General features: G+C 28.5%; 5 protein-coding genes and 1 pseudogene across 6 annotated transcripts; 4 read left to right on the top strand and 2 right to left on the bottom strand.

The window, feature by feature from the left end:
- Positions 1 to 12287: 12287 nt before the first annotated feature.
- On the top strand, positions 12288 to 18130 carry LOC107168678 (uncharacterized). Its single transcript, XM_015518165.2, has 3 exons — positions 12288 to 12364; positions 12582 to 12669; positions 16359 to 18130. Exon 3 carries the CDS (start codon positions 16359 to 16361, stop codon positions 17103 to 17105), a length of 747 nt encoding a protein of 248 aa, XP_015373651.1. The 5' UTR covers positions 12288 to 12364; positions 12582 to 12669; the 3' UTR covers positions 17106 to 18130.
- Positions 18131 to 34348: 16218 nt separating this feature from the next.
- Positions 34349 to 62633, top strand: mon2 (Mon2 homolog, regulator of endosome-to-Golgi trafficking). 2 transcript variants are annotated; one of them, XM_015518164.2, is made up of 27 exons: positions 34349 to 35008; positions 35131 to 35301; positions 35994 to 36176; positions 36256 to 36627; positions 36748 to 36873; positions 38713 to 39015; positions 39151 to 39424; positions 39507 to 39663; positions 41460 to 41825; positions 41925 to 42313; positions 42406 to 42542; positions 45768 to 46127; positions 46205 to 46417; positions 46737 to 46912; positions 47011 to 47173; positions 48805 to 49051; positions 49152 to 49273; positions 49346 to 49540; positions 49638 to 49772; positions 54380 to 54825; positions 55859 to 56378; positions 56440 to 56577; positions 58111 to 58436; positions 58537 to 58769; positions 58911 to 59253; positions 59796 to 59875; positions 61462 to 62633. In XM_015518164.2, the coding sequence occupies exons 1-27, from the start codon at positions 34850 to 34852 to the stop codon at positions 61644 to 61646; spliced, it is 6519 nt and encodes a 2172-aa protein (XP_015373650.2). In that variant the 5' UTR covers positions 34349 to 34849; the 3' UTR covers positions 61647 to 62633. The 2 variants fall into 2 exon arrangements, with proteins under 2 accessions (XP_015373650.2, XP_015373649.2); XM_015518163.2 differs by having other exon boundaries at positions 39504 to 39663.
- A 152-nt stretch (positions 62634 to 62785) lies between these two features.
- Positions 62786 to 103593, top strand: LOC107168672 (venom dipeptidyl peptidase 4-like). Its single transcript, XM_089219710.1, has 5 exons — positions 62786 to 64904; positions 98519 to 98735; positions 99422 to 99582; positions 99739 to 99944; positions 103370 to 103593. Exons 3-5 carry the CDS (start codon positions 99504 to 99506, stop codon positions 103466 to 103468), a joined length of 384 nt encoding a protein of 127 aa, XP_089075836.1. The 5' UTR covers positions 62786 to 64904; positions 98519 to 98735; positions 99422 to 99503; the 3' UTR covers positions 103469 to 103593.
- LOC107168673 (uncharacterized) lies at positions 71441 to 72823 on the top strand. Its single transcript, XM_015518158.2, has one exon. The coding sequence runs from the start codon at positions 71441 to 71443 to the stop codon at positions 72821 to 72823; it is 1383 nt and encodes a 460-aa protein (XP_015373644.2).
- Positions 103594 to 112209: 8616 nt separating the features above from the next.
- On the bottom strand, positions 112210 to 132594 carry LOC107168676 (uncharacterized). Its single transcript, XM_015518162.2, has 4 exons — positions 131986 to 132594; positions 129538 to 130159; positions 113893 to 114277; positions 112210 to 112932 (listed from the first exon to the last, which is right to left on the bottom strand). Exons 1-4 carry the CDS (start codon positions 132049 to 132051, stop codon positions 112332 to 112334), a joined length of 1674 nt encoding a protein of 557 aa, XP_015373648.2. The 5' UTR covers positions 132052 to 132594; the 3' UTR covers positions 112210 to 112331.
- LOC149060878 (uncharacterized) lies at positions 120579 to 121879 on the bottom strand (annotated as a pseudogene).
- Positions 132595 to 144179: the final 11585 nt, after the last annotated feature.

Raw genomic sequence — 144179 nt, 5'->3', positions numbered from 1 at the left:
AAAGTTTAATAACTAAAAAATGGTATATTTGTTGAAGGCGGGTCGTCTCGCGTTTCTATACATCATGTGATCTACCAATTTTTATATTAAATTAAAATATCAATAAATACATAATAGTATAAATAATAATATAAAACATAATATAAACATTTAGATGTTATTAAGTAAAATATCATTCCATAATGTACAAGCATATAGGTTAGGTACATATCGTCGTACGCTGAAGCTATCTTTAATTATTATCTAATTCTGAATACAATGATTTATTAATACTATTTTTTTTACAATATTAAGATTAGGTACATAATAAAAGTGTTCAATTTTATAATTATTTATATCATTAAAAAGTATTTATTATGAATTTCAATATCTCAATATTTCCTATGATTATACGTATCTTAGAAAACATCAGATACCACCATAGTGTATTTTCTACTAAACATGACGGCAGTATAGATATGATGTGTCATTCATTTTTTTTTTACTTTTAAAAGTTGTTAAGAATTTCGTAAACTGTTAACTACATTATAATTTTTTGATATCATTAGTGTCCCTAACCCTTAAGAAAGAGTATCAATTTGCATAAGTCAATCCAATGGATGAGCAGTTTTTTTTTGTTTTTTTTGATTTGAAATTTTGAAATTTGAAGCTTCAAATTCAAAAAACTTTTGAGTCATACATTTTTTTTAACATTATTTCAATAATGTTACTGAAGGTCTGAAATTGATCGGATGTCATTTTTTTTTATTTTTTTTTTTTTGAGGGGGGGCTGTGCGAAGTTGCCCCTTATTAGAAAAAATAAGATTTTTCTAATTTTCATATTATTTAAAAATAATGGTGATAATTTAACAACGTGAAGTGGGAAAACTTCACAATTACAGTTACAGTTATATCATAACAAAAACAGTCACAGCTAACATATGATTCCAATTTTCAGCGCAAAATCACGAAGAAAAATCAAATGGCCAATTCACCATCACTGGCATTTCGTCCGATTATTTGTCTATTAGTTGTTAAAATTACAATGAAGTAAACAAAAATCGTCCTAATCGTCCTATACTCCAATAGTACGATATTAAATGCATCGAAAAACGATTTACTATTCGCTCGGTGTAAAAATGAACAGTTATATACTCTAATATACTGCTACGGTAAAGTAATATTTACAAAAAGATTATCTCGCAAACGATATTCAAAAACCAATTTATAGTTAAATTTGTTATTTTTAAACGAATAACATTATAATATTAGATGTAGATAGTGTTTTAGTAATTGAAACATTAACGGTTTGTATATAAAACACAAATAAATATTTATTATTACAAAAATAAAAATTTATTTGATATGAAAAAAGTTTAAATTTGACAGGTAAACTTAATTTGATTGAATAAAATTAATTTAATTTAGTTATTGTTAAAACGTCATACAAAATTGAAATGGCCAGTTGAGGACCGGGAATTGAGTGTGTCTAACGTACTTTATCCCCCTACTTCAACGTGATATACCATATTATACTTATTTAAGATTTAACAGTAATTTAATGAATACTATTAATAATAATTAGTACAGTCCGTATATTTACAATATAAACAAAATGGTAAATTTTGTTATCATTTTATCAAATCCTATCCATAATTTATATTTATTTAGTTTCTCCCCTTCCATTTTTACAGATAATTTGGCCCGTAACTAGAAATAACCATATTATGATTATATTCGCAAACTCTGCGAATACTGTGGTTATGGGACATGCTATGATTGTGTATAACCAACAGCCTGAAATTAAACCGATTAAATGTTGTCATCAGCCACCACATTCTGAAAATGTACCTATATGTACCTATAGTATATATTCGTGCGTAATTTCTCAAATTAGATGCTTCTGTTTCACTCCATTAGAATATAATAAATTATGTACAGTGACCTCCCAGATACTCCAAGTCAAAATTCCAACCAATTTTACACCATATTTTGTTTTTATACACAAACAACATCGAATGATTTTTTGTTAGAATTTTTCGTATTTTGAATTTTTAGCTTTTAACACTTCTGTGTCCTAATTATAAAAATATTCAACGTAATGGCAAACATTTTTTGAGTACTAATAAATAATATATTTTCAAGAACTACAATAAAATAAATCACTAAAATCTTTTTTTTATTATTGGAAAAATCAATTTAATCGAATGCGAACTTATAAAGCGCTAAAAAAAAATTCCAAGTATCCACGGTTATTCGATTTCGAATTACAACAATTAATAAATTTGGTCGAAAATGGATGTTAAGTAAATATTTAACTTTTGAAATTATTTTTAAAAATAGGTATTTAAGCTAAAAATAGAGTTTAAAATATATAAAAAGAGGTTAAATGTGACGAAAGACGCAAAAAACAAACAAATATAATATTATTGTAAGTCCAATATTATATACCTATTCTTAGCTCCACATAGAATCTAAAACAGAATATTAATATATTGTATTTAAATGTGGTAGTTTTTTAATAAAAAATACTCAATATTTTAACCTTTAAATTATTTTGGTTTTTGCATTAGTATTGTCCTTATCTTTTCGTATTTTATGAGTGAAACGACCACGGAGTATCACCTTCTGATATTTAAATAACAATCCAAGTATCTCCTAAAAATTTTTATTTTTTACAATCTCAAACTAAAATTTTATATTTTTTATCAATATTTTTCTTTAGGTATTTTAAGTTTAAATCAAAAATTATCAAATTATTAATGCAATACCTAATTACATTTTTAATTTATTGAAACAAAATATTTTTAATATCCATCAAAATTTAAAATAGCTTATACTTTACTGCAAGGTTCGGCAACCTTTTTAATGTAAGAAGCCAACAAATAAATATAAAAATTTTCACGGGCCACACATTTTAAACAAAAATGTAAAGTCATATCAAATTTAGTTTATTTAAGTTTATAACTGTTAAGTTTATTAATTTAATAAAATATCTACAAAAAAATAAAGTTTTAAACTATAGTTTACTGTCCATATTATATCAGTTCATGATTTTTATACAAATTATAAATTTTATTTGCGGTCCAAATAAAATTACAACAAGGTCAATTGGTTGCCTTTATTATAAACTAGCGTCATTCAAAAATGTAAATCTGTTGTATGAATTAAAAAAGTGCCTGACGACAGTGGCGCTGAAGTCAGTTTTTAGAGGTAGGTATTGCAAAGCATACCTGCAAAGCAAGACCCACCCGTCTACATTAGGTTGAGCGACTGCCCCTAAATTTTTTTCCACTCGTCTATCTATAATTTTAACAACCAAGAGTTATAAGTACATTTAAAGATTGCCAGCAGGCCCGTGTTAAGGGGGGTAGTAGAGTGTAGGTATATAAACCGGTAGCATAGTGGGCCGAAGCTCCCCCCCCCCTGGAAATCACTCAATTGTTACCTAGCGTTTAGGTTTATGGTTTATCCTAATTCATAATGTCCCCTATAATGATAAATAAAATAATTTATAACTTTCATAAATTAAAATAATTTTAGCCAGAGTGTTTCGTTGGCTTATTACACCCACGCATTGCAACTGCAATACCTGGACATAGGGATCGGCGCCACTGCCTATAGTTTTTTTTTTTTTAGTACAATATGCTTACCTTACATTTTTAATATCTTACGGAAAATACCGTGATGATATGTACTTATTATAGAATAAAATATATATATTTATGCATACTTTACGGTGTATCTAATCCGATTAAATATATACAACTAGATAGTTAAATGAGTACAGTAGGGTCTCTATAATCCGAACACTGCAGGCTAATCCGAACGGGCTTGAGAATTATCTTATCGCCATAATATGTACGTATATATGTATTTATAAATAATATTTTCCGGTAATAACATTTTTCAATTATGCGGGAGAAGGCATACCAATCCATGATGGGAACCAATGTACAAAAAAAAAAATCAATATTTTAAATAGTAAAGTTATTAATTTACTCATAATTATATTAATATTTTAATATTATATTCATTGCCTTTTGAAATTACGAGATTTTACACAATTAATACAAATAAAAATAAAATTTCATATTTTAAATTTTAAATTACAATAAAATTTATGTTTTTTAGTAAGCCATAGGTAATCCGAACAAATCGGTTATCCGAACAACCCCTTTCCCCAATCTCGTTTGGATTATCGAGACCCTACTGTACGCTTATATAATACGGGTATAAAATACTTAAACACTAAATGTATTACTAAATATACATTCATACCAAACAATAATAAGTATATGTATATTATGATGTACATAAAATTTTATGAAGTATAACTTTTTTGGAAGTTTGCATAATTGCCGTATAACGTCCAACGATATGTTATGTATTACATATGCACTATATACTATATACACGACATATGCTGTACTGTTTCTAAACATTAAGTTAGGTTAACGTGGGTGTTTCAATTGTGCGAATTTAAAAGTACTTTATACCGTAATTAGAGTGAATTTCGGTTTTTTTTTATTCATAATAAGTGTAAAATATAACATTGTGGCGTAGTTGTGCACTGCACGCAACCAATCTGAGTACTATGTATATTATTATAACAACCGCGTATGCTGAAAAACACTAATAATATTATTATTTTCGTATTATTTAAAATTTTAAAATAGTTAAACACAGAAATAATATATTTTATCTAAATTTATAATACAACTAGTTTCCTGAAACTGTGCATTCGTTTGAAGAGAGACGCACTTAGTGTTTAATGTACTGAACCTCTGCAACGGTGATTAGTTATTGTTATCACTGTCTAGCTTATCATACTTCCATGCTTGGTATATTATGTAGATTATTATGTATTGTATATATTATGTTAAGTTAAATATTATAAGAATAACTTGTATGAATTATCTTTATGTAATCAAATTCAGAACAAGTGATGAGTAAATAGCGTGTTAAATAATATATTCATTATAAATTATAAAAATCACAATATATTATCAGTGCAAACATTATTTGTTAATATGATTTATCCTATTTCAATACAATCCTTGGATCTCGGATATTTGATCATATTGATCAGATTGCCATGTACGTACATTTATAGGTTTCGTTAAACTGGAGCTTGTAAAGAACGACTTGTCACACACGTCGCACACGTATGGTCTTTCGCCAGAGTGTGTGCGTCGATGTTTTGTCAAATTGCTACTCTGGCTGAACGATTTGTCGCACACGTCGCACACGTATGGTCTTTCGCCAGAGTGTGTGCGTCGATGTTTTGTCAAATTGCTACTCTGGCTGAACGATTTGCCGCACGCGTCGCACCCGTATGGTTTTTCACCAGAGTGTGTGCGTCGATGTTTTGTCAAATGGCTTCTCTGGCTGAACGATTTGTCGCACACGTCGCACCCGTATGGTTTTTCGCCAGAGTGTGTGCGTCGATGTCTCGTCAAATTGCTACTTTGGTTGAACGATTTTTCACAGATATGACATGGATAATTCTTCATTTTTTTCGTCGGAGTAACGGAAGGCTGTTTCTATTTGTAAACAATTTATTTAATATCTATTTGTTTTTTCTTAAAACTATTTGGTAACTATATACTTCTCTGCTTATAATCGATTAGACTTTATTGACATCACCAGATTTTCAAGCCAGTATTTGATGCAGTATTTTGTTTACATTAAATAAAGTATAATATTATGCTTTTACGTATAATTAGTAATTTATATTAAATTTTATAATAATAACTGATACCCGTGCACTTCATATTCCGTTAAAAATACCAACTATTTATGATTCAAAATTTGTGATTAATTTGGCGTTTAATACCTAATGTAGCTAGTGATGTTCAAAACTTATCGTGTGACAAATTCTCGTAGATTTACCCTATCTTAATCTCCATTAATGATTATTAACACAGTCATTTAAAATACAGACATCATCGTTATAGAAAGAAGTAAAAATCACGGTCTCATTCTAGACCCGACAATCAGTTGGGCTTGGGAAACAAATGACCCACAACAGAATAATGCAGTAAAAGAAGAAAAGAAAAGTATCTATAGGCCGTGCATTCCATGTTTTAAACAACAGTATAGCATCGCAAATTGGGAAGTTTTTGGACTTTGGTTTGGAGGTCGGGGTACAGCCTCAGGGTTCCTAAAGCCATTCTTCCGATCACAAAACCTTGCTATGCAGGAGCTTATCAAATTATGTATATCAGTTTTGAAGGATCACTATACATAATAAATTACCATCTATATTCATATAGTAAAATAAGTCCCTTTCGAATATGAATTTTATTAAATAGTTAATTGTAAAATTTAAAGATTGTCATAAACCCTAGCAGTGGCGGATTTGAGTGGGGTCCTGAAGGGCCTGGGCCCCCTTTGGCCACTAATATGTATAAAAATATAATTGTGACGTAAAATTTATAATCACGATTCACAAAAAAATCAGGTTTCTGATTTTGTTTTGATACTTAACATTTAATTATATTATACTTTATATTTGTAAGTCAACCGTGAAAACTGCTATAATGTAACGTCTTATCTTGTACTGATGTATAATAATATCCCCCCAACCCCAAAAAAAGAAACAAAAAAAATCCTAGGTCCACTACTGAACCCTAGCTATTATATGTTATAATACTATACCCACCATATTGTTAAAAATTACTATAAATTTTATTCTGTGCCTATGTTTTATGTATTGATTAGTATGCTGTGTCCATTGGCAACTCACATTTTCAGCAGCTCGCTTTTAATTAGTACTAATAAAAGTTGTTTCTCTCTAGTAGTTAATGTCGTTCATAACTTATATTAATACTTTATAAATTTATAATAAATTGTATATACCTTCTATGAATGACTGAGTGAGTCGAGTACATAATAAGTCTGATTTGATTAGGTAATTTGGAATTTATATTATAGGCACCTATAGTCAGTGGCGCCGACATCAGTTTTTAGAGGTATTGCAAAGCATACCTGCAAAGCAAGACCCACCCGTCTACATTAGGTTGAGCGACTGCCCCTCAATTTTTTTCCACTCATCTATCTATAATTTTAACAACCAAGAGTTATAAGTACATTTAAAGATTGCCAGCAGGCCCGTGTTAAGAGGGATAGTAGAGTGTAGGTATATAAACCGGTAGCATAGTGGGCCGAAGCTCCCCCCCCCCCCCCCCGGAAATTGTTAGCGTTTAGGTTTATGATTTATCCTAATTCATAATGTTAGCTATGATTATAAATAAAATAATTTATAACTTTCATATATTAAAATAATTTTAGCCAGTGTGTTTCGTAGGCTTATTACACCCACCCACCCTTAATAGGTATTGCAACTGCAATACCTGGACAGTGGACCGGGGATCGGCACCATTGCCTGATGATATGATTAATTTGTTTAATTTTTTAAACAAATAATTAGTCTTTATGCCTTTACTACCTCTTCAACGTAGGTACATAAAATCTGTGTAGTACAGTATTGCTTTAAAAAATAATCGAAAATAATAATAATTGATTTAAATTTCATAATAATAATTTGTATAATTATATAAACATACAAATTTTACAAAAACTTAAAGGTGTTTGATTTTTGATCTATTAATTTTTGATAATAGTATATAATTTTTTGTGGTTCAACTAGTTTTAAAATTACTTAGGAGAGTATATATATTTTCTTCAAGTAAACTTAATGTTAACCCGATAGGGTTTACTCATTTTCTTCAGGTAAACATAATCTATACCCGGTAGAGCTTAAATGTTTACTTCAAGTAAACATAATGTTTACTCACGAAAGTTTACCATCGGTAGAGTTTACTACTAACAATTCATTTTTATGTTAAGGAATCAAAAATTTAAAACATTATACTTTATAGTTTGTCGTTAATAATCAAAATCCAATCGGACACGTTTTACCAACAAATAATGCTATTTGTAAAGTGAACAAATAAATCAAATCAATATGAAATTTTAGAGTACCTTAACGTAATGGCATCTTAAACTTTATGAAAAGAAAATGTTTTAAAGTCATCAATGAAATTTATTACGACAGTAATTATACGTGTATTTTTGAGAATTTTTATATTCTTTTATCGGTTCATACTATGAAAATTGTCTTTAAATATATGTTTAAAACAATAAAACATAACACACAAGTGCAGAGTCCATCCTGTTCTCTCTCGTCGAGTACATTAATAATTTTGTTATTACTTATTAATTAATATTTGAGTTCGATAATATCGACCAACCACCAACGTACAAAAAAACTGTTTAGTTATCTAGTAGAATGGTATTGAAAAATAGAGACTAGTTTGATGAGTCAAGTGTCTGTCGTAGGTGAAAAATAAATATCGAGAGGTAAGTTAGGTTAGAGCCGAGGCAGATCTAGTGGGGGGTACTAGGGTGCTAAAACACCCCCCTTGGCTCATGTTGACCATTTTTTGTTTGATATGAAATCATTTTTAATTTAGATGGATAATAGATAATAAATAAATGTGTGCGTTCTTAAGACTGGTCCATGTAAAAGAATATGATTTATTTATATACTATTATATTTTTACGTAAATAAGTAAATGATTTAATTAAATCTGAAATGAAGAAACAAAATTTTTTTTCTAATATTGTGATTTGTATTGTTTTTAAATATTAAATGTCAAATTTTGATACCACAACAACTGACAAGTAATGTAGAAATGTTCCAATTTAACCTGTTTGATGAATGAGGATGAATTGTAATAGTAATTGTAGGACCCCCCCCCCCCCCCCCCCATAAAATAATTCTAGATCCACCACTGGGTTAAAGAATTATATACCTTTGAAATACCTATCACTTCTGTTATCTAAAATTAAAATTTCCGTTTGAAAAATAAATTCTATTTCAATATCTTAACCATTAATTATTTATATAATATAATATAAAAGATGATATCATTCAATTTTAAATTGTGGAATCGAAAATTAAAAACATTCTAGGCTGTCATAAAAAAATCGTAAATCAATAGTACATGTTTTACCAACAATTAATGCTATACGTATTTTTTTGAAAAAAATAAAATTAATATGAAAATGTTTAAATGTATTTGAGTACATTCGAAACCTATTGGTATTATAATTATAAGTTATAACTTATAACTAATAATTATACACAATGTAATAATGGCAATAAATAGACAATAGTGAATAAAAAGAACAAAATATAATATTGAAAATATTCATAGTAAAAAAATATTTAAAAAAATACGTTTTCCGCAATCTTTAAAAATTTTTGAAAAACAAACTTATCATTATCTCTTGACACAATTAGGTCAACACGAAGCAGTTTTTAATGACTTGTAAATATTTTCTAGAGTTAAAATATCATTAAGATTACTCTACAGACGGAATTTGATCTGTATATATATATTATAGAATACCTACACAAAAGCAATTAAAATATTTAGGATTTAATGGAGGATATACCTACCTAAACATTAAACAGCCACGTGTTAGTATAAATAGCTCGAAAACTAATGTTTTCTTAAATCTCACAATATAAGATATTATTATAACGTTTTCAACAACAAGCGATCGGTTTAATAATATGTTTTTGTTTTCATTAATAATTCTTAATAAACAAAGATACTCGCACATATAACTGTATATTACGCAGGTTTGTAGTTTTGTAGGTTAGTATAGTTATTTGAGGGTTGTACAGAACCGAAGCTTTTGATAATTCTATGATATTATTTGTTGTTTTTAAAAATACTGTAGTCATTACAATCTTACCTACTTATTCGGCGCAAATAACACATCTTGATATTCATGGGGAGGGACTAGCTGGCCCCCAACCATAGGTACAATATTTTGAAACTGTTATGGCTTTTGAGTGATATGAATAAAATGTGAAATATATTTAGGCATCACTGTAAATTCATTTAACCGTTTGAAATAAAAATATTATATTATAATGTAGGTTGTAAAACTTTAAAGTTTAAACCAATTCATGTTACTTGTAATTCTTAATAAATAAATGTACCTACCTTTTAAATTAAAATAGAACAAAAATGTTGAATATTTATAGCCAACAAGAACAGAACTATTAGATTTTGAAAATCATAATTAGAATAGGTAATTTTTTAAACAAAGCTATTAAAAAGACTTATAAATCATATTAAGTACATAATATACCTAGTACATTTAAAACTTTAAAAACACAATGATGTTATTATGTATAACGGCTGTGAAAATTAGTTTATATAATATATATTATAGAAAATAGATTATTTCATAAATTATGATATAGGTACCTATTATGTGATTAATCATTTTCCTACTAGAAAAGACATTGAAGTTGAAAATCAATGCATTTTATCTGTTATAAATTGTGTGCATATTCACACAAAAATAAACACATTGTAAAATCAATATGTACCTACTATGTACATTCATTTTCACTTCACCCAGCTCAGATCAAAAATCGACGACAATTTTATGCGGGTACTAAATATCAGTGCTTTTTATCCATATTTTTGTTTTCAAAAGAACCGCCGGTCACAGAACAACCAACTATGTATATTCGAATATAATAATTAGGTAACGCATATTATTATGTATAATAATAATAATACTTTGACCACAGCTATTTTACAATTTCATGTCATCAAGCTGGATTACAGGTAAATTTTATACATATTATACCAGCACTGCCATATTGACGTATAACTGTATAAGCATAACAGTGCATGTTGGTTAACAACTGTAATAATATAGTGGGCATTTTCATGATTATACAAGATATTTAAATGAACTACTTTTTTGATAAGTCTCCTTTCAGTTTTATGCGAAATATCATTGGTGAGAGAAAGAGAGATATGTGGTTAAGTCGAAAAAATTTAAATTTAAATTTATTTAAAGCAACGATCTGATTTAATTGATAACTGTGTTGTATTGTACAGTTGTAGGTGTCGAGTGGTACTCTTCGTCATTCAGTAGTCACTGCAATGGATGTGTTAAAGAATATTGAGTATTTTTTTTTAGTTTTTCCAAATTACTTTGAAAAGTATACTAAGAACTTTCACTTTGATCGCTCAAAAGTACCGACTAGATAGAATTTTTACTAGAAGTTATCCTCAAAGATTTTGATTAAGTAATTTTTGATCTGTAAAAAGTGTACAAAGACTCGACAAAAAATTTATAAAAATATATTAATATTTGTATTTGCTATACAATAGCTGAATACCTACATTATATACCCAGTATATAAAATCCTATGCGGACATTATAAATGTTAAAATATTGCATATCATTATGTGATTATAATAATATGTTCATTGGCCGAAAGTAAAAATATATGTAATATTATCATTTATTTTATTATAGATCATCTCATATTAGGTATCATTTAATATTTGATATGATTTAGATATTATAATTTTAGTTTATTTAGTAAGAACTATCTGAATCTGATTATTTGAATATCTCTGTTCTGCTGTACAGAAAGTGTCGTGAGTACTTCGTCTGTGATTAGATTCCGTGATGGATGGATTAAATTGAAATTGCGTAAATCATTGAGCATTTACGATGAAGAAAAAATATTTCTAGGGAAGTTGGTCAACATTATTAGTACCCTACAAGATAGAAAATCAATTATTTTAATAATAATATACCTAAAAATCGTAGCAATTCAAATAAAAATACTATAATATTATATGTTTATCGACCAAGAATATATTAGTATAATTTATAATGTCGTCGTCTCTTATAATATAGATCAGGGATGACAAACCTTTTGAATACTGCGTGCCCAGAATTACATTTTCTCTTTCTTTTTTTTTTTAGAGCGTGCCATGAAAATTTTTTTTTAAATATTAAATATTGAAAGTATTAACTTATATTTTGTTATATTATAATTTGATTGTATAATTAATGTATTAGTATAAAAAGGTTAGTTTAGGTACATAATAATAATAATAATAATAATATATTATAGATATTATTTCATAATAGTTTATTATTATTATTATTATGAAATGTGATATTTAATCGATAAAAACGAAAATAAAAATGTGTTCGGAGGAACCATCCGATTATTATTATACTACGGATACGGCAATAATACACGATTGTGTAATATAATATCGTACGACTGTCTTGTTTAACCACCTCGCTCCCCTCCGAGGATGAACCACTCACTAAGTACGCACTAAAACAACTCTGTCGTATAATATATATATATATATATATATATGTGTGTGTGTGTGTGTGAGTGTGTGTGTACATATTATAGAATTTACCAAAAACTGAGCCCTGTCCGGCGATCGGCAGCGTGCCGCTATAGTCAGTTGTGTGACAACTGCCATTCAGCACGTGTCAAGCGTACTTCTGCTCCGGTCCAAAGGTAAATAAGTGCATCACACGTCAACAACCATTTAGTATAATATGTTATATTATTGTAGCAATAAGTTTATATAATAATCGGATTTTGATTGAAATTTGATTTGATCTGATTTGTTTGTTTGTTTATTTATATTATTAAATACGTTAAACAATATTTTATTTTCCATCCCATACAGGTTATTAATTCAATTATTTTTTTTTGTTGGTCTGCTTATTAGTTTTTAGTCTGTGATCACTGACCACCACTACAGTTTAAAAGATTTCCACACAGTTCGATTTTCAATAGACAACAAACCAGAACGAGATGTGAGTATATCCCTTAATAGGTACACAATAATTATTATATTTAATTGATCAGTCGAGTATCAAATAAAAAGTCTATAGTACTTATAGAGTTATAGCACTCCATAGTGATCATCATTTTAGAAAATTAAGCAGCTGTTTAAGATAATATATAATGTATAAAAATTATTATTGCTTAAAATATACAAACAAATTTTTTAAATTTTTTTTCTTATAGCTGTAATATAATATACTGCGTGCTAACCATATACCTTATTATATTACGTACCTATTTGAGCAGTGATTTTATTTATTTAATTTTTTTTTTTTTTTTAATTTAAGCCACTTTCTATTTAAGAATAAAACATCAAAGAAAATATATTATATTAATAGCATTTGACTGATAATTGTGTTATTGAACTTAAATCGAACAAATATTATTCTTCTATTCAAAGCAATTTGTTATATTTTGTAATTTAATGATCATCTAATAATTATTTATTTAACATAATATGCGGGTTTCCTTCAGCAGTTTTTAACATTCTGTAAAATGGTTGTTACACGAATTTGAGCTTACAGGCAATAATTGTTGTTCGCATTTTAATATTTGTTGTATGGGACCTGTGCTTTTAAACTATTTTTTTCTGTATATTATATCATTGAACATTTAGATGATAAACATTTAATAATAAACAAATTAAAAAAAATTACTTACAAATTTAACTGAAAATAATAAATATACTATTCGAGTTTATATCTATCTATATTATATTTTATTTTTTAATCATCTATGCGACAATAATATTATTCAGAATAAATCATCGTTTCTGTATTTAGAAAAAACTTGAACCATTTTCACCAAAAGTGTGTACCTACATTCCATTATTCACCAGCGATGAAATATTGACCGACTACACATTTCCACTAAATGAAATATGCCTCTACAATATTAAAAGCTGTTAGGTTATTTAATGTACCATGAAATACTGAAAAACATCACCATTTTTATAAATTTATGATTAAATGCAATATACACATTATACCTACCCACTTGCGATATTGAATAAATTATTTTTAAATTGCAAGAAAAATATTATTCAGCATTCTTCCGTCTCAAAATTTATAAACTTTTATGAAAACTAATAATTAAAATATAATTAATTGACTTATCTATTATTGAAATATTTTATTATTATTCTAAATTATTGTGTCTAACAGCTTTTAATAGTATCTACTATTATTGAAATTGTTCCGATGTAAAATTATGTTAATGAAAATGGCCAAGTTGAAAATAATACTTTTGGCGGAAACTCTGAAAACGTGTTACACCCGTAAATATAGGTGATTACACCCTATATGGCTATATATATATATATTTACTGCAAATAATCACATAATCGTGGAAGACGGGGACGTTTTGTACATGTTTGTCACATTTAGAAACATTCTGTATTTTATGCATAATGTATTTACGTACCTATACATCGACGATTGTTATTGAAATAATTGTGAAAATCCAGTGTCATTGCATTTAATATAATATTACTACAAGTTAACAGCTTTTTTAAACTATTTAAGTACCTATTTAACGCTAAAATATTTTTTTTTGTTTTTTTGTTTAAATTATTTGATCTAAACTTGTACATTGATGATATAATTATCTCTAAATTAACGTCTTTGTAAACATTTCAATGTCAAAATCAATGATGTTTAATTTAAATCGATTTTTCATTCCATTTAATGTACAAATTTAATTTCCTCATACAGATTAGTTTTTTCTTATTGTACCAGCAGGACGAGTATAATATAATATTATATAATGTATCAAAAGAGTAGATGATTTTATTTTCAATGTTTGACAATTTAATATTTTAATTTATACTCTCCTTAACGATGGCAAAGCTTGAGTACATTTTCAACTCTGAAATATTAACTCACACAACAATATATAATACACACAAATTAAAATTATGATGGATCGAAATCACTGTACTGCTGCAACTATAGCGTTTTGAATTTAGATTATAGGTCGGTATCTCTTGGTAATGATATAATACCTAAATAAATAAAAATTCACTACAATCTTTTTAATGTATTAGTTTCTACTAATCGCCTATTTTTTGATTTATTTTATAAATTTTTCTATGTATGTTGTATACAAGTATCTATACAAAAAATTACAATTTTCAAATGGCACATATATTTTTTATTTTTTATTCGACTAAAAAAAATATTATCGTGAAAATATTAATGTACAATAATACCACACAATATATATTATTATATAAATACCTTATTATATCGAACGTTTTTCCAAAATCCAAATATTTTTCTACTTATACATTTAAAATGTGAAAGCAAACTGGTAAGACTGCTTGTCTAGAGCTTAAAAATAATATAGTGAACTAGGTACTATATTATAGCTTCAGCTTACGAAATTTAAAATATGAATAAAAAATGTATTCATGTACACTGTAAACGGTTATTCACCTAACATGCTCAATACCATTGTTTTTTTAATAATGCATTTTTAATTCAGATTTTTGGAGTTTATGAGTAGCTATACCAATTTTTAACTACTTAAATTTTCATACCATTTATATTGTGCCCTGAGTTAATAAACGCTTTTTTTTTTAAATGAAAACCAACATTTTCTGTGTTATTAAAATGTATATATGTATAATAATGATACCTTCTAATAGTTTTAATTCATTAATAAACAAAAGATGGTGCTGATCATGCTTATTGATGAATCACTCTGTATATGAGAGATTTTATTTTTCTCAGAGATTCGAAAAAAATATTTATAATATATTAATATAGTTCAAGGGACCTAATATTTTTATAAGAATATCATATTTTATGCATGGTTGTTTTTGTTGTTTTAAATTGGTAATCCATTATTTTTAAAATATTCTAAAGTTACCTATTTACCTACATAAAATATATCAAGTACCTATAGAGTGAATATTATTTTATTTTATCAATTAAATTTAAAAATTTGAGTGATTTGGACAAATCACGTTGCAATATAATAGTATACTGCACATACGATACGTAGGCATCACTCACTTAAACTTTAAATAATTTATAACTTAAAATACAAAAGTTACAAAAACTATTCCTTTAATATTTAATAGGTACATGAATCTAAATGTTTAAACAAGTATACAGAGATTAAAACTGAAGATTGATTAAAAAAACCTTAAAAATCATCATTAATCACGTTGAAAATTAAATTGTTTTTATTTCTACAATTTAATTGCAAATATAGATACATATACATACAATATACCCATTTAAAAATCACAAAAATTAATTGAGAGTGACTGTAATTAAATAAATTGCCTTCTATTATCAGTATTATAATTATAATATATATATAATATAAAGTAGTCTGCCATGGTTGATACTTGCTGCGATTATATAATAATATGTAATCATCAATATAGTACAAACACGGGTGGTCAAACTAGTGCAGAGGGTACCTATAATATATTATCATCCTGCATGGACTTTCTTTTTAAACTTTTGTAAAAATATGTTTATCTACATATGATAAAAAAAATGAAAATCAGCCCACATCTCCACTGTCAGTTATACAATTATTATTTTATCCCATACATTTTGGTATCATAGGCATTATGCACACACCATATTATAATTTATAAATAAACGTATTATTATGTTATTAAATATTTTATGCACCGCAGATGTCCGACCAGCAGGGAGACGACGGCGGCGACGAGTGGAAAAAATCGCTGACCGGGCTCTCTGGGTCGGATAATCCGCAGTGTACGCCCAAGCAGATCAAAGAATTGACTCTAGACGAATTGCGCCGAGACGAGAGACTTTGGACGGCGTACGAGAGGGGCTGGTGTGATTTGTTGCAGTCTTACATGAACATGCAGCTGATGCAATCTGAAACTTCCTTTATGTTGCCTGAACTCACGCGGCCAGGGTATCTGGCACCCACGAGTGCTGCAGATTCTGGTGCAGCAGTGCAGGCCACCGCGGTGAACGCACGCGATCCGGATAATGCATCTTCGAGAGGCGATCCGGCGAAAGCATCGGCTGCAGCAGATGTGACGGACTCGTTGGAAAAGGCGAATGATGCACCGGACCCAGTGCGTTCGCTCGACATGGTAGCAATAAACGCAGCCGAGTTGACAAAGAAAAATTGTCTCCCTAGACGGATCGACGTTCGCGTTATCTCATCACGCATAAAACGGACTTACAAGTACGCTGACGTCCGCCTGTGTGAATTCCAAGGACTCGGGCCCCGCGCTGTGGTACAGCAGACTTCTCTGGATGTTGACAGTGATGATTCGGAAGTGATTGCTAAGCAGCTGTCCTCAATCAAGATCAAGATCACGACACCGGAAGCAACAGAGTTTGAACTCATTGATACGTTAGACGAAGACAATAACAATGAAAAGTCGAACGCCGACGACGAGTAGTTTTCGTTTGTTAAGAATGCAAACATTATACTTTTTATAAAATAATATTATAATAACCACTTATTCGTATAAATAGCATACTGTTGTAGGGTTTGGAAGTTGTAACATCATAATAGTTACATTTTACCATTTTGACGTGGAATGCCTATTAAAATTCTAAAATATGAGCTAAATAGCACTTAAACTGTGATATATGCAAATTAAATTACTTTTTGGAGAAAAAACTATTACAATTTTATACTTATTATTATTATTTTTTAATGATTTTAACTTTTGCGGTTATTATTGATTTTAGAATTGTTGTATATTTTTCCAGAATTATAGGTAATGTAACCAGATAATTTGACATCAGCTGTTGCCTAACCTAGCCTAACCTAACCGGATGTTCTCAACATTTTTATGTTAATTTAAATTTAAATCTTATAGACATATTAGATGCGTGACTCCATTATTATATTATATAATATGCATACAAATATCGTTTACAATTAAAAACATTAAATTAAATTTTTTTTTTTTAAATCACTGAATAAGAATAAAATCCCCGAAAAAGATAGAAAAATAAAATGTTATATATATATAACAGCATCTATGGGAAAGAGATTTGAATTGCATTTAGGATGCGTTTTAAGATTTCCCGAAAAAATATGCGAATGCTATAACTTCCGAGCTCTGAATTAATTATATTATTATTATATATTATTATTATCATAACAAGTAGAGTTTAGTAAACCTAGTGTCTTTTCATTATTACTATTATCATTATTATTATTATTAAAATAATTTATCCGAAACTGGGGTACATTTAATTATTTGATTTAATTATGTAATACTTATATATTCAAAGAATACAATTTTGTTTCTATTATATATTATTAATTATATTTAAAAATATTATAGCATATAAAGTGCACAGTACGCGTTACAGCTCACACGCGTACTTATTGCAAAGTGTAATAAATATTATGTGCCAGGAAAATTATTCAGATTTAATTAAAAATAAACAACACTATTATAATATTACATTGAAATGTATCTACTTGTTTAATAATTTTATTTAACCTACGAATATTATTGCTGTTGTGTTACGAGTGTTTTATAAGCAGATGGAAAATATATAATACTATAATACTATTATGATGATGGAACATGATAATAATATAATATTATGAGATTCATAAACACTTAACACTACAAAATTGAAGACCTTATGGCAATAACCAGACATGTCCTTCTATTTTTTATTCAGAAAACAAAAAAAATCATTATAAATTCAAAAAAAAATTTAGAATTTAAAAAAAAAATGGTAGATTTGTTAGTTTTAAGTTTCCTAAAACTTAAATCTACCATTTTTTTAAAAATTCTAAATTTTTTTTTCGAATTTATAATGATTTTTTTTTTGTTTTCTGAATAAAAAAAAAAAAAGAACATATCTGGTTATTGCCCTAAGGTCTTCATATTGTTTGTTTTATATAACATTATAATATAGGAATTTAACATTATTGAATTCGGAAAAAGGATAAAACTATATAAAGACGAAAATAGTTTTTTTAAATAAAAAAAACTGTACCTTTACCGGCTTCCTGCATAATAAATGTTTATAAAATCGTTGTGTACTCGCAAAAACGATGTCCATGAAAATGTTTGTGCATGTTGGTGGATCGGTATGTCTGTGAGCTTTGAAACAATCAATTCTACATATTCATTTTCCACTAAACAAATGTTTTCAGAAAATATGAGATATTTCACTCCCAGAAATTTGAAAAACAGTTTATTTTTGAACTTAAATGTTTACTATATAAATAGAGTTGTATTATTAAGAGTGGTTTCACAATAATAGTAGTGGGTAAAAAATTTCGTTATTCACTTATCAAAATGTCTATATATTATTTTACGCTAAAGTGTAATTTCCTTCGACGTAAAAATCTAAAAAATTTAATTTATTTCTAAGTACAAAATAAGGGTAGTTATAAGAACTAAGATAATTATAATTTAAATTATAAAACATGCTTTAGTCAATTATTTATTTCAAAATAAAATATGATACATGTATTTTTATTATTACTATTATTTTTCCGATCCCTCAAATGAAACATTTTTAACGATTGACTCAAACAATTTTACTTGATCACTAATAATTAAATAATTGGCGTGTATCATCATCGTTTAAAATGTGTTCTTTTTTAACTACCACTTACTGAAAAATTGTTTGTGTGTATGTACACTGTACGAATATGAAATTAGTCAATCGTTCATATTATTATTATTTTTTAGTCTTACAAGAACTAAGATAAATCTCACTTAAATCGTGTTCTAATTATTTTATTAGCTGCGCAAATCAATAATGTACTTCGATAAAAGCTGACACTACATCGTATCTGGTATGTCTACTGCAGTGTCTATCTCTATAGTGTCTAGTGTGCAGTGTCTATGCTGTCTACAGTAGGCAGTACATAACGAAAATAAATAAAAATCAAAAATTAATAATAATTAACTGTATAATATATTGAAATTGATGAAAATTATATGAAAAGTATAAATAACTTAAGAAATATAACTACTTATTTCATGGAATTTGAAAATAATAATTACGTTCTAATTAATTTTCTCCAAAAAAATATTGGTATCGTAAAAAATATACTACTAAACTTAAATAAGCGTTACAATTATTAAAATTTGCGCTACATTTTTATTTTTTAATACTGAAAATAAAAAACTTAAAAATTAATACATTTTTTGTTCGAAATACTCAATATAGCCAATTTGTAAATTTGATTTTTAGGAAAATTTATGTGGTAAAAACACTTAATTAAGTCAAAAGGCTGATTTTTAAAAAAAATTTTAAATATCAATATTTTCGTTAGGTAAATTATAGTAGTTTAAAGTTTATACATCACATATTATTAAAATAAATACAATAAAAAAAATAATTAGATTTTAACATGCACTTATTTAAAAAATGTTCTTATAAAATATTTTTTTAAAACTTTATTATTATTTGAAATTACAAGGTTTCTAACATAAACTAGATCGTAATTTACTTAACGAAAATATTGATATTTAAAAAAGTTGTAAAAAATCAGCCATTTGATTTAAATAAGTGTTTTTACCGTATACATTTTTCCAAAAATCATATTTACAAATTGGCTATATTGAATATTTCGAAAACATTTTTTATCAATTTTTAAGTTTTTTATTTTCAGTATTAAAAAATAAAAAATAAAAAATGTATTCTAAAAATGTAGCGCAAGTGTCTATGAATTATATTTAAAAGAAATTTTTTAAAAATATTGATTAGAACAAAAGTTATTTCATTTGTCAGAATGTCAGATCTCTGTCGGACACTCTGTATATTAGGAACACTTATATATGTATTTTTTTATGAGCGGGCCTCTGATTTCAATGCAGATTTCATTATTTTTTGAATATTGCGTTCCGCTCGAGTTAGTATTTATACCACCTTCATTATTTGTTTTGTGTAACAGATGTTTCTAATCTTAATTATTTTTAATTCATATTATAATTATATTAATAATAAAGATAAAGATAAAGTTTTTAGAGTAAATTAAGAAATTCGAACAATGTTTAATGAAAATATTATACTGTTTTCATATAATATCTGCTTTAATACATTTTTGGTATTTTTTTTTTTTTGCATATTAAAACTATATCGTATATTGGAGTTTATGTCAATCGTATTTTATACAAATTCTGTATTATAACAAAAACGCAAATAAAAATAATTGTTGTTTTGAGGAGGACAAAGAAGTTTATATTCAGTATAAGTTCACAAAAAATTGGAGTGAAAGAACAATAATTGAAAAACTGTTTAGTGAAAGTCAAATGTATCCGGTCATAAAACAATGTCCAAAAGTTACTAGTGATTACTGTTTATTAACTTTTAGGCAGTGAAGCAAAAAAAAAGGCGGAAAAACTTAAGGGATCAGTTCAAAAAATAACTTAAAAAAATTTAAAAAACCGAAGTCAGGATCGTCACAAGACGGCCTAGAAAAATATTACGCGAAATGGTCGTATATTTTGTGTCTATGTAATTTTTGAAAGACGTTTGGTACATTTTCTGATGATTATGATGAGAATACTGAATTAGAACATTTAGACGAACACAAGTCAGATTCAAACGAAGATGAAGAAAATGAGAAAAATCTTGAAAAAGAAACGCCACATAATTTCAAAGGTATGGATTTATTATTACATCAAACTGAATCACAGACTAACCTAACACAATCGGTAAAAATTCCCCTATTTCTGAGTTAAACAACTCAAAAACTAAATCGGGAGGGGCGGGCAAAAAAATGAGAAAACAACAAGGTGAAATGTGTTTTGAACAACAATTACTAGAACTTGAAAAAACAAAAGTTCAAGCTTTTATAGACTTGTCAAAGAATTCAGTAAAAAATGATGAGGACATGAATTTTTTTAAATCAATCCATCCTTTACATTTATAAAAAAAAAAAAAAACTAAAAAAAATTGGAATGTCTGTAATAGTCTAATGTAAATGTCTATCAAGTCAAAATATTTTGAATATTTTATGGTGTACAGAAAATGCTATTATAAACATTCAGTGAAAATGTTTTTTTTTGAGTTACACCAAAAACCAAAATTGACTAAAATTAATCTTCTATAGAAGCAGGTACATACCTAATCTTATTACCATTGTCATGAGAATATATATAATTTTACAGTTGTAGTTGTCTGTGTTATATTTACCTTATAGTAATCAACAGTCGTTCCTCAACACTGATTGGATTTAGAAAATGTGTGTACTCTTTTTGACAAATTGGTGTTATATGTTGAGCCATGTAGTCAAATGTGTCTGTAGTAATATTCTGGTGTATGCTCGAACATTTCTTTATCTGCTCGTAATTGAGGATATAGTTGATGAAATTCTCCAAATATAAATTGATCTTTATAAATCACATTTTGAGAAGATCTCTTAGATTTTTTCTCATTTTAAGTAATTTATATTTAAAATAAATGTTTTCTATTAACACCAACTTTCATCGATCTTCAATTAACGACATAATACTAAGTTATAGTTAATTATAGTTAGGTAATTATTCCCAAACCGAAATCTGAATATTAATTTACGTTGATAACGCAATACGTCAATGCGTCTTCTCAACACGATTCGTTAGTTGTTATTAACCAAAAATTAAGTAAAACCATCAGAAAATCGTGTGCGTTTTCTCTCCTATTTGAATGCGTCAATTTTGCCATACATACGGGAACTAGAATGCAGTGCGGTGCGGTCAAATATCGCAACGTTTACTCGCATTGCATGCACGCACCGGCTATAGGACATACCGTAAGCTGATACTGATGATTAGGGCTAGGATTTATATGCAATAAAAATTGTAAAATATGCATTTTATTTACCAAAATATGCAAAAACAAATTTTTATTATTATTCATTATAATTCATAATTTATTATTATTACTTATTATTAGCTCATATTATTACATTAAATATTAGTTTAATTAGACGTAACTTGGCACTTTCACTTTGAACTTTCGGCATACTGGACACTGTTATTAAAACCATTCAAATTATTAAGTGTAAACGTCTGCACATTTATGCAACACACGACGTGCCAATACAATTTTTCTGTTCTATCTTACTGTATAACAAATAACAATGTGTAAGTAATTCTATCAGTCGTCCGACCAACGATAAGGTAACGAACGGATATTATCTGACCTAAGATAAAATAGGTAGTATTTATGCTAGATATTTACGAAAATTCAATGGATAAACCAAAAACTGTCGGTTTCGTGAAGTACCATTTAATATTAACAATAACTTATAAAAATTAAAAATGTTAGTTAAAAAAATATCGAATTCTAAAAAAATCTATGAATATGCAATTATATGCATTATGTACATAATATGCAAAAATATGCAAAAAAAAATTGGCCCTATTTAAACGAGAATAAGCCAAATCGTGGACAAATCTGACAACCAATCAATTTGGACTAAAGGAAAAAAACATGCAAATTGCATATAAATCCAAGCCCTACTGAAGATAGACCGTATTTGCTTAGAATTGTTCAGGTATACACCATGATTTTATATCATTGAATTAAATCCATTAGAGTGAACTACTTAACATTTAGTGCTGTACAGTAGTGTAATACCCAGTATAATTGTCCACCTTTTTAAATTTATTATGTACAATAAATACATAATATATATATATATATACGTATAATAATATATAATTTATTATGTAATTTTTTATATTTTTCATTTATAACATTAAAAAGCTGATAAGGTTAACAATAATTAAGATTGAATATGAAATGCATTATCAAAATAAAATTCAAGATTAAATCGCAAATTTATTTAAAAATTACATCTTTTTTTGCGTCGTGCATTTAGGTACTCTTAATGATTTTTGTTTGTTTTCCGTCGTGAGATCTTTTCTAAGAAGGTTCGATAAAGTCTGGTTTATTCAAACCATAATAATTATTATGCAATACCTAATTGTTGGGGCCGGATTTATATGCAAATGCATATTCTTCTACAATTTACCTAGAATAATTTTTACTTTTTAAATGTCGATGATTCATAATGAGTAGATTTTATGGTTATATTTTTTTTGCATATTTGAATGAAATTAATTGCATATTTCTCAATTGTTGCGTAAATGTTCTATATTCTACAATAATAATAATAATAATCATAATCATAATCATCATTAGAATTATAGCTTTGTTCATAGAAATAGTCCATATTTACATCTATACGAATACCTACTGTTGATCATAAATAACCCATGATCATAGGCGGTACTAGACCCTCTTGGCAGGGGGGGGCAGAAAACAGTTTCACTATACCGTTAGGTTAGGTATACAATCGTGATTAGTACATATCACAATTTAAGATACTATTTATTATCTATGAAATCGTGGTACATACACAGAATAACCAGAATGGACACTCGCTGAGCACTCAAAAATCGGGAACATACTATTCAATTTGGTGGAATATCAGTGTATCCATGTATATTGCAATTTACGACTTTATTACTTATATTAGGCTAAGGGCCAGTTGTACCGTCTACGGTTAAACTTCGATTACGCTTAATCAGCTGATAATAGATATTTAACCGTGCAAATTCGCCGATTAAACTCCGGTTAACTTTAATCAGAGACGGTACAACTGGCCCTAAAGGTAATTGCCCCTGTTTGGGGAATAACAGCCGCCCTAGAAACAAAGAATAATGAGAATTATCTTTCTACCGGCAGCACTAATATTCCACCAGGTGTTGCAAATCTGTTCCCCATAAGAACCCATGTTAAACTGAAAAAGTGTCTCTTCTGGTTATTCTGTGGTACATACATAGATTATTTTCCATGTATACTAATGAAATATAAATATTAGAAATATAGAAATATTATTTTCCCTAGATACATTATCTATGAGTACATATTATTCTATTTTTCGCGCAAATCACTTTATCAGAATTCAGTTACCAGCAAGCTGCTGCATTATGCATATGTTACGGGCAAAAGTCGAAATCGGGCAAACCTCAGAAATGCCCGGTCAAAACGCGAACTGCCCATAAACCATGGGCAAAACGTCATATTTTTGCTTTTGACCGGGCAAACCTAGTTATGACCAACCTCATTTGGGTAAAACTGTATACTGACTTTTATCTCAAGGGCAAAACTGTAGTGCTTTTTAATATACGTTAGCAAATATTAAATACAAATAGTGATTTTTATCGTACGATTTTATTACGATTATAAATGCGCCGATAAACAAAAATATTATTTTTTTATTATTATTTATGTGTATTCAATTATATTTTTACAATATTTTATGATAATTATTTATTTGTATTTAATATTAGTGAAGTTATTTAAGACGCTATGTGTTTACTCAAATGAAGTTTAATATTTAAATGTATTAATTTTTTTAATACTTTATTTTAACATTATAAGAGTACCTAATATTATTATTTGTTAATTTGTATAGGAATACTTAATATCATTATATTTTTATTGTTATTTAAGTGTATTCAATTATATATTTTGTTCAATAATATTTTATGTTATGATTATTTGGTTTTGCTTTTACGATAAAAGTCAGTATACAGTTTTGCCCAAATGAGGTTGGTCATAACTAGGTTTTCCCGGTCAAAAGCCGAAATATGACATTTTGCTCAAGGATTGTGGGTAGTTCGCGTTTTGACTTTTCTGAGGTTTGCCCGTTTTCCACTTTTGCCCGTAACACATACACTGAGATAGATAAGAATCTTATCTTATCTCAGTGCCAGCATACAACAAACTATACTACTATACTAATTACTAGGTAGGTAATTAAGAATTTATAGCAGTCTTGTAGCATTAATAAAATATTAAAATGTAATAATATATGAATGTTATTATTGTAAGCCCGAGGTATCTTATAGGCACGGTCCACAGGAGGGGTAGTTGCATACTCTGCCACTCCCGTAGTACCACCTATGCCCATGATAATGTGCAACAATAAGTTAACGATGAATAATAATATCATTAGGTTATTATTATAACCTAACGAAACATATTGGATTTTCTAGTGGTAAATTTATAATTACGTGTCTACATTAGACAGGCGCGGATACAAGGGAGGGGGGGGCTATGGGGGCTGAAGCCCCCCCCCCCCCTTAGACTAGGACTTCGGTACTTAAGATATTTCAAAAAATAAGAAAGACTTCGTACAAAATCCCGGGACGGGACGCGGATACATTTATTTTCTGATGTGTAGGTACGCGACGACTTTCGAGAAAATCGCAGGTCGGACGGTGGCACGTCCGTGGAGGCCAATGACTAAGTGGAGGCTAATGTTTTAAACATTCATAAAAACATACCTATAAATATTGATGAAGTAATTAATATATTTTCAAGATCATCTAGAAGAATAAAAACGGAGGATTGGTCAATTTAATTTGTTATATTTATTAAAGTTTTGGGAGACATATTGGCATAGCCGTCCCAAGGGGGGGGGGGCAAATGGGGCAAGTGCCCTAGGGCGTCAAAAGTATTATGAACTTAGGGGGCGTCATAAAATGAATAATAAAAAGACAATTTGGTGTTTTTATTTTAGATATTAATATTTTCTTTTTATATTGTAATATCGAAGATAAGTACCTAACAAATATTGTAAATTAAAGGGTAAATTATATTATATGCCTTCAATAATATATAAATATCAATATAAATATTATTTTATCTGTGGACACTGGACTGTCCGACCGGTGATTGACTGTGAATCATGATTATTAATATTAATAATATTAGTTTCTTACCCAAAGATATGATATTATGTTTTATGTACACTGTATATGTATTAATATCACTATATGTATAATTGTCATTGATTAATGATTATACTAGTATTCAACTGAATTCGACTGAATTCTATAAATAAACATCGCTTATTCACTTGTACAAAATGTAGAATCTACAACACTTAATATGACTTTCCCTAATGTTGAAATTGCCCTTAAAATTTTTGTTTGTATGCCATGCTCTAACGCGAGTGGTGAAAGATCTTTCTCTGTACTCAAGAGAGTTAAGAATTATTTACGTTCATCTTTGACAAATGAAAAAACATCAGCATTATCTATTTTAAGCATTGAAGATGAAGTGGTCCGAAGCATAGATTGGAATGATATTGTGGAAAAGTTTGCAAAACTTAAAGCTAGGAAAAATTCTTTTTTATAACCCAAATAAGTAATAAGTTTATACATAATGTTCAAATATTGGAAATATTGTAAAATATTATATCTACCTGTTATAAAGTTATTAAAACATTTAAAATTATTAAAATTAATTATTTGTTCTTATAAATATAAAAGGTGTAAAGTACTTTGAATATTTATGTTAATATATTATAAATAACTCATAATTATATGTACTTTATGAATAAAAAGATTTTTTATAATTTTATTTGGATATACTGTTATATGTAAATAGTGATAATATATTTCTTTCTATAATGTACTCAGAATAATAAAATCAGTGCCAACTTCAAAAAATCATAAAAACAAATTAAATTAATTTATATAAATAAGATTACAATAATAATAATAAAAAAATAAGCAGGAACCTTTAATGAATAAGTATTTAACATATTTAAGGTAAGAGGTTAATTAAAAATATGAAGTCAATATTTTTTTTTGTGAGGGGGAGGGTCCCGGAGGGGCGTCAAATATTGTTGCCCTAGGGCGTTATTGCAGGTGGTTACGACATACGTAAAAATCACGAAAATTCGCAAATTATTTTAAGCTAGAAATTCATAAAAAATTTTCTTTTTAAATCTAAGATTTGAAAATTTTTAATAATCGTAAATATATTCTAGACAGATAAACTGTCTCCGCTCAGAATCGTTTTTTGTATACAATGATACCTATCATTTAATTCAAATTTAATTCCATCCATTACAGTAACTCACTTGTAACCTAATGTACAGCAGTGCGACATCCACGACTTTCCCGCTTTTTTTAAATTAGTTTTTATATTTTATAGTTACAATTTATAATTAAAAAATTTTTTGACTACTTTGCTTAATATTTTAATAAAAAACTTTTTGCTTTTTTTAGGTCGATGTCGATTTCTCATCATATACGTAGTGGCTATAAGATACATAATGGATTTACTGGTTATACGTTACTATTCGACATATTTTGTTGTTCAAATTTTTGATCAAACAAATCAATATAACAATATCTAAATATATCATCGATTGTAAATAGAAATATATATTTTAGTTTGTTACGCATAATATACATAGGTATGCTATACGACTTGTGTATAATATTATGCTTATCGTATTGCTATTTCCACAGAAATTTTATTCTGTTATTTATGACTTTGGATTCATGTTTTAAATATGAACTGTTTTATATTTGGTTCATAAATTCACTATTCTTCTACAAAAATTCTTAAATTTTAATTTAATTACATCGAAATAACGGGATTAAAACGGGACAATTTTCTAAAAACGGGATAAAAAGCGTTCCGTTTAAAGTTTTTTGGGACAACGGGACATGATTATAAAAAAAGGGACAATCCTGTTTTAAACGAGACGTATGGTCACCCTATGTTACACCTATGCGGCTTTGCCTACCAATTATCAACTTCTTTTAAAAGTATTTCGTAGGTTATGTTAATTAATATTAGGTACCTATTATGTATTATCGTTTATACAAAAATTGAAATTCATATCATAATATTTATACACATTATATACATTTTCATTAATTACCAATAATGGCTTTGTAATGGACACTTATCAATTATTAGTTTATTATTAATTACTACTGTCTTTACTGCAGTTAATGTGTTTATATAATTTATATTTTTATTTACGAGGTAGTTACAACCTACTTATATTATGTGCATATAATTATTGTAAGTTTCATATGACCGACTACCTGATTTACTTACCCAGTTACCTTACCATTTACCCTGATTCACCTATGGTTAATTTTGAATAAATCATAAGGGTCATGATATGTATATTGTATAGATAATATCAACAATGAATAATAATTCTATCGTTGACTGTTGACATTATACACAGGCTGGTATTGTAAATTCCACCGATTGTATCTTTTTTGTATATTATGTAAATTCCACAGTTACAGATTTTAAATTCAAAGTAAATACTAAGCATTACATAATGACACACATTTTCATTCTCAATTTAAAGCTTAATAAATAACAAAGCACATTCATTGCTAATGGTTAAAAAAAAAGTGCGTAGTGCAATAGTACCTAAACGCGGATGAAGAGAAAATTCTTTCCAGAGGGTACTTATGGAAAAAAAGTTATTGCCCATCATGGTTGAAAATTAATTTTGACTACTGCTTTGTATTGGAAAAATAAATTAAATTTTCAATTGAAATTAATTTATTATCAATAGGTATACAAAAATGATACAAATTAATTATTGTTTATTAGTTAGGTTAGGTTATTATCATGCTACCATAGAAACCTTAATGTAAAGTATATTACACCCGTAATGCTTTTTGGTCGCAACGACTGAGCCTAATATGAATCTTACTTACGCTATTGCACCTAAAAAAGTTTCATTTCAAAAATCTAATTATTCAGGGAATTGTCATTTTTTCAAATTATCTAAAGAAGCATATTAATGCCTGTAACTTTGCTTTTGCTTTTGCTTTTGCTTTTGTGGTAACACGATGAGTATGTTGTGGTATATTAAATGGGATGTTGGCTTTTAGAGCTGTGGACGGTAATTTAAATTATTTAATAGTGTATATAAGAAAATAATGCCATCATTTAGTTATTGAACCGGTTATCTGTGAGGGATTGGAAATACCTATAAGAGCGTAACACGTTACCACCAAAAGTAGACCTTTCCCTTTTCCACCAATATCCGTTACCACCAAATGAGATATACCTAATTTAACCACGGTTAATTTACCAAAATAATTATATACTACGCTTATATTAAAATCTTTAATACAGTAATAAGTTTACTTAAAATACTAATGCTGGATTGAAAAAAAATGATAATTAGTGTATTTAGCTATGTATATATTGTATCTACTCATATATTATATAATTGGTTGATATATTATTTTCAATCGTAGTATATAGTAGTATGCAATTGTTTTTTTAAAAACGTGGTAAATAATTTTATTTGGTGAAAACGGATATTGGAGGAAAAGGGAAACATACACTTTTGGTGGAAAGGGGAAAGGTACACTTTTTATGGAAACGGGCATCACCCACCTGGCACCTAAAAGCATTTAGTTCTTTACCTAATATACCTAATTGATGAGTTATCAATTTATCCTTATTTGCAACCCATCAAATATTAAGGAGAAAACTGATTTTCATATTTTCGATCTATACGCGTGGGTAATAATATGACCAGATTAGTATCTAACAATTAGGTATTCATTTTATTTCAAATATATTTTATTTATACAATTTAATTAATTCATTTCTGGCATAATAATTAATACCTAATTGTTTACTTATTTGCTATAAAAATATGTACTTATATTCAGGGACTGGAACCGGTTCTTGGAGAAAATCTAAGAACCGGAACCTTATTTAGAACCGATATTTTAAAATACTTAGAACCGTATTAGAATCGGAACCCTATATTAATAAATAATAAGTTTTTCGGTTCTTTTGGGTTTTTATCGGTTCTAAGAAAAAGCCCGATATTTCAAATGACTGAACATTTTATTTAAATTGATTTTGTTACAATCAAATAATTATTTTTTGTAGAAATATTTTTGTTTTGTACATCTATAGTATTTTAAATTTTTTAACTCGAAATAATAGTATTATAATATAACAGACTATGATTAATTTACACATATTATGCGGGTTGTATTTTTCATTATAATGAGCAATAAAGCGTGGATAGTCGAACAACAATATTATGGGTTTTTCTACTAATGTTTATAAAATACCTATGAATAATATTTATATAGTTTTTTATAACTCCATCACATAGTCTTGCACACAAACACAGTCATGTACACATTCACATATATAGGTAACATACGAATAATTAACAACTTATTTGATATTTTTCGTATTGTCATACTGTAATTTGATATTTTTTGACTGTTGGTAAAATGGCTATTTTACAATATTTAAATTATAAATTTGTATGAAAGTTAAGAGTTATTACTTATAATAATTAGATACCAACCTAGGTTTGTTATTAAAAAAAAAAATCACCTAATCAAAAATAGGTAATGTTTAGAAATTTGCATTTTTTAGAACCGATAAGTACCGGAATTAACCGGAATCCTTATTTTGTAATTTTAAGAACCGTAATTCGGAACCGGAACCAATTATTTTTTATTTTTAAGAACCGAAAAGTCTTAAGGTTCCAGTCCCTGCTTATATTATACTATTTATACTATAATTAAATTTACAACTACCTATTCTAGACATCTAGTATCTAGCCACCTAAGTTCTAGCAGAGTATTTATTTATTATACACCTATAGACTATTATAGGTAGTAGGTATGTTAAATGTTTATAAATTAGCTTTATTACCTTCAATTTTTTGCACTGTCTTATTAACATTGTAATTTTAATTGAATTCTGTAAATAAAGATTATTATTATTATTATTATTATTATTAAGTAGGTAGTAGCTACTAAAAAATACTAGGTAGGTACCTTCCTTGGTTTAAAGATCTCGAGATTTCTAGACACCTAATCGTATCCTTCACTCGTCTTCGCATTGGTCATAGCTTACTTCCTCACCATTCTTCTAAACTTAATCTAAACTCTTCCCCTCTTTGTACACTACATCACGACGAATCGATATGCGATCTTGATCACATCCTTTTCAATTGCCCTTCTCTCATAACTTGTAGACAACTCCTTTTCTCTTTTCTTTCTTCTTTAGACTAAATTTCTCCCGATTCTAATCTTCTTCTCAACTCCCGTTACATCCCTATAATCCATTCTCTTATCCAATTCATTCATACCACTGGCTTCCTCATTTAACGCTAATATTTAATTACATTGTCTGTTAATTTTTTTTGTCTGTTTTCTTTTTTGATGCATAATTATTTTATAATTGCTTTGCTATAATTATTTTTTAATAAAAGGCAAAAAAAAAAAAAAGAAAGGTACCTATATTATTGAATCGAGTTCAAACTAATAAACGTAATGAGCCATTTTAAAGAATAATATGTTTTACAACTAGTGAGGTTATTACATCGCACGAATTATAATAAATTACGTTTTAAGAAACCAATCATTCATATTGCTGTTTTACAAATCAGCGTAATAATACCTACTATAACGGTACCTATGAGAATTAAAAGTTACGACATAAATTTATTATAATACTAAAATGTCTAAAACACTAAATAGGTACCTACCTAAATGATAAGATAAGAGTTACTTCAAAGTATTAAGTATAAGATTTAAATTATTAAATATTTATAGCCTATTGTCCTCATTCCCCAATAAGTCAATTTAATTTGTGTATGTTTTTATAGATTAATATCTAAAGAAACAATATTATGCTACCACTTTTCAAAATTAAATAAGAACCAAGGTGGAAAGTTAGGTAGATTATAGTTATTATTATAATTTTTTTTCTATAGGTACCTATTTCGTGATATTATTTCCTAGGTACCTGGCTATTAAAATTTAAAATAAAAAGTACCCACATAGCATAATATTTTTCAATAACAGTTAAGTATATATAGGCACCTAAGTAATAGCTAAATAAGTATGAGGTAACTATGAATAGAATATTGTATAAAACATATATTTATGTTGAGATGATCTCTAAGAGATCAATGATACTTTTGTTCTTTTATACCTATGTCTTATAAATTATAATTAAAGGCAGGAATTTGCATGTAATGTATGTTCATATTTTTATAAACAATTAAATGTAGTCAACCCCCCCCCCTCCCCCCACATCATATTTTTGGCACTGATACAAAACTATATCTAGGCCCCCTTTTAAATAACAATTCATTTTTAAACTTTTTTCTAATATATATTGAAGTAATTATTTGTATAAACGGCCATACATGTTTTTGCCCGGTAATAGTATAATATCAAAAACAATTATTTGTCAAAATTATGGCACATTGCACATGGATATAATAAATTTGTATCGTGTGAGTTAACCAGATTTGTATTTTGTAATTTTGAATTGATTTATTTCTTGTCACTTGTATTCCTTCGACATTTTTAAAACTTGTGTACTATTAATTTTAACATAAATTTCGACTTGAACTTGAAGAATAATATTCAACGATGGCATGATATAGTGTGATTTTATATTGAAATATTTATTAAAATACGAGTGAAATGATTCGCATGTATTTGTTGTTAATCTAAGACTTGAAGAGTTACATGTCCCAGTACCTACCATGCAGGGTCCTTCTGACCTCCAACCCTGTGTGAGCCCCTGTATGTAGTAAATGGATTTTCATTAATCGTACTTTAATAAATAATATTTCAAATTTTATTTGGCATATTTTTACAAATTTTGTGTACAAATACATATTTTCAAAAAATGTATGGTTTTGCATAATACGTACACCTACATATAAATGTTTTAATTTAATTTTATAATTTTTTATAGAACTATAATACCTAGGTATATAAATTTGTTCAAAACCCAAATATTGAAAATATTTTTAAAAATATAATATTATGTATCCATACTTAAAGATTATTATTATTTATTATACCTAGTTCTCTATTACTATATGTATATCTAATATAATATAACATGGTAGGGTGCTTGTTTAGAATTGGAAATATTGTATGCAGATAATTTTGAAAATTTTAAACAAATTTTAAATAAAAAAAAATATAATTAATGATTTAACTTAAATTTGTTGGTTATTGTTGACAATATTAAAAAGCTTGAAACTTCAAGATTGTAATACATATAGACACTTAGAAATTGTTGAACAAGTTAAAAATCCTATTATTATAATCTTTCTGAAAATTAAAATAGTGTTTTAATTTAAAAAAAATTTCTGAATTTATTAATAAAAATAAAGGGTTGCTTAAAAGAAATCTCTATAATACACTAAGGTAAGAATGATGACTTGAAGAGTTCTTTTATCAAACACTGCTCCTTGGAAATGTCAAGTTTTAAATATGTACCCATAACAAGCGTTTATGTGGAACCAAGTTTTTCTGCATACAAAATATATATTGCCACAAACCTCCTTCATAATTTAACCATGGATATAGAATAGGTAATAGGTATATATGCATACCTATATTATACTAAATATTAACTATCTATATGCGTGAATTTAACTGAGATCAATATGGAACATAATATTATTGCAACTTATTATTTTTCAAATAACCAATAAATTATATATTTTTTCATCTTAATACATTTTTATCATCATAGTATCATAATTTATAATATTGTAGTTTTTTTTTTTCCATTTTGATGTTATAACTTTACAATAAATTAATAGCTGTAGGTAATAATCAAAAATTATTTTGCACATTTTATGCTTTTTAAGTACATCAGTACATGTCTGAAACTTTTAAGTTAATATTTTAAAATTTTAAATGCGTATTATAAATCAGATCTAAACAAATAATAATAAATACAATTTATAATCAATGTTATTATTCATTATTCGTGATTACTTATTTGGATATTATTATCTTTGAATTTGTTATCAGGTCACCCATGGCTACTACTACTACTACCACAGTCCACTATCAGTGCGCACCGCAGTGCACGGTTGCTACAGCGACAGTTGACCACAGTAAGTTACGGTGGACGACGACGACAACGACGATAAGACGTCGACAACGTCAACTACTGCAGATTACAGCGATTTCATATTTTTTTTTCTATTCTATCATCGTTATCGTCGATCGCAGGCGCCGTTGTCAATGAACGGAGATCAACTCTCGGCGAGACGACCGTAATACCTATAACTGCGTCCGACATTTGACGACACTTTGTCTTGTTTATCTTGCGGGAGCTCGACGTTCGCGTTTACGCTGTGCTCAGACAGTGGGTCGGCTGTGTAGACGAGTGCCACTGTCGTGTCTCGCGCCGTCGACTACTTGGACTACCCAGGCCGATCGGCAGTTGGCGGTCCCCCTCGACGGCTGAGAGAACGACCGAGAAATTCGTGCACGGTGTTGGCAAAGGTTAGATTGGTCAGGTTTGAAGGGAGTGAACGGTCGGCCTCGTACGGCCACCGACCGTCATGGCTCACCGGCATCCGACCGGCGGCACGTCGTCACCCTCGTTGTCGTCGTCGTCAGTCACCGATAATGAAAACGCCATCAGGCTACTTGAATCGCTGCAGAACGACTTCAAGTGTTTGTCCATGGAGACGAAGAAGAAATATCCTCAGATCAAAGAGGTGAGTACGTTCGTTTTACTTAAGCGTTTGTGTGTACCTACGCTCATGTTGCAGTCGTTTCTAATTGTAACTGTCTAATTTCAACATTGTAATGATATTTTTGTTATGATGTCTTTGTACAGGCGTCTGAAGAGGCCATTGTCAAGTTGAGAAACTCAGCGGCTGTTGCTGCCGATCACTTACAACAACAGCAACAGTCACACCATAACCATCATCAGATCTATTATGTCGTCAATCAAATACTATATCCTGTTGTACAAGGGTGTGAGACCAAAGAACCAAAAATCGTTAAGGTCTGTACAGTAAACACGTTGGTTAACTAGAGTAGTGGTGTAGCACTTGCTACACATTTAATAAAAGGTGCGTGGGGTTGGTTGTCTATGTAATTTTTTGTATGCGAATAATACAGTATAATACTTAGTAATATTTTAACAGGATAATAGTAACAATGTTAATAGTTAAACATTTGTTGTGGCTGGGTGGTTATTTCTTATGTTTTGTTATACTTCTATTTTACAAGTGCATTACAACAGATTTATGATTAGCAGATCATGTTATCTCTATTGGTTTAAAAACTAGAGTAAATTTACCTATCATGAAACTTTATGGTTAGAGCATTATGTGTGTTTTTTGTGGGTTTTTTACGATAACTTAGTTTTTAAATGAGTTATGAGAATTTTTAATTTACGCTGTTTATTTACTCATAACTTGCTACAAAATTGAAATATCAAAATATCCACATACAAACACAGATAATGTTCTTAACATAAAGTTTTAAAATAGGTTAGTTCATTCTAATTTTTAAACTAACAAAACTAGACGTGATCTGTTGAGTATTAATTTGCAATGTTATATACTTGTAAGACAGAGATAACAAATGGATATGTAGCGTCATTTTAATAAGGAACGTACCTACAATAATCTTATCAATTGTTTCAATTTTAATATTGTACTTTGTTTCTCTTATTATTTCAATACAATATAGATGTGTCTGGGAACCATACAGAAGCTAATCACACATCGAGCAGTTGACCAAAAAGGTGCCCGTTACATAACCGATACCTTGTGGATGTTGATGGAGTCAGGGACTGAGCATGTAAAAGTATTGCAGAGTGTCACATTACTATTGACCACCGACTGCGTGGTGCGCGGCGAAACTCTAGCTAGGGTAATCATAATGTGGTTAAGATTGTAATAAATTATGATTGTTGTCATCTAATTATTGTCATGATGTATATGCATTACAGAATTTAGTGTTATGTTTTCGACTGCATTTTACCAAAGACTCGCAAGCCGTCATCAACACGGCAGGCGCTACTGTGCGTCAGCTTGTAGCTCTAGTATTTGAACGTGTTATGCAAGAAGATGAGCAGCACGAACAGCAACTTAAAGACTGCAATAATGATGATAATGGGTATGATTCACAGCAGCAAAGAAATGGTGTAGATTCATCTGTTCCTTTGCAAGATCACAGGCAACAGCAAAGTAGTAGAACTCAACCATTGCCACAACTTCACCACCATCATCAGTATAATGGTAGCAATGCAAGTGGCTATGAACCTGTTTCTGCTGTGTCTTCATTGGGCCCGTGTGCAGCAGATGCATATCATATGTTTCAGGTATATTTTAATTTTATAATAATTATGATCCGTTATTTTTAGCTACTATATCTACTACTCTCTATATACTTATTACTTTATCCGTGTATCTAACGCATACTTTATTCTATATTTCTTTAGGACCTTGTGCGATTGGTGAACACTGATCGTCCATATTGGTTGGTGGGCATGACAGAAATGACCAGGACATTTGGTCTGGAACTACTGGAATCTTTGCTTTCTGATTTTCAGCCTGTGTTCTATAAAGTAATTATTTGTTGTGTACATTTCAAATTAATTATGTCAGCTGCTTTATACTGTTTGGACAAGAGTCATCTTACAGATTATCTAAACAATTCTATTCTAATACAATTATCTCTAAATTATGCTTATCAATAAATACTGAATAATATTATGCATTAGTATAGTAAAAGTAATATGTAATAGCGAGTATCTAACTGTGGTTGCCTAAATTACGATTGTGATGCCTATAATTAAATTAAACAGATAAATACTCGAAGTATTTTATTGTTTTTTTTTTTTTTATGATTTCTTTCATGTAAGTTTTAATCTTGTGTAAATATGAAGTCTAATTTAAACATGCCTTGCCTAGATTAAAATTTACTGATACGTAGGTGCATTCAGTGCATAAGAATTATTCTATATTAATTAAACACAATATATCAATAATTTGGAATTGGAGAAATCATGTTTTAAAATATGTAAAAAGTTCTCACATATAAGTGATTAAGTTGATTAAGGCAAATATATAAAACAGAATATCAGCAATAGTCAGTTGGTATATTAACTAAGTAATCTGTAATCAGTATAGATATCACCCAACTGGACTAGTAACTTAAAAGTTTAAAAAATTTTATGAATAATACATATTAAAGGATATATTTCAAAAGTTCTACCTTAACTAAATTTATATTATATTCTTTAGAATTGTAATTATTTTAACATGATTCTAGTAATTTTCATCTAATATAAACAAATTAACTAGGTACAGTTAATTTTAAATTTAAGCTAAAGTAATTAATATAATAGTATATTTTATATCTTAGAGTCTTACAAGTATATAACATAGCAAATGTATTCAGTGTACATTCATGTTTAGCTTAGTCAGTTTTAGATTAGAAAATATTACTACAGTGGTCACTTATAGTGTTCACTGGTTATAAGAATTGGACCACTCATAGTGATAAAAAATGCCAGGAGCAGAACAAACAGCCCTTAAAAGTGCATTTTTCGTCGCCAACAGTATTCAGGTTTTTGGTTATTGTGATCAGAAATATAAAATATAAATATAATTTACAATAATATCATCTCTTTTTGTGTACAGGGAAAACAATAACAAATGACAATTATCTTAATCGTGAACTTTAATTGAGCTAATCTTATCTAATGTAACCCACGTAATGAGCGATACTTTATAATATGATACATTCGTATATATTTGAACCCATCTTTGTTCTCACAAGCACCGATATTTTACACTTTATACCAGTTTATTTTCGTCTGTTATTTAGTGCACTGTATGTATAGTATAAAAAATAAAAATGTTAAAATTATAAAAAATAAAAATAATTAATGCTACATAAATATAATTTTAATATTTAAATGTTTTTACGTTATTTTCTATCTGTTTTTTGAGCTTATAGTGATTTCCGATTATATTGATCAAAGTACTCTTGAACAAATGTGATCACTATAAGCGGTGTCCACTGTATAATTAAAATTAAAGTTAACATTATTATTGGTAAGAACGTTATTAGTGTTTTTTTTACAATAGTTCAATTTTATAGTAAGTTTTGCATATAAAAAATACCGCAATTTAAAAAATGTCATACTTCATTTTAAAACTGAATTATTGTAAAAAAAAAAAAAAACATACAAAACAGAAAATTATTTTTACCTTAAAGTTTCATAATATTCTCTTTTAATTTTTATAATGCTAAAGCTAAACGTGAACCGATGAGTGTGTAAATTAACAATGTTATGTACTTATAAGATAGAGACATTAAATGTGTGTGTGGCATCCTCTTAATGGGTTAAATTGCCTAATTTTAAGTATATAATATATTTACCAATATTCTTTTTTAGCACATGGAGTTTAGGTACCTATTGAAAGAGCGTGTTTGCGCATTAGTCATCAAGTTATTTTCTCCCAATGTCAAACACCATAGTGGCAATAGCTCTGTTAGGAGAAACACAATTACCAATACGGGAACTGGTGGTGCAACTGTTCCTGGCAATAATAGCTCATCAGTTATGATGATGGGTGTTACTGGTGGTGCTGGTAGTCCTACTTCTAATCACCGTGGAGATGATAGACCACATTATGCTATTACAGTACGACTGTTGCGTCTTGTCTCTATACTAGTTCGCAAATATCATAAACTACTGGTATGTATGTAGTTCATTAGCAATATTGTAGAAATATTTTACAAATATTGAATTTGCATTTTTAACAATGGTAATGATGACTGTGTAATTTATCAAAATAAATAAAAAAATTTATTAATTTTTTATTTTCTCTAGATAACCGAATGTGAGATATTTTTGTCATTGATCGTCAAGTTTTTGGATGCTGACAAACCTGCATGGCAAAGATCTGTTGCTTTAGAGGTGTTACATCGCCTAGTAGTTGAACCTGGTCTGTTAGCTGCATTTTGTGCTTGCTATGATCTTAAGTTACATAGTACTAAGATATTTAGAGACATAATTGACTCACTAGCGGGATATGTGCAATCATTATTTAATCCTGCTATGATTGTGTCTGGTGGTGGCTCCATGAACAATGCTGCAATGATGGGTATGTACTTGTAATTTTGTGTACTGAAAATTATTCATACAATACAGATAATAATATCAAATACAATTGTATGTATTAGCAGCAACTGCAAACGCAGCACTCCAAGGACAGTCGCCAGCTGTATTGGCTGGCATGCCAGTCGGGCCTGGTGTGTCACCACAACCGGGGTTTTTTGGTCGTGGTGGTGTATGGCTACCAGTAGTGATCCAATTACCAACTGGGCAAGCTAAATCCATTTAGTAAGTAGCGTATATAATTTACTTATGCATAACATCAAGGCTAAGATATAATGATTTAAAAAGTTAACTTACTTTAATTAAATTTCATAAAGAGTTTATATTTTTTAAATAACTCATTTAATTATATCTTAACATACATTTTCACAGGAAACCACGGTCTTACTCAAATAAACTAATTTCTAACCTCTCAACAATAATACTAACAAATTTAGCATTATAGTATTGTGATGACTTAAAAATTAATTTACCAAAAACTAACTAAATTTCTTTTACTGAAGTCTATCACTGTATACCTGCTTCCACTTTTTGTTATTTTTTTTTTTTCTAAGAAGCTAATGGACCGTATTGAATTTTGTTGCCAAACATTCGGGTGGGCATCCAAGAATTCATAATTAAATATGATAATATATTATAATCATGAAATTCATATTAAATTTAAGTTGTATGAAAAGTTATTTAAAATACAGTAGAGTCTCGCTAATCCAGATAATCTGGACAATTTATATTTTGTACTTCAGTACTCATGTATAATATATATTTATATGTTACGGGCAATGTGATCCAAAATGTTTTTGTACCAACTAATATTATTTTTACAATAAATTATTATTTCATTATCATCTATAACAGTTAATACTATTTTAAAGTATAGTATTATTAAAATTTTATTAAATATTATTATATAAGGAATATTTAAAAAAAATTATAATAATTGTTAAATAATTTAAGTAATTTATAATAAATCCAATGAAATTAAATTTTACAATAAACTACAAAATTTTAGAATCACACTCTGTAAACTTGATTTTGTTCTCTTCATACTGCCTATTTAAAAATCAAAATAATTCTCATATGGATATGGCCATATCGGAATACTAAAATTAAAACCTGTCTTGATAAAATTAGTCAACAATATATTATGAACAATAATTGATATTTTCGACTAACCAGTCGAGTTTTTGAACTGTACACGGCACCATACTTCATTACTTTGTACGTGTTTTAAAAATAGAATTTAAATTTTATGAATATTTGAACAAAGTTATCAAACTAATTGTCCTGGCTGATTCATTATCGATGAGTCGAGTTGCTGAAGCTATGTGCATGCAATTTGTTCAATAATTTTGTTTTATGATTTGAAACACAATAAGGAAGAATTTTCCAAAATTTGCATTTTAAAAAGGTCTTTAAACAAAGATTTTAAGATTCTAACTGGAAGTTGATTTTTTTTTAAATGTTCGCCATTGATTTCTTGGGTAGATAATTCCAACTTTGTACTTTATAAAGTTATAGATTTTTAGAATAGTACTATTATTTTTATTAAATCAAGGCAATTTAAAGAATATTTACAATATTAATAATGGCAATGATCTAAAGGAAATCTCTGGATTTAATCTAAAAATAAATAATACTGATAAAAAATAAGTTATAATACATATAAACTACATATTATATTTGAAGTTGAGTTATTCAGTTAATATATATATAACAATCAAATAATTGTAATAAATTTATTTTACATATCTAAAATATTAATATTGATAAATATACATTTTATTTTAATATTTATATGTTCTACAATATAGTCACCGACACCAGAATTTTTAAAATTCATGTTTATTGAAATTAGTTTTGGTCAATTTTAATAGGTTTTGTAATTAATAATAGAAAGTCGCCAAGCCCTGAATAAGATGATATTTGAATAGATTCTGTACAATTTGTCTTCCAATTTTCAGTCATTATTGTAAAATTGTGTTTAATAACTTATTAAAATGAATTGTTTATTAATTTAATAGCCTAGAAATGAATGATAAACACGATGAACCTCCACAAGTTGCTGATGGGTATGGTGTGTCTGTGGCGTATGCATGCCTAGTAGATGCTGTTCGTGCTATTCAAATTGAAGTGCATCCTGATATACATCAATCAGTCGTGTCTCCACCTTCCACCACAGCAGTATCACCTAGTGTAGGTGATGATGGCCTTGGTCACCAATGTCATACTGACAGTGTTTACCAAAAGAACGCCTCAGAAGAAGATGATAATGGCAATGAAGAACAAAAGCAATCAACAGGAGTTAAGAGATCTCCTTTACATGAACAAATAATAAACAGTAGCTGGTATGGACTACTAACAACGTTTTGCCCTCTAATTGAATCCTGGTGTGTATTGATTCTCCTCTATGATTGTTATTAAGTAGTTTAATCATGCATTATTGTGTATGTCTGAATGATTGTCTGATATGTTTTATTCTGTTGTAGTACTGACGAAGGAATCACAGAAAACATGTTGAAAGCAATGCAAGCATATATTGGCCTATGTGGTCTGTTGGATATGCGAGGGCCACGAGATGCCTTCATTACAGCTGTGTGTCGTGCATGCTTACCACCGCATTATAACCTGACAGTATTAAGCGGGACTGTCAATACTTGTTGTGTAGGTCAACCATCAATATCTTCGTCGTCACCAACCATGCAGTATACCACTTCCTCAACAATGTATGATGACCACCATCACCAACAATATAGTGCTACTGGAGGAGGATATGGCCCAGAATCAACTGATTACAAGCAACAACAGCAGGTCATAGTAGCCGTAGGTACTCCACTAGCTACTCCTTCGTCAGTTTTGCAGAACTCGTCACCTTCGGGTAAGACTATACTTACGTTTACATACCATATATTACTTCTTAATTACATTTATATTATTGAGTTATATTTTGATAAAAATTGTGATTTTTAGGTACCTCACTTCAGAACCATGGGCCTGTTATGCTAACCGCCAAAAATCTGCAGTGCATGCGTGCTCTCTTAGTATTAGCCCATTGCCATGGTTCCATCTTGGGTTCATCGTGGCATTTGGTGTTAACTACATTGCAGGTATCAAATCATTTATTTCTATACTTTTATTCATTTTATACAGTAATCTATATTATAAGAATGAATCTTAACATTGGAGCTGAAGGCATCCGTTTCTTTCTAACATATAATGTTTATATAGCTCTCTCTGTCACTCTTCTAAACAGCCGATAAAAGTTTTTATTTTCCATTTTGTGTGCAGCCGCAGCTGTTTATTTATTTTCATTTTGAAATATAAAGTATAAAATTCAACATCTATATACATCAGATTTAGAAGCACTTTTGAAAGTTTGTGGGATTAGACATTTCCAGATAAAACTAAATACATCAAAACTATCTGCAGTGGAAGCATGGTGAAGACCGAAGAGTAGGTACAAAATATTACAATAAGTGAGAATAACTTTGAAGCTGTTAAGAGTTTTGTATATCTTGGTTCTGCACTCAATAATAGTAATAACATTCCTGAAGAATTATGGCTAGCAATCACACATACTTTTCCAATATCTCACTCTTTAGATTAAAGCTTTTATTGAAAGCCACAAAGATGAAGTTGTATAAAACTCTTATAAGGCTGGTATTGTGCTACAGATCCGAAGCTTGGACATTGTTAAATGCGGATACCAAAAAATTAAAAACATTTGAAAGAAAAGTGATATGAAACATATATGGCGCTGTGTTTGAAGAAGGAGTTGGTTAATAAGAAATAAAAATGAAATAAAATAAATCTTAGAAAAACAAAATATAGTAAGATTCATTAGAGCAGTAAGAATAAGATAGTTAGGTCTTGTACAAAGAATGGACGAGGAAAGAATGTCTAAACGAATAACGCATGCAAGAATGGGAAGAACAAGAAGACAAGGATGATCTAGAAGAATTGGAGAAATGCAACTAAAGACCGGGAAGATTGGAGAAGAATTGTTTTAGAAGCCAAAGATCATCATGGCCTGTAGTACTCAAGAGTAGTAGTTGTAGTAGTAGAAGTATATGTTGCCGGCAATATATGTTTCGAGCATCTAAACGGCCTCTATCGACATCTGGTACTGGAATCCGAACTTTTGAACCAATCTCAACTGCAAGAAGTTTTTTGTCTGATAGTTTTCTCATTTTATCAGCCTGAATTTCTAAATTTTTTATTGCATTTTTTTCGTAAGTTAAGAGCATTTTCTTGATTTGTTTTAATTTTTGTATTTAAATCTTCTAATTCAATAATATTTATAGTTTTAGCATTTGTAGTTGTTTCACTTTCTGTAATTGCTGTTAAATCTTATTCTGTTTTAATATTGTCTACGACTTCTTCAGGTAAATTTGACGTATTTCATCCAATTTTAATTTTACATCCAAATAATGCTTCATAGAGGGAGTAGTTTTGATACCTGAATGATAAGCTCTATTCTTTATTAAATAAATGAAATGGAGACCTTGACTCCATTGTGAAGTATTTTGTTCTTACATCCATGTAGTCATTATATTTTCTATGTCTTGGTTGGCACGTTCCACACTACCCTGGCTCTGGCTATGTCTGGGCTTGCCATATACTATTTTAAGTTCTGGCCAAAGATCTTTGAGGCTTGAAACAATTTGATTAGCAAATGCTCTACCATTATCTGATTGTAAAACACTAGGGGCTCCAATTAGTGAAAAAATATCAATGATATTATAAGCAACTAATTTAGCTTGTTTGAATTCTAAAGGTTTCAATTTGACAAATTTTGTCAGGTGGTCCTGATAGACCATTATAAATCGATATTTACCGGCAGGGTGCAATTGGAAATCAATAAGATCCACTTAGCATCGTGCATTAAATTCGTTAAAAACCATTGTCTCAACAACTATACCTTTTTTAATTCCATTTTGCTTTTGTTGGCAAGGTTCAAATAAGCTCAAAAATAATTCTATTACACTTTGAACTATATTTTTATACTTATTAGAAAGTTCTTTAATCATACGATTTCGTCCACTGTGGCCAATATAAGAGTGAGTATTTTTTAATGCATTATACAACTTGCTTTCACGAATATAATACAGGATATTTTCATTTTCGTTGACAGGAAAAATTAGTTTCTAGTTGTCTTGTACTACCAATATCATATCTAAATTAGAATTGAAGTTGTATTTTATTTAAGAACATTAATAATAGTTAATTATTGATTATTATCAAAATATTCTAAATCTCGAAAAATTTTGTAATGTTTAAAAAATTATATTTTAAACATATCACTCCAACTATAGTATAAAATAAATAAATTAACACTTGGGTATTTACTGACCTTTTTTGCAACTAAAAATCACGAGGATTTTTTTTGTTTTCAAACATCTCAGCATTAAAACTTCCTTTACCAACTCGTTGTATCATTTATCAGATAATAAAGTGTTATTTTTACCTATATTTGCCTTTCGTACATTTAATTCTGCATAAAACTGTTCCATTATGAAATATTGTATTATTATATAATATTATTAAACAATGATATTAATTTAATAATAACCTGTAGTTATATACTGAACACTTTACGCGTATACCTACATTATTAACTGTACTGCCGTACTGAAAATAATTTGAAATTTTGAAGACAAGATTAAATACCGAATAACCGACAATTGAAACGTATTACAGGCTAATATAACGAGAACGATTAATTCATTAACTATCGGTTATCTTTGTCAATATCTGTAGGTATTTCTAATCTAACCGAGAACATAGTATTATTAGTTATTATCTAATTATGATTGGGCATTATATATAAAAACTAGGAAATATGTGTATTATATAATTCGCCTGGTAATTTCAGTCATTTTAATAAATTTTATAAAATACCTAAGCATTATTTGTAATGATGGAATTACACATATTGCCGGTAACATATATATCTATGTATATTGTATATCCGTGGTTTAAATATCAAAATATATGATCACTATATATTTTATGTTATTTAATATATTTTATATTATATTTATATTACATATTATTATATTTTTATTAAGTTTTGAATACCACTAGCCACACCAGGTATTAAATAAAAAATTAAACTGACATTTTGAATTATATAGATTTGGTGTTTTTAACGGGTTATGAAGTACACAAGTATCAACTAGTATGTTATAAAATTATCAATAAAAAATAGTTATCAAATATATAAATATATTATGATGACTCTTTTTATTTGTAATCAGTGATTCTATTGGTTATATAATAGATAAGTATTAATTATGGATAAAATTAAAAAGTTGAAATATTTTTTGCAGCACCTTGTCTGGATATTGGGTTTGAAACCATCAACAGGCGGTAGTCTCAAAGCAGGAAATAGTACTGCCACATCAGTACCTAATAGACACTCAGCTGTCAACACTTCTTCCACTGCTACAGATAGTTCGGGAATTGGCTCATTGTCATCATCCTCTTCTTCAGTATCAACTACTTTGTCATCATCAAATGTTGCTGTCATAACTACAGCAGTCATGGCAGCTGACCTGCCTGTACTTTCAACGATGCTTAGTCGACTTTTTGAGTCCAGTCGATATCTGGATGATGTTGCTCTTCATCATCTAATAGATGCACTGTGCAAGCTTTCTCATGAAGCTATGGAATTGGCCTACTGCAATCGAGTAAACTTTAATCTTAACATGACATAGCAACTATGATTTATGTGTGTGCATTAATTAATTTCTGTGTATATCTACAGGAACCATCACTGTTCGCTGTTGCTAAACTTTTAGAAACTGGATTAGTTAATCTTTCACGTATAGATATACTGTGGAGACCTGTGACCAATCACTTATTGGATGTGTGTCAGCATCCACACATTAGAATGCGTGAATGGGGTGTTGAAGCTATAACATACCTGGTGAAAGCAGCTCTACAGTACAAATATCAGCCTCCACTGAAAGATAATCAAGTCAGTTTAGTATTGATGGTTTACCACTAAATTAGCTAAATTATCTCTCATTCATTGGTACATAAATTATGTTATGGAGATAAAAGGATAGACTTTATCACTATTTCATATTAAAACTTGGTGTATGAACTATGAAATTAATTACATTTCCCCCTTTTCTATATTATATTTTTGTTTGAAATTAGTGCAAATTATTTTTAAAAACAAATGTTTCTCTGTACCGATTACAATATTAAATTTAAAAAATAAAAAATAATGTCTTTACTATGCAGTTCATGTTGTTAAAATTAATATTGATTGATACACATTTTAATAATAGAAACTACAGACATTGTTGCTGAGCCCACTATCTCAATTGTCATTAAATATGAATAGTGATGTCAGGCAACGACAATTGGAATGTGTATTGCAAGTACTACACGGATCAGGACAGACATTGTCCCATGGTTGGCCATTAGTGTTAAACATAGTTGGTGCTGTATCAGACCGGCATGGGTAATATTTTGTTGTTAAAATATTGTACTATATATTTACAATTATTACAATGTATTGTTGTTTTTGTTAATTGTTATTAAACTGTATTGATTGTTTAGAGAGAACCTGATAAGGATAGCATTTCAGTGTTTGGAACTGATACTCACTGATTTTTTGCCTTTGATGCCATGTAAATGCTTACCTTTGTGCCTGGAAACCACAGCAAAATTTGGAATGCAAACACGTGATTTGAACATATCTTTGACAGCATTAGGATTAATGGTAATTATTATTTTTACTTTAAAAACCACATGTTAATTAGTTTTAAAATCACTGAGTATTTAAAATTATGTGTTGAGTTTTTCAAATAAAGTTTTAATGGGAATAAAGCCTTTAAAATAAGTTTTTAGACAATATTGAGTATTGATACTGAATGATAAAAAATCTTACATATTTTATGATGCTCACGTTTAGATAGGTACTAGAAAAAGGTATCTTAAGTTATTACACACTTTTCTTAAGGTCGCTTTCACGTCTGTTTGTCTGTAATCAAATCTTGCACGTTCGATTTGAGGCACTTTTTGACGATGAAAAATTCTGAAAATTGGTATAGCCCTTGGTCTTGGATGACAATACAATAATCCGGTGTCATTTTGGGACACGGACCTCCAGGTAGGCGATGACGGGTATGCAAAGTCATCTCCGAGGAAGTATCACGCGCTCGTATCACCGCCGCTGATCGTCGATTAAAAAATTAAAAATTAAAAATTAAAAAATTATTTTTATTAAATATAAGAAATTTGTTTCATAAATATTTTTTAAACGTTTAATAAAAAAATTTACTTTTAACTAAAAAGTAGAAAATAAAAAATAAAAATAAATTTTTTTTAAAACACTTCAAAAAAAACATTTAAAAAAATATATATTTAAAAAAATAATGAAAAATTTACTGATGAAAAATGTGAAAGTGTGTGGTGCTCTTACACTTGACATATACTCCTAGTCACTAAACAGGATTGAACAAAGAAGTGTATGTGAGACTTAAAATGTTTTGTATAATGCACCACACACTTTTAAATCAGTAAATTTTTCATTATTTTTTTTAAATATAATTTTTTTTAAATGTTTTTTTTAGAAAAGTTTTTAAAAAGTTTTAAAAAAAAATTAATTTAATTTAATTTTTTTATGTTAATATTTATATCTTCAAAGGTCAAATAAATAATAATATTACTAGTAACCCGCAGATTTCATTTCTATATAAATACGACATACATTACCATCCAATGTACTTACACAGTTGACGAGGAGAGGGGAAGGCACTTATTAGTTATTTGTTTTAGACTGATTAAGTCTTTCAGATAGTGTATATTATTATACATTTCATCCGGGTAGAGAGCACACTTTAAATACCTAATGATTAATGAATATTATTTATAAGATGTTTATTTTGTAAATTATTTAAGTAATTTGTAATTTAAATCACTGAGTTATTCAAGTACATATGTTACGGTAATTGTTAACATTTGGATAAAATCGATATTAGCCAGATAATCTTATTATTATGTCATATCTTAAATTAGTGATAGCAAGTTCAATTGAATCATACGGTATAAAATGGGTTATTTTTAAATTAAATTAAATTAGTATTTTTATTTAATCTCGCAATTATTATAAAATAGTCATTACGAACCAGTTATTGTGCAATTAAATATTCGATTTTAAATACAAATACTTTGAGAAAGTATTTTAAGTACTTTTTAACTAGCGCTATTAGTGTTAAAGTTCTTAGGTTTTGTGTGTATGGTAATGTAATTGTGCTTTAACATTTTAAATATATTTTTATGTTATATATTATATCAAAAACAACTCTTGAAATTTTTACCAAAATAATTGTTGTTCTTATGTATGCACAGTGGAACGTTGCTGATTATTTCAAAGATAATAAAGACAAGCTGCTCTGTAACAATAGTGGAGGTGATAGCAGTAAACAACTAGGAGCTGGTGGTGAAGCATTGACTGATAGCGGTAACACAATAGATTCAACAATATCGGGAATCACTGATCCACAAGAATTGGTATATCCCGATTTTCCAGGTGTCACTACACTAGCAGAAATGTCTGAGTTTGATAAGTTGTGGATGTGTTTGTTCACCAAGCTAGGTTAGTATACACACATGAAATATACAAATGCACTATAATAATTTATCCATTTGTGATATTAAATGAAAAATTATTCATGTTTTTTTGATGCGTGTTTCAGGTGAACTTTGTATAGATCCCAGGCCCGCTGTTAGGAAGTCGGCTGGTCAAACTTTGTTATCAACGATTTCGGCACATGCAAATTTGTTAACGCCATCATCGTGGAATGCTGTCCTGTGGCAGGTAATAAATTCAATTGGTTTTACATATTTTGTATATTTATTTATTATCTGTGATATATTATAATTGTTGTAGGTATTGTTTCCGTTGATGAATAAAGTACAAATACTCTGTGAGTCGGCCAGTGATTCTACGTGCAACACAGTTGCAGGTACCGATGGTACAGGTGTTAGCGGTGGTGGAAGTGGTGGAAGTGGATCGGCCGGTGGTGGTACAATTCTAATACACCATTCACGGAATACTGATCAAAAACAATGGGCAGAAACACAGGTTATATCAAATATTTGATTTTGATTTTCTGTAATCATTGCATATGTAATAACTGATTTCTTGTTTCTGTATATTCGGTATCATATTTCAAATAAAGGTATCTACATTGTATGGTCTGGCCCGAGTATTTAATGCAGAAAAATACTCGATGACAGTGGGCGGAGATTTTGTCAAGGCGTGGACGTTGCTGTTGGAGTACATGGAAAAAGCGGCTTTAAATAGAAATGTAGAGGTTGGTTTACCCACAATTGTTTTGTATTTAATACCCATCATAAATTATGACCTATCATATCAATAAATAATTAGAAATTCTTAATTACCTGTGAAGGATCTGTAGATGCGTATATAGTTATAATCAATAGTTTTTTTATAACGCTTAGAGAGATTTTTTCCAGGATCTATTAGAGTATGATAGACGTATGGTGACGTCACGGCTCATTATCATCAAATCCTAATAAGGCTCTTGATTCCAAACAACCTTTTTTTCATTTTATAATTTTAGTGAATACCTATATGATTTTAATCGGACTTAGAGCTGCCTAAATGATAAAATTAAAACAATATCGTATTATTTGTATGAGAATCGTATTGTTTGGAACCAGGCGCTCTAATCAATACGTGATTAAGTTATCTTGACGTCATTACTACCATGCTCTATTAGATAGAGAATCAAAAACTATTTCTGAAGTTATGATATGTGCTTGTTAAAAATATAATTTTCTTTAAGATTTAAGATTAATAATATTAAAAAAATTAATGTTTTGAATAAAAACATAAAACACAACTAACAAAATTTATCACTTAAATCACAATCAAATTCTGCTTACCGTCTGATTGTTTGAATATTAATAAGGTCTAGAGATTTTACTTCAGACAGACTATAAATCATTCAATTTTTGGCTGGCCCCGCTTCCCGTTCCTTTTAATTAGAATTTACCGCAGTCACTTGATAATTAATATCTTTTTTTTTTTAAATTGAATTGGGAATTTCGAAAAGGGCCCATCTCGAATTTTTACCAAAATAGATTTCAGAAAACTTAACGAATCACTTTTCCTATAAAATTTCACTTCAAGAATAATATATTACATGAGCTTAACATTAAATAATAGTCTGTAATTTAAAAAAAAAAACGGTTCAATAAAAACAAAATTAAAAAGACAATCAGTTTTTTTAAGTTTCTTAAAAAATTTTAATTTTCAGATATGAGCCCTTTTCGAAATTCCCGATTCAATTATTCCATAGGATAACGGTGAACAGAGCTTTTATTGCTATTAAATTGGTTGTGTTCCAGACTTTTCCAACTTAACTGTTTCTGTTTCCACAATGAATCAGATTTTATACATGATATTTTATCCCATCGTTTATGTATCTACATCTATACTTTATAAGCACTAAAGTTTTGGCTTCTTTTTTCCATCTTAAGTCACAAAATAAAACATTTATGATATGCATTAAATATTCAATATCTTTCAGTTTTAACTAAATTTTTTAATAAATGTTACATTATTATAAGTAATCGACAACTAGAAGAAAACAAGCGATTTATTACGAATTACAAACATACCATAATGAAAGGGTGGCGAACCTATGGTACGCGTTCCAGAAGTGGCACGCTGAATTTCAAAACTTAATAAAATATTTATTTAAAAAAAAAATTTATTTTAAAACTTTAGTATGAGAAATTTTAAGAAAAAATGTATAAGCCTGTAATAATAGGTAAGAAAATGTGTTTATAAATGTTATAATGAATAATATTTATGGTTTTTGTACTCTTATCGCTACGATAGAAGTACAAAGTACCCAACATTCGAATACGAAGTTTATTTTTAATTTCTCAATACCGCGACCGGTTGCGATAATAACAATTGCACATTTGTCAACCGTTTAAACAAACCTATAATTTAGTTACCCGTCTTGAACTTTGATTATTTGTTGTATATAACACTAGTATATTTTTATCAATTTGTCATTTTCAAAAAAAAAAAAAAAAAAATGATAAATGTTCTGAAGAATCAATGAGACGAAACTTTCAAGAATGGTGGACATTCAAATATGGTATTGAAAAATAATATAGCGTTAAGTGTACTGTGTTCATAAAATGGTGTTGTATGTCGAACTTTATGTGTCAAACGTCATTTTAAAACTATTCATAAAACACTTTTAACAAAATCTGCCGATGAACTAAAATGTTTTATTTCACGTGAAATATCAAATGGAAATACACAAAGTGATAAATTAATTAAATTTGTTAAAAAATCTGATAATTTAGTGTCTGCCAGTTTTGATGTTGCAAAGTCTTTTGCTATTCGGGGAAAACCGTTTAATGATGGAGATTTTATCAAAATGTCTTGGTTGATAACCTTTTTAACGACTATGATAATAAAGATGCAATTATACGACGTATTAAAGATTTAAATCAAAGTTTATTTTTTCCGTTAGCATCGATGAGAGTACAGATATAACATCGTCTGCATGTCTTTCAATAATTTCTCGTTTCTGTGTTAATGATGATGTTTGTGAAGAACTTATAAAATTAGAATCTATACCAGCTAAAACTACTGGTGAAAATGGTATTATACAAAAATGTCCACGGTAAAAATGTCCGAAAAAAATGTCCAAAATCAAAAATGTCCGCGGTGAAAATGTCCATGGTAAATTTTCCAAAATCGAAAAATTGATTGATCGTTATCCATTTCAAAAAAAACACCCTGTATGGTATATTTTCTATACTATGACTGTGAATACCTGAAGATATTTATAACTACCTACCTAATTTGTGATTAACATCAAATTGTAACGGTAATTACGATAAGATTATCGAGACAATTTTGTTACAACGTATTATACGTTGGTAACACTTAATTAATATTTTTTTTTTTTATATTATTATAGTCAATGTTGTAAATGCGCATTTAGTTCTACTATTATGTAGGTATACTGTGTATAATATTATATTTAACCTGTACATATTATTTTATCCTATTTTTGATTAAAATTAAAAAAAGTATGTGAGGAGTACACTAATAATGAAAAAAGTATTGACAACTTTTTAAAATGTTTATCACTGACATTTATAAATTTTAATTAGGTAATATTTGTGTAAATTAAATTATATTTTTTTTTTTGACAATTTTACCATGGACATTTTTGTTTTTGGACAATTTTACCCCGGACATTTTTACTGTGGACATTTTTTCCTCGGACATTTTTACCTAGATTCGGTGAAAATTGTATGTTCTTGAAGATATTAGATTAAATTTATCTAAAATTGTATCAGTAACTACCGATGGCGCCCCTTGATTGATTGGAAAAGGTCGTGGTTTTGTTAACCTTTTTTCAAAGAAAATTGGACATCCTTTAATTGAGTTTCGTTGTATTATTCGTCAGGAAGCGTTATGTGCTAAGAACGGATTAATTCAGTATGAAAATATTTTAAAGTTTGTAACAAAAATTGTAAACTTTATAAACTCCCGAGCATTAAATAAAAGGCAATTTAGTTTATTATTCTAAGATGTAAATTCTATTCATAAAAGACTCGTGATGTACAATAATGTTCGTTGGCTAAGTAGAGGCAACCTTTTAGAACGATTTGTAGAATTTTTACACGAAATCCTATTATTTTTGTTTGAAAACAAAAAAATTACATTGAATTAACAGATATAAATTGACTGTGTAATTTAATGTTTTTTACTGATTTTTGTTTGCATTTAAATGAACTCAATTTAAAATTACAAGGTACCGGAAAAAATTTAGATTTCACGTTTAGTTTAATAAAAAGCTTTGAAACAAAATTAAATATATTTATACGTGATATAGAAATTCATAAATTTAGATATTTTCAAAATTTAAACAAATTCCTGTGTGAAATTGAAATCCACAAGACTCCTAAATTAGTTGAAAATATAAATAATTTTTTAAGTATTATAATGGAAACAATTCAGCAATTCAATAATAGGTTTATAGATTTAAAAAGTTTGAACGTAATATTAAGTTTCTCAAATTCCCTGATACTTGCAACTTCGACGAATTAGATATAATTAGATGTAATACGTGGAAACAAAAATGTATTGATTTAATACATTTAATCGAAGAAAGTCTTCAAGAAAACGTAAAAAATGCAGATACTAAAATTCTTAAAGTCAGGAACTCACTTCCAAACACATTTAGTACATTAAAAAATGTGGCTCAATCTATCCTATCAATTTTTTCGTCAACTTATGCTCGTGAAAGTTTATTCTCCGTAGTGAATTTAATAAAAACGAAGCAAAGAAATATATTAATCGATGAAATTAGTGCTACTTGTGTTTCACTGAAAATTACCAACTATACTTCGGACATTAAAATGTTGTCCTTTAAAAAACAACGACAGAAATCACATTAATAAATTATATAAAAATTTACAAATCAATGTATACCTAATAAAATGTGTTTAATTATTGCATACTTTTTATTTTCATCTTACCTAGTAAGAACCATTTTTTTTTTTTTGGCACTCGAGCATATTTCAAAAAACTGGATTTGAAATTTGGCAGTTGACCCAAAAAAGGTTAGCCACCTATGCCATAGTGTAAATATTATGAAACATACAAAAGTAATAAATTAAACATAGTAGGTAACTATCTCATGGAACAAATAACATACAATATAGAAGCATTTTAAAGCGTAGCCATATGAATGATTTAAATGAATTAATTTACACTTTTACGTTTTAGTTTATCTCAATCATACTTATTTAGATTAACTTAAGACTAACCACCAATGAAGTAATGTGCAGGAGCTTATTTATTTTCGTAAAACCGTTTAGTTTATACTCGCTAATTGGTTGTATTTTGTTTTAGGTATCATTGGCAGGGTTGCGTTCGTTGCACGAACTCTTAATGGTGTATAGCAGCTCCAATAACGTTAGTGATGGTACAAATATGACGCCAAGTGATAAAAATACAGCGGCCATGGATCGGGCACATCGAGAAGAGGATTGGCAAAGTAAAAACAGAGTTAGTGGATCGACCACGTCTGCAGTGGTGGAAAATGAGATATGGACAACTACATGGACTGTGTGGATGCGAATCGCAACGGCCGCCACTGAAACGACCGTGGTCGAAAGCCCCATTAACCCACCTCAGACAACGACGACAAGTAGCGGCTCGTCAACAGCTGGGGCGGAGGACCGCCGTCGTCGCGAATATCCAATACAGCAGCATCATCAATCTCTACAACACAAGCAGAAATTTTTAACGGCCCTGTTGCAAATATTTCCATTAATATTCACACGCATTAAAAACAGGTTAGTTTCACTGAGTGTTATGGGATATTCTTATTTCGTTGTTTTATGCTGTGTTATTCTTAGATATTATTTTTTGTAATGAGAGAAAGTGAATGGGATTTTTGACTCAATAAAAAAAATCTCAAAGTATGCCATTCAACATTTTTGCTTTACAAGGAAAATCTATAAATCATAAATGTTTTGGTTAGTAAGTTACCGAAAATCGGTCAGAAATAAAAAATATGTATCTAGCCCAAAAACATATTCATGTCAAAAACTTTTTTTAGATTATAAATGAATCAATATAATATGTATATAGGTTTTACAGTAATATGTGTTCATTAATTTTATTTTGTGTCTGTTATTACAATGTTTAGCAGTAGGTAAAAATGTTTCAATCTCCAACTTGGGTAGTGGTATACAATTTTATTTTTTTGAGTACGGATCGAAAGAGTGAAGTAAAAAATTTAACTAAAGTATAAAAAATCGGGAATAATTAAAAACCATCAGTTTTTAACAAAACTTATTTAATTTTTAATTTTTATTGTAATTGAAAAATGAATAATAGTGAAAATCAAAATTTTACCAAATTATGTAACAGCAGTTTTTAGTCATAATTCATTTTTCAGTATCTCTAGCTTAATAAGATTTTTTAGAATTTTTCAATTAATTTTGATTAGATTTTCATATTCTGGTTGCCAAAAACTTGAAAATGTAATATCAAATTCCTCATTAATTATTTGTATAGTATATTTATTGCTTTAAAGTTAGAAGTTCAAATTTTGACTAATTCATGAAAATTTGTAAATTATTTTGCAGTGATTTATGAATCTCAGAGCAATTTTCATTTATTGAAAATATCTACATTTTCACAATCTTTTCTTAGAGAGTTTATAAGTTTGAATTTATTTATATATATGTATTTGTTGTTAAAATAAAAACAAAAATAAAAAAAATTACTTTTATCACTGGTTTGTTCTAAAAATAAGTGTATTAAAAAACAACCTTTATTGTACAAATTTTTTTCACCATTCTCTTAATATTGCATTTTAAGATTTACCGATCAAAATCTAAACGATCTTTTCCGAGTATTGGATGCGGCAGCCGCTGTTGACGGGTCAGCGGCTGTGGTCCTGTCTGATCACAACCATCAATACTATCACCATCAACAACAACTGCAACAACAGAACTACTATGGTGGTAGCTATAGTCAGCAACAGTTGACCCGATTACAAGATGAGATTTTACAGTGTCTGGAAACGTTGGAACGAGAAACATTGATTTTTGACGACGATGAATTTGGCGGTACATCAACATCTAATTCCGCTGGTAACGCGACGGCAAGTAGTGACATAGGTTACATAGATAAGAAAATCTCGATAATGTCGATGGAACAGCAACAACATCGACATGAGTTGGTCCAGAGATTTCTGTGTCCTCTGTTCGATCAACTGCTGAAATTCTGTCGCTTCGTGTGTCCTCCGCTACCACCTTCTACACCCAACACCGGTGGCGATAGACAGCAAATGACAAATGGTGCAGCGACGGTCGACCACTTCCATCACCATAATAAGGTACGTATTTATCTTTTATTTTATTATTTTTAATATAATTTATCATTCATGTTTAATACAGTTCGCTGCGGCGGTAGCGGTTGATTCAAATTATGTAGCGTTTGGTGAGAAAGCAGTGCTCATGATTGTCGATTTGTATGGGATGACAGCGGCTGAAACGTGCGTTGTGAAAGGCGAAATTCTGAGGCGAATCATTGAGGTAAATTGTAATTATAAAGTTAAACGGTGTGTGCGTAAGACATTGATTATTTGAATTGGTACTCTGTAAACATAATAGAAAACTGTAGTAATAATTTGGGTTTCTTATTGACAGTGTCGTATAGACTATAGAAATGTTTTAACAGAATGTTTACCGAATGTTTATATAAGTATATTCTATCCACCATTCAATTTTCAAAAATTTTCGACTTAAGTTGAACTTTTCATAGGCATATGCAATTTTTGATCATTATTAGTTTTTTTTAAATTAATATCAATAAAAATTTATTTGTTGGGTAGAAAAGCTTGAAAATTTAATACACGGTTCCTACCATATTGTTACAATAGCAGTTAAAAAATAAAATAAATTCATAGTCACAATTTTTTTATAAGCATTCAAAGTTGGAATTTTGACAAAATACGGAAAAATCATGAAAATTCGCAAATTATTTTAAGCAAGAAATTCATAAAAAAAAATTTTTTTTAAATCTAAGATTTGAAACTTTAATACAAGATTCCTTAAAAGTTTGTTAATCTATCACATACAAAATGTCCACCGGAAATTAAAATTAAATTTTTATGAGCATTTGAAATTTAAATTTTTTCAACATTTGATTTTCACTGGATTTCACATTTAGTGATTTTCTTATTTTGGTGTAACTCTAAAACAAATGACCGCAGATACTTGAAATTTTCACTGAATGTTTATATAGACATTTTATATATTTGATATAATTTTCAAAATATTTAGATTTATTTTAAGCTGTTTACTGACATTTTAATTTTTCAACTTTTTTGGTATTTTTTCTATAAATATCGATAAAAATTTATTTGTTGGGTAGAAATGCTTGAAAATGTAATATAAGACTTCTAACACATTGTAACAATAGCCGTTGAAAAATATAGACACGATTTTTTTTATAAGCATTTAAAGTTCAAATTTTGACTTAATACGTAAAAATTACGGCAATGTTCAAATTATCTTTGTTAGAAATTCATAAAAGTTATTCTTTTTAAATCTTAAGATTTGAAAATTTTTAATAATCTATAATATATCCTATACAGATAAACCGTTTCCGCTCAGAATCGTTTTATGTATACAATGATATAATATTATTGAATTCAAATTTAATTCCATCCATTACAGTAACCCACTTGTAACCTGCTGTACAGCAGAGCGATATCCACTTTCCCGCTTTTTTATCATTTGATTTACCTATATGTAATTTTAGTAGGCATATCTTAAATAATTAAAGAATAAAATATGCTAACAATTGTATTTAATTCTTTAAATATTTTACTTTAACTAAATCAAAATAATTACATTTTTTATTTAAGTAGATCTTAAATAAGATTTTCAATTTTTCAAACATACAATGAATTGATAAGTGCTGATTACTTATATACTGTATTTAACTTAAAACAATTAATTTACATATTTTAATTTCTGAATATATAATGTGAAGCGCTAATAAGTACATTTTTAAATTTAAACTTCCGAGGTTGATAATAGTTTTGCTCATTCCGAACGCAGGTATTTTCTGTTCCTCTGGCCGGCCGATACTCCTCCTACCCGTCGTCAGCTCCGGCATTCCATTACCATATGGACGCGACTCCCTTGTCGTCAGGAAGTACTCAACAGCAGCAACAGCAACATGTCCAGCAGCAGCAACAGCAGCACCTCATGTTAGTGCGACGGCGTCAACAACAGCAACAAAACACATGGAAACTACTGGTGGTCGGCCTAATGAACGTGCTTTCGGTGGGTGTGCCGTTGGCTCGAGACTGTGCTGGGGACGATTATATTTCTATCTGGTCACCACTTGGTTCTGTTCTGGAAGACATATTATTCCCGAAAAAGTTCGTTATTACACATTTATTGTTACGCATTTATGAAAAATGTGTTGTTTTGTTGTTCGTACCTAACTCGTTTGTTTTTGCTCTTTTATGATATGTACAGCTTGCCCCCAGCATCCTCGATGTTGAAAAGCAATAAATTGATGGACGACAACGACGAGAACGATTCCGTGATAATCGACTGTCAGCTGGTGGAATTCCTGAAAGACGAAATATTGTCACAGTCAACTAATGTTCCTCGAGAGTTCATCATGCGAGTGGTAGTGTTGCTAAACCGTGGCTCAGTATTGTCCACCACCACCGCATCGACATTGTCCAACTATCCGTATGGCGGAGGTACCTACGTGTTTTTGTTTAAAATAAATATAATATATACAAGTAGACGTTGTAATTCGACGATCTGTAAAAACGATTTCATTTGCGTGCTGCCCAATTAATAGTCTTGTTTTCTTGTACTTTAACCTGTATTTATCGTAGGATATGATTCGATGATGATGGTGGATTGCCGTGACGGAGGCGTCTCTGGTGGTGTTGCGGGGTCAGGTGTTGGCGGTTTCTCGCCACCATCCCTCTTGCGAGAACAGTTCGCCAAAGTTTGTTTTGAAACGCTGTTGCAGTTTTCATTGGTAGATGGCATATCATCGTCATCATCACCTCCCCCGACGGATACCGCGGCAAACAGCGGTGGTAACGATTCCAACGCGGACGCTGAACTGATTACTGGCAAACTTGCTGTTACGGCGCTGCTGCATAGATTCCAGGAAGTTGTTGAGAAATTCTGTCACGATCAAAGTTTGACCGGAAAGTGTCCATTACCCAGGTCGATATTAAATCTCCAATAAATACTGAACATTAATAGATTTAAATTACACTATATGTTTGTTCTTGTATGTGTTCTACCTTGACTTTAAAATCTATTTAAAATAACTCACTCAGTGGTCATTAATAATAATAATAAGGAATATACATGCACAAAAAATCCTAATAATATGCTTCTAAGTATACTGTAATATTTTTCAAAATATATAAGTACTTAAAATTTAATCCGAAACATTTTATTTAAAATTTTATAAAATGGCCGAAAAGAGTTTTTTCGTTGTCTTCATCGATAAATTCGTTATCTACCTAATTAAAGTGAGAAAAATAAATATATAATATTTTTATTTTTATTTGAACTTATTATACTAATGATCAAAAGTTGCCTCATCTAAAAATCTTGTATTGTAGACCAATAATCTACATTGTTATTTAATTTAATTTCTTAATATTATAATAATGCTTAAAATTGTATTTTAAAAGATACTAACAAGAAAAATTATATTTTTTAGTGCCAAAAATTATTAATATACTTTTTTTATGTAGGTATCGTATGTCGGAAATATCATTTGTTCTGAAAGCAATCGCTACACTCATTGTTTCATTGAAAAAAACTCCCGACAAAGGTAAGAAAAAAACATATTTTTAAGAGGACGCTACAACAGCTTGTGTTGTATCCGCCTTACAAGTTCGTAACATAGTAAACATTACGGTCGAAAGATCAGTTTAGTTTCGTTACTTTAAAATTTAGAGTGAATTGACCTCTTATTAAAAATTAAAATTAAAATATAATAAAAAGCCTATGTGAGATGCCCTATATAATAATCTTGCCTTTAATTTTTACAATAGGTCAGTTCATTCTAAATTTTAAACTAACTGAGTTAAACGTGATCTGCTGAGCGTAAAATTTTTTATGTTGAGCACTTGTACGACGGAGACCAATACATTTGGGTGTGGCCTCCTCTTAACGATTAAATAAATAAATAAAAATGTTATTTAAGACTGTACATTATGCGATATTATGACAATATGTAAATTATGACAATACAGTGTGATTTTTTAAGCATCTTCACGCTATTTTTAAACTTAACTTACACAAAAATTAAATTATAAATTTTTGGAGTTTTTAAATACATTTGAAGACTATATTTTTGAATAGGTACTTAAAATTTTTTGTACCACTAATGGCTGAAACTGTACTAACTTCTGTTTTTCAAATAGGAACTTCCCCTTTTCACTTTTTAATAATCAGCTGATAAATTTGTTTTTTAGGTTTTTTGATGTATCGTAATCAGAATTTTAATTAATAGTTTTCAAGTTATATAACTTTGTGTACTAATGATAATGTGTCTATGGTAATGGGTTAAGTAGATATGGAGGCTTAGATAATTTGAAAATGTTAGTGATTACTTATAACTCTATTGACTTATTAATATAAATAATTTCTAAAATTGATCTAAGTATAATGAATAAATAAATAAAATTAAAATAAGTATTTCTAATATTACATATAGTTTATATTTTTGTAAAATCATATTTAAGAATTATAATTCTTAGTGATAAACCTTTTAATAAGTCAGAAACTGTACGTTAGAATTTTTATTTAGATTTTCAATAAAATTAACTGCTAAATAATTTACAGTAAAAAAGAGGGGGTTCTCTCATTTAAAAAATAGAAGTTTGTACTTTGTATAGCCATAAAACACTCTTTATATAGCACAAAAAATATCAGAAATTTGAAATTATGATTCTTAGGTATACTTAAAAATTCTATAAATCAGAATTTGAATAAAATTATTATTAAAGGGAAAAATGGAGATGAATATGTTTAAACAATACCCCTGTACATCGATTATTTTGAAGGCCTTATATATAGTATTCTATTCTTCACAATGCAGCATACAAGTTCTCTTCCTAAACAACGCCTCATTGTTTTCACATATTTATTAATTATTCAAATCCTATTATTACATAAGTCTTAAATGTGATAAATTATTCTTTATTTGCTAAGTCCATTATCTTTATTTATAAAATAAAACCAAGTATAATTATTTTCAATATTATGTTTGATTAAACAAATGTGCTTTGCTCCCATCCCTCCCTTTTTGGATCCATCACAGTCTCATATCATCAACTTACAATAATTACCATTTTGAAATGTCAAATTAATTTTTGCTCTAATCTATTTGAATTTTCGGTTCTTTTTCATTAGTCAGTAAAGCCGTGTGGGACCAGTTGATCAGACTCTACCCGTCCCTTGTGAGGTGTGTACCTTATACTCAACAATGTTGCTCGTCACCTCAGGTCACGGACTCTCTAACTGAAGCTCTGCTCCAGTTTGGTGACCTGTTGCTCAAGGCGCCACCTTCAAACACTACCGACGCTCAACAACAATAACTCCAAATCCAACATTATTGCCGCTGCTCGAAGACATTCCTCTCGCTGCTTCTCGCACGTCTTCATTGTTTAATCGTATTTTTTCTCATTATTATTTGTTTTATTTTCCTTGTCAAAACCTATACCATCGTCACTGCGCTCACAATTAATAACATGTTTTCAATTGCAAATGATTTTTATGTACCTATTACCTATAACTATTATTATCATTATTAGGTATTATTATTATTATTATTATTATTATTATTACTATTTATTATTATTTCTATTATCATCGTCACTTAGGTGTTGATTTTATTAACCCAACGCAGTTGTGCCTATCTTATAGTTTGATGAAGAGTAGTTTTTAATTATTGTTATCATTATTATTAGTTGTATTGTTATTGTATTACTATACATTACAAATGTTTTTATAATAAATAGGTATAAATTTGCTGTGGGCGCATTAAAGATACCTATTGAAAGACGAGCTTATATTAAAACGTACTGTATGTGGTATAATGATTGAGATTGTCTTGCCGGCTAATTCGTATTATACCCAATGTATCACGGTACTAATGAATGAATATAATTTGAAGCGCCACGGTGGTGGTGGCCATATTATTATTATTTTATATAGTTATGATGATTATCGTTTCCATCCTCGTCAACAATTTTGGACATTTGTATTTATAAAATTTATAACGTGAGAGGATTCCAGTTGAGAGTCAATTTTTTATTTTTATTTTAATATTTGAATGCACGTTAATACAATCATGTATTTGTGTATTTTTTTTCTATAATATTATGTTATGTGTAGTTCTTACAACTAACTTTATAATATGTACTGCTCTCACGCTAAAAGCGATAATTATTCTTTTTACAACATTGTATAATATTTGGTATGATTGTTGTAGAAAATATTGACGTTGTACTATAATTTTTGATTGTATTACGTGATGTATGAGCATGTAAATATAATAAAAAAACTGATTATATACGTGCTAATTATTATTGTTATTTTATTAGACGTTTTTATCATACATTAAACAAGTCATTTTATGTCTTGCTGCTTCTATCTAGCTAGAAGTACAGTCACCATGTTTTTTAATAAGCCTTTAAACTTTTAAAGTTAGAACTTAGTCAAAATTCGAAAAAAAAAATGAGAAAAAGTGCAAATATTTTGTAGTTAGAAATCCATAAACAATTTTCTTTTTCTTAAAAGGTGTAATAAAAAACACATAAGTTTTCCTACCTATAAAAGAATTTTAAAAAAAAGTTTACTGAACAGCTAAGTCAATCACATTAATTTTTACAAACATTTGAACTTTTTAAATACTCATTTTTTTGACATAGTATATCAAACATAAATTAACAACTTACCCACAGTTAATTCTGATAATATTGTGTTAGAAATAATAAACAAACAACCATAAGTACTTGAAATGTTCAACAAATGTATTTATAATTTATATGTTAGGATCTTGGATTTATATAAAAATACATATATACAAATAATTAATCCCACTGTATTAATAATTGTAAAATTCATTTCTTTAATACCAAAACTATCATAAAATATATTTATTAGGTTGTAACTAGTATAATGTTTATATCATATTCTCTTAAAACAGTTTGAAAACATTTTTGTACTTAAATTGTTTTTTTATTATTTTCTTTTACTCACTATTACATATTAATAAGTAGATATTAAAATGAATACAATCACAGTAAATCTCCAGTTCAATTACCTTCAACATTTAAAAATATCATTATAAGTTTTAGAGAAGTAATTGTGTTATACATTTTAACATAAATAATTTTGAACTTAATGACTAACGGATTGATGAATTTTCCGACTTATAAAATACTTCATAGCAAGTAAGGAACACTAATCAAAACAGTGAAGCTTTGATCAAATTAAATAATTCATTTTATATAGCTAATTGGTAGCCAATTTTATAGTTTATTCTTTAATCAATACCTATAATATATTTAAATTTGTATTTATGTATAAATTATGATAATTAGTACCTATAATATATTATACTTGTCATTATAGTAATTATAGAAAAGTTGTAACAGCACAAAATGAAAGAAGAAAATATAAAAATATAAACTGTACTGCAAAAATAAAAATTACCATAAAGAAAACTACTTTTGATATTATTAAAAAGGATAAATTTATTAAAGTAAGATTATTTTAATTGGATTTTTGTAACCGGCTGTAATCAATTTTTCAGAGGTCCCAATTATTATTTTAAATGTTTACATTTAGGAATGAATGATGAATTTTACATTTAATTTATTATCAATAAAATATGTTATTATACATATTTTATGTCTTATTTATTTCATTGAAATAGTGAACATGATTATTAAACCTTAGAAAAATTTTTGAAAAAAAGTAACTTCTATAATTAATTGTAATTGAATATTTTTAACTTAAAAACAATGTGACTACTAGATCAAATCCAAAAAAAGTAACTTCCTCTGTTCGCGTTTATATGTTTATATGTCATGTTGTTGTATTCGTTTTCGTTTCGTTTTATCATTTTCGTGCGTTGCGTATCGGTGCGTTGCGTAGCCGCGGTCATTGTTGGCGGCGGCGATAAGCCTCCGTATGCGACAGACCGGTTACGTAATCGCGCTGTTATCATCGCACGGAAATGTTCGTTTTTGTTTTTACAGTTTGAATTTTCGGTTATGTTGTCAGTAAAAAGTTAAAGTCATGCTCTCAGTGTCACAAGTTTTCTTAAGTTCGCGTGTTTGTCCAGTTTTGTGTGGTGGCACTGAGACACTTATCTTCATTTTGTTGTGTCCGGCGGCATAGCCTTCGTGGTGAATGTCGTCGGCACCGTCGTGTACTCTTTGCGCTTACTTCTCGTGGTGTACACATCCATTCGTTTATGTTCCTGTGTCTGCAGCCATTTGTTCATTGAAAAACACGTTTTTGTAACCTCTTCGTTTTTGTGAATCGACCGTCTGATAAAGTATCGTTCGAGGCAATTTAATATTGTCCAGCGTGTAACATTTCATTGTTTTTTTAGTTTGCCAGCGGTCACCTGTGAATAACGTTGTTTTGTCAATTGTGTCATCGTTTTTGGGCTGCAGAACACAACAAGTTGTTTTTGTCTTCGTTGGTGATTGTGACTTGGTGGTCGCACGTACTGGACTGTGATCTTTACTTTATAATACTGCGGTGTGCTGTTAGGCAGGTTCATCACAGTTCTGCTACGGTCGCGTTGGGATAAAATCCGCCATCAATCACAATCACATGTGAGTATTGGTCAACCACATTTGTTTGTTTTTCATTGTTTAAGGCCGACGGGCCTAGCCGCAAAGGCTATCTATTATTATATTCAGTAAAAAATATTGTTCCTGTCAATTTATTATATTGTGTGCCGTATGGGCCACACATTTTCATTGTATTAAGATATTTTTTCATTACTAATTTTTATTGTATTCAGTGTTCCTCTATAAGACCAGCATTATTTTACCCTAAATTATTATTATATTATTTTATTGATTGCTGTTTCTATTTATTGCTATAAGCTGAATTATATTATTATTTATTATTTATATTTTATTTTATTTATTTGGTTGGTAGTGCAGCACCTTGGCTGGCCTGCCTTCCTGCCGTAAAGGCACCTTAATATTATTATTATTAAAGCTGAGTGCGGCTACATCCTCAATAATAGATAATATAAATTACATTGGTGTTAAAAAAAAAAAATACATTAATAATAATTTAAATAGATAACTCAATATCTCACGCAATACATAATTAAGTTTTACTTAATATTTCAAAGTTTTTTTATTGTAAATCAGAAGTATTGAAACTGTGGATCGTGGCACCCTAGGGCATCGCGAGAGTTTGCAAAGGGAGCAGCGTCAAAGCACTGGAAACCAACATCATACTTAGGTCCAGAGTTGGGCAGTATCTGCAATACAAGTATCGTAGATTCGTATCTTAGATGCAATTGTATCCTGTATCTCGATATAATTATATGAAGTATCGAGTATCTTGTATCGTAATACATTTTTAGTCAATGTATCTAGTATTTCATAAAATAATTTATGATGCGATACAAGATACAATACAATTCTGGTTTCATTATCAAAATAATAATTAATAAGAAATAATAATAATAATAATAATGATGATAATAATTAATGATCCAGAAATTAATATTTTTATTTTATATTGTAGGTTGTTAAAAATAATTTTTCAACCCAGTACCGATAAATCATAAAATATAGTTATATGTGTAATTTATATTGTATATAATATATTAATATATATATATATCTGTGACACACGCACATTGAATTGGACTTTACGTCTGTAGGTACAATATGTTATATGGTAACAACCCAGTGACATATATATATATACATTGACTAGAAATAAAACTTCAAATGGTCGCGTCGTTTTCATTTCCATAATGATTGCAAATAATATTTATAATTATATAAGACCTAGGCAGGGTGTTGGGCAAGATACTCAAAAAGGAGTATTGAGATGCTAGATACAAGATACTAGATACTTGGCTTTGGAGTGTAGCGAGCCTTTCTAGGATTGTCAAGAAGTTGAATGGAATAATCAACACTTGATGATTTTTGAATAATATTTTATTTATTATAAGTCCAATAATTAATAATATGGAAAAAATGACTAAGTTCAATTAATTTATTCAATTAAATGGTAATAACGAGATGTGACTTCTAGTGTGTTCAGCTTCCAGTCGCTAGTTGTTGGTAAGTTCGTCTGACTATTGTAGTGTCTACGAGCTCCTCTTGTAGAGAAATCCCTAGTCCCTACTCAAGTAGTCATATCCATGTTACCCGTGGTCATGTATGGCACGTGTGACTGTGGCGTGTGGCTGCACGTGTCACTTAACCGGATGTCCCTTACACAACACATTATAACACGATATCCGTTTACATAAAACACACAATTCCTGCGTGACCTACTTTAAAGAATATTTATATGAGTTGTGATATATATATAGTGTCATATGCATTATTACTATTATTGGCACTACTCCGCTGCTCTTCAGCATTACTATTATGATATTATACTACCAGGGACTCATAAATATATATATAGATAAAGTCACAGCTCGTTACAGGAGTATCGCGATACTAGATACTCCATACTCCATACATTTTAATAAAGTCACGGCTCACTGGATTTTTGAAAATTATGGGGATGGGCACTTCATTAAGTAATTAGAATGACAAATAAAATAATAAAAACTGACACTTATTCAGTAATAATAATACATTAGTAATAAAACAAATCAATCGTGTTCATTGCCTACTTTATCGTGAAAGGTTACACTATAACGTAGTAACTATTAGGTACACCATTATACAAAATTATGGATACCTAATAATAAGGTAGGTATCCGTTTGTTGTTTCAATTTTTTCATAATAATTTGGGAACCATCAAAATGTTGTGAACACCCAAATGATCCGAAGGATGAAAAAGTTTGAATACTTCTGGTGCACATCTATTTACTATCTACAACGTGAACTATGAATAAAGCCTTGAGTTTAAGAAAATAATGAAATAATAAAGGTTATGAAACAACATCTATGAGTCTGTGACAGTGCGACTCATTAACTACTCAACCACTCGAGACTTTCGACGACCGTTAATTATAACGGCTTTGAGCTTAGCTGGAACACCAGAAGTAGGGGGAAGCGTCCACTATCAGTCTGGCAAACATGCAATGGGCGATACCCGTTTGTGTACATTTAACCTTTTCGACTCGTTTGCTTACAAATGTACAACTCGATTTCGCACACGAATTTTTAATACCTGTGATAAATGACCCCAAAACGTAGGACTCGTTTGCGTACATAAACTATTGTAACATCTCGCACGGGGCCATACCCAGATTCGGCGTGGAGTGCACATTGACGAGGCTAGCATAGGTCGCCAACCCACAGCCGAGATTCGGAAACCGGAGCATATGGGATTTTTTTTTTTTACATATAAAATGAATAAGTGACTCGGAAAAGGGGAAAAAGTTAAAAAAAAAAAAAAAAACATAGATATGGGGAGTGATTATTTAAAGTATATTAGGAATAAAATTTTAATTTATGACCAAGAAAAGCCATACGGCATAAAAACTTGGCCGCCACTGAAGGTCACCGATCAGATACAATAGATCAATATAAAATATAAATACATAATAGAATAAAATATGGAATTTGACTGTATGTCAATTTCAAGCATGGCTCCGGATATCGGTCACCAGCGTATAAATAAATCAATAATAACATATCCACATAAAACATAGTATACGTATACGGATCATCAGAATATTATAATATATAATTTCAAAGAACACCAAAGGTGTCAAAACCTATTTAATTTTTATTAATACAAATTCACCGGCCAAGGTGTGGGTGTGTGTGTGTTGTATTCACAACATTAATAAAATTATACTACCATCATTGTTCAGGGCCGTTGAGCGTCGTCCCGAAGACGCACTCGGCGACTTTCTTCTTCTTTACTCCGACATGCTGTGGTCCGTAGAAGCGAAGAAAATATACTAATACGAAATGGCCGTGACCGGGCGGGTTGTTCACCGGACAGCGTTGCATAATAATGTTGCGTAATAATCATCAAATATGTTTGACCGGTGAACTTTACATTTTTACATTATTATTACCTATGCCGTTAATGAGGTGTTAATAATACGATACAGTGTCGGCCAGTCATCCGAACCACGGGTACTAGGTAGGTATACGTGACAGTGTGTGTGTGTTGTTTGGTGTTACCTATGAGCGGAGGCAAGAGGGGACCGTGGGACGGAGAGCATTATCGCATCATGGTTCATAATAATTAATAAATGACAAATATAATTTCGATCGTTACACTATGACAAAAATCTACTAAACCCTTAACAAAAATAATGTTTAAGATTATTTCAAACATTTTCCTTCTCACTTTTACAAGATTAGGACTGTCTGTTTACAACAGGCGTGATAAAAAATGCCTTTTTTTTGTTAATTTAATTTAAATTACATTTGTCATATTTATTCAATGCTATGTTTGTTTTTTTTTTAAAACAACGTTTTCCTAGCCGCGTTTCAAAAACATTTGATATTTGAATGTCCATAGAACTACACGAAATAAATTGACTATGCTATCAAGATAGCATCACACGTTCGACTAAATTTAATAATAGGCATATTATAGTAACATCTAGCAGTCGTCAATAACGCACACATTTATCTAAAATCACATTATCGTTTATAACCGCACACTAGTTAATCAATTATGTGTAAAGACCGGATTTTGCATAAAACGCATGTTGCTATTTTCAACATCATTTGCATGCAATCAATGAGAGTCCACAAATCATTACTCGATTGATTAAATATCAAAATGTTATACTGCATGTTTTTGCATATTCTGACGTTAATGCATGTTCTTCATATTTCTGCATATTTTAACAAAAACTGTACAAATATGCACCTAACAATCCCAAAAGGTATTGAGCAAAAAAAAAACACAGATCATAGGTACGTTTATATAATATCAAATATTTTATGTCTCTCGAATATTCGGACACTTAAAATAGTTCCATAGGTTGGTTGTACCTAAACTAACCTTGAAACCTCTAATTTGTCCCTTGTAGACTCGTTAAAAATTTTAGAGCAAGTGGAAAACTCTATCATTGAACTTCCTAATAGTGCAAATAATGCAATAATTAAATTAAAATGTAAAAACATTTTGAATAAAAATAAAGGATTAATGGTTTTAAAAGAAATTTCGAAAATACTTCAAAGTGGTAGTGCTAATTTCAACGATTTATCTGTTCCAAATTATTCGCTGGTTATACTATCCAATCTTAAATATGCTCCAATCACCAGTGTTGATGTTGAATGCAGTTTTTCTTACTACAAGTACATTCTTACAGATCGCCGTCATAATTTCACAGAAATAAACATGGAACATACTTTGATAACTTATTGTTTTTCTAATTAACTTACTACCTTAAATTGTTCGTACATTTTTCCTATTTATATCACCAATGTATCTACTATTAATTTTAATAAAATATTTTATTAACAAATAATAAAAAAGTTTTAATGAAAATTATGGAATAAGCTTTTGTTATTTGTTAATTTAATTTTGAGTGGAAAGTATTACGTTCCGATGTTATCACCCGAATGCGTAGATTAAATTTCGCTCCTTTATCAATATGATATTCAACTAAATAAAAATAATTGCAGAACTTTCCTACCCTTTCATCATCTGGAGCAATTAACATCAAATCTATTGTAAATGAATCACATACTTCTTCCGAATTTAATAATGGTAAGCCAATACGGCAATACCAATTTTAGCCAATTACCTGTTTCACATGATTCAGCTTTATATTCATTTGATAAACCTAAAGAATAAATAAATTAACACGATTGAATATTAATATTAATAATACATAATACAAAAATAACATTATTGTAAATTTGTATGTGTATTCAAATTTATATTTAACAAGACCTTAAATATGTTTCCACCAATTTTGCGACATGAAATGAACATCCAACAATTTGTATTTCTGGTCAAACTGTTTTTACAGCAATATATATAACTTCTTCAAAATCGGAAACTATTTGCGATACTCTGAACCATAAATTTATTTCTAAACATTTTTCAATAATATAAGAGTGTTGTGTTTTATCTAGGTAAATTTATCTAGATAGTTTTATTTTTATCTTTTATCTTATACACATGAATGTGAAATATGTTATCTGTGCTGTTATCTAAGATAAATAATTAAAACATCTAGATAACATTTAATTTTTAAATATTTATATAATAACTAGCCCTCCGTGCTAATATAATAATAGTAATGTTAATAAGGTATTTTATATTTTCCCATTATAAAATTGTAATTTTATATATTTATACATTATACGTCATAATAGTCAAAAATTATTATTTTAACTATTTACCTATTCAGTTTTATGAATATGTATTAGCATTGAATATATAATAGAATATAATAGTCTATTCTATAATCAATGATTTTTTTCTTCGTGTTCTTAGTAATAAACTAATATTAACGTTTTGGTTTAAATACGTGTCCGGCGTATTCGTATTTGTGTTTGCCGGCTGTCTATACACAACATAGTTAGTCATACCATTTGCACTTAAAATTTGAAACTATCATAAAACAAAATTATTATTGATTAATAATAAGATATATAATCAGTATTACCTAAAGTGCGGGCAGCGAAACTAGAAGCTTGACGGTTACGCGCCTTAGTGGCCGTTTTCGTGTAAACCAGGGGCTCTAAATATTTTGGTTGTTTGTGCAGCTGCGCGATCTTTTTTTCGAAATGAATATAGTGAATATTATGTTAGGTTGTAATCCGGCTCACGAAAAGTGGTTCTTATTCTATTGTAAATAATCAGTAAAATGCGTTGCTACGTAGTGTTGTAATTATAGTTTACGATACGTATTATAATTGAAATACAATTCGGGGGGAAAATATACAATAGCCTATAACGCATATTATTTAATAGTCAACTATTGTGTGACCGTTGCATGCCGAATACCTGTAGATTTTAATACAAACCTCTAACCATTAAACCATCTGCTGTATGACCTTTATGTTAGTCACTGGACCTATTTGCTTCGTGTAACATGTATTTTGTGTCTTGTGTGTGCTAGTTGTTATAATTTGAACTGAGTTTGTTACGAATTTCTTACTGTTTATTTGTACATTTTTGTTTTTTTGCGGTTTTTCACCATTTTTGTGCGTATATTGTTCAATTGAAATGTCGATCCGGCCAGATAAACATTCTCAAACCAAAAAAACTATATACAACGTGTACAATTATTTTAAAATATTGGACAGTAAAGAAGACCAACCGGAAGTGGCTAATTTTTTTCAACTATGTCGAGAGCGTACGGCAGATGCTTGTGGGGTAAGTCGGTCTACTGTACAGAGAATTTGTAAGGAAAGCAAAACTATATCTCTTGGTGTTGAAGAAGAGTTAGGTGTCGGAAGTTCTACAGATATAAAATTTCGGTCGCCTAGAAAACGTTACAGTCGTAACAAACCTGTCACTGACCTTGAAGATTTCGACAGTGAAGTGGTCAGAAGGGTGGTTCACAGCTTTTATGACAAGGGAGAATTTCCAACAAGTGCAAAAATTCTAGCGGCATTGCGAGAAAAAACTGATTACCGGGGGTCGAAATCATCAGTAAAAATTATTTTGAAAAAACTGAATTTTAAATATAAAAGGTGTAATGACGGTCGAAAATTTCTAATCGAACGGTCGGACATAGTAGCAGCGCGCGTAAAATTTTTACGTAGAATGAACGAGCTTCGTATAAATGGTGATACTCGACCAATAGTCTATTTAGACGAGATCTGGGTTAACCAAAATCATACTCGAGGATATATTTGGAAAAACCACGAAAATACAGAGGGTCTAAAAGTGCCTACAGGAAAAGGCAGTCGCCTTATAATTTGTCACGCTGGGTCTCCTTCCTTTGATTTTGTCAAAGATGCAAAATTAATTTTTCGTTGTAACTCTGGCTATACCAAAGATTATCATTCACAGATAAATGCTACAATCTTTGAAAATTGGTATTTGCAAATGTTAATGAACTTGGAAGAGCCCAGCGTTATTGTTATGGACAACGCGTCATATCATTCTGCATTACTCGATGACTTCCCCAAGTCAAATAGTAGGAAGGCGGATGTTCAACAATGGTTGCACGAAAAAAATATAGACTTTCCTCCCGTAAAAACTCTAGATGAATTACGGGCGAAAGACAAACTTGCGATGCCGCGTGGAAAAATTTATAAGTTGGATCAATTGACACAACAAATGGGACATGAAGTGGTAAGACTTCCGCCTTACCACTTTCAGTATAATCCCATAGAATTAATTTGGGCACAATTTAAAGGGAGAGTTGCTGAAAAAAACTCAACATTTAAAATTACTGATGTTGAGGCACTTGTCCATAAAAAAATTGACGCGGTAACTGCTGATGATTGGGCCAAATGTGGAAAACATTGCGTGAAAATTCAAGAAGAAGATTTCTATAAAGCAGGACTGAGGGACGAAATATTAGAGCCGATTATTTTAACAATTTATCCAGATGACAGCAGTTCGAGCGTCGATGATGACGACGACGACGATGAGTAGTTTTATAATTATTATTAAAATTCGAAAACAATTGTAAATATTTTAAATGTTATTATTATTATATTATTATTTTGATAACGTGATAATAAATTAATAAAAAATGTGTATTACAAAAATATCAAATGTTATGTCTTTATAGTAAAGGCCCGTTCCATAGCCACACGTAAGAATAATATACGATTAGCGCGTACCGAACGAGTAGCTGCGAAATAGGTATAATATACAACAAGTATAAATGTGTTTGAAATTATTTTACGCGGTAAAGTATTCTTCGTAGCCCTAATGAAAAAACGGCCACTAGTTTCGCTGGCTGCACTATAGTATAAAATAAAATATATACAATACTAATTTTAGCATTGCAATAATATCTACATTAATAGGTAGTGCATATTTATATTTTAATAATGTTTATATTATACCGATAACAATATTATGTATCATTAAGTTCTATAATTAATTTAATAGTTTAACCAAACACAGGAACACATATTGTCACACTATTCACTCTTATTTCTTATTCATTGTCTACTGTCTAGTACTCTGTAGTCACTTATATTAGTTATACGTTATTTTACCAACCGTCACAATATTCGAATTAACGATTGTTATTTGTTTTACACAATATGGACAAATTTGTAATTTCTGAGTCAAACTGCACTTCAAATAAAAAGCAAAAGCTTCAAACGCAATCTTACGACCCCAATGATCTCAAAGTATCAAATGAAAATAGCATTAAAAGTTATAATTTTTTTTAATTTATTAAATTTTAATTTAATTGTTTCAACAAAATATTTGGTTTTACCATGTTTATATATTGTTATAATGTTTAAATGTGTTACCTATATAATATAAGTTAATATACTTTATGCAAATTAGTTTTGAGATAAATAGGTACCTTTAAAGAAACATTTTTATCTTTTTTTTTTATCTGAATAATAAATGCTAATTTTTTATCTTTTTCTAGATAATTAAATTTTTCTTTACCTAGATAACTATTTCAGAAATTATCTTTTATCTTTATCTATATGATTAAAAAATTATCTTTATACAAAACTGAACATAACCAAACGATCGCGCATATGTGTTTTTACATTTGTCGGGTAATAAAAAGTACACAAGAGGACCATAATGTCTGTTTTTAAAAATGTGGATGGTGTAAAAATCTGGATAAAATATTTTGCTTAGTATGTAAAAAGTAACATCCACAAATATTTTGTCTTCTGAATATATTAATTTTAAGTTAGATTTTGTTGAAGAGCAAATAATTTTGTCATCTGAATCAATGAAAAGAATAAAGTTTTCAGATTTTAATTTGACACTCACTCATTACATTGATTACTTCAGTAAGATTTTTTAGAAGTTTAGGATATTATGATGATCTACGAGAACGGTATAAATACTGATAAATATTATTAATATCTGTATCTGTACAATTTTGTATCACTTCTGATTAATATAAAATGCCTCTATCAATAATTTTTGAAGGCTTTTCCAATTCGTCTTCCGATTTTCGTTTAAGTACATTTGAAAATGATTTTTTTAAATACTTATGTAGTTTCTTCGCTGTGTTTATTATGAATACTTTCATTTTTCAATACTTTATTTGTTGCTTGATTCACCACACACAATATTTACATAAAATTTGACAAAAAGTGGTATCAAACTAATACACTCTACAGCTTCTATGTAGATTTAAAAAAAAACAGTGCTTTATAGTTTATAGTATGATGAGGCTTTTTTATCGGAGTGGTAAATGTATTGATCTTACGATGATTCCGCATAAGTTTTTCTTGCTTTATCAAACAAAGGTCTTACATGAAAATAATATACATTTTTTATAAAAACTTAAAGTTAGACATTGAATATTCACTAGTAAATTGAAAATTTATCATAGAATGTCTACATAAGGTGTTGGTTATAAGAATAATTAAGGTAATAATATAAATTAATATAGGTACCTGATAAATGATAATGCATTTGACATTCATCATTTAATAAATTATATTTAATTCACGACATGGGCGATTTGATATTTTACATTTCAGATCAACTTTAACGACCGACCAAGAACACTTTTCTTTTAAATTCGTCTCTTAAGGAAAATTAAAATGAAATGATAAAAGATAAAGATATTAATAATATGACGGACTACGAATAACTGTTTATGTACGTACCTAACTGTTGTCAGTTATTAGGTACATTGTATTTAATCGTATAACGAACAAATACATTTATTCAGTTAATGATGTTTTTGTATTGTGTAAATTATACATTTTTTCTGTAAAAATAATATAATTTTTTTTTAAATGCATTTGTAATTTTGTAATTGATAATGTAATATCATTTTTATGCATAATATATATTAAAACAAATATGTATAAAGATAACAATATAATAATAATAATATTAATTTATAAAACATTATTCAGTTATTGAAAAAAGTTATATAAGTACTATTATATAGAACCATAGACAATAATAACAATAATATTACTTATATTGTTAATTATTTAGATAACTACAAATGGCTTAGTAGAAAACTTGCTATATACATTCGTAATCATGTCGTTAACCAAATAACATTGCAAACTAGTTCCAGTGTTTTTATTAACCAATTAAAGAAGACCCATTTCAACCTGGCACACCAAAGTCCCTGGATCAGTGTTTTTAACGGACTCCTATAAAGAAACACAAAGATTAAAAAATTTTGAGAACCGACCTGGGTCATATAAAGAAAAATTGGCCTAAAACTTATGTACAATTTAATATTTTCATAAATACCTTACGAGGACTCTACTCTAGATAGACCAGACACGACAAATGAATAAAAGATTTATGAGAACCTAAAAAAATGAAGAGTTCTGGCTGCGTATGCGTTCAAGTATTAAAATACAAGCAGGATGGTAACTTACCTACACTTTCCTCAAACAAGCCACACTGCCACTTCAGCTGAAGTACGTACGTGTCCCCAGCCCCCCCACATCGGATATTTCAAATTTTTTTTTGGCAAAAAATTAGCATGTAATTAGCATGTATTTGCATGCTAACTTTTGTAATTTGCACGCGCTTTAATTAGGCGTGGGATCAGAAAATAGGTGGGGGGGCTGTAGACACGTGTCTCCGACCCCCCCACCCATCAAAATCACTTATTTTCAAATTTTTTTCTAGGCCAATATTTAGCATGTAATTAGCATGTATTTGCACGCTTGGTCCCGAAACTCTACCGTCATTCGTTGTTTTGCAAAATCCGTTTTTCTAATTTGCACGTGTCCCCAGCCCCCCCACAACTCGAAATAACTGGAACTGCATAATCGCTTATACGCCAATATTTAGCATGTAATTAGCATGTATTTGCACGCTTGGTCCCGAAACTCTACCGTCATTCGTTGTTTTGCAAAATCAGTTTTTCTAATTTGCACGTGTCCCCAGCCCCCCCACAACTCGAAATAACTAGAACTGCATAATCGTTTATACGCCAATATTTAGCATGTAATTAGCATGTATTTGCACGCTTGGTCCCGAAACTCTACCGTCATTCGTTGTTTTGCAAAATCCGTTTTTCTAATTTGCACGTGTCCCCAGCCCCCCCACAACTCGAAATAACTGGAACTGCATAATCGCTTATACGCCAATATTTAGCAATTCAGCTATTTTCTCGGATATCGATTTGTTTATTATAACTATTTTCCTAAAACTACGAATTTGATAATTTAGTTTATAAATTCAATTAGTTGTTGAAATTGGTTAATTTTTAATTATCATTGTAGAAATAATTTTTCAATTTGATTAAATTATTAAAATTGTTTGCATTTTAATATTGTAGCGATTATATTATAAAAATTGAAATAACTTTTTATACATTAGTTTATACTTTTTAAAATTAATTTTATACATAGGTAGGAATGACTTTTTCTTACATGTTAATAAAATCTAAATAACAAAAAAATATTGACATTAAATTGTATACAATAAAAATTCACAACTGACTTTTGTCGTGCTTTTTACGGGAATCGGTTTTTTTTTGAGATCATCAAATATTTCCCAATTATTTGATGCCCCTCTCTTAACGTATGCTTTGTAGTGTCCAACTGAGTTCCTTAGTTTACTTTTTCCAGGCAAAAAACTTATGACACCTCTTAGTTCAAATGTGCGATTTGCATTGCACAATATTTGTGGAATGTCACATAGTCTGATCTGTGCAATTTTTGCTGCTTCAGTACTATGTTGAAGACTCATATCTAAATCGCCCTCTAAAAAAAAGTTATTGTTAATAACTAATTAATTAATATAAAAAGATAACACATTGAATTCAATTTTTTCAAATAGTTTGCATTTTTGCAATCGTATAAAACTTTATATACAAGGTGTAACGGAATGGCTCGAAAAATGAAATCAAATATTTTTATCAATATTAAAATTTAAAAAATGTTTTAATATAATTTTTAGACGCATGCACTACAAGTGCAGTATACAATTTTTATTTTCGAATCCTTTATTTTTAATTCATGGAGTATATTTTTTGATATTTTTCTAAAATGACATTATTTATTTGGATTAATAGTTATTTAAAACCTTAAAATCGTTTTTCGAAATATTATTTTAGAAATATGCAGACATAAGTAAATCTTAAATTATTTATGATCCTTACAATTTTAATAATTTTTTTCATACGTTTAACTTGTATCAATTTTTCATTTTTCATTTGTACCTAACAAATTTTCTGTTATACACGCTGTACAGTTATAAATATTAAATTATATGCAATTATTTTGTATATTAATATTTTCTTACCTTCCCAAAATAAAATGTCAATGAACAAATGCATGTCCGATAAATTAGTCGATATTGATGAATTACAGTCTCCAATGCATTTTGAATTTTTCAAAATTACTCTATTGTCTAAATATTTTTGAAGCCCTTGAAATAGTTGACTGCTGTTGACTTGATAAGTTAGAAACATAATATTATTTTGATTATTTTTTGATCCCATACATTTGCTGTTTGAACATGTTTTGGTCTCTATTGCTGTAGGGAAGTCATCCAACATTTTTTTTATCACATGTCCAGCAGTTGTGTCATATACAACTAATGTAACACCATAGTCTAGCGATTGTATGTTGACGTCCATATAATTTATAATTAAATCAGCTCTTTCTGAATAAGTCGATGATTTAATTCCATATTTGACAGTATTAGTAATCATATTTAAAAACTGATTATTTTGAATGTCAACTTTTTCTGCATAGTTTTTACTATCACAATAAGATACCTAAAAACATTAAATTAAAATTAGCAATAATAAAATCATTCAGTAAGTAATTAAACATTTATTTTATAAGACCAGATCGATATTCTAAAATAATTAATATTTTAGTCAAATATTAGGTATTTAGGTAAGTACTTATAAATTATTATGTATTTTCCGATTTTGAAAATCTTAATTACCATAATCAACGATGCTACGGTATCAAACGCACATGTGTTGCTTAATACCACTTTTCCCGATATATTTTGGGCTTTGCAACTTTTCAACTCCTTGAACCTAGAGCCATTTTTCAAAATTGGGAGAGATTTAAGACTTCTTGAGTTTTTTATATCCAAATACTTCAAATGAGGGTTTGGTATAAGGTATGATTTAGATTTTCTTTGTTTGTTCTTTCGATCCCAGCTCTCACGAGCTAAGGATTCTTCCGACAAGACATCGTTTTCTTAAAATTAATTACATTCATATGATTAATAATTAATAATTTCATATAAAAATAGTTAATTCCTGATGATTAATTTCATAAAAAAGTTTTTTTTATAAAATAAAGATTTAATTTATTAATTTAAATATTTGAACATTATATCTTCATTCTTTATTATCCCTAGTTAAACCAGGTAATATAAACAAATTATAAAAAACAAAACAAGTAGTCATACTTGTCGTATTTTAATTATAAATCAATTTATACTTAGTGATTGTAAAATTATTTATTTAAATTGTGGTTTTTTGAAATGTTTGTCTTTTTATGTGCATTACGGATCCAATTTTATATTTTATTATATTTTTTTTAATTTTCACTATAAATTATCATTTATAGCGGGTAATACTAAAAAAGCCATCTAATATAAAACAAACCTAAATAAACATTTTAAAAATTAATTAATATTTTATTTACCTGTGGTTGATGACGAAATTGTACATTTCATAATTTGACTATCTTTTTTATTCATTAGACTTTCTATAATTTCGTCATCGACAAGAAGTTGACTCGAATTGGCTGAATCATCACTTCTGTCGCTCCAGTTATCTCCATGTACAGTGTTTAATTCAGTCACATCATCAGTAATAATTTTATTATTGTTTTCTGACACTTCACTGATAGTACTGAGTGTATTACGTACAGGAGATATTGATGAAATTACATTATGAGCAGAACGTAGTAATGATGAATCTTTAAGAGATGTAATATGGTTTTCTAAGAATATTTCAAGAGTGGTTGGTAGATTAATATGTCTCATTGTTACAGTTTTCAGTTTTTTAAAGCTTGATTCCACCGCGGCCGAGCTAGAAAATTCTTCTCCGTATCCAAAAATTGGTACCATCACTGCAGACCATAAAGGTATAAGCTTGGTTGACTTAATTATAATTGGAACTAGTTCAGGACAATAGAAAGGATTTATTCCTGTACCTTCTCTTAAATAACTTTTACTCTCGTTAAGTATATCATTAGCCCATGATTGAAATGGGTTCTCAAATGTATCCAAACCTTCATTTTGACGTTCGTATTCATTTTCTATATTGATTCGAGCTTCATCTTCCGTTTCTGATACAGATATTATATCATCGAATTGTTTTTGAAAATCAACAAATCCTGTTGATGTAGCCTCAGTTAAAATGTTTTTGTATTTTTCACATGGTGTTTCTTCCCCGTTTTCTTTATCAGTACCGTTAGTTTCATTAATGAACAATACAAATAATGATAATAATAGTAATCGCATTTCCACAAGACTTTGACTCTTTATGAGTAAACCAACTGAACGAAGCACTATTTCCTTAGCTAATCTAGTAATATTTTTTAGAGGTATCCATTTGCTCGCTAATTTAATAAAATGAGCTACATCAACTCTCACAAAACATCTTGGAAGCCAATGCGAATCTACAGCAATGCCTCCTTTAAGTAACTCTGCACAAACTGTTAAGTAATCATGGAGTGATGAATATTGAGTAAAACATTGGACAATAGCAGACAAAAGCGCTAATGATTGGTCACACACCGTATGCTTTGGTTGTGGCACATCGCATCTTAACCATTTTAGTAGCCAATTGGATATTTCAATGTTTGAATGACCCTCACTTAACATATTCGACACAGTAAAGTTTTGTTTCTTTTTTGAATCATACACAAGAGCTTCATATAGTAAAAGAATTTTGGTTTTGTCTAAACCAATTTTTTTAAAACTTTTTACTAATGTTCCTGTTGCGTCTATTACTAGCTTCGGATATTTTGTTGTACTACAATAGCTTCTATATAGGTTTGTTTGTTCAGAAGAATTATATTGTACATAAAAAGGTTCATATCCTATATCATGAATAACATTCATGAAGTCATCTTCTTTTTTCATTAAGCTTAAACATGTTAAGGTATCTTCGTGCCTTCTATTAGCTGATATTTGCCGAGATTTTAAGAGGCGCAACGAGTTACCTGATGGGATAATTGCAGGTTCAGGATCTCCTAAAATGTATACAGATTATGATATAAGTTAAATCATAATAATACTTTGAATACATAAATTAGATACTGAACACTGGGAAAATATGTAATTATTAATTTGAGTTCAATGATAAATTGTTGAATATGAAAAACGATTCTGAACAGAGATGGTTATCGGCCTATACCTACTACTAAAAGTCACTAAGTATATTTTGCTATTATAGGTTGTATTTTTTTTAGTACCTATGTATTTTTTTGTGTCTTATTATATAATGTAGGTAACTCTCTACCACCATCACAAGCATTGTGCTTAAAGTAGGTAGATAATTTATTGTAAACATTTTAATAATATGTAAATCATCTTATATATATTTATAATAAAATTTATTTAAAAAAATAAATAAAAAATGGTTGGAAAGTGGTTGTCGCTCTGCTGTATAGTATGTTACAAGTGAGTCACTGTAAAGGATTGTGTTAAATTTGAATCCAATGATATAATATCATTGTATAAAAAAAACGATTCTGAGCGATGACGGTCAGTCAGCCTACCTATGATATTACTATGCATATTTGATGATACTATTGTGAATAAAGTTATTAATATATTATAACCTATTTACGTGGAACCTTGTTTTAAATTTTCAATCCTTAGCTATAAAAGTTGAACATTTTATAAATTTTTAACAAAAAAATAATTTTAAAATTTAAAGATTCATGCATTTTTAGTTCCATAAAATTGGAAACAAGCAAGTAAATAAATAAATAAACAAGTATTCATCTACGTTTAGGAATTTTTAAAGTAATCATATTTTTTTTTAATACATGCTAATTTGTATAGATTATAAAATATGTTTAACTTACCTTTTTTAATTAGGCGGGTTGCTTCCCTTTCCCTAAATGTTTCACATGAAATTTGATCATCAATAATGGACAAAAGAGCCTTTTCTTTAGCTGGTCCAATTAATCGACGTTTTTTGGTATATTTGTTGTGATCTTTAGCAAAATTACCAATATATGTGCAATACATTAAAACTCTATGAATTACATAAAAAAATATGGTGTTTGATATACAATGATTAAAATAAGATAATAATGTAACTGAAAATAAAAAAAGAATTTGAAATAACTAATATTTAATACCTTGCATTTCCTGGTGGTTTATCTATTACAATTCCTTTAAATTTAGATTCACAAGATACACAACGACCAACAACAACTATGTAATTTGAACCATTAGGATACACTTTGCCTCTACGAAATGATATACAACATTGAAGTTGAGTATGAACCCAAAAATGTTCAGCAAGCAATGAAGTCCATGAATTTTGGGGCAAAATATAGTATACCCTTGAATTTAAAAATGGCCGATTTTTGTCTTTAAACTTGTAAATTTGTTCTTGCGGTTGGATTTGTTTCCACTCCTCAGAGGATAAAGTGAATACGAATTTCTTTGTTGGATATTCTTCATCTTCACTTGAACTATCAATGGAGTTTTCTGGCAAATTTAATAAAAGAAATACATACACATTTTAAAGGAGTATAGGCAACCAATTTATATAATTTGTTTATGTTATTATTTTATATTTATAATTATACTGTATTCCACATGCATTATAATATGTAATTACTTTAAAGTAAAGTACGTATATTTAAAAAGCATTGATTTAAATACTTGACAACTGGTAAAAAGTTATTCGTATGAATAAAAAAAAAATATAAGTTAGGTACACAAAGGGGATTTTAAAAAAAAGAAAAATACACGATATAGAATGTAAAAATGTAAAAAATAATATTCTAATATTTTTTTATAATTAATATTCATAATTTGAATAATTATATTTAAATATATACTTTTATAATATATTATCTTTTAATCAGTTAATTATTATTCATAATATTCTAAATACAAATCGAAAATTTCAGTGGTCTATAAATAACTCAAAAAAAGTCAAAAAATTTTGAAAATTAAACTGTATGTATATATCACTAACATAAACATTTGGTGAAAATTTCAAGTATTTACAATGATTAGTTTTTGAATTACAACCATATAAAAAAATCGATTTGGTCAAAAACTAGTTTTGCGTTAAAATTCCCGTTTTTCTGTCATTTTTTTTTTGTTTTTCTCGATTTTTTTGAAAAGTATTAAGAATTTTTTTACTTTTGACTCCCCAAAGTACCAACTAGATTCATTTTCTGATGGAACGAGATACTGAAGTCAAAAATCGAAGCATTTTTACTGCCCCAAAACGTGATGACAGACAAAAAAAAAAATAAAATAAAAAATAAAAACACGCATCATGGTAAAATCAATTTATTCATCACTTCGTTCAGAATCTAAAATATTATTATATATTATATATTATTATATATTATTTATTTATACAAATACAAATTATCATTTTAGAAATGGAGCACCACTAGGAAGAGTATATTTTAGAGACATTTTAAGTTTATTGTTTAAATGAAATCAAAAATGAAAACACAAATGTATTCACTAACTAAAATATTATCAGTTATCAGTCATCACACACCGAACTTGTCTAAAAATAGCACTAAGCCAATTATTTTCCTCTTCATAAGTATAATCAATACTATAAAAACATAATATTTACACAATGATATCGAAAAATTTCAATTTTCATCATGTATTTGATCACGTAATTGGAATAAAAATTAATATTAGTATAAAATTTAAAATCTTTTATGTCTGAAAAGGGGCCCCTAAAATCCAAATACCATGAAAGGGCTCTTTTGGGGGTGCCATGCACCCCCAGCACCCCCGCTAATTGCGGCACTGCAGCGTTACAAATGTATGTATTTAGGGTTAAGAAATTATTTCCTCACTTACCGGATTCATATTGAACATTTTGCTTTGAGGAAATGGGTGAAGTGACAACATTTGGTAAAAATCCAAGTTTCTCTTTTATTCCGTGGCGTCCTTTAAAAACAAATGTATGGATTGCAATTCCACTCATAGCACTGTTTAAATATAAGCTTATATCATCCCAAACATTGTTTTTAGCTACAGCAATTTCTAAAAATGACAAAATCAATTGATTTTTTTAAGTAAAAATATTTAATATAAACTTAACTGTTGACATTACATTATTAGATACCCAATTGTTATAAATATGAGTTGTTAAATAAGGGGGGTATTTAATTTTTAATTATTAAGAATTTCAAACATTCAATAAATATCTGGTATCGATATTAAGAGTGCCTTTATAATAATATAGTAATATTTACAATTCATTACTATTTTTACAAAAATATGTCATTGCATTCTATTCTTGCTGGGGTGGTAATTACTAAGTAATTTGTCATCACTTAGTCATATTATTTTTTATTAACAATTTTAATTAGTTATTTTAATTAATTATTTTTACTTAGTTTTTATTATTTTTTAATTTATATTATTTTAATTAATTGTATATGACGTGTTAAGATGATTTCAGCACACTATTTCTATTCTCTCTCTGACCTTCACTCAACGTACCAAATTTTACGTTAACAATAATAAATAAAATCATAATAATTTCTAAAATTAGAGAGAAAATACCTCTTATAAAATTTAAAAGTAAGATTATTATCTAGAGTATCTCAGGAATTTAATTATATTAGATTCTGAGCGGAGCGATGAATTTATTGATTTTACCATGATGTGTGTTTTTATTTTATTTTATTTTAGATTCTGAGCGGAGCGAAGAATGTATTGATTTTACCATGATGTGTTTTTTTTTTTTTTTTTTGTGTCTGTCATCACGTTTTGGGGCAGTAAAAATGCTTCGATTTTTGACTTCAGTACCTCGTTTGATCAGAAAGTGAATCTAGTTGGTACTTTGGGGGGTCAAAAGTAAAAATTTTTTAATACTTTTCTAAATAATCGAGAAAAACAAACTAAAAATTAAGGAAAAAACGGGAAATTTTACGCACACTCATTTTTCGACAAAATCGATTTTGGTTTTTGATGTAACTTTAAAACGAATGACCATAGATACATGAAATTTTCACCGAATGTTTATGTAAGTATATTCTATCCGCCATGCAATTTTTAAAAATGTTCGACTTAAGTTGAACTATTCATAGGCATTTGAAATTTTCGATCATTATTAGTTTTTTTTTACTTAATATCGATAAAAATTTATTTGTTCGGCAGAAAAGCTTGAAAATTTAATACAAGGCTCTTAACATATTGTTACTATAGCAGTTGAAAAATAAAAGAAATTCATAGTCACAATTTTTTTTTATAAGCATTCAAAGTTTGAATTTTGACAAAATACGTAAAAATCACGAAAATTCGCAAATTATTTTATGCTAGAAATTCATAAAAAATTTTCTTTTTAAATCTAAGATTTGAAAATTTAATTCATGATTCCTTACAAGTTTTTCAATCTTTATCACAAATAAAAAGTCTACCGGAAATTCAAATTAAATTTTTATGAGCATTTGAAATTTAAATTTTTACAACATTGGATTTTCACTTTTAGCGATTTCCTTATTTTGGTGTAACTCTATAACAAATGACCGCAGATACTTGAAATTTTCACTGAATGTTTATATAGGCATTTTATATATTTGATAAAATTTTCAAAATATTTAGATTTGTTTTGAGCTGTTTACTGACATTTTAATTTTTCAACTTTTTTAGTTTTTTTTGCTATAAATATCAATAAAAATTTATTTGTTCGGTAAAAAAGCTTGAAAATATAATACAAGGCTTCTAACACATTGTAACAATAGCAATTAAAAAATATTAAAAATTCGTAGGCACGATTTTTTTTTATAAGCATTTAAAGTTCAAATTTTGACTAAATACGTAAAAATTACGGCAATGTTCAAATTATCTTAGATAGAAATTCATAAAAGTTTTTCTTTTTAATTCTAAGATTTGAAAAATTAATACAAGGCTCATAATATAGTTTTGCAATAGTAGTTGCAAAATAAAAGAAATACATAGTCACAATTTTTATTTATAAGCATTTAAAGTTCAAATTTTGACAACATTTTATGTAAAAATCACGAAAATTCGTAAATTTTTTTATGCTAGAAATTCATAAAAAATTTTCCTTTATTATCTAAGATTTGAAAATTTAATACAAGACTACTGACATATTTTTATAATAGCAGTTGAAAAATAAAAGAAATACATAGTCACAATTTTTTTTTACAAGCATTTAAAGTTCAGATTTTGACTAAATACGTAAAAATTACGGCAATGTTCAATCTTAGATAAAAATTCATAAAAGTTTTTCTTTTTAATTCTAACATTTAAAAATTTAATACAAGGCTCCTAACATATTTTTACAATAGCAGTTGAAAAATAAAAAGAATATATTGGCACAATTTTTTTTTTACAAGCGTTCAAAGTTTGAATTTTGACAACATACGTTAAAAACACGAAAATTCGCAAATTATTTCAAGCTAGAAATTCATGAAAAATTTTCCTTTATTATCTAAGATTTGAAAATTTAATACAAGGCTCCTAACATATTTTTACAATAGTAGTTTAAAAATAAAAGAAATATATAGTCACAAATTTTATTTATAAGCATTTACAGTTCAAATGTTGACTAAATACATAAAAATTACGGAAATGTTCAAATTATCTTAGATAGAAATTCATAAAAGTTTTTCTTTTTAATTCTAAGATTTGAGAATTCAATACAAGGATCATAATATATTTTTACAATAGCAGTTGAAAAATAAAAGAAGTATATAGGCACAATTTTTTTTTACAAGCATTTAAATTTTAATTTTGACAACATACGTAAAAATCATGAAAATTCGCAAATTATTTTAAGCTAGAAATTCATATATAATACATTTAAATTTATAGTATTTCAGACAAGGGGCTTGTGTGAAGTGACCATTCATTGATGTAGCTTCATAACATCTAATAGTAAGGATAAGTCAATTAATATGTTTTTCATAAACTTAATTTGAAAAAGTTGGTCAAGTGGGTGTCGCTCTGCTGTACAGTAGGTTACAAGTGAGTCACTGTAATGGATTGTGTTAAATTTGAATCCAATGATATAATAATCATTGTATAAGAATAACGATTCTGACCGAAGACGGTCAGTCAGCCTACCTATGATATTACTAAGTATATTTGATGATATTATTGTGAATAAAGTTTTTAATATATTATAACCTATTTACGCGGAATCTTGTTTTAAATTTTCAATCCTTAGCTATAAAAGTTAAACATTTTATACATTTTTAACAACAAAATAATTTTAGATTCTGAACCGAGCGATGAATGTATTGATTTCACAATGATGTGTATTTATTTTTTTTTATTTTTGTGTCTGCCATCACCTTTTTGGACAGTAGAAATGCTTCGTTTTTCTTCAACAGTACCGTTTCTGATAGGAAAGTGATTCTAGTTGGTACTTTGGGGGGGGGGGGGTCAAAAGTAAAAATATCAAAGTATTTTTCAAAACAAATGAAAAATTAAGGAAAAAACGGGAATATTTATATGAACATTTTCTACACACCATACCATTTTCAAAATATTTTGACTTATTTTGAGCTGTTAACGGACATTTCAGTTTCCATTTTTTTTTTCTATAAATATCAACAAAATTTTATTTGTTGGGTATAAATTCTTGAAAATTTAATAGAAGGCTCCTAATGGCTAATATATTGTTTCAAAGGCAGATGAAGAACATTAAAAATCCGTAGTTACAGTTTTTTTTTTTCTAAGCATTTAAAGTTTATATTTTGACAAAATACGTAAAAATGACCAAAATTTGTAAATTATTTTGAGTTAGAAAATCATCAAAATTGTTCTATTTAAATCTAAGATTTTAAAATGTAATTCAAGATTTATCATACGTTTGTCGACTTTTATCAAAAAAAAAAAAAAAATATCAATAAAAATTTCAATTTTTTGATTTTTTTTTTCTATAATTAATAAAATAAATTAATCAATAAAATTTTGTTTGTTGGGTAAAAACCGTGAATATTTAATCCAAGGCTCCTTATATATTGTTACTATAGAAATTGATAAATATTAAAAATACATATGCACAATTTTGTTTTATGAGCATTTAAAGTTCACATTTTAAAAAATGTATCAAATTTAAAATTTAAAAATATTTTGTAGTTAGAAATTTATAAAATGTTCAAATTTTATAGCTAAGGATTGAAAATTTAGGTTCCAAGTAAATAGGTTAGGTGTATTAATAATTTTGAAGAAAATCGAAGCATTTATACTGCTCTAAGAAGTGGCAACAGACAAAAAAAAACACACACACACACATCATTATAAAATAAATCGCTCTGATCAGAATCTAAAACTTATTAGAATAAAAAAAAACTTCTGTTCCCCAAACTATAAATCTAATAAAAAAAGTCAGCGATATTAATCATTTTAATGAATTAATGTTATTTAAATATTAATTATTATAGTCTTATTAATTATTAATATACACAATTTGTAAAATTACTTTTAGTAATTTATTAATTTTATTAATAATCTAAATAATTTTTTGTTTGTTAATTGTATATTTTTATTCTTTGTTATAAGTCATAATTTATTTTTATTAAATTTAAATATAGTTACATTATTTTTATTAATATTGTTTGACATTACAAATTGTATAGGTAGTAGTTATTTTTGATGAAATGGCTAATGTGAATTTGTCTCCCACCCCTCAATTAACAAAGCTTTTTTTGGTGAAATTAATATGTTCTAAAATCTGGTAAGATTAAATGAAAATAATTATTAAATACAATCAATACAAATGTCTAATAATAATAAAAATAAATAATGCCTAATCTGTTTCACTTAAATCGTTTATTGACATATACTTTATACATTTACAAAATTACTCAGGCAAGGTAATGACGACACACACATTTGCACAATCGCCACAATCTCACAATAGTCACATTTGAGAACAGCTTCACCGAGCACTCATTTGGCGGTCATCACGGCATAACTAACTTTACTAGCCACTCGCTATTTAAAGGAATATGATATCATAGTCATCCAAATATACGTGCAAGCACTTTTGTAATTCCTAGTATTTCGAGTTGTGGGGGGGCTGGGGACACGTGCAAATTAGAAAAACGGATTTTGCAAAACAACGAATGACGGTAGAGTTTCGGGACCAAGCGTGCAAATACATGCTAATTACATGCTAAATATTGGTGTATAAGCGATTATGCAGTTCCAGTTATTTCGAGTTGTGGGGGGGCTGGGGACACGTGCAAATTAGAAAAACGGATTTTGCGAACCAACGAATGACGGTAGAGTTTCGGGACCAAGCGTGCAAATACATGCTAATTACATGCTAAATATTGGCGTATAAACTATTATGCAGTTCCAGTTATTTCGAGTTGTGGGGGGGCTGGGGACACGTGCAAATTAGAAAAACGGATTTTGCGAACCAACGAATGACGGTAGAGTTTCGGGACCAAGCGTGCAAATACATGCTAATTACATGCTAAATATTGGCCTAGAAAAAAATTTGAAAATAAGTGATTTTGATGGGTGGGGGGGTCGGAGACACGTGTCTACAGCCCCCCCCACCTATTTTTTGATCCCACGCCTAATTAAAGCGCGTGCAAATTACAAAAGTTAGCATGCAAATACATGCTAATTACATGCTAATTTTTTGCCAAAAAAAAATTTGAAATATCCGATGTGGGGGGGCTGGGGACACGTACGTAGCTGAAGTGGGAGAATATCGAAATTAAAAATAATAAGATCGCAGTGGAGCATTGTTAGGCAACCGCCAGTCCAGCGCGTGAGTCACGAGTTCAAACCCCTACCATACGTTGTCTATTCAAACATTTCTCGATATCTCTCTCAGGACCAACTAAGCGATTTGGTGCCGTGTATAGTGGTAAGTATTCCCCCCTGTAACCCGAGAAACTGGGGTTTGATTTCCCGCTGAGGAGTCAATCTGACCCGACATCAAATCCATTGGCTGTTTCCGAAAGAGATAACGACAATTAAATGAAAAAACACGTATGGTACGGGATTTGAACCAGAAACACTCGCGCCGGACTGGCGGGTGCGTAACAATGAGCCACTGAGATCTTGTCATTATTACTCCGATATTATCCTACTTAGGGTAGGAAGGCAGTGTGTTTAGTTAAAAGAAAACGCTAGCGCTGTGGCCGTATTACAATGCAGAAGACCTTAACCAGTATGAATCACCGTGTCAGACAAAACCTATATACACGCGTAATACGTATAATAAATAATTACATTATAGTACAGTAAAACCTGTGTAATATGGAAACAGTAGGGACCGGATATTTTTTCCATTTTAGAAAGGTTTCCATTTAATACAGGTTGTAAAAAAAAAAATTCCCGACAGATCTATATAAAATATAATTTATAATTTTATATTAATTCATTTATTTCATATATTTTACACATTATTTATTATTGCATTTTACTCCAAATTCATCTAATGTTTATTACTGTTAATTAATCTTTTTAACTTGACTTTATTAGCTTAATTTTTTCATTTAGAGTTAAAAATTTATTTTTTAACGTCATATTGAATATACGTCTATACACAGACACACAGTCTACGTCAGAACACTACTACGACACTTATTGATAAAATAAACTTATTGCAACAAAAAAATCTATATAATTTATATAGATTATATTCATTTACTAATAATTTTAAAATAGTACATGTATAATATATTTCCATGGTATACATGACAAAATATTGTTTTCATTTCCACGTTAAACCGGTTCCATCTTATTCAGGGAACGATGTTTTTAAAAATACATTAGGTTTGCCGGGACCGTAACATTTTTCCATAAAAGTCAGGTTTCCACGTGATTCGGGTTCCATATTACATAGGTTTTACTGTACTATTGTTAATTTTATTCAGTTAGCAAATATTGTTATGACACCTTAACATTGTCCAATAAAATGTTTTGAATAAATAATTATAATAATTGATTATAGGCGTATAGCTAATATTAATTATTATGTTATATTTATGAGACTTAAATTATTTGCAGTACCTTTTAAACATTATCATTATTGTTATTTATAAAATCCTTACTACAATATTTTTACAGTCGTTGCCAGATAAATTGAGACGGCGGCGGCACCGGCGCTTTTCATTAAGTGTAGCCCAAACTAGTCGCTGGTAGTGTGGTGGCAAAGGTTTCACAGTTAGCTACGACGCGCGCAGTCACCAATTCGAACCCGGCTCAGTGCAAAAAATTGTCTGCAGAATTTTCTGTACTCTCTCCCGTTCTGGTTGCCCTACACTGCTAAAAACAACTAACCTAACCCGGTGTGTTTTGACCGCGCAAGCACTTCAGTTGTATCAACAATATTTGTTTATTATAAATGTATAAAAATAAATGACTCGTCTGACCAATGACAATATTAATTATTAATAGATATGGACATTATGGAATATACTAATAGAGATGGATATTTACTTTAATATTATGTATTATTATTATTATTATTATTATTATTATTATTATTATTATTATTATTATTATGATTATATTAATTATATTATTTTACAATTTCTACTTTTTTTTCTTAAATAAAAGATTATTATCGGAATATTTGACTTTAAATTAATATCGTAAAATATTTTTTGTAACAATAGTTGGTTTATTGTTGTATTTTCGGTAATAATATTGAAATACGGAGAACCACTGGTTTTCTGTTATCGCGCCACCGCCGCCGTCTCAATTTATCTGGTAACGACTGTACATACTATTTTAATATTGGATGCTTTTTCGTAGTACTGTTGGATAAATAATACATATTAATTATGTAGTCTATGTTATGATTTCAAATTAGCATTAATTTGCTAATTATCTGTAGTGTGTGGTATAAGATATTAGATGACTGATGGTTAAACTTATCTATAAGGACGCGTTGACTACAATATTATACCTTATGCATTTATTTGATAACTTAGTTTAGGTACGCATTAGTGTTATTTTACTTTCGATCTAATCGTTTGTTTATGGGTATTTAAATTGATTTCAATTTTAATGTACAATTTGGCCATTAGGATCACTGACAAACTATTCGATCTAACTATAAGTCCGTTCCACGAAATCCAACAATTGCGTTTAATAATTCTTCATTTAGTTACCTATTTGATAAAATAATAAATTGACATTCAAAAGATTTTAAGATTTGAATTAATTATTTTTACATTGGTTCTTTTTTGTTATTAATATTATAGGAAATAACTATAAATGTTATTATTAAGCGGATTCCAGATTATTAATATGATTCATCGCTAGATTCTAGACTTAGAATTTAAAAAGGATTGTGGTAAATCAAAAATCACAATATACTAAAAATGCCACTTCTCTAATTGTATGTTTTGAGAAGTTAATTCAATCGTACTTAACTGGTAACTTTTTACATTATTCTACTATCATCATAACATATTATGTAATCCATGTGTTACTATCCACCATACAATAAATCTACAGCACATCTGGTTAACAACAAAAATTTCAGCCGAATTCGTTTTTTTCATAACAATTTTTTACAATTTATAATTATTAATTTTGTTTTTGAATGTTCACGTTTAAGGGGATTGGTGGCAGTGATTTAATAAGGCGTCGTATATTAGATATTCGATGTCTTAGGGTCGGGCCCAGGGGCGGAGTGGGAACAAAATTCAGGCCGGGAGATTGAAATTTATCCAGGCCACCATTTACCAATTAAATTACCAAAAAAATTGTTCTCGCTACGCTCAAATTATATATTTCTATTTACCTATTTCAATACAAATTAGAATTAAATAAATACATTTCATTTTATTTATAATATGTATTGTTTATACTCTCAATATTATAAAAGTATTTCAATCACAATTGCTATTTCGTTTAACTTCTAATGTGTTGTATTTATATAATTTATATACCGCTAATACTAGAAAATATTTAATCAGTATAGTTTAATAGCAATGTTAATAATTATATATTGTGTTTTAATGGTTCAGGTTTAGTTAATAAGTAACAAATATATTTATAATAAAGAAGTATTATATTAAATTATGATTTATAAACAATAACTATAACAAATTATTAATAATTATATAATAAGAAAGATATACATTTATAATAATAATTTTGAAAATAGCTTAGATTTTTCACCAACTGCATTTATTATAATATTATTATCTATTTCCATCAGAATTTTATTCTCAATGGCCATTAGCATAAAAGACTCAAGGTTTTCATTGGTCATTGAATTCCTAACCTATTATTCAAATACTACAGGGTTGAAAATGACCTTTCACAAGTACGAAACAAATACATTTCATGCTTTCACAAAGCTAGTATTGAAAAATTTTATTTCGCTTACAAATGCATATTTTAAATAATTTATCATTTTATCAATATTTTTTCATAGACGTTTTTATCTATTTAATTATACAACCAAAATATTAAGTGCATATTTAATATCCCAAGAATCAAGATCCTAAATAATATCTGAGGTACTATATTATAGCATACTACAATAAACTGTACTAAATAGGTATTCACTCACTATATAAAGTTATTACACAAACGTTTCGGAAATTTTCAAATATTGTTTCTTAATTTTGTTAACCAGCAAATAAAATAATAATAAACGTTATTCAAATTATTATATTATTTTATCTATTTTTTTTAATTAAAAATGATTCCAACGACCCTACCATAAGTCATAACTAGAACATTTTAGCTAAGCAGTAAATACAATCAAATATATTTATGGTACAAAAAATAGTTTCCTATTTCCACCAACCAATAACACAACATTGGGTATTATTCAATTATAGCCATTATATATTGGTGTATATCTATGTTCGTAGCTACTCTGAAGATAAACAACTTTCAGGTTTCAACAGGCGTCGGTACTCGGGTGTTTATTATAAAAATAACCAAACGATATTTTGTAATTTTATACCCGATAGCCTATGCTTTCTTATACTCATACAAGGCTATCAAAATGTAACACAAATCACAATTGTATTAATAATAATATACCAAATACAATAATTATTAATTTCGTAATTTCAAATTTTAACAAAAACATTGTTGACGCATTTACTAATTTTGTAAATAAAATCTAATATAAATGATCGGGCGACTAGGCCATAATATGGGCCAGGCCATCTGGAAAATTCCCATTTCCAGACCGGCCACTCCGCCCCTGGTCGGGCCACACATAGCGATCGAGCCGCAGCGGTTCAACCGCTAGTGGTTCAACCGCCAGATTACCGTTTACATATGCGCGGTCGAACCGCGTGCGGTTATACCAAAGTATTGGGTGATTAAAAGATTATTATATTTTAAAACTAAGTAATTAATAGTACCATATACTACAGTTGACATGCTCGTAATGAAAATTAATTATATCTAAGTAGTAAGTATATTATCTTTATTATGTGAGGCATTTTTAAATTTTAATATATTATTGCATATTTACTTTATATACCAACATATTTCTATACGCTGTTCCAAAAGAAAATACACCAGATTTTCATATATTTTATAATAGATTTGATAAAAAAAAAGCGGGTAAGTGGGTATCGCTCTGCTGTACATTAGGGGGTGGGGTGGACCTCTGACTAGGGTAGGTTAAATTTGAATGCAATGATAGGTATCATTGTATACGAAAAACGATTCTGAACGATTAGATTATTAAAAATTTTAAAATCTTAGAATTAAAAAGAAAATTTTTTATGAATTTCTAGCTTAAAAATAATTTGCGAATTTTCGTGATTTTTACGTATGGTTAGGTTAGGTTAGGTTACGTATTCAATTTAAATGCTTGTAAAAAAAAAATTGCGGCTATATATTTTTAATATTTTTCAACTGCTATTGTTACAATGTGTTAGGAGCAGTGTTGGGATTAGATAAGTACTTTTTTTCTAGATAAAGATAAAGATAACACAATTTAAATTTATCTAGATAACAAGAAAGATAAATTTTTTAACACATTGAAAGGTTAGGTTATCCAAAACATTTTAAGAGTACACCTTTGATACTACTTAGTACTTTAATATTATATAAACATCGGATATATGAGTAAATTAATGTTAGCAGTAGACATTATTATTAATAAATAACTAAGGTATAACTGAAAAAAACATTTTTTAAATTAAGTATAAAAATCAAGAAAAACTACTCATTTTACACGATTCGTAATAATGTAATGTAGGCATATTTAATCACAGTGTCCGGGCCCCTAACGAAAATATCAATAATAAAATATAATACCTGTATAAATAACATTATTATGAACATATTTTTTTTTTTTTTTACCGAGATGACTCGACAATTCAAATTTAAAGTATTGGCTAATTGGCTAGTTAAGTAAATAAATTGACTATCAAAATGTGTATTATATTTTTTGTTTAGAGATGAATTTATCTAGATGAATGATTTTTTTATCTTAGATAATTATTTAGATAAAATTCAACTATTTATCTATATAAGATAAAAGATAACTAAATAATTATCTAGATAACTTATCTAGATAAGTCTCAACACTGGTTAGAAGCTTTTTATTTAATTTTCAAATTTTAGATTTAAAAATAAAAACTTTTATGAATTTCTATCTAAGATAATTTGAACATTGTCGTAATTTTTATGTATTTAGTCAAAATTTGAACTTTAAATGCTTATAAAAAAAAATTTGTGACATATATTTCTTTTATTTTTCAACTGCTATTGTAAAAATATGTTAGGAGCCTTGTATTAAATTTTCAAATCTTAGATATAAAAGGAAAATATTTTATGAATTTCTAGTTTAAAATAATTTGCGAATTTTCGTGATTTTTACGTATTTTTTTAAAATTCAAACTTTGAATGCTTTTATAAAAAAATTGCGCATAAATATTTCTTTTATTTTTCAATTGCTATTGTAAAAATATGAAAAAAGCCTTGTATTAAATTTTCAAATCTTAAATTTAAAAAGAAAAACTTTTATGAATTTCTATAAAGATAATTTGAACATTGCCTTAACAAAAAATTGTGCATATTATGTATTTTTATAATTTTTTAATGACTATAAGAATAACTAATGAGGAACTTTGTATTAAATTTTCAAGTATTTTGATTGTGCCAAAAAAATTTTATTGACACTTCAAAAAATTTTTTTTAGAAAAATTGAAAATTTCAGTTGTCTATAAATATCTCAAAAAAAGTCAAAATATTTTGAAAATAAATCTTGTAAAGAAAATGCCAATCTAAATAACTGATAAAGTTTTCAAGTATCTACAACTTATACTTTTTAAATAATAACAAATATTTAAAATCGTTTCAGGATAAATCGTTATCGTTACGCTACTTCGTAAAAATTTAAAATTCAAACGTACTTAAAATTTTTCCTATAATGATGCTTCGAGTTTTCTCTATAGCTACTCGAAGGAAAACTAATAGAAAACTTAGTGTTGTTTTTTTTAATCCTTAGTTATAAACACAAACATTTTTATGATTTTTCAACTTCTAAATTACTTGCAAATATTCGTGTTTTCGACAGATTTCGTAAAAACTATAAACGCTTATTAAAAAAAATTGTGTTTAACGATTTTTAATTTTTTTTTAGCTACAATGAAAACAACTCATAAGGAGCCTTGTATTAAATTTTCATGTTTTTTTGGTTGTCCAACATTTTTTTACCGACACTTGTGTGAACGGACTAATTCAAAACAATGTGTTTTGATCATTTGGGCGGTCGAACCGCGTAAGTGTGAACGCGTATCGGGCGGTTGCATTTAAAATAAAACAATTTAAATTTGTTGAGCGGTTGAACCGCTGCGGCTCGACCGCTATGTGTGGCCCGACCCGGCCGACCCGGCCGACCCTTATACTCGTTACGAAGTGTGTGTGAAGTAAATTATCATTAGTGTGAGCCGTAAATACGTTCGACAGTCGTGAGCCGAATTTCAATTTTTTCTTAATTTTTTTTCTTCTACAAATATCAATTTTATTTTATTTGTTCGGCCAAAAAGCGTGAAAATTTAATACAAGGCTTCTGATATATTATAACAATAGTAGTTGAAAAATATTAAAAATACATAGGCGCAATTTTTTAAAATAAAATTCAAAGTTTGAATTTTGACAAATGTTATCAAATTTAAAATTTAAAAATTAATTTTGTAGTTAAAAATTGATATTTTATGGGGTATTTATTTTGCATTTTAGCTGATTTCATAAAACACACAACATATTTTTCTTGTCAAGCGATAATATTATATCGTGGTGCACTGGTGAGTGTGGCCGAATGTCAGACACTTATAGTTGTTTTGTGTATTATGCCGAAGGTACCTATTGAAGGTGCGTAGGTATGTTACATATTTCATGAGTATTATTAAATTGGCATTTTATTTTTGTATAAACTAAATAAATATTAAAATTAAAATTCCTAAATCAAAGTGTAATGCAAATGTCATTTAATTTTATGATATTTATATATATATATATATATTTTACATAAAATTAGAATTTAATTAATAAACAATTCATTTTTTGAAGGGGCATTTATATCCTACCCCTAGTAAAATTATATGAGAACACGATTAGATTACTTTTAATGAACTGGAGTCTGGAAGAGGAGCAAACAGATTTCTCTGTCCACGTATATACTATTTATGTTAACAAAAGACTATATGGTTAAATGAGTATATTTATATAAGTGTAAGAGGTTCACAGAAATAAGTACCTATATTGCTTGGTCTTGATGGCAGTGTATACGTGTTTTTTTTCATATGCTATAGCCCAGTGGTGCGCAACCTTTTTTGATCCACGACCCCCCAAAATAATTTATTTTTAATAATAAATTCTTCTTCTTGTAATAATTATTACAAGCTATACAAAATTATAAGCATTAATACGATCAACTCAACGACTCGTACATGACTATCGGACTATTTCATAATAATCGTAAGATTAAATAAAATTACTGATTAAATTCAATTTAAAAATAACCCATATACTGCGTGGTTCAATAGAACTAGTTATCGCAACATTAAGATATGACATGTCATAATATTACGATTGACACAGCCATCAACGGTACAAAATAATTTTACTTTGTATAAAACTATAAAATATCATACAATATACATAGTAATATAGTATAAAACTTTTTCATTTGGTGATTACTGGCGACCCCCTAATAAAATTTCGCGACCCCCTTAGGGGTCGCGACCCCCAGGTTGCGCACCACTGCTATAGCCTATAGGTAGTAAGGTTATAATTGGACATTGCTCAACAACTACTCAAGTATGGGGGGAAGGGGGTGGTCCATTTCTGAAAAAAAATATAAATTGTGTGGGCACTTGTAAATTTATTACAACAATGATTTGTATTTTATAGTATTCATATAAAAATTTTTCATGTATTTGTTTAATTAATATGAATACCTATATTAAAGTATTGTTAAATCATTGATGTATCAATTTTATAAATTTTTATTTTCAAAACACTCCCCATTAATAAATCCTTTTTCCGGGCCTGACATAACTAGGTTTATAAAACATGATGGATAATGACGATTTAGCTATTAATATGAAATAATGAACAATTATAATTATAAAGGAATATTATACATATATAAAAGCTAACGACGAAGATATTATGATTACTTAGAGAAATTACTACTAAGAAACCTTAAATAAGATTAAGCCAATCAAGAAATATATCTAGTTATGTATCTCAGTATTATTAGATAATTATATAACCTTAAAAATTTTGACAAAGTTTCAAAAAAAAAGGCAAGAATATTTTGAAATATTTACTGATAAAATATTAATATTTTATGAAAATTAAATTCACTATATTATAATTAATAGTTTTTAATTATAACCAAAAACATAAATAAATTCTGTCAAAAACTGATTTTACGTAAAAATTGCAATTTTATAAAATTATTATTATATAAAATAGTAAACATATTTAACTAATTTAATAAAAAAAATTAACTAAAAATTGGATTTTTTCAATAATATATGATCGTCTCTTTAGTAATATGGTTCCATGCATGTTTTTTTAAGACTGGTGAAAAGGTTTTGGAGTGGGAAACGAACGAAAAACTCAAAGAACTAATATCTCCGATCACTCTTCCCCGAGTGTCGTTCATCGACGTGCCCATCAGTAATGAATTCAAGGCTCGCGTCCGACTAATACTACCACCGGCCGTCGACGAAAGCTCGGACATCAAGTATCCTCTGTTGGTCAACACGTAAGTGACGGATCCACTAATCTTATAAGCTCAATATTGAAAAATATTATAGATATCAAATCTTGCCTCAATAATATCTAAAGGAGGCCATTAATTAGTTAAAAAATATAAGTTTACTTAAAAAGTTAAATATACCACCCTAGTTTAACTTACCTACGCCTTATTGTTGAAATAGCTTAGCCTTTTTCAATTGATAGCAGATACAATATTCAGGATATCCTATTAGGGTCGTCCTGTTTAAAGTTTTTACCTTTTTCACAGCCGAAGTGCACCCGTTAGTCGTTAAGTCTAATTCACAAATTATAATGAACAGCCAAATTGCGTCCGTAGTCTTTTCGAGAAATTTTATTGAACAACTTGAGTTCGTTTGCAGTCCATCGACAAATTGTATTGAATAACCTCATTAGTTCTCGATACACAGCCGAACTTTTAAAAGACAGAACCGAATGTATTACATGAGTATATAGTGTTATATTAACAGCTGCTGTGGCAATGGCAGGGTATTTGATTTGAATTTCGATAATAACTGATTCCCAAATAGTTACGACTAATTTACGGTCAATAAATGTGAGTTGTGAACTGATGCACAAAACAGTGCCATAATAGAGTTACGTTTGTTTTTAATTTTCAAACAATGCATGGTTGAGTAATATATTTCTAAAAAACTTAATTATATTTTTTGATAGTTATCTTCAAGAACGGTTTTCCTTCATTGACAAATCGAAAACCGCAATTTGGGGTTGGAGTTATGGTGGTTACACGGCTGCTATGGCTTTGACTAAAGATAACAAAAACGTGTTCAAATGTGGATTGTCCGTCGCTCCTGTCACTGACTGGATATACTACGGTATAATTATATAACATATTATAATATATTAATACGTATATTATTTAATTTAGATATTTTGTTTTTGTGTCACGTTCTACGTGTATTCAATTGCTTAAATTATATTTGAATTCGTGTAATTAATAAATTAAATATAATATAAATGTCCATTTTTAGACTCGATATACACGGAACGTTACATGGGCTTGCTTCAAGACAACACGAGTGGGTACAAAAACGCCAGTCTATTAACACACGCTGAGAAACTTCGTAGCAAAAAATATATGGTTATACACGGCACGTATGACGACAACGTTCATTACCAACAATCTATGATGCTTTCCTATGAACTGGAACGAAGAGTGATACTTTTCAGACAACAAGTAAGTACTGCTGTTGAAGATTGAAAATATTAAATAACTTTCTAATTCATTAGTGTAACTAAAAAATCTAAAATATATAAACACAATTTTTTTAGAAGTTCAACTAAGGACGAAATTAGATATTCGAACAAACATAATTACAAAATTATGATTATTTTGTTATAATTTAAAAAACGTTATACGAAGAGTCATGAAATCTATCAGTCCCCATAATCTGCTATTTACTGTACTTTATACACATAATATCGAAAATAATTTGCTGTATATGATGTTTTTAGCAAAATTAATTCAACTTGCTAACTGTTTTACTTATAATAAAATAAATTAATAGCAATAAAAATCAATATCAAATTAATAGCAACAATATCATAAGATTATTTAAATATTAGAATACCATATAACATAAAAGGCTGACAGGTCACCTTCGTTTAGAATCCTACTTTTGTAAGAGTTAAAAATTCCGTTTTAAATGCCGTAGATAATAGATACCCATGCTATCATAAATATTTATTTTTTGTCTTATTTCATCCTTTTACATGTTATAGTGATCATTAAATATTTTAAATTTTATAACTCATTCTATTTCAAGATACCTGTTCTAAATCTCAAATCCTTAATTTTGAATTAGGTGATCGAAAACTGAATTTACGATAAAAACAAATATCAACACTGGAGTGAAATGATACGTTATCATAAAATTAAATATTCAGTTACATAATTAACGTGTTTTATAAATACTCTAGTCTTAAATCTTATTACCTATAGAATATTACTTTTTAGGTATAGATTTTAGCTAATAATTTAATGATACCCAATCATAATACAAATCTCATATATTTTGATTGTTTTATTAAAATTTATCGATTTTCCCATGAACCTAATTACGAGTACCTATTACGCTGCATACTAATAACTAGACATACTCGATCTCAGATTTCGTTTTGTACATAATTCTATGTTATACCACACACGAAACTGTGAAATCATAGCCAGGCACGATGGCTTCAGCTAAATTCACGAACATGAAATGATAGCGCCATCTAGCATTCTGCGTATATACTTAGTCCAACAATCGCTAAACTCAGAATAGACGGTCGCCACTCTGCCTTATTCAGTGGTAGATCGACTTCTTCATATATATACGACCTGTTGGTTAGTTCACTTGTGGAGGTCTGTTGTGTGACATACGTCCGTAAAAGCCGTATGGCAATATTAAAACCTGAGTGAATAGTTCTTAGTCATTACACACACAAAATTGCTCCGTCTGGCCCCATAACCCAAGGCTAGACCGGGCTAGTAGATACTCGATACTTCCCACAAAAATGGGATTTGTACGATTATCGAATATATGGTTTAAAAAGGGTACATCGCGTCTGTCCACAAAACTTCGACCTCCACTAAAATTTTGCCATTTTAAACGACTATTATAATTTTCAAATTTATTATTTTTTTCATTCATTAATATGCAAATTTGTGACTATTTACTATGCGTTAGTACTTATCAGAGTTGAGATGTTTTAAACATTTTAGTTAAGTGTTTAAAACATGTTTAAAATATCTAAATTAATCAAACATGGTTTTATTTAAAACGTTTATAACAAATGATTTAAACATCATAAAAAAACAATTGTTTAAAACAGAAAAATATAATTGATAATTCATGATAATTTATATAATTTAAATTGGAAATAAATAAACAATTTAAACAAAATAAAGATGAATAAAATTGACAATTATGTCTTATATATTGTATTATTATTTATTAATATAACTTGAAATAACATTTCATAACAAATCTTCTAATTAATATAAAATGACATAGGTAAGAATAAATAACATAATAATTGATAATTAGTTATCCTCCAATAAAAATAAAAATAAAAATTATAGCTGTACTAATTCTAATGGTATCCAATGTAAGTAGACATCAGAATGTCGCATCGTGTTAGGTTATATTATTAACCTAACTGACATATTTTAAGTGGACAAATACCAATAAATGAATAAAGTATACAATTTTCTAATTGTTACTTATACAGGGTGTTTCACGATGAACTGACAATTGCAATAACATTAATAACATTTGATCTATTTAACATTTTTTATTTTCTATTTTACTTTTTTTTTTTTTTAATATAAATTGTCGTCTGCGCTACATTTAAAATATTTTTCGATTTTTTTAAAAACATTTTGTATGTAAAATTAAAAATTAAAAAATTTGCTATTTTATAGTAAAAAAATTAAGATAGCTAATAGCGATTTTGTAAATCCGATTTTTAGAAAAAATATGGTGTTCAAAAATTTTACTAAGGTTGAATCAATAATTTTTAAACAATTTTTAAAGTTTGTTTAAATTAAAATTTATTTCTTATTTATCAGTATTACAACGATTATCGATTTTGAATTTTTTTTTTCCAAGAAATTTGGTATCACGAATAATAAGAAAATATGATACTAAACAGTAATACAATATTAGGTACAATTGGTACAATGTACAATCAACACGTACGTATGCGAACACGACGTGATTCATATTTCGATGCTTGTCAAGAAAATATTATTTGGTGTTAAGGTTAACACGTTAAGTGCTTATAAAATAATAATTTATGCGTAATAATATAATATCAATATCAATTATAAGTATACAACAATAATATGATCATTGAATATTATTCAAAAATGACTGACCAGTTACCACATCCATATGCGCTGGACTTCAATATTACTGTAATAATTTTGACAGTTATTCATCCAGCAAATGAATGCAAATTTCATTAGCAAAATTCATATTTTGTTTTAAACACGATGAAATCATGTTTAAAACAGTTGAAAAAAAATCATTTAAAAAAAACATGTTTTAAACGATTAAAACAGTTTTTTTGATTTTTTTTAAAAAAATCATGTTTTTTATCAACTCTGGTACTTATACTATACTATACTTATAAAATATATATATATATATATTTATACACCGAAAAATGTAAAAACGTAAGATCTATTCAAATAATTGTGATTTAAGAATGTAACACAATTTACAGTAGAGCGGCTTCACTTTTGGTATTTTTATATTTTACACACAACTGCTGCAGTAAAATAAAAGTTGATTTTTAATTTTAATTAAATAAATATGCAATAATCGATATAACTAAAAATAAATATTTGTAAATTGGAATTTTCTTTAAAACAGAAAAAAAAACCAAACAGTTTGTAGCACATTACCCTAGGACAGAGCAATGTGTTATATATCTAAGGTAAAATTATGCAAGTTATTCAACATACATTTTTATACTATTTTTAGTTTAAAAAGGCTTTTCTAATAATTAATTATAATTAACCCGTATTGAAGATGAATATTTAACTAAAACTTACAATGTATACACAATGTTATACAATGAATACATTATTATTATTTTTTTTTTTTACAGACTTATCCAGATGAATCGCATGGTCTAGTGAGCGTTCGCAATCACGTGTATCACACAATAGGATCATATTTATTTGATTGTTTCCACGACAGATTGTGATCTCAATAGCTATAATTATTAAGTACAGACATTGTATAACTTTTTTTAAACCATTTATTATTGTTATATATTTTGAATTATTATAATATTTTTTGTTCTGGTTTCAATAAGTGAAACATCATTCATCGATGGTTTTTTTTATTATTTATTTTCTTTTGAATATACTTAAACCCGTGAAATTTTGTTTATCGTAAAAAAATAATGCACTGGTTATACATACTTAATACATTTAAGACGTTTTCATAATTTTGTATTTAACAATTGTTTTTATTATCAAGTATTCTATACACGTTTATTATTAAGTGCCATTTATATTAAATCAGGTATTAAATACACGAATATTTCAACATTAAAAATCGTTATTCATAATGTGCTATTCATAGTTCGACGTAAATCGTTTGTTATTTCTGATTATAATAATCCACTCTAGTTTTTCATTAAAAATATAGCATCATTGAAGATTATAGTATTATGAATTTTCGAATATAAGATAATCAGATAATTTTCGTTATTTTTTTTAAATTTTGTAAAAGATTATATTTTAAAAAACGTCCATATTTTTGATATTTTTTGATTGAGGTAAGAAGTACCTTCGAGAACAACATAATATTATACTGACTGTATATGCATGCAAGAGAAGGAAATACCCAAAGAACCGCTAAGGCGGGTTCCCACGGCGCGTGGCTCGGCGAACTTTGCGCAGCGCGGTTGTTGTACCGAGCCTACATGTATGCTCGGGTTATCACGAATCACGATTCACGAGCGACGAGCTTATCCGAGTCGAAAATAAAACACAAAAAACCGTGGCTCGCCAAACCGCACGCTCGTTGGAACGCTGATTAAATGCGCGGCTCGTTTCGTTTGAGCACAGAACATCGGACCGACAATTTTCGGATAGACATGACTGATGGCACTGCCGTGATATCGGTGTAATTTATATCCAACTATACCTACATTTTACCGATATCAATGTCTAACTGCTATAATGCTGCACCAACAGTCGCATTATTATTTTAATTTCTACTAATTGTCTGTCAATAAATTCAAAATAATTTAATTCAAGCATAGACTTAAATATTATAGGTAGGTAGTCATAGACCGCCTCCGTGAATACAAATCGAATCTATGATAAAAAATTGGCTAGTGGTAATACCTACATAATAGCCTTTAATACCTAGCTATTATGCATAATTTTATGAATATTTATATTACCGGAAATGTTGACGTTTAGGAAATAATAACAGTTCCTAGGAAATGATGACAATATTATTTATGACAATATTATTATTATATTTCTAATAACGGAAGGAAATGATATCATTGCCTAGTTCATGTTATCATTTCCTAACGATATCTGGCAAAGATGCCATATATATTTTTCTTAGATATTTTAATTTAATCTGTCATAATTATTAATTACCCTGATATTACACTAATAAATAATCAATGATCAATAATTAATAAAACATTAGATATTTTTTTTTTAATCACTTTATTAAATTCAATTCGCATTTTATTCAAATCCATTTTAACGAAATAATACGTACTGCACTAAGAAGATAGGCACACACTCACTACTAAGCGGACCGTGTTGTATGGACAGGTAGGGACACTTAATAAAACACGTAAATGGTACGTTAAACATATTATCACAGATTATATTATAATTAATATAAAATTAATTACAGTAGAGCCTCGATAATCCGAACGAGATTGGGGAAAGGTGTCGTTCGGATTAGCGATTATTTCGGATTACCTATGGCTTAAAAAAAACATCAATTTTATTGTAATTTTAATTATGAAATTTTATTTTTATTTGTAGGTATTAATCGTGTAAAAACTCGTTATTTCAAAAGACAATGAATACATAAAAATATTAATATAATTATGAACTTTTAGTTTTTACCATTTAAAATATTGGTTTATTTTTTTTTATTTTTGTTTTTGTACACTGGTTCCTATTATGGATTGATATGCATTGTCCCACATAATCGAAAAATTGTGCTACCGGAAAATATTATTTATAAATACATGCATAGTATGTACATTAGGGTGGTCCTTATTTTTGAACTTTGAAATTGTTGGTGTAGGACCCCCTCACTTTTTTCATTGTTATGAGAAAATCATTTTGGTTAATTTTGGTCGTGACTACTCACTCCCTTCCCGTGCCCCTGGGGGGTTGAAAAATAGCCAACAAGGGTAGTTTTATCATTTTGTCGACCTAATTAAATAAATATGATACCTAGCGAAAAAATGTATAAAACTTAAATTGTAGAACGTAAAGTTTTCAATAAAAAGTTAAAGTATATTATTTATTGTAAGTCTATTACTTTCGAAGGAAAATAACAAAGTACAACATTAAAATTTTTTTTTACCAAATTGATAATTTGTAGTTATTTGAATATATTTGTTGAACGGATGAAATTATAAAAAAACATTTTCTATAAAAGTTATGTAAAATTAAATTTCTCATTAAAAAGGTTATATGTAAAATATTTATTGGATCCTTCATTGCATTGTTTGAGTCAGATTTATTAAATATTATAAATACTAAGATAAAAAAAAAACAGTCATCTTCTAATAAATACATAAAAAAAATATGTTTCTATGCTAATTAATACTAAACTAAACATGTTTTAATACAATTTACACACTTAATTCTTAAATATATATCAAACCAATTATTATTAACTATTTATATTAATTTGAACAATCTTATTTATAAAATTATAATGGGTTTTTCAAATTATTTTTTTTGCAGTCTGGATAATGGCTACGATAGTCACTGACTAATTGCAGTACTAATTGTTTTTGTTCTTCGTTTTTTGTTAACAAATTGTTGTAGTCTTCAATGAGTTTTATACCTCTTTCCGCCGCATCATTTACAACATTTAGTTTCTTTACAATATCAAAAGCATTTTTATAAGATTTGTCAAGAGGCCAAGTAGAAGGATCTTTTTGAAGGAAACTAATATCAAAATTGAATCTATTAAAAAATTCATTAGTTTCACTTGATATAAAATGTTCAATTTCATATTTCATAAAATACGCAATAAATTGGTCATTTACTTGAACTCGTTTACACATTCCAGGTGATTCTTTCTCAAGTTTAAGATTTTTAACCATTTTTTTTTTTGTTTCAACTGATATATTGATATCAAAAAAAGCTAAACCAACTGATTCAGGACTTAAATACCATAAATGATTTTTAAATTTATTAAATGAAACTCTTGATATACTATCATCAATTGTTTTATAGTTATAAAGTTTTTTAATAAAATTAAGATCATTATAAGGTGCAGTCGAAGCTAACGTTGCATCAAACCAAGCTTCAATATATACTAAGACCAAAAATATTGAAATGTCACATAACCCTTTCTCTTCTATTTTTGTTAATTTAAATTCATAGCGAAATAAATATATTTTTAGACAATATATTGCCTTAGCCATCCACCTTGCGTGGTGAAAAGCTCCTGGTAAACGGAATGTCTGGTTAGCACCGTGACCAAGGAAAAACAATGTTAGTTCTAATAACTCTCTATAGTCATCACGTGGTTGATTTTCAGACAATTTTGATTTGGCATAAAAAACAATATGGTTAATATAAGGTTTGAGGATTTCATTTACTTTTTTATTTTCAATACCTGGTTTAAATTTCGTTTTGTCTATATTTTTCCACTCTTTTTGAAATCTTTTAAAAATGGGTACATCGCAACCTACTGACTTACTCATTTTTTCGTCAAAAACACTACGAAGAACGATTTCAAAAATGTGGTGACGGCATGGCAAATATAGTAAATTTTTTTCCAAAAGTTGTTCCAATAATATGCATGTACCATTTAGTCGACCAGTGTTTACCGCAGTTGTATCGAAACTTAATGCTTTTATCGATTTTTGAATATTCCAATTTAATAATGTATCAAAAATTGCAGACGCCTGCTCTTTTCCTGTACCACATTCTAACTCTGGTATTGCAATAATTTTCTCTACATCTCCATTCGTAATAATCACTGAAAGTCTGTCAATAATATTCTTACCTGTTAGAGCCGGAAGTAGTTTACCATCCCAATGTAAAACAGCAGCATTTAAATTTATTTCTTTAAATTTGTTTTTAATAATATCTGCTCTTTCTTGACGCAAATTCATTCGACAACGACGAATAGACGATCTATTAATTATTAGATCATTTATATCATGTCCTAATGCTTCAGAAAGTGCTATCAAAATATGAACAGCGTCTCTATCACTTATTTTGCATTTATCTAAAGCCCCGACAACTTTTGGAGTGATAATATTAGTTTTACCTCTTTTTGTTGGTGATATAGGCTTCACACTGATGTCTGTATTTGCATTGACACTGGTTCCTATTATGGATTGATATGCATTGTCCCACATAATCGAAAAATTGTGCTACCGGAAAATATTATTTATAAATACATGCATAGTATGTACATTGTACATATTATGGTGATAAGATAATTCTCAAGCCCGTTCGGATTACCGCGTCTTTCGGATTAGCCTGTGTTCGGATTATCGAGACCCTACTGTATATTATTATATAATCTGTGATATTATCAACCATTTTAACGATATCAGTCATTACCTACCTGATCTTTTTTAATAGAACACGGACAATATTGACAGTAATGGCAATAAAATGGTTTTTAGCATCTCACCGTTCCGAGTTAGTTAATAGTTATCATTATAATAGCTTTACATTGTAAAGCTACATGACCTGCGTCCTGCAACATCATAGTCACCAATGCTTTCGTGTAAGAAACCGATACGTGATAACTAGGGCTCGAATGTTTATGCACTTAAAACTACTCTATAAAAATAAATAAAATTACAATATATGTATTTTTAGCCAATAAAAACACAAAAATATGTAAAGTAAAAATAGTATTATTTGATTCAGTAAAACATGAATTAAATTTGTACCTAGGTTAGCATTAAATTGAATAAATAAAAAAAAATATGAAATTTCATAAACATCCGAGCACTAGCGATAACATTGCCTAAAAAGTACGGAAATGATGACAATTCCTAGGCGATGATATAATATTTCCTTCCGCTATTAGGAATTGTCATCATTCCCTAGGAACTGTCATCATTTACTAAATTGTCAACATTTCTGGTAACATTTATAATATTATATATAACTGCGTTTGTGCGTCGTTGACTTGGTCATTTAATCATCCCTATTAGTTTGGCTTGTAATATTTAAGATCATATTGTTACTTTATATTATAGGCAAGGTGCTCTATGATAAGTTTTAAGCATAATCTAGTAATTAGAATATTCATTAAACTGGAAGACGTGAAAGAAAAAATATAATAAGATTCGTTCGCAATCCATTTATATTTAACTAGCTGATCCCCGTGCACTTAATTTCCCGTTAAAAATACCGACTCTATATGATTCATATTTCTTGTTTAGTTCGTCGTTTATACCTCCTAGTTAGTCATGATCAAAATTTCCCATGGATTTACCCTAACATGATCCCCATAAAAGATTTTTAACACAGTAATTTAAAATACAGGACTAAAAGTATATTCAATCATAATATTTTATTGCATTTTTAACTTTGTAAAGCTGATACAATTTTAGATTCTGAGCGGAGCGATGAATGTATTGATTTTACCATGATGTGTGTTTTTTTTTTTTTTTTTTTGTGTCTGTCATCACGTTTTGGGGCAGTAAAAATGCTTCGATTTTTGACTTCAGTACCTCGTTCGATTAGAAAGTGAATCTAGTTGGTACTTTGGGGGGTCTAAAGTGAAAAAATTCTTAATACTTTTCAAAAAAATCGAGAAAAACAAAAAAAAAATGACAGAAAAACGGGAATTTTAACGCAAAACTAGTTTTTGACCAAATCGATTTTTTTATATGGTTGTAATTCAAAAACTAATCATTGTAAATACTTGAAATTTTCACCAAATGTTTATGTTAGTGATATATACATACAGTTTAATTTTCAAAATTTTTTGACTTTTTTTGAGTTATTTATAGACCACTGAAATTTTCGATTTGTATTAAGAATATTATCAATAATAATTAACTGATTAAAAGATAATATATTATAAAAGTATATATTTAAATATAATTATTCAAATTATGAATATTAATTATAAAAAAATATTAGAATATTATTTTTTACATTAACTTTAAAACAAATGACCATAGATACATGAAATTTTCACCTAATGTTTATATAAGTATATTCTATCCACCGTGCAATTTTCAAAAATTTTCGACTTAAGTTGAACTATTCATAGGCATTTGAAATTTTCGATCATTATTAGTTTTTTTTTTATTAATATCGATAAAAATTTATTTGTTAGGCAGAAAAGCTTGAAAATTTAATACAAGGCTCTTAACATATTGTTACAATAGCAGTTGAAAAATAAAATAAATTCATAGTCACAATTTTTTTTTATAAGCATTCAAAGTTTGAATTTTGACAAAATACGTAAAAATCACGAAAATTCACAAATTATTTTAAGCTAGAAATTCATAAAAAATTTTCTTTTCAAATCTAAGATTTAAAAATTTAATACAAGATTCCTTACAAGTTTTCCAATCTTTATCACAAATAAAAATTCCACCTGAAATTCAAATTAAATTTTTATGAGCATTTGAAATTTAAATTTTTACAACATTGGATTTTCACTTTTAGCGATTTCCTTATTTTGGTGTAACTCTAAAACAAATTACCGAAGATACTTGAAATTTTGACTGAATATTTATATAGGCGTTTTATATATTTGATAAAATTTTAAAAATATTTAGATTTGTTTTGAGCTGTTTACTGACATTTTAATTTTTCAACTTTATTAGTTTTTTTTTCTATAAATATCGATAAAAATTTATTTGTTCGGTAGAAAAGCTTGAAAATTTAATACAAGGCTTCTAACACATTGTAACAATAGAAGTTAAAAAATATTAAAAATTCGTAGGCACAATTTTTTTTTATAAGTATTTAAAGTTCAAATTTTGACTAAATACGTAAAAATTACGGCAATGTTCAAATTATCTTAGATAGAAATTCATAAAAGTTTTTCTTTTTAATTCTAAGATTTGAAAATTTAATACAAGGCTCCTAACATATTTTTACAATAGAAGTTGAAAAATAAAAGAAATACATAGTCACAATTTTTTTTTATAAGCAATCAAAGTTTGAATTTTTACAACATATTATGTAAAAATCACGAAAATTCGTAAATTATTTTATGCTAGAAATTCATAAACAAATTTCCTTTTATATCTAAGATTTAAAAATTTAATACAAGGCTCATTATATATTTTTACAATAGCAATTGAAAAATAAAATAAATATATAGTCACAATTTTTTTTATAAGCATTTAAAGTTCAAATTTTGACAAAATACGTAAAAATTACGGCAATATTCAAATTATCTTAGATAGAAATTCATAAAAGTTTTCCTTTTTATATCTAAGATTTGAAAATTTAATACAAGGCTCATAATATATTTTTACAATAGAAATTGAAAAATAAAAGGAAATGCGTAGTCACAAATTTTTTTTTACAAGCATTCAAAGTTTGAATTTTGACTACATATGTAAAAATCACGAAAATTCGCAAATTATTTCAAACTAGAAATTCATAAAAATTTTCCTTTTTAAAACTAAGATTTGAAAATGTTTAATAATATATCCTAGACAGATAAACCGTCTTCGCTCAGAATCGTTTTTCGTATACAATGATATAATATCATTGGATTCAAATTTAATTCCATCTATTACAGTAACCCACTTGTAACCTACTGTACAACAGAGCGACATCTACGGCTTACCCGCTTTTTTTTTTTAAATTGATATCTTATAACAAATTGCTAATTTCTTATTCATCCATACTAAATTGTATAGCTAATAGCAACCATATAATAAATAAGAATTATTTAATATCATAATATTTATTATTTCTATAAAAATCTCAAATTTTCAATAAAAAAATTAAAGGCTACTTATCAAGATAAAATATAGCCTATAGATTCAAGGGATTGTGTAGCTTTCTAATGGTAAAAAATTTTTTAATCAGTTTTCATACTCCTAGCTTCAGTGGTTTTGGCTCTGTAATTTTTTGTAATTTTTAATCCTTTTAACCCTTTAGGGGCCGAATTTTGAAATATTCTTTCTTAGTTGGTACCTATTTTACAAAACGAAACTATTGCCCAATTTTCATACTCATAGCTTCAGCGCGTGGTTCCAACTAGGTGATGATGAATCTTGATGAATCACCCAGGACAAGTAATTTTATATATAGATAGATAATACTGATAATAGATCATTATTATGTATATAAATGTAAAATCAATTTTAGCTAATGGCTAATTTTTAAAAATAGTGAATGATTTCAATGATAGGCATATCAATTCATTGAGACTTTGAGGATGATTTCAGCTTACTTTTCAATCACTATAAAGTATAAATTTCTAGAGAGTGATTAATTTGAATTTTGTTTTAGTTCATCAATTGAATAAAAATAATATTATAGTATAAGAGATAAACAAAAATATTTTTTTAAATGATATATCGTGTTGTAACTTGTAGTCCATGCCATGCGTTGCTATAAAATCTCATGAATTTAAAAAATATTATGGTCCTTCGTTAAAGAATTTCAAAAATGGTTACTTTAAAAAAAAAAGTTATGTGCTTGATAACACACTAAGTATACCTATAGTAAATAATATCATGGGATGCGTGTTATTGCAATGCTATTATATATAGATTATGTTTTATTATAATTTGCAAAGTAAGAAGTACAAATCGAGATATGCAAAACAATTATATTTATTTAGGTGAATTCTGTAAACTGTAGGTTGGGGGATAAAGTCCCTTATTATAAGTCATCTTCAAATATGTTGAAATCGTCTTCCTCGTCCGTGTTTTGCTTTTCAGCTACAGCTTTTGTATTTTTCGTTACACTTCTCAATTTAGAATCATCAATGAAGTCCTTATTGTTATTACTTAGAGACTCTAATTTCTTCCTAACTTCATTTTTTTTATTGCTTCTCTGAAAATTTCTGTTGACGCTATTGGCACGACTACTCTCGAACCTATCGTCTGATTTAAATTTGGCTGGCTTTTTTTGTAATTTATTAGTTTCAATTCCGACATCGCTGAACCAAGGGTCTCCATTGACTTTTTCTTTTTTCGTTAGTGATTCGAACGTGTCTTCGTTTTTACTGAACCAATCGTCATCGTCAAACTTATGTTTGGATGGTTTTTTTGCAGATGGTTTCGATATGTTTCCGTTGAAATCAGTACTGCTACTCTTTTTTCTATTATTGACCAATGGAGGTGGTATATACTTTTCAGTGATTTCATCTTCAATATCATCTTCTCCCTCGTCTTCCCTGCCCGTAAAGAAACTAGTGAGTGAACCAACAATAGACGTCGGCTTCTCCGAATGATCGGCGCCCGCTGACTCTGGAGTGTCACTGGAACAAAATGTAAAAAAAAATGAATAATTATAATATTAACACCTTTTTCCGTTGTTAACCATACGATCGCACTTAAAAATGAAAACGTCGTGCTTAGGACGTAAAAGTTTATTTTATATATGTAACGTAATAAACTTAAGATTCAAATTCAAATGTAGGTATTTAGTGTAGATATTCCTGTCTCATCTCATCTGTATTTCAGACCTAGTTATAAGTCAGGTATAAGTTATTTTTTTTAACCAATTTGTTTGTTAAGTCACTCCATCGCCCTAAGTTCTAATTTAATGTATTTTAAAATGTATTCAATATAAAATAGTAAAATAATTAAAAAATATTCACGATTTATGAGCATGCCGTATGCCTGTTATGACATAATATTATGTAGGTTCTAGCTTCGATATCAGACTTCACCCGGATTAAAATTATTCTACCTTTCTTTTAGTTTTCTACTTGAGTCAGTTGAGGAAATATCAACCAATACGGCAATAGGTACACAATAGGTATATTCTTATATTTTCATATTTATATTATAAGGTACCTATATACGATTTTTGGGGGATTAACCCATAAAGTTGTTATCTGTTCCTTTGATGTTTGGTTATAATCTATAAGCACTGTAAGAAATTAGAAACAGTAGAAACCAATGTCGTATATTCATATATGTTCTAAATTATGTACGGATTAGATATAGTCACAAATATTTAGAAGAATTGACAAACATTGAAGTTGAATAATACATTTAAAAATACCTGTAGGCCCTATAAAAATATTTCACATGTAGCACCAGTGCACTACCGATATTTAACAAGTCGTAACACCGGTCGGCCATAACACAAACTGATCTGTACCCAAATACGAACTACCTAATTCAGTAATTATACCACCAATCGGACAAAACTGAATTTAATAGTCGAGATGTCAGACGGTGATTGGTTACAACTGCATTATACACAATACCTTTTGAACATGGACATCATTCCCAAAACCGATTCTAAAAATGCTTTCGTATCTGGTCCCGTGGTCAAGTCGGACACCAGCCCCGCAATAGTTTTTAACATAATTTGTCCGTTGCTGCCCACGAATACATCGAACACCATCCGTACGTCTTGAGGAGACAACGGCAATTGGTCTAGCAAGCATGACGTAGACGGACTGCCGTCCAAAACAGTGAGGACCAAACGCACCATGGCTGCGCTCGCTTTGGGGTTACTCATTAACTTTTCCATTAGCGTGGAAATTGAATTTGTGATCTCGTCGTCTGTGGCTGCAAAAGTCGATACCGTTCCCACATCATTGACAAATTGGGTCACACTGCTTTTGGCTCCTTTGCCAACTCTGGAACCTTGTCGAAAAAAAAAAAATTTTATTTTATTTACATTATTTTATAAAATATATTAACACAAGACACAACACAATAATATGATATACATATTAGTTACCAGTGTTGGAAAAATTACTTTTATTTGGTAGGTAATTAAATTACATTACTTTTAAGTTAAAATAAGGTAACTTCATTAAAATAAATATAAAATTATAGTCACTTTTTTCTCCAAATATATCACACTGGAACTTTATAAAACTATGTTGTCAATAAAATAACTATCCAATGCCAATAAAAATAATATGGAATTAGTAACAATTTTTATTTTGCAATGATAAAATTTATAATATGAATTCGGAATTAAATATTAAAAATAACTTTTTTCTTGTCATATAACTATTGCGAAAACGTATATAAATACTATCAGAAAAACGAACTTTTATGAAATATTTACGTTCCTACAGTATAAATTGGTTCTTAAAATCTAATAAAAACAAAACACCAAATACTTAAATTGCGCTTAAGTGTATAACACGCACTTACGATGAAAAGTAATTTTGTTACATTTTAACTTGCAACTAAAGTTACTTCCTAATAGGTACTACCTACTAGTATCTAAGTACTGCGTTTCCAGTAACAAAGTCAATAATTCCCCTGGATTTACCTTGTCTTAAAACCCGTTAAACGTATATATACTAAGTATGTTGAGAATAAATCTATCCATAAATGCTTCTTATTTTATAATATACATAGACTTAAAGTTTTAAAATACAGTAACTAATAGTAGGTGACAGTAGGTATAGTAGAATTTCCCACTTAATCAACACTTTTACTTTGAAAACATGCAACTACGTGTTAATTTGTTTTGTTGATTAAAGTGGTTTAATTAAAACTTAAAATATTCTTTTTACATATTCCAAATAATATAATGGCCATTGGCCAATGGGTATTAATAGTTGTATACAAATATGGAAATTTATGTTAAAAAGTTGATATCATTTAAAAATTTCATAAGGAATGTTAATTCTTATTCATAACTTAAAAATATTGTTTATTGTAATGATATATTCTATGGAATTGAATTCTCTCTATTTAGAGCCGGCAAAATTTTTTTTAAGTGGGAATCAAAAAATAATAATATTTTATACAAACTTATACTTGGATACTTTGTTAACTATGATTATTAATTATTATTATAATTTTTATGAATTTTGATATAAGTAAACAATTAATTTATTATAATTAAAATATTTCAACATATTAATATCCAGTGTTTGGAAAGAACGTCGTTCATGAACGCATGTTCACGTTCACGTTCATAATAATTAGTGAACGATACGCGAACGTCGCTCATTTTTTTAAAAATAGAACGTGAACGTGAACGGCGTTTATATTTTTAATGAATTTGAACGATTTTGAAGACGCTCAATTTATTTACTACATTACTTTACTGTATTTAATAAATATAACATGTTTATAATTTAGATACTTCAAGGCTGGGCATTAACGCGTTAATAAGTTAAAGTTAAGATAATTTAACTTTTTAACTTAATAAGTTATTTTTTTTATGTTAATTAACTTAATTAATAACTTTAGGAGCTTTTGAATTAACTTTTAATTAACTTGAGTTAATTTTACATTTAAACAAGTTAAGTTAATTTAATTTAATTTTGTGAACTATTGTAGGAATACAAATTGCTGGTAGGTACATATTTTATAAGGTTATAAGTATGCTAACAAAATGTGTACTGTTAGCTTTTGCACACATAAAATAGTAATAGTTCTTTGGTCTAATAACATGAACAATTTTAGATACCAATTATTTTAATTTTACCTATAAGAAAACAAGAAACTTTTTTTAACTTAACTTGAGTTAAAAAGTTAATATTAAATTTTGGTTAACTCTTAACTTAATTCAATTGATAGAACATTTTGAATTAACTTTTAACTATTAACTTGATTTAGATTTTAATTTAACTTAACTGAGTTAAAAAAAATCATTAACTTGCCCAGCCTTGAGATACTTTAAAAAATGTATATGCTCTAAAGTCTAAATTGTTTTTATTTTTGGGTTGAGACATATATGTTTATGGGTTTTTATACAAACTGCTGGTAAACTATTTATAAACAAAAAATTAGATAACGACCTTATGAATGCGTTCATTTTTTCAAAGAACGTGAACGTGAACGCGTTCGTTTGAAAAAAACGTGAACGTGACCTAATTCATTTTTTTATGAGTTATTTATAGGTGTACAAATTTGTTTCGATAGTTTATTTAAAAAAATAATCTTTGTTAAAATAAAAAGTCACAAAAAAAACACTTGAAAATTAAATACAAGGTTTATTCATCAGTCAAAACAGTAACCAAAAATATAATCTAAAATTAAACATAGACATAGACTGACTATCAACGCTCCAAATCGTTTTTAGAATATAATGATATACCAATATATCATTGATTTCAATTTTAAGACATCCATTAAATAGTGAAACACTCTAGAATTTGACTCGTACTGTAAAGAAGAATGATACACATATTCGCTTGAATTTCAGTTTTTTTTTAAAAATTAATTTTAGTAAATATTTTTGTTTTCACGAAAAGAGCATGACAATTTAAACATTATAGGGTTATTAATATGTAAGTTGTTTATATGCCAGCCCATATATTTTCGAAAGGTTTTTATAAGCTTTTGAAGTTAAAATTTTAACGAAATTTAGTAAAATTGCGAAAATTTCAAGGTTTCATAGCCATCATCATACCAATGATTAAAAATAAAATAAATATAAGGCTTCATACAAATCTATCTTTTAGAAATACCCTTTAAAAAAGTCAATTAATTATAATATCACAAATATATTTTATAAGCGTCTTAAAATTAAATAATTAAAAAATTTGCTTTCAAACATAAAATACGATTTCGCAGTAAACCATATTAATTTTTTGTTGAAGTACGCTAAAATTAAATAATAATAAGATCAAATATATGTAATAATATAATAATATAATATTATGTATAATTGATATGAATAACTATAGTGCTCCGACGTGTAATATAAACCAACGACTTATCGTCCTACAGGCTACTACACAGAAGGTTAGGAATATGCTATGGTAAAACAAAATGCGTATTCAGCGTCTGCTGTACTACAGTGTGTGTGTTTTTTACATTCAACACTTTCCCTTAAACAATATACTCTAACTTAGAATTAATATACCTAATTCCCAACATCTCCCAGAGTTCCTGGAATCTTTGTCGTGGAGTTGGCTTTGTTAATATGTCAGCTAACTGATCCTTGCTTGGCACATACTTTTGAGAAAACATCCCTTCACTGAACTTCTCACGAATTTAATGATAGCGAACATCGATGTGTTTTGTTCGCTTATGGTATCCTGGATTTGTCATTAGTTTGATGGCGCTTTGGTTGTCTGCATACAAAACAGGTGGATCTCCCTGTGTCTCCAGAAGATCACTGATAAGTAGCGTCAACCAAATAAGTTCCTGTATCGATTGGCTCAATGCTTTGTATTCTGCTTCAGTAGTCAAAAGTGCTTACGATTTTTTCCTTTGTAAACACTATGCTACGATTCCATCTCCCAAAATAAAAATGAATCCTGACGTTGATCGTCTCGTTGTCGTGTCACTGGCATAGTCTGCGTCACTATATCCACGGAACTTTGCAGGTATTGCTCTAGAATCATAAATTAAATCATAATTAAACGTTCCCTTTAAATATTTAAATATACGCTTCACCGCATTCAAGTAAATGGTCAGAGGCTTTTCTAGAAAACGATTGACAATATTTACTGCAAAAGTTATATCAGGCCTTGTTATTTGGCTTAGATACAACAAACTTCCAACTGATCCTCTGTATGGAAATTCCCTGCTTCCAATGATCCTAACAAATTTGGATCTAATGAATGTTGTGGATCTGTGGGAATATGCAGGACATTGGCTTCTTCCAAATTGAACCTCTCTAAAATGCGCTTGCAATATCAAGATTGATGTATGAAAAAATTGAACCATCAGGTCTCTGATCAATTTTAATACCCAAGAAATAATCAAGTTCATTTTCATTCGTCTCGAAAGTTGTCCTTTAGATACTTCACCATTATGTCCACAAGTTCATTGTTTGTTGCTGTGATTAGCCCGTCGTCTACAAAAATAATGACTATTAGTAATTGATTGTTTTTATAACTTACAAATACACAAGAGTCTGCTTTTGTTTCCTTTAGATCAAAGTTCATCATCATATTTGTGAACTTTTTGTTCCAGCACCTGGGTACCAGTTTTAACCCATATAGACTCCGTTGAAGTTTGCATACTAATTTTGTTCCATCTTCGTAACCCTTTGGTTGTTTCATATAAATGTCTTTTTCAAAATGTCCATATAAGAATGCTGTTTTAATTTCAAATTGTCTTGCTTTTTACTGATCGACATCTCCGTTCGCTTTGTATTTAATCTTGTATAACCATTATTGATAGATTTTTTATTTTGAGACAAGTCCACAAGTGTCCATGTTTTATTTTTATTCCATGACAACATTTCATCGTTCATTGCTGCCTTCCAATCATCTGAATTGTCACCTGTCATAGCGTCTTCGTATGTAACTGGATCATTACATGCTGAAAATAATGCATCTCTATACCTTATAGGTTTATTGAGTTTTCCTCTGTCTCTGAGTGTCATTCTTGTTTGCTCTTCAGCTCCTATTGGTATCTGTTCATCATCATCCAATTTTTCTTAGTCGTCGTTGTTTTCTTCCTCATCTTCATCTTCACCTTCCGAATTTACTTCTTCCTCTTGTTCTTCATTTATGATTATTACTTGTGTAGCTGTAGATGGGCTTGTTGACTCTTTGAATATGACATCTCTGCTTATTGAAATTTCTCTTCCATCAAAGTATAAACGATATCCTTTGGTTTCTTCTGAGTATCCAACAATGATATCTTTTCTACCTTTTTGATCCCATTTTCTTCGTTTCTCTTTTGGTATATGTGCATATACTTCACTACCAAAAATGTTCAGACGATTTATATCTGGTGTTTTATTGAACCATAATTCATAAGGTTTTTTTTCCTTATTGACCTGTATGATTTATTGTATACACGACTGTATTCACTGCTTATACCCAAAGTGTCTTAGATAAATTTTTGCTGTATAACATAGTTCTGGCCACTTCTACTATTATTCGCATTCATCTTTCCGCCTTGCCATTTTCATGTGGTGTGTATGGTACACTCGTCTCATGTTTTATTCCAAATTTATCCATTAAGACTTTTACTTCAGTATTTTTATATTCCAGACTACAATCACTTTTTAAAGTAATTACTGAAGTATTTAATTGATTCTTGACTATATTTAAAAATAGTTCAAATTTATTTATTGAATAATCAACACTATATTACCTTTTTCTTGCATCATCTTCAGTTTCTGAACTTAATTTTGTAAGAACAGGTTTTTTGATTTTCTGGTCATAACATCAAATATATCGACTGCAGTCATTATGACTTTTATTTGGAATTTCCATGTTTTCCAATTTTCATTACCTATTATTTTATTAATTTTTATAGATTCGTTTTCCATAATTACAAATTATTTGTACACCATAAATGTAATAATAACAAACACAGTTTCTGCGCTTCACTCCATCGATGCACTTACACTGCACTGCACTAAACTTCGCGAATTATTATTGCTGTACAATGTCTGTACACAAACACGTGATTCATAAATCGATAATTATTGTATCAAACTTACTTGACTTTATTATAAATACCTCACTACTGAGCCCATAACCTGTTGAAGTACACAGATATACAAAAGCTAAAGGTAAATAATAATAAGATCAGATATATGTAATAATATGTATAATTGATATGAATAACTATAGTGCTCCGACGCGTAATATAAACCAACGACATTGAACGAACATGCTATAGTAAAACAAAATGCCTAATCAGCATCTACTGTGTGAATAATTTACTTGTAATCTATATAATATAGGGTGAGTTGTTTACATTCAACATTTTTCCTTATAATTAAAAAAGCATTCATTGTATTATATATTACAGCTAAAGTGTTGAATTTCGTTATTTTATGAAAATAACTAGCGAGGTAGTTCATGATTACCTATGAATGTTAGTTAAAGTATTAAATAATACATGAAAATTGTACTTTAACTAGTTATTTCATAGAATATCTAGTTATTCTATACAATTTCAGTTTTATATCCGTTAAAGTATAAAATATATTAAAATTTTAAATACAGGTATATTAAAATATTTTATTTTACTGAATTAATAATTATAGTTATATTATTTATTTATTTGTATATGTAAGGCTATATTGTGACATTTAGAGTTGCACAATACCTCTTTTTTTCTACAAACACATCTCTTTGTGTCACATTTTTTGGTACAAGTGCACTTAAAAAAAACCCAGACCAGTTCCCAGTGACTGCGCAGTTGCCGCAGATCTTAATTTAACATTTTTATTTGGAACAGCTTCTACAGCTAACATATTTTCTGAACATACTGTGAACTGTGATCGAGAGTAAAACTGTTTTAACACTCCTGTAATTAGAATATGTATCAAATAAATTAAAAATAATAAATAACTTGCATTATTTAAATTTATCTTACCATCATTGCATCCCAGTTGATAAAACCCATCGTCAGTTAATTTTAAAATAACTGCAACAATTGAACGAGGATCACCCCTTCCTCTATCAACATCGGGAATTTTGATACGCACTATAGAACCAATATTAGCAACCGCAAATTTAGTATTTGATAAATCTTTCATTCTTTTTGCCTGTTTTTCCAAATTTTCTTTAGGTAGGTATATTTAATTATTTGTATAATCACAATATTAAAAGTGATTTAGCTTAGCTAAACGATATAATTTACCTATCATAGAAATATTTAAGTTAACTATATCTTCTTCTGTGTCAACTATTGGACGATCTACATCAATAACGTCATCCTGTAAATAATTAATTAAATTTTAATTTAAACTAAGTCAATTACATTAATACATCTTTAAAGACATAGATAAAATATTTATTATAAACTATTGTAAATATCTTATTTTTTTTTTTTTTTTTTGTTTATGACATACCATATTATTATCCAATAGGGTTTCCGTTTCTTGCCCTGAGTTAATATTTTGTTGACTTACAGCTACTTCTTCTGATTCTATTTCACGCAAGATAATTTTAGATAGAAGACTTGAAGATAATCCAGATTTTGGTACACTACCAAACATCGCTTCATATAGACTACGTTTAATTCTGAAATGTAAAGCTTTGTTTTTCATAAATTGTTCAAACCGAAGGCCTTCAATCCATTTGTTCGTATTAATGCTTTGCATCTACGTAGTCAGCATATTTTCTATATCCTGGTTTGCTCTCTCTACGCTGCCCTGAGATTGGCTATGTCCTGGTTTAGCATGGACAATAGTCAACTTTTAAAGAATTTACAATTTCATTACAAAATTCTCGGCCGTTATCCGATTGCAGTACGGTTAGGTTAGGTTAGGTTAGTACGGAGAGAGCACCAATTAAACAAAAAATATCCAAAAGCACGTATGCTATCTGTTCAGTTCTTTTACATTTCAAAGGTCATAAAATACTAAATTTGGTCAGATGGTCCTGATAAACCAAAACAAATTTATATCCTGCGTCGGACTGAGATTGAAAATCAATTAAATCAATTCGGCAACGGCTATTAAAATCATCAAACACCATTGGTTTTACAACAATACTTTTTGTTTGACTTTTTTTTGCTGGCAAAGTATACACAAATCTATGTATTGCTTAACATCAGATCTAATTTTATATTTTATAACGTTTATTTTTTTCATATAACATGCAATCTCTACCCCTGTGTCCAATAGAAATATGTATTTCATGTAAATAATCAAATATTTCTTCAATCATAACATATAATTTGACATTTTCATTTTGATTACTTACAGGTAGTATTAATTTTTCAATGCCATTAATTTTTACAATATCGTAATATTTTTCTAGCCAATAGTCATAAGAAGATTCTTTTTTTATTTTCATTTTTTTCACGTCTATCATCAAATTTGCATATTTTTCTTTTGTTGAAAATGCACTATTTGGTTTTAATGAACGATTTTTAACACTTATATTAAACTTTTCTTTCATTAAATCTAATTCATTTGAATTTATCGTGAACAATATAATTTATACTTAAAATAATAGTATAAAGACAGACAAACCAACAGCGAACACGTGTAACCGTAAAACTATTACTAAACTTTAAACTTTTATAGATAATACATATACCAAATATTAACAACAAAAATCTTATAATAACACGATAAACGTGTTGAAGTTAGACACAATTCCTTTTTGTTATTATCTAATTCTAGGTTATGTTATTTTATTCCTTTTGTATTATGATGTTTTTTTTTTAAAAATGCGTTACGCAGTCACGTAGAGTGTAGACCATGGCGGTGTCATGTAATTATAATTTTTCTTATTAATTATAAAAGTGTCTTATAATAAATGTAATCTTTATTAGATTACATTGCAGTTATTAAAATACGGTTTCTCTTTTTAAATCAATAAAACGTACATTGCGGTTACCAACAAAAAGGACGTCAATTGACATTAATGTTATCTGATTTAATAGGTAGGTATGTTATATTAAATTGTTGAAAATGTTGGACCTATATTTATTTATCATGATATTTTGTTATTTACAATTTGACATATTACAAAGTGATGCTAGAGAATGTATAAAATAATTATAGTTAAAGCATAAATTATATACATTACCTACAACTATAGTTATTTTATAAATTACCTAGTTATTTCATAAGCTAACTGATTCAGTCACTTTTATAGACTTATAATAAATGTAATCTTTATTAGATTACATTGCAGTTATTAAAATACGGTTTCTCTTTTTAAATCAATAGGTTATGGGCCAAGTCACCCTATCCTGGTTGTGCAATAATATAGTTTTTGCTAGTTTAATTTTTTTTTTTTTTTCTGAAATGGAAGATGACAAATTCAAAGTACCGCTATTCAATGGAAAGAATTTTTCCAATTGGAAGTTTCGGATGGAAGTGTTACTCGAAGAACAAGAACTTTTGAATTTCGTCACAGTAGAACCAACAACTGAGAATGAAAAAAAGAGACAACTAAAATGTAAGTCTTTAATTATTCAGAGAATTGCTGATAGTCATTTGGAATACGTGAAAGGCAAAAAGTCGGCAAAGGAAATCTGGGATGCTCTAAATGAAACTTTTGAACAGAAAGGTGTTGCTGGTCGCCTTCATTTGATTAGAAAATTGTTGACAATAAAATATTATGAAAAAGATTCATTGTAGTCATATTTTCTATTATTTGAAAATCGATTACGTGAGCTTCAAGGATCTGGACAGCAAATGGACAAATCATTTGTTATAAGTATGTTGTTGTTAACTTTACCTCAATCATATAATAGCATAGTTATTGCATTGGAAACTATTAGTGATGAATCATCAACTATCACTGATGATTAACAAACATTAAGTTTTGTTAAAAGTAAATTATTGGATATTCAACTACAAAAAATAGATAATAACAAAAGAGTTAAGGAAGTATCTGGAGCAGCTTTTTCTGGAAATACAAATAAATATCCAACTAAAAACCCCAGTTTTCAATTCAAATACTAACTGTGGGCGAATAGGTCATTAACGTTCTGATTGTCGTGTAAAGACACAAAAGCCTAAAATTCAACAGAAAACAAGTAAAGCAAATCATTACTGAGGAAGTTAGTAGTGCGAAAGAAGATATTGCTTTTCATACTCAAGTTGCAGCCACTGTGAATGGGAATTTATCAAGTTCAAATATAATATGTTGGTACTTGGACTCCGGAGCATCGGACCACATTGTAAATAGTAAAGATTTTTTTACAGAAATTCAAGAATTGGAACAACCTATAAAAATTGATGTGGCCAAACAAAAGGAAATGCTCTATGCAAAATACTCAGGTACAATCCATGTATTCTTTAAATTAGAGATTTCCCAACCGGTGTGCCGCGAGGCCCATATTGGTGTGCCGCGAAATTTCACGACTATTAATAAACGTTTATGTAAAATTTCGGTAATTGGTTAAAATAGTTTTAACGATTCTCTTATCGGGGATATTGTTCACTATTTCTTATTAAATAATTTAAAATTTTAATCAGTTAGTCGTTTGTTGTCTGCTGTGATTAGTGTGATTGTAATGTATCTTGTTTTTACATTTCAATGAATTAAATATTTAGGATAATTATAATAATATTTCTTCCTATCTAACCATTTTAAACTGATTGTTAGTAATATTATACTGATATACAACTACTTCGGTATTAATATTTAATATGATGAAAGTCTGGTATATAAAAAAATATGTATACATATTATACGAGTATAAGTCAGTGACAAGTGTGCCGCTGCTACATATGGGTTGGAATTAGGGTGCCGCGAGGGAAAAAGGTTGGGAAACGCTGCTCTAATGTATATAACTTTTAGAAATGTACTTTTTGTACCAGATTTGTTGCATGATTTATTTTTAGTAAGAAAACTGAAGAGAAAGGAATGAAAATAACATTCTACAATGCTAAGGTTTTAATACAACAGGATGATAATTTAGTTGCCATGGGTGAAAGGAATGATAAAATGTATCAAATTAATTTTAATATATATAATATGCATGATTCAACTAATGCTAATTTAGTTATTGAAGGAAATGCAAACTTATGACATCAAAGGCTTGGTCATTTATGTAAATCAAACTTGTCTAGATTAATCAAAGATAAAATGGTTGATGGAATTGACATTTCTACCAAGGGCATAGATAAACTTGATGTTGTGTGTGAATCATGTTAGGAGGTAAACAAACAAGACGTCCTTTTAAGGAAAGATTGCTTCAACGGTCAAGTCGCACTTTGGAACTTATACATACGGATGTTTGTAGTCCAATATCACTTGCGACATAGGATAACAAAAGGTACATTTTAACGTTAATTGATGACTTCACCCACTTTACAATGGTTTATCTTTTATCAAAAAGAAGTGAAGTATTAGAATGTGTTATGCAGTATGAGGCTTATGTAACATCATAAACATAACTGTAAAATATCTCATGATATAAGATGTGATAATGGAGGTGAATATACTTCTAAGGATTTTAAAGAATTTTGTATTACTAAGGGTATACAAATTCAATACACAACGGTGTATACACCACAATTAAATGGAGTAGCTGAACGCATGAACAGAACCCTGTTAGAAAAAGCCCGCTGTATAATACTACATTCTGGTGTTAATAAAATATTATGGAGAGAAGCAATTTTATCATTTACCTATGTAATAAACAGAAATCCTTGTCGTTCATTACAATCTAACAAAACTCCAGCTGAGTTGTGGACAAATAAAATGGTAAATCTTTCTAAGTTAAAAGTTTTTGGTTGTGAAGTTTTTTTCACATTCCTGAGGAAAAGAGAACAACGTAAGATTCAAAAACAAAGAAATGTATTATGGTTGGTTACAACATAAATAGTTATAGACTTTGGAGTGAAGATTAAAATAAAATAATTGTATCAAGAGATGTAATATTTGATGAAAATAAATTTACAGAACAAACAAGTATTGAAGATGAACATTAAACACATTATTGATGAAACTAAATGTCCAGAACCAAATTATGTAACTCAAGATATAGAGAGAACAACTATGAATGAAGAACAACCACCCAAAACTTCAATATTAAGAAAAACACCAATATGACATGAAGACTATGATTTTAGTACATTGGCACTGAATGCAGATACTTTGATTGATGATTTGCCGTATGACTGTAATTCAATTATAGGTCGACATGACGAAAACTATAGTTAAATGCAATTGATGAAGAACTTCAGTCGTTAAATAAAAATAACACATGGGAATTAGTACAATTACCTGTCGGACGAAACCCTATAGACAGTAAATGGGTTTTCAAAATTAAAAGGGACAACGAAGGAAACATCTTGAAATACAAGACTAGATTAGTGGCAAGAGGTTTTCTTCAAAAATATGGAGTTGATTTTAGTGTCACATATAATCCTGTTGCAAAGCTTACAACTGTCCAAGCTATATTGGCACTCATAAATGAAAATTAATTATGCGCTCATCAAATGGATGTGAAGACTGCATTTTTGAACGGGTACCTCAATGATGAAATTTACATGGTGTTACCAGAAGGATTCAAAAATAATGAAGACACAAAAATGGTATGCAAACTAAATAAATCTCTATATGGACTGAAACAGGCAAGTAAATGCTGGAATGAAAGATTTCATACGTATATTAACAAACTAGGTTTCAAGAGATCAGACAATGACTATTGTTTATATTCTCAGTCAGACACTGATGAAGTTTTGAGTTATCTTATTCCATATGTTGATGATATATTAATTATCAGTAAACACTGTCTTACATTAAGTAAATACAATTAAAGATAATCTCATGAAGGAGTTTGAAATGACTGATTGCGGTGAATTAAATTTCTTTCTTGGCATTCACATAGAAAGAAATCATGACTCTTTAAAAATTGATCAAATACAGTAATTAAAAAAGTATTAAACAATTTTAATATGGAAGATTGCCATCCAATATCAACTCCAATAGAACACAAATTAAATCTAACTTCTGATAAAAATGATAAATTTGTGACAAACCATATAAACGATGGATTGGCTGTTTGACGTATGCAATGCTTGGGACAAGACCAGACCTGTGCCATGCTGTTAGTTATTTTAGCAGATATCAATGTCATCCAACTGAACAACATTGGGTGGCATTTGAAACGTGTTCTACGTTATATCAAAGGTAGTCTTGATCATAAACTTTGTTATAAGAAAAACATGAATACGTCTCAAATTTTGTCTGCATATATTGATACTGATTGGGGTAATGACATCAACGATCGCCGCTCTAGAACAGGATATCTGATTAAACTTTATGGTTGCACAATATCATGGTGTTCTAGAAAACAACAAACGGTTGCAATCTCGTCAACGTAATCTGAGTACATGGCTATGAGTGATGCAATATTTTAAGTACTATGGATAAGAATTCTTATATAATTTTTGAACTTAGATGTTAGTGAACCTACATCACTCTATGAAGATAATCAAAGCTGCATACAATTAACATCAAACCCTGAATACCATAAATGTACCAAACATATTGATATAAAACACCACTACATTCGAGAAAAAGTACAAGACGGAACAGTGCAGTTAAAATACATTCAAACAACTGATCAAGAAGCTGATATGCTGACAAAGTCCCTGCTTACAAGTTTAATGCTGAAATTGAAAGGGAATGTTGAAGTTAGACACAATTCCTTTTTGTTATTATCTAATTCTAGGTTATGTTATTTTATTCCTTTTGTAATATGATGTTTTTTTTTTTTTTTTAATGCGTTACGCAGTCACGTAGAGTGTAGACCATGGTGTCATGTAATTATAATTTTTCTTATTAATTATAAAAGTGTCTTATAATAAATGTAAGCTTTATTATATTACATTGCAGTTATTAAAATACGGTTTCTCTTTTTAAATCAATAAAACGTACATTGCGGTTACCAACAAAAAGGACGTCAATTGACATTAATGTTATCTGATTTAATAGGTAGGTATGTTATATTAAATTGTTGAAAATGTTGGAACTATATTTATTTATCATGATATTTTGTTATTTACAATTTGACATAACGAAGTGATGCTAGAGAATGTATAAAATAACTATAGTTAAAGCATAAATTATATACATTACCTACAACTATAGTTATTTTATAAATTACCTAGTTATTTCATAAGCTAACTGATTCAACACTTTAATTGTAACATAAATAGATTTAAAGCATTTCACTTTTACTTAAACTATCATTTTTTATACAATTTTTATTTATTTTTTAATCATATTTTAAATATATTTCTATAAAATTTTCAAAATATTAATACAAATTTATTTACTAAATTATCTCCCCCTTCTATCGCTTAGACCAGTAGGTATTTAGCAAGATATTTGTGTGTAAACATTTTCACAAACTGTAAATTATTAAATTTAAGGACTCGGTCTACACTCTACGGTGTGTACCTTACCTTGATATTGCGAATTTTAACGGTTTCCGTTTACATAAAAAATGCATTAAAAATCGTACAACCATGCTATCAGCTTGAAATTTTCAATATTGATTACAAATGTTGTGATCTGTAAGCAGGATAAGTTATGGTAGTCTCATATATAAGAATCAAAGACCCTGTAGTCACTGAGCGGACGGGTGGAGTTTCACAGATTACATGGAATCACCCGGCAGTTAAAAATGTCACTTTTATAAATTAATTAAAAATCGACTTAATACCTTCACAGTTTGATCAGTCATGTTGTAAGCTATCAGCCCTGTTCATTTTATTTGATGTTTAACGCTTAAGAAGCCCGTAGTACAATATAAGACACGTGTAGTTTAATTGAGTACCTACAAGGAATCATTCGGTATTTATTGCAAATTTTAAGCTTAAAAATTAATTTAAAATGTAAAAATTTTACAATCGTTTTGAAACTCACGCCATTAGATTAGACATGTTCTTAGCAACCATCCCTGTCAATTAAATGTATAAGGAAAAAAACCTGTCACAAAACACAAATACATAATAATATGACAAAGTATAACATTATAGTGCATCCTACATGATCTAAGCAAAAACAAAAAAGGTCAATGGGAGAGGATCTAACCCCCACGCCCCCTTATATACGCCATTGCTTGTTTTTCTATGTCTAAAACAAATAACATCACCTACAATTATTATATTAATTATAAAATTGTTAGTTACAAATTTTGTTATAATTTCTATACTTCGGGTTAATGACAGTCGGTTGAAATTAGTTGTCATTACTCAATCAGTTAAAGCAGATATTACTGTAAAATATGTAGGTAATTAATATATTTTATAATTTTATTTTACTGGATTACAAATGCCGCTAGTGATATAGTATTATTTTTGTATTTTATCTACCTTAATCTTAAGATAAGTGAACAATTTTTTTTTTGTGAAAATCTAATCTACAATTTCTTTTCAGTGATTTAATCATTTTTACTTTAATGTGTGTAAAAGCGGAACTAGTTGTACGGCTAAAAAGTGTTTGCCTATAAATATATAATAATTAGATTAATAATAATATGAGCTCCAACCTCGTTTCTCACATTACACCTATAGGTATACGTACCGACATATTTGATAAGCATTTTAAATATCTCCTGGTTGCCACTCTCTCCGTTCAGGTTGGCCATGATCTTGTGCGTGCCTATATTGCCCAACAGCAAGCCCAGATCCGTGACCTGTTCCATGCCCGCGATACCGGTGTCGAGCATTTTGGCAACCCTCTTGATGAAGCCGGTCGGTTTTTTTACTGTTTGTCGCTTGACCGGTGTCTGGGTTTTACCACCACCCTCGTTCGATTTACTCGAGGATTCCGACGAAGAGCTGCCGGTATGCTGACCACCGATCTGTTTCCGGGCCACGTGGTACATCTTGTTTGACACCCCCTGGAATGCGTCCATGCCACGTTGTACGACTCTGACACTAGTCTGCATGAGGCTATTCAAAATTTTGTTCGGTTTACGAAACAAGAAATTGCGCAGCCCACCAATGCTACCGCTGCCAGTATCCACGTTTGAAGATTTGGTGTCGGCTTCGGTGTCAATGTCTGTGTCTGTTGATCTTCCACCGTTGACGGTAGCGGTGCCGGCCATCATGGTTACCAAGGGCATGCCGGTCGTCAGGTGTTGGGTTTTATGCTCACGTGTCGAGCTCTTTGTCCGTACGTGATCGTGTCTGTTAGTGGCCGCCTGTGATATGAAAACGATGATGATATAATATTACTATATAGAAGCATAGGTACGTATAGCAAGGATTATTTTAGTAGGTGTTTTAAATTTTTATTTAAATTATGCATGGTGTGTCATAACAAATGGATTTGGATTAGGTGTTACTGATCAGTGAATAGGAGACAAGGGATAGTCCTGTGTCCATAATAATGGTAGACCAATGAAGTTTCAGTTGTTAACAAGTTTTAGCCTAAAGCACAAATGTAGATTGTAGTAGAGGCATTTTTCTCAAACTAGAAATCAGCCGTTATGACATTCTACATGAGATTACTGCACGAGAAAGGCAGAGGACAGCGAGGCCACCCCTGCCTAGTTATTTAAATCACAAATTCATAATCTATGGTAGCGGAAAATATTTTGTTTTTGCAAAATTTAAACAATTTCCGGACATATAGGAAATAATTAATAGTAGCTTCCGAGGTAGGTACATAATTAGTTGGTACTAACAACCTAAAAAAAAAAATGTTTATTATATCTAAAAAATTATTTTAGATTTATTTAGCTAGTCATCTTAATATTTTTGCGATAGTCATCGCAAGTTTTAAAAATAAAATTGTATAGATTTAGTTCACTTAATAATTGTACTGCTAACTTTTTAACACTGAACTAAAATTGGTTACTGAAAACTAAATTCCTAACTTAAATCATAGTTTGAAATGGATTATTTTAAGAAAAAACTGATCGAGTTCAAATTAATAATGGCCAATTATTAGGTAGATACTTAATTAATGTAGTTGTCTTTAAAAATAAAATCGGGGTTACACGTGAAGATGTATAGTGTATAATATTTTTTTATTTTATCGATTTAGACGCAACAATACTTCGATTTACGAGTAATATATAGTACCTATTTCAAAAACATTTTTGTACATAACATTAAGAATATTCAATTATTTAAAATGAAATTATGAAATAAATTTTTTGTGTACCTAAATATTAATAAATAAGTTACTATAAGCAGTACAAACATATTTTATATTTCGAATCCCGGGAACGCTACAAAAAAAGTTTGTATCGAATCCGTTTTATTCAATTTAATTTCCAAACAAATATACAAATTATTATATCCTACGAGGTTTGTTATAATATTTATATATTTACTATATATACTCAAACATTTCTGGGTACATTTTCATGTCTTGATTTCCCAAGTTCTTAACTCTGTCAGTGGTGCCCATTAAATATTTAATACTGTTGATGATGTTTCCCGCAAAGAACCAACTAGATTCACTTTCCTACCAGAAAAGACACTGCTGTAGAAAATCGAAGCATTTTTACTTCGCCAAGATGTGATGACAGGCACAAAAATAAAATAATATATACATCATTGTAAAATCAATTCATCGATCCACTCAGAATATAAAAATAAATTTGTTTTGTAATTAGTGCATGAATCACAGAAAGTGTAATTACTTTTTTGTGCTACTATTATATTAATATAATAATATAAAGGTAATATAATTTTATCAAATAACCATGAAACACCACACACTATAATATTAATTACTATATTATATTTATATATTTTAAAACCTCGTAACTACACCAAAAGTAATTAATTTATGAAACTATGAAAACAAAGAAAATAAAAGTTTTTGATTTTAACTATAGATGAATTTATTATTTTAAATACACTAAGAAAATCTATATTTTTTAATCAATTAATTAAATTAGTTAAATTTAAAAGTTAGCTATAAAATTATGTATGTAAAGGCCAAAAGTTTAAAAAATTAACTTTTCAACTTAACTTGAGCTTTTAACTAGTCAATGCGTATCTTTGCACTCACTTGGTCATAGTAACAGCACACCAACCACAGCGCAACAATAGTTGCGCGCTTGGTGGTCGCTAACATTTCGACGACGGCAAATAGACGACGATGACGGCCCTAAGTATTGGTGCAAAATAATAATTCAACAACAACAATAATTATTATTATTATTCTCATACGAATTGTCAATAATAGTATATAATAATATGATTATGTATTCAATTATTTGGGACGTCTATTATAGAATTATAATATTGTATAGGTAAGTAGGCCCTCGGAATCAGTCGCCGGGGCCGTTGGGCAGCGTGTAGTCTTGTTTTGTACAATTATTATTAAAATAATTAGTTGTACACGTCGCACTTTTAGTGATGTATTTATTATTTATTGTGTGTCGGTTTCGCGGTCCACAACTGTAACGGCGCACTATAAATTATAATATAATATAATTATAATAACATCGCACGCTTTTCGATAACCTACGACGATCGCGGCGACTTCCGACCGGGCGCGTGTCAATATTGGCGCGGAAACGCTTGACGAGCATATAAAACATTATTTTAATACGTACTCATCACACATAATAATATTATACAATCATCAATTGCCGTCGTTATTATAATGTTTTACACGCTCGGCAATGTATACGCAAGTGTTTCGTCAAACCTTCTATGCACACTGCGTTTCTCATATTACGTCGCTCGGGGCCTACCTATATTATTGCGTGCGTATGCAAACACACGATAGAGTATTAATTTTTTTATTATTTTTTTTTTTTTTTATTTAATCATTTTTCATTACAATGTACTACGTGAGAACACTGAGAACGACATGTGACACGTCGTGTCATAGAGGTTGTGGACAATGTCGAGGTCATATTAAAATAATAGTCTTGGGCTTAGTTCACAGAATTTTTGAATGTTGAAACTAAAATAATATGGGGGAGGAGAGGGGTGCGCAAAGTATTCGGAAACAATTGATCAGAAAAGTTTTTTACCAGAAAATTAATAAGTATTAGACCCGTAGGCGTATTTCGTCCGAATAATATTATGTGATTACTTACGCCGCCGAAAGTAAAACAACAGAAAACACTTGCAGACCACTTGTAAATACATAATTGTATACCGGACTAGACATGAAGCGTTCGAACTTGATTTTGAAAAAAATTATTCATCGTCATACAACTATCGAATCGGTTTTTATATACACGACAGATAGTATAGGTATGTAGAGGTATGTAGGCACTTAGCAGGTACAGTATTATGCAATAATGCAATAGCTAAATTTAGTTAAAAATAAATTATATTATCTAGATAATAAATACAAAATTAGTATCCAACTGAAAGTCCCAGGTATAAATTATCGCCATCGACATCAATTGCGCGATTGAGTTTAAAATTATTAAATGGTATTTTATAAATTACGTTTTGTTTAACGATATTATATTATTTATTATATTATATTATTAGAATTTAGATTTTGACTGTTGCTTACATGAAATACACTTAAAAAAACCTACTCAGCATTAGAAACATTAGAACAACAGAAACAATCAGTGCCGTAATTAGAGAGTCAAAGACCCAGGTGCAAACAAATGCATATGATGGGCCCCTTTTTCTTGAGATTAACAACAACAAAAATCGGGTAAGTCGTGGATGTCGCTCTGCTGTACAGTAGATTACAAGTGGGTTACTAAAATGGATTGAATTAAATTTGAATCCAATGATACTATAATATCATTGCATTCGAAAAACGATTCTGAGCGAAGACGGTTTATCTGTCTAGGATATATTATATATTATTAAAAATGTTCAAACTTAGATTTAAAAAGGACATTTTTTATGAATTTCTAGCTTAAAATAATTTGCGAACTTCCATGATTTTTACGTATGTTGTCAATATTCAGACTTTGAATGCTTGTAAAAAAAAATTGTGCCTATGTATTTTTAATATTTTTCAACTGCTTTTGTAACAATGTGTAAGAAGCCTTGTATTATATTTTTAAGTTTTTCTACCCAACAAATACATTTTTATCGATGTTTATAGAAAAAAAAAACTAAAAAAATTGAAAAATTTAAATGTCAGTAAACAAATCAAAATATTTACTCGGTAGTTACATATACTAGGTACATGCCACCATATAGATGTCAATACTCTGTTATCAGTTTATCACTGTACTTATCTACTCGGTAGTCGGTAGTTTTTACTACGAAAGTCCTACATAAAACATAATATTATGATTTTAAATAATCAATTATACTTACCTTGATTTACTTATATGAAATGCCTAGTAAGTATTGTAATTGTAAGTAGTATAAAACACTAATATTAAATATTTATACAGTAAGTAGGTAGTAAATAATAATTTTCAACTAACATTGCAAATTATGATGAAAAAAATTAAACTATAAATAATTTATTAGAAAATATTAGGTAAAATTACATTTTACTTAAATAAGGTCAATAACGATAAACGCAGCATAAAATGAAATTTTTATTCAAACGCGAGCACTGTTCAATTTAACCACAGCTTTTTAAATTGTATTGCAATTTATTTGAATTTGTCTACTCATTTGGGCAAAAAAATTATTTTAACAATTTTGTACATGTAATTTTAATTTGGTTATTCCTGCACCACATCGAAGGTTTATGAACATTTAGTACCTATCAAAAATTGTCCAATTACTTATGAAATTTTAATTGTGAAAAATTTTATATTTAGTCAATTTTTAATTAATTTTTGTTTTTCTAGCTTTCAGCTCAACAAACATCTTTACAAGTTGTATTGTATCAATATTTCTGCTTTGTACTCCGATGGCTATAAAATTGATAAATCACTGAGGCGTTTTTGTTTATGCATATTTCTTATGAATAATAATTATTAAGTAATTTCAACTATAATAATTATCGTTTTGCATTTTCTGATATTAATGCATATTACTTACTATTATAATAGACCTATAGTAAGTGGTAATGTTAAAAATATTATTCATTTGGTTGCTAGTTTGTTACCTTTGGAGCACTTGAAGTTACACGATTGTGTTATTAAAAACCTCTAAAAATTATTTTACAGAGTCTAATTTAAGGGCTACCTCAGTGGCGTAGCCTGGGGGAGGGCTGAGGGGGCTGCAGCCCCCCCCCCCCGAAATGTTAATAAAATTTAAAAATTATATTAATGGTCTATAACATTCACTCAAAAAGTCTTAAATTGTATTTTACAAATTTTAAATTGTCATCTTTATTTTGTTAGTTTTCTATAGCTTCGGCCGTGCTAGTAGGTAGGTATTTAATGCACCGCTGTGTAAAAAATTGATCAGTTAATATTTTAAATTTAAATTTTAAATTTTTTTAGTTAGGTACACATTTTTTGTATGAAAACCAGATAAAAGACATAATGTCACAAATAAAGAAGATAGGTACGTCATAATAATATAATGGTACTTATATTATGTTAATCTATTCCCTTTCATACTATGTTCTAACTATTTCAATACAGGTACTAAAATAATGATATAATATTGTATTTATAATGCTATTACTTAGTTATTTTATTAATTATTATTTATTGCCTATTGAGTATTGTTAAAAAAACGACAAGTGTCATTTAAAAATAAAAAAATTTAAATTTATAACTATTTCTTGGCTTAAAATAGTGCGTTCCCTTAATAGTTAATAGATAATAAAAATTGGGTAGGTATACAGCTACCATTAAAATTTGAAACGGTTTCGATTCCTATAGGTAGGTACTTATTTTAATATAACTTTACCGGAATTGAGTTGAAAAATCGTAACTGACATTTAACAATTTAAAATCCGTTCTTTAAACCCAAACCGAAACCGAATATATATAAACCGTTCATACAACTGTCAAAATTGATTAAAAATAATAAAAGATAAAATAATTTATTTCTAGATAACTTTAATATATATCACTGTCTCAAAATTTGAATTTATTATATTTTGATTAAAATATATTAATTGTATCATAATATTATTACAAAATGTAATCAATATACCTATATTCTAAGAATGCTGTAGATAATATAATAGGTATTCCCCCAAACTTAAAGAAACTATTTGAAAAATTCAAAACAAGATATCTTGCGAACAATGACAAATTACTTTGTTTAATGAAGTCTTTATTTTAACTCGCATATCAAATTTGAAATTGCATACAATTGTTAAAAACTTAAAATTATACTCTAATAATTGATATACCTATTAGGCAAATAAAAAAAATAAATAAAATTGATATATCAAATTTGATATAATTTTTATGGTAAAAACTATGGTGTTATTGTAATTCTTATTACGAATAGTTGTAAATTTAAACCTATTATCAACATTTTAAAACAATAAAAGTTTAAAATAATCATAATTCACATCAAAAAAAAATAATAATAATAATAATGATAAAATTATGATATATCTATCCTAGATACTACTAATCCAATACATTTTATTTGAGGTCATTTCACTCACACACGCATTTTAGAAATTATTATGATTATAAATTATAATCACTATAGTAAACATAAACTATTCAATGTTTCAATGTTAGTCAGAGAGAGGAAAGTACTATACTAAAAGATTAAAGTATGATTTCATAAAATGTATAAATAAGGCACGCAATTAAAAAAATATTTAACATAATATATTGAATTACTTCAGATTAAAATCAATTAATAAAAATGAAATGTGTAAGTAATAATTATTAATTTATCACAAATAACAATTATATATTTCACAGTGGACCCTTTTTTTCAAATGCTATTCAAATATTCTTCAAAAATTCCTTCAATAGTGATTTTTTAAGAATTGTACATCAAAAATGTATTCGAAAATTTGAAGTATACATTTACTCTTTTTTTACTAGTGGCTGCTAAAGTTGAAATAAATATTCAGATTCTGCTTTTGGATTTTTAATTTTTGGATATTTACCATTTATTTGACATGCTTTTATTTATTTTACAGGTAGCTTGTGAAAGATCAATTTCTTTTCTAAAATGTACAAAGACTAAATTTCGTAGCACATTAAGTGAAAATAAATAATTAGAAGCGTTTATATTTGTGATAATAGAATAAAACGACGTCCTTAACGAAATTTATGTTGATGAAAGTATTGAATTACTGAAGTGAAATGAAGTCTAAAAGCACATTATTAAAGAATAAATTGTCTTATTAAATAAATAATTTTAAAAATGAAAAAAAAAATCATTATATTGTTTAGGTACCTAAATACCTACTTAACAAGCAAATAAACCAAAACTAGGTATTGTTATATTTTAATACTAATATATTATCTGTTACAGTATGTCTTGTAAACAATTTTGAGTTTGAAGTATACTTAACATTTTTAATCTTTTAATTTATTTATATTTTTAAAATATACATATCATGAAACATAGGTACCTATATATATTTTTTTATGTATATAGATACTCCTTATGCCTAACTGTCTAAGCTTGTGATTGGGTACAAACTACAAAGTATTATAAAATATGAGTTTAATAATACAAAAAGAAAATAGTTTTTTTTTTTTTTATCAAATATAAAATATTATAGGTATACAGATTGATGACAGATATTATTTACAGAACTTAATAGAGAATAATATCTTCCAAAATGATTTTTAAAAAATGTGGTAGTTATATTAAAATTAAATTAATAATAGATGTTGACTAAAATCAATACTTAAGTGATAACTTATTATAAGTGGAACGATACTTAAGTAATTTCCTTGGCCGTAATTTCTTGCAAATCCACCCCTGTACCTATGTATAACTTAGACAGCTTAATAACGAGATTATTCATAACTATTAAATAAACCACCGTACAAATGTCAAATTAGATGTATTGACCATTCATCAATAATAATCGTCAGAAAAACACAAAATTGTCCAAAATAAAATGAAACGTTAATATCAAAAATCCATCAATAATAAAGTAAACGTTCAACATAAATACATATTAACCAAACGTCGAGAAACAACAATACAACAGTCAACCAACTTTAAATACTAATAGATAGGTGTATATTTAATAACAATATGATGACAAAAGTTTTATTCTAAAAAAAGATTAATTTTTATTTAATTAATTAAAATTAATTTTTTCAGTTTTATTTACATTGTTGAAGTATTTATAAAATATAATTTCAATTTTCTGATGCTCTAACAACTTTTTTCATAATTAAACAACTAAATTTACTAAATAAAATTTAATTATTTTTTTTTTTTTTTTTTGTTATTAACGAAAAAACCATAAATATGAAAATTTCATTGATTGCAAACTAATATATTTATTTTATTATTTATGAAATTAATATAATACAATTTGCATTTTTTGCAGGGTCGCAATGACGACCTCTTATTGCTACCACCAAATTACACCATTACAACAGGAGAAGATCGGTTGACTGGGTTAGCTCTTATATTAATTCAAAATGAAATTGCTATTGATCCTAATGTGATGAGAAGATTCACTTTTTACACCTCAAAGACAAGAATTTATTTTATAAAATATAATTATTTAGAACTAATTATTATGTTTATCATAAACTAACTATAACTATTTTTAATTATATAATACCTAATTATATGATTAAATTATGTCGATGAAGATTCAAAATGTACCTACTATAAGTATTATTATCATTGTCCGATGTGAAACTGAAACATCTTACGCGGTGAGTGAAACCGTTTGTCCGCGTTACGACGACGCTTGCAAGGAGCACATGCGCGGTTGGCACATAAATCACACAAGTGCGTGTAGCCAGTAGCCACACGCAAAAACATCAATAACGCGCCTTTAATTGGATTTAACTCAATCAATAATATTAAGTCAGTTATAATTGTGTTAATATTGTGCAATATACATCCCCTCTAAACCCCTTAATATTATTCCCCAATATTCAGTTGAAAAATATTAGTTGGTAATGTATGTCAGTAATGGCACTTAACATCAGTAATAATATAAATCATTATTGTTTTAAAAATGTGTTTTAATAAATAATAGTATCTTAATATCTTAGTTAATTTGCGTGCCGATAGCATTTGGGTTCAATAAAAAAAAATCCAAAAAACATAAGAGAACAAAAACCTATACAACTGAATACATACGATAATAAATGCACAATTCATCAATATTGGTTGACATTGCTTCTGTAGAACATAAGAATGATATAGAGGAAATCAAACCTTTTCACGAGTCACAAGTAGCGACACAACACAACTCTATTAAAATGTATCGTTGTTTTAAGTGCAATTTTGCACAATATCATATCCAAACTCCAAACCTACAATAATATTGTGTATTGTGCAATCTATTTCCAACCCTGTAATGATTTCTAATGTATATTGTTCAATCTTTCAATATCTGGGCGTAACACGTTTCCACCAAAAGTAGACCTTTCCTTTTTCCACCAATACACGTTTCCACCAAAGGTGTATCTTTCACTTTTCCACCAAATGAGATCTACCTATAATTATTAAACCACGGTTAATTAACCCAAATAATTTGTATACTACGCTTATATTAAAATCTTTAATACAGTAATTGGCTTAAAATTTACACACTTCAACAATCAAGTAGTCAATAGTCTTCACACACTTACACACATCTATTCATTGTATATTTGTGTGTAGTGTGTATCCGAATCTAAACGCCTGCAGACATTGATTGCACCGCTTGTTAGTTGTTTAAATTTACGGCGCAATATTTCACGGGATACAAAGTTTTGTATTTTCGGTTATTAACAGGAATTATTTATATATAAAAAAAAAACGCAAAATTCATAAAATCTCTTTCGAAAGAGAGATTTATAACTTCTTTAAGAGAGATTCTGTTAAATCATAAAAATGCAGTAACGTCAAAAACCTATAAATTTTCATTATTATTATTATTATTAACTGGATTTGACGAGAGTAAAATAAACGGTCAAATAATCGATATTCCTACATCATACAAAACATTTAAAGCCTCACATACATTTCTTTGTTCAATCCTGTTTATAAGATAGTGACTGGGAGTATATGTCAAGTGTAAGAGTACCACACACTTTTAAATTTTTCATCAGTAAATTTTTCATTATTTTTTAAATATTTTTTTAGAAGTGTTTTAAAAAAAATTTTATATTTTTTTTTATTTCTATTTTTTAGTTAAAAGTAAATTTTTTATTAAACGTTTAAAAATATTTATGAAACAAAGCTGTATCACTGCAGAAACACACAGTGGAAACGGGGTTTTTACAGTGACGTCGTGGGGACAATCCGTTGCTATACTGGGATCTGCAGCTTGAGCTGTACAGTATTATTCTGCTGTACCACTGCAGAATCCGTGTAGCGGGGATGCCGGGAGTTTCTCTGCAACGCTGATTTTTTTTCGGCGAGTAGTGGTTAGGTTGGCTGAGGGTGAGTTGCGGCCCGACCTTTCGTTTCCGGTGTTGGAGACCGGTGAATTCCGGCCCGATAATATTTTAGGTTAGGTTATATTATATTCTATAATTTTATGAATACTTTTATTTTCTTTACGACCAATATTAATATAAGTACGACAATTTATACTAGAAAATACCTACATAATATTGTGATGTTTATATACTATATATAGACAATAGACATATAGTATATAATATATATATATATATATATATGTAATATATACATTATTGTATGGCTGCAATTCGTACGTATCTTTCATAAACCCGGGCCGCAACTTGTACGTACCTCTCATAAACCCAGGCCGCAACTCATACGTTATTTAGGGTGTCAGCCGCAACTCACCAACACTGGTTAGGTTAACCCGCCTTGACCCAGAGAAACCCTTCGTACCTTTACTTCCTCGGAGATGACTTTGCACACCCGTCATCGCCTACCTGGAGGTCCGTGTCCCAAAATGACAATGGATTATTGTATTGTCATCCAAGGTCTATACCAATTTTCAGAATTTTTCATCGTTAAAAAGTGCCTCAAATCGAGCGCGCAAGATTTGATTACAGACGAACAAACAGACAAACAGACGTGAAAGCGATCTTAAAAGAGGACGCCACACCCGCATGTGTTGTATCCGTCTTACAAACGTATAACATAGCAAAATCTGATTAGCGAGGGACAACTGTTCTCCCTCAATATTTATAAAAGAATTTTCAAAATTTCACAACGAATAGGTAAGAACTTTATCTGTGTCATAGCGTTGTTATTTTTTTGAGAGCACAAACCAATAATTTTAAGTAATTTAATGAGAAAATAGAAAATAAATGTATTTTCTTAAGCTTATAACTTTAATTATATTTATGTTATCAAAAAAATAACAACGCTATGACACAGATAAAGTTCTTACCTATACGTTGTGAAATTTTGAAAATTCTATTATAAATATTGAGGGAGAACAGTTGTCCCGCGCTAAACAGATTTTGCTATATTATACGTTTGTAAGACGGAGACCACACATGCGGGTGTGGCGTCCTCTTAAGAAAAGTGTGTAAAAATGCAGTAACGTAAAAACCTATAAGTTTTCATAATTATTATTATTATTATTATTATTAACTGGATTTGGTGAGAGTAAAATAAACGGTCAAATAATCGATATTCTTGAAAAAGACATTTCGCATTTAGAAGTAAGTAAGCGTTTAATTTATTTACAATACTATATAATATATGCTTCTGTGTACATAATATGCTATTATATAATAAATTTGATTAATTATTAATAATAATCCAAAATAAAATAATGATTAGGTAATAACCTTATCGTAAAAACCATTATGTGCAAAGTGTGAAACGCTTACAAGCCACAAGGCTGCATGTTGCTTACGTCCCACAAAAAAAAGGTAAATTTTCAGGTAGTAAATTTAATTGGTAACTTGCGTGCTGCGTCCCGTTTTGGGGACGCAACACATAAGACTACGGCTACATAAGTATTATTGAATATTGAATATTATTTTATCTACATAACTATCTTTATTATTATTAGTATTGCCGTTGTTATTATTATTATTATTATTATTGTATTGTCATAATGTCGTTGTTACTTATTGCGACAGTATCGGAGGTGCCTATAACCACCTAATATAGTAATATTGTGTAGCATTCCGGCGATGTTATAATTTTAAGCCATGATTGCTTGTTGGCATTTTAGACTTACACAAAGTTCTAATTAACTGTCACACCAGGTGGTCCTGAAGGTGGCAGGATACTGGTGGCAAAGCGTTGTCGTTGTATTTATTTAACTGATTTTTACTAGGTACATACGTTATACTTTATTATAGCATATTGTATATACTATGAATGACTGTGCTAGTCTAAAATTGATTAATTTGGAATTTATTTTATTAATAGGTACCAATCTAATTTTTTTTTTTTTGAAATAATAACAATATAATTTATTTATTATAAAATATCCTAGACTCTATTTAGGATCATTTTTCGTATACAAATATACAATCATTAATAACAATGGTTGACTTGGGGAGACTGAGTACCTCGACTAATTTTTTGGATACGCTAGCGTACCCCTTCTTCTTTTTTAAAGGGTGACCCCCACCCGCCGTCATGGCCCATAGTTATGTAAGTATCTGGGAAACCAATACTATGTTCAAGGAAATTTAAATAAATCATTATATTATTTTAAAAAGGCAGAACAAATTGGACGTCGTTTTCCTGTCATAACAAATTTTTCTGTGGTTCATGTAAATATAAGCGATATTTTATTATACCAAGTCATCATTTTGAACAACTATAAACTATTATATACCTAGTGCACAATAATCGGCATTTTTGCAAGAATTTGTTTTTCAATTGTGCAACGACATCCTATTTTATTCTCCCATTGTAATTAACTTATTAGCTTTAAACCTCAAAAAAAATTATAATGATATTAATATTAATATTATTTAATTAATTTAATATAGTATCTATATTTTATTTTATTTTTAAACTAGTTTTTTTTAACTAGTTCGGTTAAAATACACAACAACCCATGCCCTTGCTTAATGTACTATCATAATCAATATATCCTAAACCACTTGTTGATAAGCAAACAACAACAATTTCGGTACCTCAATCATCTTCAGAAGTAATACTTGAGGTACAAAGCTATATTTTACATTAATCAAGCATTGCGATGATCAAATACTCATATCTATGTATGTAACTATGCAAATATTAAATTATTATCATCACTTTTAAAACCATATTAACAGATTTATCAAGATTACATTGAGCATTGGTAATCTATTTTTCTGACTGAAATTACCTACATTATATATGTGTTTAAAAATAAAGGGTTATGTCATGTGACACTAAACCATTAACATTTGTAATGATTTCAAAACTAATCACCGACAACAACATTGTATAAAAACATATCTATATATTTTGTTAGATTTAAATTTCCTACATACTTTCCATGGCACCAATATGCTAAATATTAGCTATGCATAAATTAATAAATCAATGTGAAATCCCAAATGCTTCAACATTTTTTAAATGTACAAAACAAATTTTATTCTATGGTGAATTATTATTTATGAACTATAGTAGTAACAATGTATCCTAATTTAAATGTAGGTTTTAAAAATTGAAAGTTTTTGAATTTTTTGTAGTAGAAATATATTTGTAAAATGATTATGTTAAATTGGAAGTTTGTGGAAAAATTAATTGATTTATTTTGATGTACTATTGGTGTTGTAATATTAGTTATACTTTTAGACATACCTGCAGCAGTAAGAGTTGTTTTTGAAATTTTTCATTTTTACATAAAGTATCATATAACTTAAATGTGAAATAAATTTGGTTGTTACCAAATCTTAAATTATTATCATCTATGTTAATTTATTTATTGTATGGCAAAAAATAAAAATAACATTTTCCCCATTTATTTTATATAAATTAACTAATAAATAACCAAGTAACTAAGTTACTAATTTACAAAGGAGCCCCGCCTAGTTTCTGTAGTCTATAATATTATATATCATCATTTAATAAATTTAGCTTTTTATGTATTAACTTATTTTACAATATAAGCTATTAACTAAGGAATAATTATTAAACTTATGCCATACATTTTAGGTTTTGTTTTAGTTATTTTTATTTTTATTAAATATTTAAAAAAATACGGTTATTTATTTTCATATTTCTATAATTTTTTTTCTATATTATATAAGTTGATTATCTTATTTTATTTCAATAAAGGATGATTTTTGATTTTAAATACAT

This window comes from Diuraphis noxia, unplaced genomic scaffold (genome assembly GCF_037042655.1).
Source record: "Diuraphis noxia isolate RWA-SAM2 unplaced genomic scaffold, SU_Dnox_SAM2 contig0001, whole genome shotgun sequence".
NCBI lineage: Eukaryota > Metazoa > Arthropoda > Insecta > Hemiptera > Aphididae > Diuraphis > Diuraphis noxia.
This window is presented reverse-complemented; position numbering and strand designations above follow the sequence as displayed.

Bases quoted from the DNA above. Each gene is read 5' to 3' on its own strand.
- LOC107168672 (XM_089219710.1), top strand. From the start codon at position 99,504: ATGGCTTTGACTAAAGATAACAAAAACGTGTTCAAATGTGGATTGTCC. The intron at 99,583-99,738 runs GTATAATTATAT...GTCCATTTTTAG, and splicing joins CACTGACTGGATATACTACG to ACTCGATATACACGGAACGT. The intron at 99,945-103,369 runs GTAAGTACTGCT...TTTTTTTTACAG, and splicing joins TGATACTTTTCAGACAACAA to ACTTATCCAGATGAATCGCA.
- LOC107168676 (XM_015518162.2), bottom strand. From the start codon at position 132,051: ATGTTAGCGACCACCAAGCGCGCAACTATTGTTGCGCTGTGGTTGGTG. The intron at 114,278-129,537 runs GTACGTATACCT...TTTTTCGACAAG, and splicing joins AATGCTTATCAAATATGTCG to GTTCCAGAGTTGGCAAAGGA. The intron at 112,933-113,892 runs GTATTGTGTATA...ATTTTGTTCCAG, and splicing joins ATGATGTCCATGTTCAAAAG to TGACACTCCAGAGTCAGCGG.
- LOC107168678 (XM_015518165.2), top strand. From the start codon at position 16,359: ATGTCCGACCAGCAGGGAGACGACGGCGGCGACGAGTGGAAAAAATCG.
- LOC107168673 (XM_015518158.2), top strand. From the start codon at position 71,441: ATGTCGATCCGGCCAGATAAACATTCTCAAACCAAAAAAACTATATAC.
- mon2 (XM_015518163.2), top strand. From the start codon at position 34,850: ATGGCTCACCGGCATCCGACCGGCGGCACGTCGTCACCCTCGTTGTCG. The intron at 35,009-35,130 runs GTGAGTACGTTC...GTCTTTGTACAG, and splicing joins AATATCCTCAGATCAAAGAG to GCGTCTGAAGAGGCCATTGT. The intron at 42,314-42,405 runs GTAAGACTATAC...TGTGATTTTTAG, and splicing joins GCAGAACTCGTCACCTTCGG to GTACCTCACTTCAGAACCAT.